This window comes from Pollachius pollachius (genome assembly GCF_949987615.1).
Source record: "Pollachius pollachius genome assembly, chromosome: 4".
NCBI lineage: Eukaryota > Metazoa > Chordata > Actinopteri > Gadiformes > Gadidae > Pollachius > Pollachius pollachius.
The window spans coordinates 30,115,545-30,258,669 of NC_136937.1; the positions used below are offsets into that span (position 1 = coordinate 30,115,545).

General features: G+C 48.4%; 5 protein-coding genes and 1 long non-coding RNA gene across 21 annotated transcripts; 3 read left to right on the forward strand and 3 right to left on the reverse strand.

Annotated features, from left to right (window-relative positions):
- Positions 1–6,619: 6,619 nt before the first annotated feature.
- Positions 6,620–14,027, forward strand: hpxb (hemopexin b; the record flags this gene model as incomplete). Its single annotated transcript, XM_079734283.1, has 10 exons — positions 6,620–6,687; positions 7,607–7,632; positions 7,998–8,075; positions 8,426–8,565; positions 9,164–9,317; positions 9,915–10,127; positions 10,672–10,767; positions 11,567–11,697; positions 12,713–12,860; positions 13,801–14,027. The coding sequence occupies 10 exons, from the start codon at positions 6,620–6,622 to the stop codon at positions 14,025–14,027; spliced, it is 1,281 nt and encodes a 426-aa protein (XP_079590409.1).
- A 1,312-nt stretch (positions 14,028–15,339) lies between these two features.
- Positions 15,340–45,136, forward strand: LOC307074543 (radixin). The gene is made up of 15 exons (XM_079734725.1): positions 15,340–15,527; positions 16,986–17,059; positions 26,749–26,832; positions 28,941–29,036; positions 30,268–30,390; positions 30,848–30,999; positions 31,414–31,497; positions 32,421–32,567; positions 35,643–35,739; positions 36,269–36,432; positions 36,913–37,043; positions 39,885–40,045; positions 41,265–41,357; positions 42,112–42,357; positions 43,037–45,136. Exons 2-15 carry the CDS (start codon positions 17,048–17,050, stop codon positions 43,199–43,201), a joined length of 1,755 nt encoding a protein of 584 aa, XP_079590851.1. The 5' UTR covers positions 15,340–15,527; positions 16,986–17,047; the 3' UTR covers positions 43,202–45,136.
- Positions 45,137–48,633: 3,497 nt separating this feature from the next.
- On the reverse strand, positions 48,634–65,030 carry LOC307074959 (putative ribonuclease ZC3H12C; the record flags this gene model as incomplete). The annotated part of the gene is given in 7 exon segments (XM_079735404.1): positions 48,634–49,686; positions 49,688–50,190; positions 51,655–51,761; positions 52,376–52,610; positions 53,194–53,333; positions 53,796–54,743; positions 64,962–65,030. Coding segments are annotated over 6 exon segments (2,904 nt in total). The 5' UTR covers positions 54,662–54,743; positions 64,962–65,030.
- Positions 65,031–66,329: 1,299 nt separating this feature from the next.
- On the reverse strand, positions 66,330–116,182 carry LOC307074957 (mitogen-activated protein kinase kinase kinase kinase 4-like). Of its 16 annotated transcripts, none has more exons than XM_079735398.1 (31): positions 115,905–116,182; positions 115,480–115,545; positions 101,854–101,910; positions 98,132–98,257; positions 97,388–97,498; positions 96,747–96,837; positions 95,977–96,107; positions 95,176–95,230; positions 94,992–95,070; positions 93,243–93,418; positions 92,267–92,339; positions 90,825–91,035; positions 89,873–90,034; positions 89,099–89,185; positions 84,730–84,882; positions 83,321–83,653; positions 82,010–82,110; positions 81,691–81,815; positions 80,867–80,961; positions 79,068–79,246; positions 78,053–78,182; positions 76,828–77,169; positions 75,363–75,492; positions 74,007–74,177; positions 73,302–73,445; positions 71,867–72,001; positions 71,321–71,421; positions 70,709–70,858; positions 70,098–70,257; positions 69,327–69,466; positions 66,330–69,019 (listed from the first exon to the last, which is right to left on the reverse strand). In XM_079735398.1, exons 1-31 carry the CDS (start codon positions 115,959–115,961, stop codon positions 68,936–68,938), a joined length of 4,155 nt encoding a protein of 1,384 aa, XP_079591524.1. In that variant the 5' UTR covers positions 115,962–116,182; the 3' UTR covers positions 66,330–68,935. The 16 variants fall into 16 exon arrangements, with proteins under 16 accessions (XP_079591524.1, XP_079591521.1, XP_079591526.1 ...); XM_079735395.1 differs by having other exon boundaries at positions 81,679–81,815; XM_079735400.1 differs by having other exon boundaries at positions 78,053–78,161; positions 81,691–81,818.
- Positions 116,183–120,596: 4,414 nt separating this feature from the next.
- On the forward strand, positions 120,597–130,795 carry LOC307074967. The gene is made up of 11 exons (XR_013811826.1): positions 120,597–121,079; positions 121,369–121,448; positions 122,085–122,186; positions 122,290–122,430; positions 122,597–122,751; positions 123,034–123,170; positions 123,895–123,988; positions 124,125–124,455; positions 124,545–124,719; positions 125,125–125,249; positions 125,536–130,795. It is a non-coding gene; the product is annotated as an uncharacterized lncRNA (long non-coding RNA).
- Positions 130,794–136,071, reverse strand: LOC307074963 (uncharacterized protein). The gene is made up of 5 exons (XM_079735409.1): positions 135,926–136,071; positions 134,934–135,151; positions 134,455–134,614; positions 133,378–133,517; positions 130,794–132,558 (listed from the first exon to the last, which is right to left on the reverse strand). The coding sequence occupies exons 1-5, from the start codon at positions 136,008–136,010 to the stop codon at positions 132,466–132,468; spliced, it is 696 nt and encodes a 231-aa protein (XP_079591535.1). The 5' UTR covers positions 136,011–136,071; the 3' UTR covers positions 130,794–132,465.
- Between the last annotated feature and the right edge of the window lie 7,054 nt (positions 136,072–143,125).

Sequence of the window (143,125 nt, forward strand, 5' to 3'; positions counted from 1 at the left end):
AACACAGCTGAAATCCAGGTAAGTCTTGAAGTATATGGCGTGTTGACTGATCAACACACTTTATGTTTTGCTGGTGCACTTATGTGTTGACTTTGGTAATGTGTTAAAGTATACCATTTTGGGTGGATTGTACTACAATAATTGCAACTAAAATTAAACCACGTTTCAATTTTGCAGGATAATGTAAATAAAACTTTGTACAATGTAACTTAATACAATGTGAGCATTATGTATTTAGTGTTGTGTTGACTAGTTTCTATTAAATATATATCATATTTTATTAAATATTGCAGATTGACCAAGTTAGTTTCACTATAGGTACTGTAGTAGTAGTAATAGTTAAAGTTATATATTGTATGTTTTTTTTCCATTTTATTGTAATTGTCTTGATTCTACTTATGCTCTACTTTAAACTCAACCATCGTCATTGCTTCACTCAGTCTGTGAATTATTCTACCGTTTTAGTGCACTTACCTCATCAGGGTTTGATGAGATAAGTGCGTCTCTTTTAGCGCTATAACCTTTTACTAAAAAAGAAAAACGTCAAAGTGTGTGTGTGGGGGGGGGGGGGGCTTTTACCTTGAAAAGCGATGCCACTGAGGCCTGCATACAGGTGAATGGAGGGCTCTGTCTGCGCCGGCGCTACGGATACACCGGAACGCTCCGGAACGTCCCGCATAATCCTCTCAATTATGAATGGCATCGCTTATTCTCCCGTCCCTGCATCCCCGTCGCTGACAGCCTGTAGCTTAGCAACCGGCGCCCCTCATTCAACATTAAAGGGAGGCAGGAGTAACGTGAGAGGCTGGCGTGGCCCCACTCTACACAAGTGACCGGATTTGTTTTTTGTACTGATAGACGCAAGACACATTCCCCCCCCCCCCCCCCCCCCCCCTCCAGATTCCAACAGATTGCTGGGACTTAAGACATGCCTCCATTTTTTGTCCCAGATATAACCTTTAGACAAGTTGTTGTGCCCTGAGCCTTGGGGTTTGTTTTGGTTGCTTTACAGAGTTTGTGGGGGTACTTTGGCGTCTGAAGATATGCGTTTGCATGTTCTGCCTAGGTTTAAGTCGGTTGAAAGCGCTGTTACATTGACATTTACACTCAGGGCATTTAGCAGATGCTTTTATCCAAAGTTCATTTGTCAGAAGGAAGAGAAACAACATCATATCGCTGTTGTCAAGGGCGTAGGAACCGGGGGGGACGGAGGGGACGTGTCCCCTCCAATATCGGAGACAGGCGCATTTGTCCCACCTAAAAATTATACTGGATCTGTCAGGTTTCCGATATGTGTCCCCCCCAATGTTAAACTCATTCCTACGCCCCTGGCTGTCGGTACAGTAAGGATGTTCATAGAACCAAGTGCCAAGCACTAACAATTATTAGGTTAATCCAGTCCCTGTATACAACAACGATAGCTAGGCAGCTGTTAAAGATGCCATCGGGTTCCCATCACATTAGTTAGACACATGATGGAAACACAACAGTAGTTCCCCTTTTAGCCATTCACTCCGACACTGGGAGCATTCACAGGTTTCCAAGGGGACATTATTGTGGGTGCGCAGCCGTGGTAAACTGACACCCTCACCTTTTCATCCTTGCACTAAAAAGCACTGTTGTGGTTCCTCTGCGAAAGGCAGATACAAGGGGCAACAAACCAGGACAACACTGTCAACCTCCACAGTGTTTCATAAGGTTGCCACAACACACATAATTATTGCACAGTCACGATAACCACTTGATAAAAAAAAAAGGAGATGAAGACAGAATTCCCTCTCTCTCTCTCTCTGCATGAGAGTGAGAGAGAAAGAGAGAGAGAGAGAGAGAGGGGGGGGGAGAGAGAGAGAGAGAGAGAGGTGCACATTCACGATAACAACACATCTGGAAAAATGTCCCTTCCTGCAGACGTGGTGCTGCGGTACTGGACTCAGGTTCAACGCCTGGGGCTGACAAGCAGCGTGGTATTTGCCCGAGGTGACAATAGGGGTTTGTAGCAGTGCAGTTGGGAGCGGCCATTTGAGATGGTTGATTTCCCGCGAGGAGCAGGGATGCTAGAAGGCACAAAGAGAGGGCCTCAGGTGGCAACCTTAAAGCGTGAGCGAGAGAACGACAACAATCAAACGCATCGGGCTCGAGTGCCCTTCCTTTCATTTTAGTTTACGTTTCATTATTCCAAGAGTTATTCAACCTGTTAAAAAGCATTGAAAATTGGATAGTAGCACTGCCTTGCTGTTACTATTTTAACATATTTTCGGACCTTGGGGGTTGCAATGAGATATGGGTGCCCGAAACAATGGTTGACCTTATATGGAGAGGGACATTCGACACCCATTGGGTGCTTTCGGTTCTGGTAAGCAAGACAATACAGTGTTGACTCGTAGCCCGGATGGACATGGATACAGTTGACCCGAGGTGAGGCAGTGGCCTACTTTCCGAAGAATAACAAGAATGCATGGGCAGGAAGGAAATGTAAGATGAGAGGAGTTTACATGACTCAGTTGACTCAGGGGGTTTGTCCACTGTTCCCTGAGGATTAAATGGCTCTTTATCAAAACAAATGGATGGTTTTGTGTGTTATTTGTGTATGTTTTGTGACTGGGTGATTTTTTTACTAGTAAAAAAAAAAGCAGTTTCTACATTTTGTGGAGAATACTGGGGAAGAAATATTATTTTTAGCCGTAGATTTTCACAAAAAAAGCAGCCTGAATTGAAGCCTGAATTAGGGTCTTATTTGATGGGATCATAAAGTTTCAATCAGGGCATTGTAAAAACACAAGTAAAGTAGGGTTTATTCTCTTTTATGACAGTATATTTGTCTGGTTTTCTTCACAGGGGCCTATCCAAGGTGACCTCCACTGTGGGACCTCTTTAGCCTTGGGGCCGCTCGTTACATTCTTGGCTCATTCGTTAAGTTTCCCCCATCATGCTGACGCGCTCGCTCTCTGAGCGCAGGCCCCTGCCCGGGCTCTCCGCCCTGCTGACTCACAGCACCCCCAAACCCCGGAACACCAACTCCCCGCCTCCTTCCCCGCCCTTCTACCCCTCGGAGTCCATATTCTCGCCTGTCTCCGTCGCCTCGCCGCCTCACTGGGTCACCCAAGCCCTCGAAAACCTGGAGCAGGGCGAGCGAGAGCTGCAGGCCCTGATCGAACGGCAGCAGGCCGAGGTGGAGGAGGTGAACCGGGAGCTGGACGGTGCCGTGTTCGAAGCCCAGCGGGAGGAGCGCCGTCTCCGGGAGAAGGTGGAGCAGGACCACAGGGAGGCCCAGCGGCGGCTCGACCAGGTCAAGAGGGAGAATGGGGCGTCGGTGAGGGTGGTGCAGTCGCTGCTGGACCAGCAGCTCCGTAAGATGGCCCAGCTGAAGGAGCAGGTGCACCGGTGGGGTGGAAGCGCCGGAGGGGCCAATAAGAACCAGCTCCAGAGAGGTGTGGCCGAGGTCACCCAGCCGTGGGAGATATCGCTGTCCATGAAGAGGGTGAAGTTCCTTCCCAGGACCCTGGTGAGCGACCTCAGCCTCGGAGAGGTGGAGATCCGGGAGCAGGGAATGACGTATCCCATCGGCGTCTGTGGAGTCCAAGGGCAGAAGTGCGCTCTGCACTCGGGTGAGAGGACGTTTCTGAACACCGTCCCCACAGAGGTTCGCAAAGATCTGCTGCCGAATGTGTCCGGGAACAGACGCACCTCGGTGGATGTCGATAAGGCGAGCGTGGGGAGTACGCGCGTCGTCAGGAAACTGCGACTGTCGAGCTCAGGGGAGCCCAAGGAAGGGCTCAAGGCACCTTCCTCGAAGTCTCCCAGTCCAAAGCATTGCGCTGCTTCTGAGTCATCCCAAGATGAAGAGCAGGAGTCCCTATGTTCCGACTCGCCGGGCCATGATCTGTTCCTGGCCTTCCCACCGGTCTCAAGCCAGGGGGAGTCGGAAGGCGACGAGTCTGACGTCACGCAAGACGGCACCGAGAAGGTTTGGAGAAGGAAGAGCACCTTTGTCCTTGTCCCTAGCGATGAACCTTCCTGCCCTCCTGAGGGCAGCTGTGAGGAATTCCGGGCATCTACGGAGATTAAGCCCAGGGGTTCTTTCTCCAGCCACAGTGCTATAGATCTATCTCCCAGACATTGTCCCCTCGCCGTGTCCACCAAAAAGAGCTCACTTGTTTCCTCAGTGGACAGCGGTAGCCCTCCGTCACCCGCGGACAGCGAGGACTCCTACTACAGCTACACCGTCGACATCCCTTCCAGAGGCTCCCTCAAGGAAGAACACTGCCGAGCTGCGTCCACAGCAGACCTCTCTGGCCAGCAGAGGCCCTTGATCGACAGTGGAAAGGGCGAGCGACTTGGAATCAGAAAAGCCAACCGGACGCGCCTCTCCCCAGAGTCCTCAACTCCTGAGCAGAAGCAGGGCTGTTGCCAGGAGTCTAGCGGAAGTTGCACAGACTACAACAAGAGAGATTTGAGACCCCTAAGTCCACTGAAGAGGGGCACATGCGCTAGTCCTGTGAGCAGATCTCTGTCTCTGTCTGCACTCGAAGGGGAGACCTTCCAACAAAACCGAGTGGAGCAACCATCCGACAAGTGCAGCAAAGAGGAAGCTGTGCCCCAGTTAAGGGAAGTGGAGGAAGGGGGTGGTTTACCCGCACTAAACTCCGCCTACCTCGTCAGACAGTTTGGAAAACAGGGATCAGGCCGAACCGACTTCAATCTACCGAGCGGTGTCCATGCCACCGTGAAGGGACAGTTGTTTGTGGTGGACTGCGGCAACGCCCGAATCCAGGTCACGGACCTCCAGAAGAACGTGGTGCAGCAGGTGTGTCCATCAGGAGCCGAGAGGTCCGCCCGCATCTGCAACTACTTTGACGTGGCGGTGAACGCCAAGGGCCTCATCGCCCTGACCTGCGCCGCCGAGCGAGCCCTGCTTGTCTTCAGCCGTCACGGACGACTCCTTCAGACCTTCGGGGGTTCCTCCATCGGCTCCACCAACGAGGAGCTGGAGGCCCCCCGGGGGGTGACAGTCACCCGGGAGGACGAGTTCCTGGTGGCCGACATGAAGCGAGGCTCCCTGACCGCCCTGAAGCTGGACCCCAAGACGGGCGTGCGACTGGAGCGCACGACGGTCACCAAGTTCCACCGGCCCCACCTGGTGGCGGCCTGCGTCACTACAGGGCTCGTGGCCGTGTCGGAGCGGGGCAACGAGACGGGCCGTGTCCCCTGCATCCGGGTTCTGGACCCCGGATGGACCACCATCCGGATCCTGGGGGTGTGCTCGGGCCTGGGTCCCGTCCTGACGAGCGCGTGGGGTCTGTGCATTGACGGGGACGGGGACGTCCTGGTGGCCGACTGGGGCAAGCAGCACCACCGTGTTCTCTTCTACCCCGCCGTAGGGGTAGGCTGGCCCCTGGTGGCGGAGGACCTGAACAGTCCCAGGGGCTTGGCCTTGGTGCCAGGGGGCCAGGTAGTCGTGGCGGACAGCATGAACCACTGTGTTAAGATCTACCGCTATAAGTAAAGAGATGGAGGGGCTAAGAAACGCTAGCAAATGTCATTAACGATGTTGTAGTATCAGCGAACCAGCCGATACGATTATCGATTTTGCCCCATTTTTAGCAATAATGGTGTAAAAGTCCAAAACATTAGTTGACAATCATCTACCATTTAGATAGAAGTACTTATTTGATGAATAGAGAATCCAAGTTAGAGGTTTGAATATTTTTGTGGTGTATTTTTTGGGGGGTTGGATGTTTTTTTCTTTTTACATATAATCAATCTGTGAATGTATCAGCTAGTATAAGCTATTAAGATATCAGTGGTGATGGATCGTGGTCTTCGCTCCTCCTAGTATCCATGCAGAATCCCGCTTTATCTTGTATGAAATCGTACACGATTGATTACATGTTCAATAATTTGAAGTGATTTTAGAGAGAATACAATGTTGATGGTATAAGAATTAAATCCAAAAAATATACAAAAATACAAGCTTATCTAAAAGGTATTTTAGTGGGCTACTAAGTGTGTCATTATGTTCACATTTGGGAAACAAATGTCAAACCTATAAATGTTCCAGACAGACATGACTAAGTTGTTCTTTGTGTGCTTTGTGAAATTTCTGAATAAAAACATATTTTATGCTTCAAGGGTGGACCAGAGACTCTTTTCATATATTCTTAAATAATCAATACCAAATTCTGGCTAGGGAAGGTAATATTCAACCAAGGTTGTTTGAGAGCAAAGATTTGAAAATTACACATTGAAAAAAACATATACTGTATGCATTTGGTAACCACAGAAATCCCTGTCCCTTCTCTGTCAAAGCAAACAGGTGACTCAAACACAAAAACACCCACGCAGAGAGAGTGAGAGAGAGAGAGAGTGAGTGAGTGAGTGAGTGAGTGAGTGAGTGAGTGAGAGAGAGAGAGAGAGAGAGAGAGACAGAGACAGAGACTGAGTGAGTGAGTGAGTGAGTGAGTGAGTGAGTGAGAGACAGAGAGAGAGAGAGAGAGAGAGAGCAAGCAATAGAGCGAGCAGCTCGGGTTCCTCTATAAAGCCCCACAGTTAACCCCAGGGTAGCTGTTTACCTCCTTCTCCACCACTTCAGCTCCTGGAAGACCACTGGTTTGGCAGCACCATGACCCAGCTCTTCCTACCTCTCTGCGTGGCTTGCCTTGCTCTGGTATTCACCAGCGCCGCACCACCGTAAGTACATTGGTAACACTTCACAATGAGGCTACCTGAGTAAGCCATATAATAACGCTAGTTAATGCAGTTATAAGCATTATTATTATTATGTAGCGTTAGCATAGGGGCTGGAGTAAGGATTTGGCTTTGTTTAATCATTATTTGATAGGGTTAGGGAAAAAGTTAACCCTAACTCTTAAATAATGTTTAAATTAATACCTGTTGACATTAATGACATTGCCTTAGTTAACATGGCCGAAGTGTCCTAAAATTTTTTTTTCCTTTGTCAGTTGGTTAAAGCTTAATACTGCATTAATAAATGTTAATTAATGAACCCTTACTGTAAAGTCTTACCAGTACATTAAAATTGATGTACATATTAATTATTTAGGTTATTTCCTTATATCAGTAATGTTCAAAATCTTCAAAATCTCACACTCACACTTTAATGTATGGTGATTTACCCTTTAGGTATGGAAAGGATATGTACAAATATTCATATTTTCTTGTTATGCAGAAATCAACTATAGTGAGAATGATCCTATCACAAAGTACCGTTAGGAGTAATATAGTGAAAATAATACAGTACATTATACAGTGTTAAGAAAGAATATATAATCATTACATATATTCGTCCAAATCATCAAAATAAATTGGGAGTTTTTTCTTCCTATTCTCTCAACTAAGCTGGACTCCATAAGGGCTTTGGTTTTCATTTGTCTAACTTGGCCATCGTCCGCGAGTTTCCAAACTCTGTTTGCTGTTTCCCAATGTTTCCAGGAAAGGCTGATAAACCAAATAACATGCACACAACCTCACCATAGTAATTTATAGATTATGGCATTGGGATATGATTCAATATCATGACAAAGCATTTTTTAGGATTTTCCAGATGACGAATAGTTTTGTTTGAATTATTTGTGTGTTTGTTTTCCAGACCACCTGCACAAACAGAAGAAGTTGGTGAGTTTTTAAAACATGTGCTCATTTACTTTTCCTCCTTTTCCTACATTTGAACCAATAATAATCGTTTACATTTAAACATGTATATTAGTCGACAAATGTCTTATCTATTTAAATGGCAGGAAAGAAATATCTTTCCTGTTTTTATATTGTAGCCCATAAATGCAGTTGCTTCGCCTATTTTGGAGAAAATTGTTCTGCGCTTTATTCACTATGATTCTTGCACTTTTTGGAATTATAACCATTGTTGAATGCACTTATACTCTAAAGTCGCTTAAAGTGCTTAATCATGAATGTATGGTTACTTCTTATCCCTGATTGGCCTGATTCACCTTGGCATGACAATTGACATGGCCGCCATCCAGCCATGCCTGACAGGTGCGATGGCATTGAGTTTGACGCCATCACACCGGACGAGCAAGGAAAACAGCTGTTCTTCAAAGGTGCAGAGTCTTTTCATTGATTGGTCCATTACACCCACTCTTAGCTAGCAGTAGATAACATGCAAGATGGTCACTTATTCGTGAACATTAAGTAGACTAGATAGACAGTTGGCGGGAGTAGGCCAAGGGATTCATGTATGAGTTAAGTACTTGTATTTTAATTTTACAGTAAAATTAAAAAATGTAAATTTTAAATAAGAAAAAAGAAGAGTAAAGGTTTCTCTGTTTACTTATTATTATTAACATTTAAATCAAAATTATTATTTTAAACTAAAACTGCTAAAAATAACCAACTTACTAAAAAGGTAGCAACAGCAACGAGTTTGCACCTCTTTCTATCTCCCTCCAAGATGGCTTCCTGTGGAAGGGCTTCCGTGGTCCTGCTCAGCGTGTCGCCGAGTCCTTCAGTGACGTGGGGCGCGTGGACGCCGCGTTCCGCATGCACCGGGATGGCAGCATTGAGGACCACGATCACGTGTACCTATTCCAGGTAGGTTGAACCGGAAGAAACAAAAGAGAGGTGTGCTTTTCATTCCCCCAAAGAGAGTTCAGTTACCGTCACTGAACGGCTGATTCAACTTGTAATTCATAACATTTAAACTAGCTCATAGCTTATAAGGACCTGGGCATATCTGTAATAAATACTGATAGATAGTTATTTAAATTATGTTATAAATATAATAAAATCCTGTCACTGATATATTCTACCGATAAAAATGCTGGTAGGCCCGGACCCCCCTCTTTTACGAGAACGGCAAGCAGGGGGCGTGTCTCAGCTGACTATCGACACCCATAACTCCTCCCACCGCACCACCTGCAGCATCACGTGGTTCCCCAGCCAATAAGAGTAGACGGACCGCTGCTTTAACTTTATTCCGCCAAGGCGTTGCTGGTGTGTGAATGACGCTGCTGCCTACCGACTGGGAGGGTCTCAATCTCACACCAATATCCCCACTTCAAATAAAAACCTATAAAGCATTTCGTTTTTCCTTTTTCTTTTCGGTTGACAGCGTCGTGCATAGCAAGGTCGCTCCGTCCGGCATGCTTAACACGTTCCTCTGTCGTTTCGACATTCTTCTTACCCGCAGGACGAAATGGTGTTTAGATATTTCCACCAAACTCTCCAAGAAGGCTTTCCTAAAAAGGTGCAGCAGGAGTTCCCCGGGGTGCCGAGTAACCTCGACGCCGCGATGGAGTGTCCGGAGGGGGAGTGTTCCGCCGACTCCGTGCTCTTCTTCAAAGGTAAAAGCTTGGGCCAAAGCTGCCCCCTTCTGGAGAGAGACGGTTCTACACCCCCTGCTCGTTCTTTTAAATCAAGACTAAAGAGACGTATATAAACATTTTGTTTGTTGGTATTTGTCTACACAAATGTTTACATTCTTCTATTCTTTGTATGTCCGTTTATGGGAAAGAAAATAACACCAATAAACACAAATTAAAAGAGTTGAAGAAGAGTTCACTGGGGAATCTGCACACCCCATCAGAAAGCTTTCATAGTACATCATGAACAAGTACATAGTACATGATGAACAAGTACATATTAACATGAATAGAGAGAAAAAAAACACGCCTTAACACACGTATGGCAACAGTACCTTAGGCCTATTTGAAATTGACCTAGCATGAATGTTAAATACTAGACGAAATATCAATATCTCATAAATGTGTGTGTGTTTGTCTGTCTGTCTGTCTGTGTGTGTGCACGAGCATGAGCGTGCGTGTCTCTCCCCCATGTCATCGATGCTACCCCCCCCCCCCTCATCCCCAATGCTAATCAATTAATTTGTTCACTCGTCCGTTCGTCCGTTCATTCACGTCCCTGATTGGTCGAACCCACAGGAAGTGAGGTGTACCACTACGACGTCGCCACTCGGACGGTGAAGAAGAAGGCGTGGCCCGAGGTGCCGCCGTGCACCTCCGCCCTCCGCTGGATGGAGCACTACTACTGCTTCCAGGGTCACAACTTCACGCGGTTCCACCCGGTGACGGGTGTGGTCGTAGGGTCGTACCCCAAAGACGCCCGCCAGTACTTCATGATCTGCCCCGACTTTGGTGAGGCGCGCAGCCGCAGAGATACACACACACACACACACACCAGACACAACTATATACACACACACACACACACACAATACACACACACGCACAGATACACAGATAGACACACACACACACGCGTACATACAGTTGCACACAAAACAAACACACGCATTACATTATGAACTGCCCCTACTTTGGTGGGACAAGCACACGCACCAACACACACACACACACGCACACACGCACACACACACACACACGCACACGCACAAACACAAATCCAGATATACACTCACATACACACAAATATACACGCACATTACTTCATGAAAGGCCCCTACTTTAGTAGGTCCCCCCCATAACGATGAACACACACAAATACATCCACACACACACACACACACACACACACACACACACACACACACACACACACACACACACACACACACACACACAATGCGGAATTCCGCACTCAGCTCATGAGGCCAATAGGATTTATGTGGGGGCGGGGCATCATGTGATTGGCCAAACAGTTTTCTTTGGTCTTGTGTAGGACATCATGGAGGTGAGCACAGGTTACCCCTGTGCTCGGAGGTCAAACTGGACGCCATCACGTCCGATGACGCGGGCAAAACCTACTTCTTCACAGGTAATACTGTCAACAATCAATAGTCAGGTTGTCTAAATCGTAACCATAGCAGGGCATTGGTATTTTTGTCATTTTTTTATCTAAAAAAAAATATATATTTTTTTTTAATGCAATGAAGTACTATTAAGACAATGAACCATACATACTAAGGGTGGGACAAAATATCGATACGGCGATATGTCATCGGCTCGTCTGCCTTCTTCGTGTGATATGTGAATCGATAGACTGGCGTAAAATATAATCTTTTTTTATTTTTTATTTCCATAGAAGAGAAACTGAAAAACTCTGTCTGGACCATGAGTAAAGACAGAAGTCCAGCACTTTACCTTTTCACGGTCATTTTGTATATATCGTGATGCATCATTATAGGATTGTCTAACAATATATTAATTATCGCAGAATCTCTGTATCGCGGTATTATCTCTATCGTGGGCCATCGTACCGTATCGTATCATGACGTATCCTGTGATTCCCACCCCAGAGTCGCTTGACAACATGTCCTGAGAAAGCTAGCCCTCAGACACTAAAGGCCTGATGATGGTTCCACGTCGACGCAACGACAACGCGGACGCTTCGACGCAGTCGTGAACCTGTTTTGGTTCTGCGTCTGGTTTTAGTGAGCGGACCAATCACAGGGTTCCGTTTTTTGGGAGGCGCACGTTATGCCCTTGCGTTGGACGCAAGGATGCTCCGCAAGGACGTAATGGGTCTGTAACCCCCCCTCGCGTTGTGTCGACGTGGAGCCGTTATCAGTCCTTAAGCCAGTGTCTGTGTGTGTTGACCTCTGTGTGTCTGCAAGGCTCCCACTACATGCGTCTGGACACCAGCCGCGACGGCATGCACGCCTTCCCCGTGACCCGCATGTGGACCGAGGTGGCAGGCGGCGTCGACGCCGTCTTCTCCTACCAAGACAAGATGTACTTCATCAAGGTGGGTGGTCCCCCCCCGCCCCCTCGCCGCTCAGATCTACGTCAGTAGGGTAGGGTCCGCCTCCGCCCCCCCCCCCCCCTCCCGGAAACCATTGGTGTAAGCTAAGTTAGAGAGGACATCGACGGAGGCGATGGCAGGGAAAGCGTTGCATTATTACTGATTATATTGGGGGTTGATTTGCTGAAATGTATTTTTCAGTGAGAATACGGGAGCTCTTATTGAAGGTTTGTGTGATCCTATGTCCTCTTCTCCTCTCCCACTCTCTACACGTCTTCCCTCCCCGGCTCTTCCTCTCTTCCTTTTGCCACCTCCTCCCGTTCCCTCTCCCTCCCGCCCTTCTACTCCTCTCCTCCTCTCCCTCCTCCTCCCTCCTCCCATCTCCTCTACTCCCTCCTGCCCCCCTCCCTCCCTCCTCCTCCTGCCCCCCTCCCTCCCTCCCCTCCTCCTCTCCTCCCTCCCTCCTCCTCCTCCCTCCCTCCTCCTCCTCCCTCCCCCTCCTCCTTCCCCTCCCCCCTCCCTCCCTCACCCTCCCTCCATCCATCCCTACTCCTCCCCCTCCCTCCCTCCTCCTCCCCCTCCCTCCCTCCCCCTCCCTCCGTCCCTCCTCCTCCTCCCTCCTCCTCCTCTCCTCCTCCCGCTCCCTCCCTCCCTCCCCCCTCCCCCTCCCTCCCTCCCTCCCTCCCCCTCCCTCCGTCCCTCCTCCTCCTCCCTCCTCCTCTCCTCCTCCCCCTCCCCCTCCCTCCCTCCCCCCTCCCTCCGTCCCTCCTCCTCCTCCCTCCTCCTCCTCTCCTCCTCCTCCTCCCTCCCCCCTCTCTCCATCCCTCCTCCTCCTCCCTCCCCCTCCTCCTCTCCTCCCTCCTTCCCCCTCCTCCTCTCCTCCCTCCCTCCTCCTCCTCCCTCCCCTCCCTCCCCCTCCCTCCCTCCCCCTCCCTCCGTCCCTCCTCCTCCTCCCTCCTCCTCCTCCCTCCTCCTCCTCCTCCCTCCTCCTCCTCCTCCTCCTCCTCCTCCTCCCCAGGGGGACCAGGTGTTCATCTACCGTTCGGGGGCCCACTACTCCCTCATCGAGGGGTACCCCAAGACCCTGCAGGAGGAACTGGGGGTCCAGGGGACCGTGGACGCTGCCTTCGCCTGCCCCGGGGACCACACCGCCCACATCATCCAGGGTCAGCACGCACACACACACACGCACAAACACACTCCACATGATCCAGGGTCAGCACGCACGCACACACACGCACAAACACACTCCACATGATCCAGGGTCAGCACGCACACACACACACGCACAAACACACTCCACATGATCCAGGGTCAGCACGCACGCACACACACGCACAAACACACTCCACATGATCCAGGGTCAGCACGCACGCACACACACGCACAAACACACTCCACATGATCCAGGGTCAGCACGCACGCACACACACGCACAAACACACTCCACATGATCCAGGGTCATCACGCACGCACACACACGCACAAACACACTCCACATGATCCAGGGTCAGCACGCACGCACACACACGCACAAACACACTCCACATGATCCAGGGTCAGCACGCACGCACACACACGCACAAACACACTCCACATGATCCAGGGTCAGCACGCACGCACACACACGCACAAACACACTCCACATGATCCAGGGTCAGCACGCACGCACACACACGCACAAACACACTCCACATGATCCAGGGTCAGCACGCACGCACACACACGCACAAACACACTCCACATGATCCAGGGTCAGCACGCACGCACACACACGCACAAACACACTCCACATGATCCAGGGTCAGCACGCACGCACACACACGCACACACACACTCCACATGATCCAGGGTCAGCACTCACATGCACACACACACACAGTCCCATTCAATGCATGCTATGCGCCATGCCATTCGGTGGAGGCTTCTATCCAAAGCCTTAGAGTAGAACTCGAACCCCCTTACCCCCCAACCCTTGCAGTGTTGACTCCACACCCCCAACAGTAGAGCCAGACAGCACTGACGCACTGCCTCAACCACGTACTCCATACTTATGCAACCCTCGCGTCACAAAGGATGACCTTCCCCGGCTGGGACTCTCCACAGGCGACCAGATGAAGGACGTTGACCTCTCTGCGACCCCCAGGACCGTTACCAAGGTGACGACCCTGCGCCAGGACAAGGTGGACTCCGCCCTCTGCGGGCCCGACGGCCTGAAGCTGTTTGTGGGCCACACGTACTACAAGTTCAACGCCACCAGTCACCTGGGTGAGGACCAGTTCTGGACCAGGCCGTACCACATCACTCCCTCCATGATGGCCTGCCGCATGTAGGAAACACTGAGGATGGCCTCCCAACCTGGAGGCCTCATGGAGCCAGATGCAGCTCCCTCCTCCTCCTTTTCACCCTCCCTCCAACGCCTCTCTTCTTCCCTCTAACTCCCTCTCTCCAACTCCTCTCCTCCCTCTCTCTCCTCCTCCTCGCCTCCAACTCCTCTCCTCCTCCTCACCTCCTCTCCTCCCTCTCTCTCCTCTTCCTCGCCTCCAACTCCTCTCCTCCTCCTCACCTCCTCTCCCCCCTCCCTCCCTCCACCGCCTCGCCTCCCTCCCTTCAACTCCTCCCTCCTCTCCCCCAATGCTTCTCCTCCCCTTCCTCCCCTCTCCTTCTCCTGATGCCTCCTACCTCCTATCTGTTTTTAAATAAAAAAAATGAATAATATCTGCCGAGGTGTTGGCACGTTTATTAAATATGCAAAGTGAACGATTTGCATCTAAGAAAACGAGTTCATAAATGTTATACTAAATTAATTGCCTTTTATATTCACAAGATGAAAGATTTAGTAGAAATTGGTTCCTGTAATAAATCCTAAATAATCCTAAACTACATAAAAAAGTTGAGACCACAAAGCAATACCATGATACAACCACTAGAGTGCGTAATATACACATGTTCTGTACAACTCATCGATTCAGACCTGTATACAACAATCATACTAAAGCGAATTAAAATCTGCAAACGACCCAATGAAACTGTTTGCATTTTCGTGCATGCATTTAAACCCCATCAGCTAACCGAAGACCACAGAGGGGGAAATAAAGAGCGATATTATGACGGAAACTGTATGGCCAAATCAAATAATATAATAATCTAATTTCTAGGTTGATCAAGAGAGAGAGATGTAGTTTTTTGCTTTTGCTACTGTTCATAATCTCTATTATAATTTCGGTCAATTGTATGTATACACAATTAATGTTACAATTATTTTTTCAATTAAAAACCCTAAATAATTGTTTTACTATTTCCTAATAGCACACACCCTTAGTTGAGAACTTGATCTTCACAAAACCTTTTTTTTGCATTTTTCTATTCTTCTTTTTTTTTTGTCTTATTTAATTCGATTTTAATTAACTTTTTCCGCTTTGCAATGCAAAAGTCATTTCCCACTGCCAACAACACCAATTAAATCGGACGAGCTCAAACGTGGCCTGATCTACGTGCGAGAGCCGGGGGTGGCCGCCAGCTCATCTCAGCGTACCCCTGCTCTCTGAAATGAACCACGCCTGACTTCCCACTACCACCACCACCACCAGCAGCAGCAGCTCAACGACAGCCATATTGTATGTCTTCGCAAATCGCCTTACGGTAGATCTGACTTCCATGGTTTCCCCCCCCCCCCCTTAACCCCGTGTCCGTGAAACCTTTTCCTGGGGAAACCCCGACGAGATAAGGACCCACCGAACCGGATCGTGTTCTCCTCGTCTACTGGAAAACGAACCGGAGGATCTTGCAGGTTTTTTTCTGGGTTAAGCCATCTAAAGGACACGCTTCCCCCGGTGAGTTTCTGCCTCTCCCCTGAAGATGATCTTGTCTTGCTTTAAGTTTGGTAGTGTAGCAGACATCCTCGTGTTCGGCTAAATGGTGGTCTATCCCCCGTGTACGAGTGAATGGGGCCGGTTTTAATTGTACTAAATATTATTATCGTCAATTTCTCCGGTCCCTCGTTGACTGTCATACCTTGATACATGTTCGCCCAACTTCACAAGGACCAGTCTGTTCCGTTATCCCTGGGGAATTAAAAATATAAGGTGGTTTAAGAGTCAATACTGCTTCTCGATACCCTAGTGTTAATGTAGATGGTGTATGTAGTCTTTATACACGAACCTTTTATTACTTTTAGAGTCATTTATAGACTTATGGGGGGGGGTCGTGGTCTTTCCCTTTTCAAATGTAGGCTATTTTTTGTACGTATTGTATACTTCTTGGACAATTCAGTCCAACTCTGAGCCACGTTCGTCACTTTGTCGGTGGACGTGACTGGGGAACGTCCGCAAATGTCGGGCTAAAATGTTGGGTGTATATTTTTTCGTCCGCGGTTTAAACGCGCTACAAGTGGGCACGGCGTGACGTCACGCCCAGCAGGCTCTCGCGGACCACTCGTTAAGAGGTTGTCATCCTTCTCTGTGTGTGTAACGGTGGGCTCACAGCGGGACGCGGTGCGGTCAAACGAATCACAATGGAGACGGAGCTGTCTTATAAAACCGTTTCCTTTCTACCGAAAGGAAACGGTTGACAAAAGATGTCGTCTCCCACCAGGCTCCTATCTTCCAAGTATCCCACTAGAAATCCTTGTTTATTGACATTTACGTGTCCGGTGAAGGTACGAATTGGACGAAAGACAACGAGGGTGTGTCAATGTTCTCCCGAATATAAAAATGTGTATCAATGTAATGCTAATCGAAACAAAATAGTCATGAATTGCAATGTAAAGATCAGTAGGACTACATGCGACTTATAAAGCTTTAAGTGTTGGCTAGCCCAGGAATTGTCTCTGTTTCCTCTTTCAAAGTAACGTACATGTGCGGAACACCATTGACTCTGGAACCATCTCGGGTTCAAGACTCTAAACCGGTCCCCTAACATCCGGACTACACGTGTTGTTTTAGGATCCGATTTTAGAATTGGATTAAAAGGAGAAATGTTGACCGCTATTCTAATCTTCTCTCAGTAGTCATTAAATGAATGGATGAATGAATATATATGATAGAGCGAATAACAGGGCTGTTAAGAGACAAGGTTTAAATATTTGAGTTGTAATAGTCCATAGAAATGAACATTTTACCATGGCCACAACGGGAGTAATATTGGAATGTATTTAAATTAAAAGGATACATTATGAAATTCTACAGATGGGGAAATTCTACTGCTGCCTTTGGGTTTTAGGTTGTGCAATAGTGATCTCTCTCTCTCTCGCTCTCGCTCACTCTCTCGCTCTCGCTCACTCTCTCGCTCAGGTCTTGTGAAACCAGTGTCCTAGCTGCCCCTCCCAGTCATCCCCCACACCAGAGGAGGCACCATGCCGAAACCGGTAAGCATCCGAGCGTTGCCGTGGAAACGTCAAACCGCCAAAGTGTGTGCCGTGATGGCACACGTCCCTCTGCCTGTAGATACCTGTCCAAATGTTGTGCTTTGAAGAACGGTGTTTGCTGGCTAAATCTTGACACTAAGCTTATGGCAGAAGTGTTTGTTAAATGTAGCTAGAGTTTTTTTGCGACGGTAGTCCTCCGTTTACGCCGGGTTTTGTTCCGTTAGCCCTCTGGATGTTTGCCAATGTCTTTGCTCTGGGGCAGAAGGACGACATTAGCATCTGTTTAATTTATAGTCAAGCTGACACCATATGAGGAATTCCAACTGCTATTTTTTTTTTGCCTGCTAGCCTAACGACAAAAAGGCTAGACGATGTAAACACATGAGCGTCGACAGGCATAGGGAAAGAATGTACGCACAGATAACTCGAGGGCCGTAGCCAGGCACTAAGTCATAACAACCTTTTGTGTGTTTCGGCGATACAAAAACACTCCTTGTTTTCCGGTTCCAACTCATTCGGTCGTATGATTAGGAATTTGATAAATGTTGGTGAAGTGGGTCACTTCCTACCACACCACCGAGCATCCAGTGGGAGGGGAACTGTGGACCCCTCCCCGCCTCCACAACCAATCAGAACAGAGAGAAACCAAGGCTTTGGCTCGAACAGGCAGCATGAGTCATGGGGTAGTTTCACAATGACCTCTTGTGTTTGGGGTTCCTTGGAAAGTTCTGAAAACTTCCAGAGTTCGTTTGGCTAGCTTTCCCTTGAGGCCAAAAGTGTGAGTGTCTGTGTCTGTTTCTGTGCGTCTCGGGGGAGGGGGGAGATACAGCTGTGATAGAGCCGGGCTCTGATGTCATCCTCTGCCAATCCCGTCGCTTGAACGGGCATGCATCCTAGCCAGTCACTTCCTGGGTCGGATGTTCCCTACCGCCGATTGAGTTGGTCTCGGGTCAGATCTTGTGGCGGGGCCTTGATGGCTGAGTCTCTGGAGGACTTAACAGGGTGCTAGAGTTTAGCACCCTGGGGCTAGGACGAGAGGGGTGTGGAGGAGGGACTGGATAGGGTGTACCTTCAGGTTGTTTTGCGGATCACTTGACCCGCGGCAAGGCAAGGCAACTTTATTTATGTAGCACTTTGCATACACGAGGCAGACTCAAAGTCCTTCACATAGAAACATCGTTATACAATACAATTGTATGATAAAATAGATAAGTAAAATAAAACAAAGGCAAAGTAAAAAAAATGCATTCTTGAAAGTGCAATGTGTTTCAGATTTCGCAGAAAGCTAAAGCAAAGTCTTCAGGCACTGTTCGGGCGATTTTCAGTGGCCGATGTTGGATGCCAACGGGTTGGCAATGTCTTGTAAGAAAATCATATTGCGGTTTATTATGATCGATGTTAGTGGTGATGATCGTTTTTGCATTGCAGTTTTAATTTTCCCTGAAAAAGGATAAAAATCATGTGATGTTTGGTTGGGGTCTGTACCACCAATTTTTTTTTCTTACATCTGGAGATTTGCAATTGAAGGCCTGGGCATCTCTGCAGCACTTAATTTATAATGATGTTCTAAATCGACTTTTACGCATTTTTACCCGTATCAGAAAAGCCATTCACTTGGCACTGTGACTGTTGAGTATATTTGGACGAATTCTTCAGCCCTAGCTTCAAGGTCTCACTACAAAGGACCAGAAAAAGCCTCCACAGTCTTTATTGATGAGAGTCAACTGGGCCGGGGTGCTATTGTGCATCTCGTGTCAGGTAAACAAGACTCATTCAGACGTGAGTCCTCATTGAGATCACAACCCATCGATTTTCACTAAATCGACTTGTGACTCTGCTACAATGCCTCGGTCGCTCTGCTGGGGGAAGTGGTGGGGGCTGGAGGGAGGTGGGGTGGGGGGGCAGGAAGGAAGGTTACTTCATGTGTGGGGGAGACGCCACAGGAAGGGGCAGTCGTAGCACGTGCTCACGATTTCCTGTTTGCTGCGACATTGGGCCCCGCCGTGACGGTTATGGGCCCCTGTGTACGAAAACCTCAAGAGAGAGGGAGAGACACTCTCTGACTGACTGACTGAGAGAGAAAGACCATGGGCCCTATGTTGTACCTAGGGATGGCGAAAATGTAAAATATTCTTGACCGACCACCGAGCCTCATTAACCGGTTAACCGATCAGATTAAAATGTGCAATTTGAAATAACAGCCATTTCGAGCCACGCCAGCCGCCTGCTATTTCGTAACTCTGTTTATCTCTTTCCCGTTCTGCCTCCGACTCACACACACACACACACTCCGAGTGAGAGGCAGTGGCTCCAACCGCGGCACGACCTGTGTTTGAATTGAAACACGAGGCGTGCTTACTGCAAGTTGACTGCGCGGGGCCAATCGGAAGAGAGCAGCGTTAGGAGCTCATTTGAAACATTGCCGCGGCTCATTTAAGAAAATGACAGCTCCGAAGAGACGCCGCTTGTTTAGTTTGGAGGAGACGGAAAAATTGAGTGTGAGGGATAATTTTTTTAACTTCACACAAAAAGATCTTGGAATGAGATGGCTAGCTGTAGTCTTAGAGCGTTTAGTCTACTGCCCATAATAATTTAGAGGTCATATTCTCCGCCGCTCGCATGCGGGAATAATTAAGACTTGAGGAGAAATTAAACAGTGGGCTAGAGACGCGGTGTCCGTCCAACTTCCAATAAGTCACCTCATCTGATCATCTTTTTGTGTGAGGTGAAACCAACACACACTCCACAGTCCACACTGAACCCAATTTTTTTTTTTAACCGACTAGCGACAACATTGATCGGTTAACGTTGATACGGACAACCATCGGTCAAACGGTCATCGGTTAACATCCCTAGTTGTCCCCTCTGGCAAGTTCCGAAAACCTCCAGAGAGAGGTAGTGACTGACTGACTGACTGACTGACTGACTGACTGACGCAGGGAGGTAGAGAGGGAATCTAGGAAGGTACCAGTGGAACGTCCACAGACATTTGGCGGGACGTGGCGTTGCAGCATCGCTGAAAAGGCCCTGGTGCCTAGAACAACACCGCTTGGCTGACGTTCCCGACCCCTCCACCTTGTTCTCGGTCCAGAACATGTTCCTTCATCTGTCAAAGACGACACAACAAACCAGCGCCATCTGGAAAACATGGCATATCTGGACCTGGGGTGCTGATGGGTCATTAAGACCACCCTTGAATGAAGCAGGGGTACGGAAGGGTCATTAAGACCAACTGACCAACTCGCAAACTAAGCACCGGAAGCGGTACCCTTACCAAAGTGTGTGTGTGTGTGTGTGTGTGTGTGTGTGTGTGTGTGTGTGTGTGTGTGTGTGTGTGTGTGTGTGTGTGTGTGTGTGTGTGTGTGTGTGTGTGTGTGTGTCCTGCTGCTCGAGTAAACGGTTGACAGCTGCTCTGAACCCAGCAGGGTCAGATTAGCAGCTCTACTGACGAGATGTGTGTGTGTGTGTGTGTGTGTCTCTCGCCCCTAATGGCCGCAGAGGCCCTCCTAAACGGCTTACAGTAAACAAACAGCTGCACATTTAACGCGCTCACCGTCTGCGAAGAAGCTCCTCTCCAGGAACGCAGCGGTGATGGCGGCGAAGGACAAGAGCGCGGTGAGCCTGACGTTCCCGCGCGCACACACACACGCCATCCCAAAATGCGGTTTCCAGACAACCCTCGCCCGTCCCGCACTCTTTAGACACTCCACAAGGGCTAAGCGTGAGGAGCTAGCTAAAGGCTGGAGGTGGCAATGGGTGTCGTCAGCGGAGGGGAATGTGAATCGGGCCGTGACGGATGAGATCATTAGTTCTTCGTTACATGATACCGCCTTTGAATTCGGTTAACGGTTAACCCACCTGACTGTGGACTTCATGGCGGTAATGATGCTGTCGTTCTTGGTGTGTGCAGGGCTAATACTGTAGCGTAGTGGTAATGACAGTAGGTTGCATCATTATTAGTACTGTTACTGCGCTATAGTGGTAATGACACTATGATGTGTGGTGATTAGTACTAGTACTGTGTTATAGTGGTAATGACACTATGATGCGTGGTGATTAGTACTAGTACTGTGTTATAGTGGTAATGACACTATGATGCGTGGTGATTAGTACTAGTACTGTGTTATAGTGGTAATGACACTGATGCGTGGTGATTAGTACTAGTACTGTGTTATAGTGGTAATGACACTATGATGCGTGGTGATTAGTACTAGTACTGTGTTATAGTGGTAATGACACTGATGCGTGGTGATTAGTACTAGTACTGTGTTATAGTGGTAATGACACTATGATGCGTGGTGATTAGTACTAGTACTGTGTTATAGTGGTAATGACACTGTCATGCGTGGTGATTAGTACTAGTACTGTGTTATAGTGGTAACGACACTTTGATGCGTGGTGATTAGTACTAGTACTGTGTTATAGTGCTAATGACACTATGATGCGTGGTGATTAGTACTAGTAATGTGTTAAAGTGGTAATGACACTGTCATGCGTGGTGATTAGTACTAGTACTGTGTTATAGTGGTAATGACACTATGATGCGTGGTGATTAGTACTAGTACTGTGTTATAGTGGTAATGACACTATGATGCGTGGTGATTAGTACTAGTACTGTGTTATAGTGGTAATGACACTATGATGCGTGGTGATTAGTACTAGTACTGTGGTAAAGTGGTAATGATGGTATGATGCATGATGCTCGGTAACAGTACCGCAGCGGTAATGACAGTATCAACATGGTTGGTGGTGGCATGATTAATGGCTTGGTGTGCAATTCTGTCTGAATACTGCAATGGGCGGTAATGAGCGAATGCATTACTAATCCTGTGGTAATGACTAATGATAACTAATGATAGTTTGATGCATGGTGTGTGCAGCACTAATACTGCAATGTAGCAGTAATGACTAATCTTTTGTATGCAGTGCTAATACTGCAATAGAGCGGTAATGACGGTAATGTGTTGTATGCAGTACTAATACTGTTATATAGCGGTAATGACAGTATAGTGTATTATATTGCAGTACTAATACTGCAATATAGCGCCTATGGCCATAAAATGCATGGTACGCAATACTAATACTCCAATATAGCGTTAATGACAGTATAATGTACTTTGGTATACACCTGAACCTCCTAAGATGACGCAATTTGATTGGTTCGCTATCTCGGGATATTGGGCAACATCCCATGAGTGAGACCTCAAACTTCGGGTTATAGTTATCGCAAAATCTCTTAACAACAAATAAACCGCTAAAAAAAGCCGATAAATCCCGGCAAAAGGTGTGTGGCGTGCTCCGTCCACTACACGCACCGACCTGGCATTGCAGTACCTCAAGGACCGGTGCATCCCCCCCCTCTCATTGTGGAAAACAAAACGCAACTCCTCCTGGGAACACACCCGTCCGCGTCTAGACAATAAAGTGACATTTACAATTTATACGTGTGTTTGCAGACGCACTGTTCACAATTATCCCAACGAGATTCTGTTATTAAAAAAATTAAAAAAGGATTATGTTGTCGTGGTCAAATAACTCTGATCTCCAGGTTTGCTGTCGTTTTGCTTCCACCACGCTCATTACTGATTCGCCAACGTGTGACCGGGGGGTCTACAGTGTCTATACAGTCTAGGCATCTCCGAATGCTTTCCAACCGTCCCCCACGGGAGCACGCGTGGGCCAAAGAGTGTTCACGTGTAGTGTATACACTAAAACAATTATTCACCTCAGGCTCCGTGAATAGTGGGGAATAGCCCCCTTGACCTTTGGTTGTGGGGGGCTATTCCCCACTATGCAGTTTGCAGTTCTTGTATGTGTTATAGCGGTAATGACAGTGTTATACTCGGTGCCATAACATTACAGTAGAATAGTAATGACAAGATCATACTGTAAACAGCCTTGCAACTACCAGCCCTGTCCTGGGAAGTGTGAATGTGTCTCGGCGTGTTGGCTGCAGGCCGCTGGGCTGAGCAGTGATTATTCTGTCAGCGTCTCGCGGGGTAGTGTTGCAGAAGAAGAGACCCTCCTTCCCCTCTCCACAGCCTTCTGGAGTGTGTGATTAGCTGTGTCAGTGGTTTGGCACTCGCCCCCTCCCTCCCTCCCTCCCTCCCTCCCTCCCTCTCGCTCTGGGTTTCTCTATTTCTGTCGGTCCCTCACTCCTTCTTTAGGTCGCTCTCCCCATGTGTGCGTGTCTCTTTCGCTTTTGGTCTCTTATCTGTTGCTGTATCTCTCTCTTGGTCTCTGCCTGTCTCTGTATTTCTCTCTCTCTCTCTCTGAGACCCCACCTGTCTCTCGGTCTCTCTTTCTCTTGGTGTCTGTCTGTCTGTCTGTCTGTCTGTCTGTCTGTCTGTCTGTACCTCTCTGACCTCTTTCTCATCTCCCTCTCCGCCCTCCTTCTCTATCTACCCTCTCTACCTCCCTTCTATGTCTTCCTTGCTGTGTCTCTTTCGCTTTCCCTTGCCTACTTTCCCTCTATTTGTCTCCTGGCCTTTTTACTTAGAGCTTTGCACAGTGGTTGTCAGTGGCTTGGCTCTCTCTGTGTCTGTCTCTGTGGTAGAGAGGGATTATCCATCGGTCTGGCCCCTCCACACACAGACAGACAGACAGACAGTCAGAGAGACAGACAGACACCATGCCAACCTTTTCTGTTGCTCCATGTTGGCCACTTTTATCTGAGTTGTAACCAAACGGTTGACTAGTGTTAAGTTAGGAAGCGAGGGGAATATGTTGGGTGAAGTGAATGCCAGTCCAACCCATTTGAAATCCCTTTTGAGGCATGCTGCCTCGCAAATTGGTTCAACAAGAAGATAAAGTGGATTTATATATATGAATTCTCCCAAATCAGACCCTGGGTCAGCCTTTGGTTTCGTTCTCCCACTGGATCAGAGAACCTCAGTGTTTGGGAGCCGTCCCAGAAAAGCAGCCGTTCTCACAGTTGGTGAAATCGTCTTCCCGGCCAACTCTTGGAAACGACCTTATTATCACACACGGGACATATTTTTGAAATACTTTACCCTGTCTCACTCGCTCACTCTCATTGGTCCAACCCTCTCCTGCTTCTAAATAAACACATTCTATTTTACCCATTGTCCCAAAGCGTGGCCTTGTCCTCCCACCGTCAGACCGTCAACAGAAAGTATCACTAACTCTTAACCCCTTCGTCAGCCCCGGAGGAACCTGGCGACTCAGCGCGGAGTAGCCTAGCGCTGCACCTAGCATGCTACCAGCTGGCCCTCTCCTCGTTAGCGGTAGCGTTAGCGCTAGCTCAGGTTCTGGTTGCGTCACCCGACACCGCCGCCCTTCCCGTTCGCCCCGCCGTTGACCCTAGCCGGGACATCCTGCCCGACCCGGCGTCTGCCGGTGTTTGTGCCATCCACCGTCTGTGTTTTTTTTCCTTTTTTTTTATTTTCACAGCGTTTTCTCTTCCTGACAGAGGGGGTGACCTCACCCGAAGGATGTGAATGTTCACTTCAATCTATCTCCCCCACCCCCCTCCTATCCCCCCTCTCTCTCTCTCCGTATATACACACCGCAACATGGACGCCGTTAAAGAGCAGGGCTGGTCTAGGGCTGTGTAATTAATTTAGTTTTGATCGTGATTTGGTGTCAAACGATCTCCAAACTAATATGATCGAGGTTTTATTTAACCTTTCTATTCGTTAAAGGTTTTATAGAAATTGCGAAACGGCTGGATACAAATTTGTACGTTCTTTTAGAAGTTCTGAGTTACAAAGGTTTTTTTTGGAGAGAAATGCTGAAAAAATGCATCGTGTTCAAAGTAATCGTTTGATTAATCGTTATTTCAATGCTTACCAAAATAATAGTGATTATGATTTTTTTTTTCCCCCCTAATCGAGCAGCCCTAGGCTGGGTTATCTTTGTATTTTATCATGTAAACTTTAAGAAACAGACAGGGAAGAAGGACTGAGAGAGAGAGGGAGGGACAGAGGAAGAGGGAGAAAGAGGGACATCAGTTTGTTGTTGACGGTAGCTACTTGCGAGGGTTTACCAAACGTTTCCCCAGACATGGATTAAGTCGACGGTCATGCCCTCTGACCCCCGCCCAGGGCCCAGAATAAACCACTTTGCCTCGGCGTGTTGGCAAGGCAGTTCCTGGAGATTTAGCCCTTGCGGAGGCTTGATGTGTTGGGGCTGCCGTCCAGATTAACTAGTAGTACATTTAGTTGTTGCCTCATGATAAACGGTAGAAAAGACAAATATAAGAATTAACCTACATTACATTTAGGGCATTTATCAGACGCTTTTATTCAAAGAACATTTTTCGGAATGATACAATATGTTGTTGACATTTAGCTGCCATTTTTTACCTTTGTAACTATAACACTTTTTAACATCTTGCGCCTCTTTTACCTCAACAGCCCCCACTGTTATCATTTACTTCAGTTATCAGTTACTTTAACTATAAGCCGTGGCTCATTTTGAAGTGACAAAAATCCCCTGTGGTTGATTTGAGCTGTTGATATTGTACAGTAACTCTTCATCCAAATTTCGGATGGGTTGACCGCAAAACGATGACTGATGTCAACAAAGTCCCGTGGATCAGGTTTATTAGTCACGCAGAGCATCGGAACTCATTGTATGTTAAGTACATTTTAATGAACTCTCACCCCCTCGGTGGGTGATACCGTTATACCGTGAGGTCGGTGGAACGTGGCAGGGGAGAGTCCGTAGCTATTGGCGATACAGACGGGAGTCTCATCGTTTATTCACCAGAGGGAGAGTTGGGCGTGGGCTCCATTTTGATTAATTTGGTCTTCAGAATCCACTTCCCCTTTCCTTTCTCCCTCGCTGTCTCTCCTTATATGTCTCTCTCTCCTCTCCTCTTAATGCCCGGTAATCCGGTAACTTTATCCCGTTGGTAGTAAACAGTTAGGTCCTCTTTCACCAACTCTCTCTTCTGTTGTCTGTCTCTTCTGCTCTTTGTGTTGTCTTTCGGACTCTGTCTCTCTCTCTCTTCTGTCTCTCTCGCTCTCTTTTTGTCTCTCTTTCTGTCTCTCGCTCTCTCTCTGTCTGTCTCTCCCTCTCTTTCTGTCTGTCTCTCCCTCTCTTTCTCTCTGTCTGTTTCTCTTTCTGTCTTTCTGTCTCTTGCTCTTTCTGTCTTTCGTTTTCTCGTTTTCTCTCTTTCCCTCTCTGCCAGTAACCGCAACGTTCAACAGCTTCCTTGTGGTTAGAACTGTTTTTTAGTTTTGCAGAAAGGTGTCAATGATCTCATTTGAATTCCAATAATTCAGTGGTGCAGTAAAGAAGTGTGACGCATCAAATGCATTGCTGTCATACAAAAAAATAACAGTAAAGACTAGAAAATGGGGGTGACTTGATTTCATAAACGACGTCTCTGTCAATTTAAAACAACACTAGATATTTTTATTGCCTTGCTACGGGTTTGTAGCCCGAAAAAAAACCATAACGATGCGGAGGAAGTACCTTTGAGCAGCGCGACTGCCCCATGTGGTTGTCGGTGCTGCTGTCTTCGAGGTCCTCCTTCCCAGAGAAGTCCACGTACAATCGTGTTAATCATGTCAGTCAGGGTATCTGTCTGTATTCACCGCTTGGATTCATGCGTTTTATAAAGGTGTCCAAGTGAGAAAAGCTTCATGTATGCGTACGCAGTCCTATTCACCTTGTGTGTGTGTGTGTGTGTGTGTGTGTGTCCTCCCACCCCACCCCAGATCAATGTGCGCGTTACCACCATGGACGCGGAGCTGGAGTTCGCCATCCAGCCAAGCACCACGGGGAAACAGCTCTTTGACCAGGTAACCAAGGAAACACCCCCATTACCCCCCCATTAACACCGTTAATCTCACTTTGATCGCTGTATGTTGCTTTGAAGAGGAGCAGTTGCTAAATGCCTAACGAGGGCTCACTTTTATGTAACGTAGGGCTGATTGATTATAGGAAAAATCATAATCACGTTTATTTTGGTCAATATTGAAATCACGATTATTCAAATGATTATTTTTGAGTTTGAAAACATGTTGTATTTATTCAGTACGTTTCTCCCAAAAAAAAACGCTGTAACTGAGAAAAATACACAAAATGGTCAAAAAGAAAATGTTTCAATCCAACATAATATACAGATATGTATCCAGCTGTTCTGCCCTTTCTATAAAATATTAAATAAAAAAAATAAAAAAACTTGATGTTTATTTTGTGATCGTTTAACGCTAAAATCGAAATCGCGATCAAAATTCAATTAATCGCCCAGCCCTAATGTAACGTGTCTGATATTATAGAAAAATGAAACAAATCAAAATCGATATTGAAAACAAAGCATTATTTTGTATTTTATCTGTACTCCCTGCGGTGCTCTGGGGGCCCCTCTATACTCACGGTGGTGCTCTGTGTGTTTGAGGGGCCCTCTATACTCCCTGTGGTGCTCTGGGGGGCCCTCTATACTCACTGTGGTGCTCTGGGGGCCCTCTATACTCCCTGTGGTGCTCTGGGGGCCCTCTATACTCACTGTGGTGCTCTGTGTGTTTGAGGGGCCCTCTATACTCACTGTGGTGCTCTGGGGGGCCCTCTATACTCCCTGTGGTGCTCTGGGGGCCCTCTATACTCCCTGTGGTGCTCTGAGGGGCCCTCTATACTCCCTGTGGTGCTCTGGGGGGCCCTCTATACTCACTGTGGTGCTCTGGGGGGCCCTCTATACTCCCTGTGGTGCTCTGGGGGGCCCTCTATACTCCCTGTGGTGCTCTGGGGGGCCCTCTATACTCACTGTGGTGCTCTGGGGGGCCCTCTATACTCACTGTGGTGCTCTGGGGGGCCCTCTATACTCACTGTGGTGCTCTGTGTGTTTGAGGGGCCCTCTGTACTCCCTGTGGTGCTCTGGGGGGCCCTCTATACTCCCTGTGGTGCTCTGGGGGGCCCTCTATACTCCCTGTGGTGCTCTGGGGGGCCCTCTATACTCACTGTGGTGCTCTGGGGGGCCCTCTATACTCACTGTGGTGCTCTGTGTGTTTGAGGGGCCCTCTATACTCACTGTGGTGCTCTGAGGGGCCCTCTATACTCACTGTGGTGCTCTGTGTGTTTGAGGGGCCCTCTATACTCACTGTGGTGCTCTGGGGGGCCCTCTGTACTCCCTGTGGTGCTCTGGGGGGCCCTCTATACTCCCTGTGGTGCTCTGGGGGGCCCTCTATACTCCCTGTGGTGCTCTGGGGGGCCCTCTATACTCCCTGTGGTGCTCTGGGGGGCCCTCTATACTCACTGTGGTGCTCTGGGGGGCCCTCTATACTCACTGTGGTGCTCTGGGGGCCCCTCTATACTCACTGTGGTGCTCTGGGGGGCCCTCTATACTCACTGTGGTGCTCTGGGGGCCCCTCTATACTCCCTGTGGTGCTCTGTGGGGCCCTCTGTACTCCCTGTGGTGCTCTGGGGGGCCCTCTATACTCCCTGTGGTGCTCTGGGGGGCCCTCTATACTCCCTGTGGTGCTCTGGGGGGCCCTCTATACTCACTGTGGTGCTCTGGGGGGCCCTCTATACTCCCTGTGGTGCTCTGGGGGGCCCTCTATACTCACTGTGGTGCTCTGGGGGGCCCTCTATACTCCCTGTGGTGCTCTGGGGGGCCCTCTATACTCCCTGTGGTGCTCTGGGGGCCCCTCTATACTCCCTGTGGTGCTCTGTGTGTTTGAGGGGCCCTCTATACTCACTGTGGTGCTCTGTGTGTTTGAGGGGCCCTCTATACTCACTGTGGTGCTCTGGGGGGCCCTCTATACTCACTGTGGTACTCTGGGGGGCCCTCTATACTCACGGTGGTGCTCTGTGTGTTTGAGGGGCCCTCTGCTCACTGTGGCCCTCTGTGTGGTCGTGGGGCCCTGAGGGGCCACTCTTTGCTCACTGTGTCTGTGGTTGCGGGCCCCCCCAGGTGGTGAAGACAGTGGGCCTGAGGGAGGTGTGGTTCTTCGGCCTCCAGTACACCGACAGCAAGGGCTACAGCACCTGGCTGAAGCTCAACAAGAAGGTAAGGTCACCCCCCGTCTGTTTGTCTGTCTGTCTGTCTGTCTGTCTGTCTGTCTGTCTGTCTGTCTCGCTCTCTCTCTAGTTCTCTGTTTTCTCGTTCTTTCTGTTCTCTCTCGTTCCTTCTGTTCTCTCTCTCTCGTTGTCTGTCTGTCTGTCTGTCTGTGTCGGTCCCTCTCTCTGGTCTTTCTGTTTCTCTCTCTGTGGTCTCTCTCTGTTATCTGTTGTAGTCACTCTATCGTTACTGTGGCTTCCCCATGCTCCCACTCTTTTATTTCCTGTTTCCTGTTTGCTGTTCGTCTCTCTCTCTCTCTCTCTCTCTCTCTCTCTCTCTCTCTCTCTCTCTCTCTCTCTCTCTCTCTCTCTCTCTCTCTCTCTCTCTCTCTCTCTCTCTCTCTCTCTCTCTCTCTCTCTCTCTCTCTCACATTCTCTCACGCTTTCTGGACTTCTGCTGTTGCCAGGAGCCAGTCTGGCTCCCAAGGTGTGAGTGTGTGTGTGTGTTGTGTTCTCCAGAGAGTGTGTGTGTGTGTTTGTGTGTGTAAATGAAATCCCCTTTTGCTGAATTGTGTGTTCCACACGCATGTTTGAGTTCAGGAAAGTGTGTTGGTGTGTGTGTGTGCGCCCTGTCAGGTTGATTCTCTGGCAGGATTTCTTTGAACAAGGGCTTTAGTGTATACTTTCCCTTGTGTGTGTGTGTGTGTGTCTGTGTGAGTGTGTGCATTTTCACTTTGTGCGGTGTTTGCGTGCATGTATGTGTGAGCGAGTGTGCACACACTCAGACCAGCTGATCCTAGCAGGGGGCGGGGCCTCGCAAACAAAAGGATCCATTGAGACTGATAATGAGCCCAGGAGATGATCTCTCTCTGTCTATCTTCCTCTGTCTCTCCCTGTGTGTGTCTCTGGCCCTCTCTGTCTCTGTCTCTCTCTCTGTCTGTCTCTCTGTCTTTCTCTCTCTCTCTGTCTATCTTCTTCTGTCTCTGCATTCCTCTGTCTGTCTGTCTGTCTGTCCCTCTCTCAGTCTATCTATGTCCCTCTGTCTTTGTTTGCCTCTCCCCCTGTGTGTCTCCCTCTCTGTCTTTCCTGTCTGTCTTGTCTGTCTGTCCGTCTCCCTTGGTCCGTCTGTCTGTCTTTTACTCTGGCTGTCTTTGTCTGAATGAGGTCCGGTGTTGGTTGGTGAAACATGTTGATGCTTCGGGCATCAACGATGACATCATTGTTGTCCGGTGGTTGCCTAGGTTACCGCGCAGGACGTGAAGAAGGAGAACCCGCTGCAGTTCAAGTTTCGGGCCAAGTTCTTCCCCGAGGACGTCTCGGAGGAACTCATCCAGGAGATCACCCAGAGACTGTTCTTCCTGCAGGTCACTGTCCCTCACACGCCCTCCACACACACCTGAACACCTCCTCACACACCTCCTCACACACCTCCTCACACACCTCCTCACACGCCTCCTCACACGCCTCCTCACTCACCTCCTCACACACCTCCAATAACGCCTCCTCACTCACCTCCTCACACACCTCCAATACCTCCTCCTCACACACCTCCAATAACGCCTCCAATAACGCCTCCTCAGTCACCTCCTCACACACCTCCTCAAACACCTCCTCCACACACACCTCCTCACACACCTCCTCCACACACACCTCCTCACACACCTCCTCACACACCCATCCATCTCCTTGCTCGCCTGCAAAGGTGCGACAGAAAAGAAACGCGGATAACAAATGCGTTAACATTGGCCACATTATCAATACTTCCTCCCCCCCCCCCCCCCCTTCCTCCTCCTGCTCCTCCTCCTCCTCCCCCTCCTGCAGGTGAAGGAGGCCATCCTGAACGATGAGAACTACTGCCCGCCCGAGACGGCAGTGCTGCTGGCGTCCTACTCGGTCCAGGCCAAGTACGGCGACTACAGCAAGGAGGGCCACAAGCCGGGCTACCTCACCCAAGACCGCCTGCTGCCCCAGAGGCACGTACTCACACTCTGACACCTACACACGCCCTCACACCCACACACACGCCATCACACGCACTCACACGCACTCACACCCACACACACGCCATCACACGCACTCACACCTACACACACGCACTCACACGCCATCACACGCCCTCAGATCATGTCACTTCAAAACACACACACACACACACACACACACACACACACACACACACACACACACACACACACACACACACACACTCTCTCTATCTCTCTAATCTCTATATTTACATCCATCTTTTGCACAGTGAAACGTTGCTTTCCTCTGTAAATAATGCTGGATTGTTTCTCGTGTGTGTGTGTGTGTGTGTGTGTGTGTGTGTGTGTGTGTGTGTGTGTGTGTGTGTGTGTGTGTGTGTGTGTGTGTGTGTGTGTGTGTAGGGTTCTAGAGCAGCACAAGCTGACCAAGGAGCAGTGGGAGGACCGGATACAGACCTGGCACGACGAACACAAAGGAATGCTCAGGTGTGTGTGCGTCGGTGCATGTCGTACCTATACGTGTGTGTGTGTGAGAGAAGGCGGTTGTTTTTGTATTCTGTGTGTGTGTGTGTGATGATTGTCCTTCCTAATGCATAACATAGTAACTGTAGGAACTGTGTGTGTGATCCTTTAGGAATGGTAATTGTGTGTTTGTGAGTGTGCGTGTGACCCTGTGGGAAGTTTCTGTTTGTATGTGTGTGAGCCTGTAGGAGTCGTAATTGTGTGTTTGTTTATGTGAGTGGTAATTGCAAATTTGTGTGCTTGTTTGTGTGTGCGTGAGCCTGTAAGAGGGGTAATTGTGTGTTTGTGTGTTTCTTTGTGTGTGCGTGAGTCTGTAGGAATGGTGTGTGACTGTGTGCAGGTCCCTGCCTGTTGTGACGCGTGCCGTCAGGCCTGGCTGGAGTGTTTGAGGAAATTAAAGCCTCTTGTGTTTCCTGATCTGATATCCATAGTTTTTTTACGATTTACTTCCATTTACCCTCAAGATGTTATTTTTGGAAATGTTTTAAATGGAAGGGAGCAGATGTTAGAGGGTTCGACACCGCCTAGAGCCGTCCAATCGCATGCCCTCTAGAATAAAACCAAACGGCGCTCTGCCCGGTGCCCTCACCGGCCAGAGCGCGTCCCAGATAGGCTCAGTCCTGATCGCAGCGACCCGGCCCGGGTTTGAATCCTGGCGCCGTCCCTTTGCTGCATGTCCTCCCCCCTATCTCCCATGCCTCCCTCTCTATCTCAATTCATAAGAAAGCACAGAAAATGCAGCAAAAAATAAATCTAGAACGAAAACAAACCGATCCATGACCTACCAAACTCTGCCATGTTAAAGTCTTCCTCCAGGGAGTATCTCGAACCCCCGAGGGATTGTGATCGCGCCGCTGACTCTCTTCCCCCCTCCTCCCCCCGATCAGGGAGGCCTCCATGATGGAGTACCTGAAGATCACCCAAGACCTGGAGATGTACGGCGTCAACTACTTTGAGATCAAGAACAAGAAGGGCACGGAGCTGTGGCTGGGCGTGGACGCGCTGGGCCTCAACATCTACGAGCACGACGACAAGTAAGGGACGCCGACGAGCCGAGAGCGGTGCTCGGGAGCGGTTCTCGGGAGCGGTTCTCGGGAGCGGTTCTCGGGAGCGCCTTTTTTAGGAGCGCCTTCTTGTTGTTTTAGGAGCGCCTTTTCGGGAACGCTCTCAAGAACGCTTAGCATCAGGACTTCTGATGGGAAGAGTCAGAGGTATGAGAACGCGCCGATAAGCGCTAGCATGGTTGCTAGCTCTGAGCGCTAGCGTGCTACGTCCGACTTCCATCTCCTCCTCTCTATCGGAAGTCTGGGTTTGAAGAACGCCACAGTCGCCATAGCGCCCTTCAAAGCGCGGTATTGTTTGATAGAGTTGCGACGAATGCGGCGCGCAAAAGCCTTCATTTCACGTTATTCCGAAGCAATGTCCTAAAGGAGGTTGAAGTAAAATGTCAAAGTAAAAACGTATTTTTTTATTTTATTATGTCAACTATGGTACCCGTTACACTCCTGACCATCCATTGCAGGTGGGATCCCCCACTCTGCGTTCCTTCTTCAGGCCTTCTTCCTTGATCATTAATGGAGTTTTATTGGGGTATCAATATATGGTCTGTAAAGCCCTTTGAGACTTTAACTGTAGTATGGAGGTATTGACTTAAACTTGACTTCAGGATCATTCAAAAACAGGCTTTCATGTTCCTGTCATGGTACCTTCTGGGTTTTGGTTATTGTCCGCTAGCACTTAGCTCAGGACTGCTACTTGACAAACCCGAAACTTGGCCTGTACCAACAGCGCCTCAACAGCGCTAGCGAGGTCGCTACATCCGAGCCCCAGAGCTTTAGCATGCTACGTCTGACTCCCATCTCCTCCTCTCTGTCGTAAGTCCTGACGGGGACCGCCTTGTTGCCATGACGCCAGCACAACGTCCGGGTTCCTGTAGGGACTATGTCTGTTCCTATGGAAACACCAAACGAGAGAGCAGTCGGTGCTCGTTTAACTGGGTCTCTCTCTCTAGAGTTTTGAGTAAAAACAACCTTTCCAGATTGTTTGGATTGTATGGCTATTGACATTCCCGCTCTATTTCCCGTAGTTCCTCCTCGATGTATTATCAGAGTGTATGTATGTGAAGCTAAATCTTGCCAAAACCATTTTTTGTTTAGCATGAATGACAGGCTTACTTTAAATGAGTCACAGCCATGATATTTAGATTGACCTGAGAGAGTCATGACTAATACTCTTGAGATTCGATCATCAAATGTTTCCATCATGTGAGATCTGCACTATAATTTCTCAAGCCACGTTACCATGGTGGCAGAAGGCTCCAGTGTTCCATTTCGGTTTGGCGGTCATACTATGAATTTGTCTCTTGACCGCTCTAAACTGAAACGGTTCCTCTAGGACTTTCTCGTAAGAGATTAGGGGAAGTTGCATTGAACTCTTTACCACTCGACACAGGATACAACTTGTGTGTGTGCGCGTGTGTGTGTGGTGTGAGATATATATTTAGAAGTAGGTAGGGGAGGGTATGTAGGGAGTCACCGGTGACTGCAGAGGAAGATGGCGTCAGTCCATTGTGGAGGGAGAGGTGGGGTCCGTTCCCGACTTCATGTGTAGTCCAACATCCCTCCCTTTCGTCCCGGAGTGGAATGAAGGCCGGGCCGTCCATCACGCCGCCCCTGACAGCGTTTCCTCTCCCTGCCCTCTGATTGGTCCCCACGCTGACTACCTCTCCCTCGAACCCCTCAGTCCTCTAAGGGTCATGGCCGCCAGTTTCATCTTCCTTATCCTCCTCCTCCTCCTCCACTCCTCTTCCTTATCTTTAGGTTAAGGTTATTTTGACTGTTGGCGTTCCAGACTCATGCCGAGGTTGCGGTGTCCGTGTGCTGCTTTTGTCAGTTGGCTGGTTCGCTCGCCCCCCCCCTGTTCCTGTTCTCCCTCGCCCTAAGAGAGAGAGAGAGAGAGAGAGAGGGAGGGGGAGAGAGAGAGGGAGAGAGAGAGGGAGGGGGGAGAGAGAGAGAGAGGGAGAGAGAGAGGGAGGGAGAGAGAGAGAGAGGGAGAGAGAGAGAGAGAGAGAGAGAGAGAGAGAGAGAGAGAGAGAGAGAGAGAGAGAGAGAGAGAGAGAGAGAGAGAGAGAGAGAGAGAGAGAATTTGGAAATGTAACGACGACAGAAAGCCAAACCCTACAGAGACAGCAGCCCCGGGCGTTTAGATGTTGTGGGGAAGCAGGGGGCCCGCGCTAAAGGCTCATCTCTCGCGGGTTCTGCCACTTGAACCCAGCAGCGCTCCAGGCAGGGCCCCCTGGGGACTGAAATGTTGCTGACCCAAATGTCATCTCTAAAAAAGAAACCCCCCTCCACTAAGGTCACGTCGGCTGCATGCGCCTCACATGCGCCACCTACTGGCGGCCGTCGATTTGGCAGATGACAGGCGCTGGCTGTGTTGTAATCTGCAACAAGTCAAGTTTATTACTATAGCCTTTAATCACTCACACAGCCACCCCCCCCCGCCCTAAGCCCTCCAGAGTAGAGGGAAAACTCCCCCATGCCCAGAGGGGAGACACCGTGGAGCACAGAGGAGGGATCTCTTCTTCCAGAGAAGGAATGCAGGAATAATCAGGACTGCAGGGCCCTCAAGTCTTCATTTGTCTTCAAGTCAATTATTAAAAAAAAAGGGCCTTAAAAAGTAATGCAATAAGTCTTCACTGTTTACTCCCCATGATGTTATTGAGTGAAGCTTCCATTCGATTTTATTTAATGCTAATAAACTTGGTGTCTGTTCCCTATGTTGATCCGTGGCTGATATCTGGAGCTCTGTCCCCATTATGGTTATAATACAGAGCGTTCTGCAGATTGCATACTGTGTCACGCAGCATGTCACTCATCAACAAACACACTGAGTGTAGGGTAGGACGGTTTAAGTTCAGATAATGGCAGCACAAAACAAAGAACCTAAAAGGGTTATGTAAGATTAATAATCAAGGCATTCTGACAAAAAGTCAAAAGGCTTAAAAAGACTTAAAAAATAGTAAAAAAAAGTGTCAAAAGCCGTAAATGACGATAAGAGTTTGATCACTTTGGTTCAAATGTTAAATTATTTTTCTTTCCTTTGTCCAGGTTGACGCCAAAGATCGGCTTCCCCTGGAGCGAGATCAGAAACATCTCCTTCAACGACAAGAAGTTCGTCATCAAGCCCATCGACAAGAAGGCCCCGGTAAGACCCTCAGACCGCCTCAACACCACGTCGTCTGAGTTCAGACGTTAAGACCCCCAGACCGCCTCAACACCACGTCGTCTGTGTTCAGTCGTTAAGACCCCCAGATCGGCTAACCTCCACGTCGTCTGAGTTCAGTCGTAAAAAACGTTCACTGCTTAAAACGCTCTGCCTCTTAACTTATTTTTCTATTGACTTTATAAAATGAGAAATCCAATATTTCACCAGTTTGCTTTTTTGAAAATTTTAAGGACGTTTTACACTGGTTTTAAAATCCTTCACTTATCAAACGACATAATCCTGACCCTTTCCTACGAAACTTAACGAAATATCTAAAAATACGTCACTTCCAGACTGCGCTTTAACATCTCTTGATTTAGAAGTTCTTCGAGCCCTTCAAAAAATAACAATCCTCACTGATACCTGACTTACTCGCACTATTTCTAAAGTTTCTGCTTCTAAAAATCGATTTCTTTTTTATTCTACATTTCCCGGTCCGCTCGGGGTTCGATCCCTTGGCCTCTCGCAGGACTTTGTGTTCTACGCGCCACGGCTGCGCATCAACAAGCGCATCCTGGCGCTGTGCATGGGCAACCACGAGCTGTACATGCGGCGCCGGAAGCCCGACACCATCGAGGTCCAGCAGATGAAGGCCCAGGCCCGCGACGAGAAGCAGCAGAAGCAGATGGACAGGTACCTGAGTGCACACACGCACACACACAGACGCGCACGAATGGACACGCACACGGACACGTGCACACACACGGACCCACGTGTAGGAATGCAAGATCTGATTTGATAAAATCTTGAGTTTGAGGGCGTTTGTACACCTGTAGGTGTTTTTTGTTTGGTTCAGATATCAGGGACTCATTGGCTACAATGTTGTTGTACTTGCACCCTCGTTTGGTGTGCTCTCGTACGGAAATTACCTAGAAACTGACCAATTCCACGCGGGACGAATCACTCGAACACGGAGCAGCCTCACAGGCTCTCCGTTGCAGTCGGTCCACCAGCATGAATCTAGATTATCATAATTAATTCCTACCAAATTTTCCTAGGACTAGTTTTACTATTGAAGCTAACAATACTGGTACTATGACTACCACGACTACTGCTACTAGGAGTAATCCGGTCCTCAACTGGTCTGACGGCGGCCATGTTTGTTGTGTGCAGGGCCCAGCTGGAGAACGAGAAGAAGAAGCGGGAGCAAGCGGAGAAGGAGAAGGAGAGGATAGAGCGGGAGAAGGACGAGCTGCTGGAGAGGTTGAGGACCATCGAGGAGCAGACCCTAAGGGCCCAGAGAGGTGACCTCCTCCCCCTCCTCCCCCTCCTCCTCCTCCTCCTCCTCTCGCACCCTGTTCTTTCACTTTACCCCTTCCCTTTCTCTCACTCTTCTGTTCTTTCACTTTACCCCTTCCCTTTCTCTCTCTCTTCTGTTCTTTCACTTTACCCCTTCCCTTTCTCTCACTCTTCTGTTCTTTCACTTTACCCCTTCCCTTTCTCTCACTCTCCTGTTCTTTCACTTTACCCCTTCCCTTTCTCTCACTCTTCTGTTCTTTCACTTTACCCCTTCCCTTTCTCTCACTCTCCTGTTCTTTCACTTTACCCCTTCCCTTTCTCTCACTCTTCTGTTCTTTCACTTTACCCCTTCCCTTTCTCTCACTCTTCTGTTCTTTCACTTTACCCCTTCCCTTTCTCTCACTCTTCTGTTCTTTCACTTTACCCCTTCCCTTTCTCTCACTCTCCTGTTCTTTCACTTTACCCCTTCCCTTTCTCTCACTCTTCTGTTCTTTCACTTTACCCCTTCCCTTTCTCTCACTCTTCTGTTCTTTCACTTTACCCCTTCCCTTTCTCTCACTCTTCTGTTCTTTCACTTTACCCCTTCCCTTTCTCTCACTCTTCTGTTCTTTCACTTTACCCCTTCCCTTTCTCTCACTCTTCTGTTCTTTCACTTTACCCCTTCCCTTTCTCTCACTCTTCTGTTCTTTCACTTTACCCCTTCCCTTTCTCTCACTCTTCTGTTCTTTCACTTTACCCCTTCCCTTTCTCTCACTCTTCTGTTCTTTCACTTTACCCCTTCCCTTTCTCTCACTCTTCTGTTCTTTCACTTTACCCCTTCCCTTTCTCTCACTCTTCTTTTCTTTCACTTTACCCCTTCCCTTTCTCTAACTCTTCTGTTCTTTCACTTTACCCCTTCCCTTTCTCTCACTCTCCTGTTCTTTCACTTTACCCCTTCCCTTTCTCTCACTCTTCTGTTCTTTCACTTTACCCCTTCCCTTTCGCTCACTCTTCTGCTCTTTCACTTTACCCCTTCCCTTTCTCTCTCTCTCCTGTTCTTTCACTTCACCCCTTCCCCTTTTCTCACCCTTCTGTTCTTTCACTTTTCCCTTCCCTTTCTCTCACTCTCTTCTGACTTATTTTCATTTCTGTTCTTTCTCTCACTCTCTTTGGTTCTTTCTCTTTCCTTTGTTTTCTCTCTCTCTTCTGTCTTATTCTCTCTGCCTCTGTCGTCTTATTCTCACTCCTTTTCCTTCCTATTTTCTCTTATTCTCTCACTCTTTTCCTTCAAATTGGTTTACTCTTTTCTGTCTTCTCTCACTCTTTTCCTTTCCTATTAGTTTACTAAGAGTTTACTCCAACTGTGTGTGTGTGTGCATGTGCGCACCTGTGTGTCTGTTTGTCTGTGTGTGTGACCTCGTGTTTGACTGTGTGTGTTAACATCAATGTCTGTGTGTGTGTCTGCTGTCTGTGTGTGTGACCTCGTGTTTGTCTGTGTGTGTTAACATCAATGTGTGTGTGTGTGTCTCTCTGTGTCTCTGTGTGTGTGTGTGTGTCTCTGTGTGTGTGTGTGTGTGTGTCTCTGTGTCTCTGTGTGTGTGTCTCTGTGTCTCTCTGTGTGTCTGTGTCTCTCTGTGTGTGTGTCTGTGTGTCTCTGTGTGTGTCTCTGTGTGTGTGTGTGTGTCTCTGTGTGTGTGTGTCTCTGTCTGTGTGTGTCTGTGTGTGTGTGTGTCTCTGTGTCTCTCTGTGTGTGTGTGTGTGTGTCTCTCTGTCTGTGTCTCTGTGTGTCTCTGTAAGTGTCTCTCTCTGTCTGTGTGTGTCTCTGTGTATCTCTCTCTGTGTGTGTCTGTGTGTCTCTCTCTGTGTGTGTCTTTGTGTCTCTCTCTGTGTGTGTCTCTGTGTGTTTCTGTGTGTGTGTGTCTCTGTGTCTCTCTCTCTCTGTCTGTGTATCTCTCTCTGTGTGTCTGTGTGTCTCTCTCTGTGTGTCTCTGTGTGTCTCTCTGTGTGTCTCTGTGTGTCTGTGTGTCTCTCTCTGTGTGTCTCTGTGTGTCTCTCTGTGTGTCTGTGTGTCTGTGTGTCTCTCTCTCTGTGTCTCTGTGTGTGTCTCTCTCTGTGTCTCTGTGTGTGTCTCTGTGTGTCTCTCTCTCTGTGTCTCTGTGTGTGTCTCTGTGTGTCTCTCTCTCTGTGTGTCTGCGTGTCTCTCTCTGTGTGTGTCTCTGTGTATCTCTCTCTCTGTGTCTCTGTGTGTCTCTCTCTCTGTGTCTCTGTGTCTCTCTCTGTGTGTCTCTCTGTGTGTCTCTCTCTGTGTCTCTGTGTGTGTCTCTGTGTTTCTCTCTCTCTGTGTGTCTGCGTGTCTCTCTCTGTGTGTGTCTCTGTGTATCTCTCTGTGTGTGTCTCTGTGTGTCTCTCTCTCTCTGTCTCTCTCTCTGTGTCTCTGTGTGTCTCTCTCTCTGTGTCTCTGTGTGTGTCTCTGTGTGTGTCTCTCTCTCTGTGTCTCTGTGTGTCTCTCTCTGTGTGTCTCTCTCTCTGTGTCTCTGTGTGTGTCTCTGTGTGTCTCTCTCTCTGTGTCTCTGTGTGTCTCTCTCTCTGTGTCTCTGTGTGTGTCTGTGTGTCTCTCTCTCTGTGTCTCTGTGTGTGTCTCTGTGTGTGTCTCTCTCTCTGTGTCTCTGTGTGTCTCTCACTCTGTGTCTCTCTGTGTGTCTCTCTCTCTGTGTCTCTGTGTGTGTCTGTGTGTCTCTTTCTCTGTGTCTCTGTGTGTGTCTCTCTCTGTGTGTCTCTGTGTGTCTCTCTCTCTGTGTCTCTCTGTGTGTCTCTCTCTCTGTGTCTCTGTGTGTATTAACTGCGCCCCCCCCCCCCCCCCCCCCCAGAGCTGGAGGAACAGACACGGCGCGCCCTGGCGCTGGAGGCGGAGAGGAAGCGGGCGAGGGAGGAGGCGGAGCGGCTGGAGAGCGAGCGGCAGGCGGCCGAAGAGGCCAAGGCCGAGCTGGCCCGGCAGGCCGCCGACCAGATGAAGAACCAGGAGCAGCTGGTACGGGGGGGCCGGGAGTGTGTGTGTGTGTGTGTGTGTCTGTGTGGGTGTTTTGGTCACCATGTTTGTGTGTGTATGTGTGTGTTTTACCGTGTGTGTCCTTGTGTGGGTTTGTGTGTGTGTGTGTGTGTGTGTGTGTCCTTGTGTGGGTTTGTGTGTGTGTGTGTGTGTGTTTTACCGTGTGTGTGTGTGTCCTTGTGTGTGTGTGTGTGTGTGTGTGTGTGTGTGTGTGTGTGTGTGTGTGTTTTACCGTGTGTGTCCTTGTATGGATTTGTCCTTGGGTGTGTTTGCCCTGTGTTTGTGTCGATGTGTTTGTGTGTCTCCACAAGTTTATGTGTGTTGGGGCGGATTAAGACCAAATCCGTTGGGTTGCGTTGCGCTCCGGTCAACGTAGGCGGTCAGTCTTCTGGTCTGATAAGCTAATCGCTTTGAGCTTTTTGACGTAGGCTGCTGTTATTTTTTCCAGCATCGGAAGCTTAAACGGCCCCCGTTCATGTGACTTTGCGATTTCACCGCAATGCCTATTTGGTCTGAATCCGGCCGGGAAAGAGGTTCATGTGGGATTCTTTGCTTCCGCCAAATTTGTATCATCAGGTTGACTTCAAACATCTATTTCTTTCGTCCACAATAGTCAAACATCCAGAAAGGTCACTGCTAGTCTGGTGGAAATGTATTACCAGCACCAGCCTACAGAGGGCGCTAGAGTGTATCCACCCATAGTGGATTCACTTTGCTCCGATCTGTCCAGCCACTTTCATGTAAACAACAATGGCGGACAGACACAGACCTGTGGAACACCAACCCCATCGCTGAACCCTCACGTTCAAACAAACTCTCTTGCCATTTTTACAAAATGGTGGCACCAGCCCGTTCCCTTCTCTAGTGTTTGTCTTTAACTGCTGAAACTAAAGACTTGAACGCAGAGGTGAACCCGTTTCGGTTCTGCGGCGGGTTTCAGTGAGAGGACCAATCACAGCCCTTGCTGCTGCGTCGCCTCGACGCAAGGTTACAATTTTTGGGAGGCGCGCGTCAGAGCCTTGCGGCCTGGCGGGAGGACGTAATGGGTCCGTAAACCCCCTTGCGTTGCGTCGACGTGGAACCATAACTAAGCCTTTAGTCAGTCCACGTGTGTGTATTGATTTGTGTATTCTTTTGGCTTGGACTCATTGTGTGTGTGTGTGTGTGTGTGTGTGTGTGTGTGTGTGTGTGTGTGTGTCAGGCGGCGGAGCTGGGGGAATTCACGGCTAAAATCGCCCTCCTGGAGGAGGCCAAGAAGAGGAAGGAGGAGGAGGCCAACGAATGGCAGCACAAGGTAACGCCCGCCGTCGCCGCGGAAACCACACCGCCGCCAATAGAGCCTCACTGCAACGTGAATTTGCGAAAAACTCACGTTGATCTTTTTCTTGTGTGCCGAACAAGATCTATTTGAACTCTGACCCCAGTATGGGGTCAAGACAAAATGACCTATTTTATAATTGACCCATTAAATGTTCCTCTCTGCGATGAAGTAGCAGTCTATGGGGAACAATCCATCGCAAGACTAAAAGTTTTCAGCACAGTATAGTGGCTGTTCTTAGTTATCCACGTTATCTTTTACCCCGATCATTTAATCTTAGGGCGTATAGAAGATACTTTTATCCAGAGCGACTTACAATAAGTGCACTCGTCAGAAGAAAGAGAAACAACATATCACTGCTGGGACAGTAAATATGTTCATAGAACATATTTCTAGCATCGCTAGGTTAACCCGTTCCCCGTACACAACGAAGATAGCCAGGCTAAGAACTTATCAAGCGCTATTGCAGCCTTTTCACACTTAAAGCTAGTATAGTATGATATAATATAAAGTGTATCGTTTTATCTCTAACCAAGCTGAGAAAAGGTAGAAATTTGAATGATTAGTAGTATAAAAAAGTATCTAAAGAAAGAAAGTTGGAGTATAAAAGTATTAAAGAGCATAAAGGTTAAATTTGGAGTATAAGAAAAAAAAATTGGAAACGCCCACCCGTCAATCAACGGCCCCTCCTGCGTTCTGATTGGTCGCCCCCCCCCCCCCCCCTCCCCAGGCCATGTCAGCCCAGGAGGACCTGGAACGCACCAAGGAGGAGCTGAAGACGGCGGTCACACCCCTGGCCCCGCTGCCGGCGGGCGGCGGCGGGCCCGACGAGGGGGAGCACTCAGAGCAGGACGACGAGCAGGCGGAGGCCAGCGCCGAGCTGTCCAACGAGGGCGTGAGCCAGCTGGAGCTCAGGAGCGAGGAGCAGAGGGTCACCGAGGCCCAGAAGAACGAGCGCGTCAAGCAGCAGCTGCAGGTGGGTCACTCACTGACCTCACTCACTCATGTAGTCACTCACTCATGTACTCACTAACTCATTAACGTACTAGCTCATGCACTCGCTCACTCACTGATGTACTCGCTCACTCATATACTCGTTCATGTAGTCACTCACTCATGTGCTCACTAACTCATTAACTTACTAGCTCATGTACTCACTCACTCACTCACGTACTCACTCACGTACTCGCTCACTCATATACTCACTCATGTACTCACTAACTCATTAGCTCATTTACTCGCTCAATCACTCATGTACTCACTCACGTACTCGCTCATGTACTCGCTCACTCATATACTCACTCATGTAGTCACTCACTCATGTACTCACTCACGTACTTGCTCACTCATGTACTCACTCACGTACTCGCTCACTCACGTACTCGCTCACTCATGTACTCACTCACGTACTCGCTCACTCATGTACTCGCTCATGTACTCACTCACTCATATACTCACTCATGTACTCACTCACTCATGTACTCACTCGTACTCACTCACCAAACCCCGGCTTTGTGGGGACCGTATGATGTCCATATAAACATGCTCACCTTGTTCCGACCTCATGCCCATAGACACATATATTCCGAGCCCCCTCTAACCCAGTCTCCCCCCCCCCCCCCCCCCCCCCCCCCCCCCCCCCCCCCCCGGTGCAGACGCTGACCTCCGAGCTGGCGGACGCGCGCGACGACACCAAGAAGACGGTGAACGACGTGCTGCACGCCGAGAACGTCAAGGCCGGACGTGACAAGTACAAGACGCTGCGGCAGATCCGCTCGGGGAACACCAAGCAGCGCATCGACGAGTTTGAGTCCATGTGAGGGGGAGGGGGTGGCACCCCTTCCCCGTCCGGCCCTCCCCCGTTCCCCACACACACACACACACACACACACACCCCCCCCCCCCCCCCCTGCATTTACCTGCAGCCAATCGCTTTCCACGGACCCCGCAGACTCACAACATAACGAATGGACAAAAACAAAAAAACCAACAAGGAACTATTTTCCACCGGGACGGAATTCATAAGGGTGCGGTTCGGAAGGCCGTGAGCTCGTCTTTGCCAAAGTTTTGCCCTCCTCTTCGTCCACCTCTTCGCACGGCGCTAATGTTTTCAAAGCTAACTTTACTTAACGCCTCCCAAGACTCAAGAAGTCTCCCACAAGAAGGTCGCAAGGATTGCCAGAAGAACCGGCAACCAAATTATTTTAGTTTTTTTTTGTCCCGAAGCAATCAAGGCCGTGAAATAATAATTTTTTGTTGTCTTGCCGTTGCTTGCTTCGTATGCTCGTCTGGAATGATAGTATTATTATGCAAAAAGATGTTCAGTTTAAAAGTGCTCCCGTTCTCTTTTTAGAAAGTTGTCATCCTCCCCTATTTTGCTTTCGCTTCGTTCAATGGAGGTCAACTTTTTTTTCTTTTTTTTTTCCGTTCCTAGGGAGGTAGGTGCAGGGAATCCAGGCCAATTTTGAAAAATCTTGAGTTGAGGGTAATGCTCTGGATTTTGGCCATTTTGTTTCTTTGGTTATTAGTGTGTGAAATATCTACGAGTCCGTCCAGGAAGAAAAATAGTTTAAAGTCGGTTCCGTTAAATTCTGGATCGGACTGATCACAACTGTATTTGTTTCAGAACCTTGAACCAGGTCTGCTTCCAGGAACTGTTGGGACTTGGGCGAAAGGAGTACAAGTATATCAAACCCAAAGGCATTATGGGGTTTGGAGTCTAATTAAAGTAGCAAAGGCGTCAAAGGGAAACCAGGGTCTCATTTCACCGAGCTGGACGTTCGTGTTACTGATCCACAAAGGAGGTGTTGTTTTACAGGCTAACTGTCACGTGTGAGTGTGTGTGTATGTATGTGCGTGTACGTTTTCCAACTCATAGGTTGATGGGTTCCTGCCACAGAGAAGCCCAGAGAGCTAGTTTTAGTGGATGCCTGTGAGTCTGTGATCAAAACGTCAGTCCTCAACTTCAGAACCGAATCTCTACCTCAACCCTGTTGCCATGGTGACCGACCAGTGGCGGTGATGATGCACTCCACGGTTAAGACAAGGTCATGGTGGGTTTGATTCGATTTGGACGCTGATGGCGGTTTCTGTTTATGATTTTTCGGGCGAAAGACGTTGCATTCAAAACTTGACGCGTGTTGGTCAATTTAACAACTATTGGTCAGATCCCCCAGGGACGATGAGTTTCAAAGGTTGCTACAGGGAGGGCGCAAACACACGCATGCATACGGCATGTTTGACAGTCACACAAGGGCTACCGAGATGCGAATCAGCTGCATTCGCTCTGACCACCGTCAGCCAATCAGAGTTGTTCAGGCCCGAAGCATCTGTTTGTTTTAAAACCTTCCACTTTGGACGATTCTAGAATTGTCTCAAGCTCTCAAGTCCTCTTTGAGGTCTACCTAGGAGCGGAACTTTGGACGTGCAGACAATTTTATTTTCTTTCATTTTTTTTTCTTTTCAATGGATTTGCAGGATTTAAGGTTTTTGCAAGGGAGTCTAAAGTTTAAAAGATTACTAGCTGTGGAGTTGACATTTTTCTTTCTGGTAATTTCCTCTGGTGGAATTACAACAAAACCGTTTTAGTATTTTTCCACATCTAACCTCACTTTTCTCAACGCTTTAACTGCAAGTATCTGCCTTGTCTGGGCCAGCAGAGGATTGTTCAAAGAGGCGTTTTCGAAAAATGAGTGCATTTTAAGTTTTGTTTTTTTAAATTTGCAATAAAATAAAAACGTTATTTTGTTATGCTACACTTGAATGGTCTGTATTTTTTTGATTGCCGCCATTTAAGATTTAAAACCAACAAAGGGTCCTGAAAAATCACTTCATTATTGGTCTTGGCAACTATTGCTTTATGAATCAATACATGTATAAATGTAACGTTTATATGTTTGACCATACATTTTTATTTGTTTTCCGAAAGTGCTTAGGGTTGTGTTGTGAGGTTTCAACCATACAGTGGAAGTTACACTAGACCACACAATGCAATACATTTCCCTTTATTGAACAATCACAGAAGAGAATAGTTACAATGACGAAGAGTGATGGTTAGTTACGCCTTTTCTAAAGGACCTCTATAAATAGCGTTTCAACAAACAAATCAATTTTTTTTACTTTTCTTGACTTTTTTTCTACAAGTATTCCTAGACCGTAAAGCGTTGTGTCATCGAAGTAAATATAGGTTGGATTATCGTGTCGGTGAATTAATTATCTCCGTGTTAAACATTCCAAGACCACATGCTCTGCTCCGGGGTGTTATGCTTCTTAAGGAAACTAATAAATTAACTATGGAAAAGCAGATTGTTAAATTGGCATCTGGGGAAAGTGACTGCCACTTTGTAGACATTGAACTGACAATGAGTTTCGGCCCAATCCAACTTGGTCGATGCCAAATCAAGATCTTTAAAGTTGCTTAATGTTGCAATTTAAAACCAGGCAACTTCAATATTTCAGTTTCCCACAACATAAGTTAAGTTATATACTACAAGATAAAAACAAAATACAACGGTCGGAAATGAAAGGAAGTGACAACATGCAAAGTACACACTTACTATGCATGTTTTCATGAGTACGCATCTGTTCTAACTCGGGCACACCTGCAGTAACAAGGTGCACACCTGTCCCAACGAGGGTCCACCTAGTGAAACAAGGTGCACATCTGTAAACAAGGTGCACAACTTGCCTAACGAGGGCACACACCTGTCCTTAATGAGGGCACACACCTGTCCTTAACGGGGGCACCCACCTGTCCTTAACGAGGGCACGCCTGTCCTCAAGGAAAGCACACCTGCCCTTAACGAGGGCACACACCTGTCCTTAACGAGGGCACACACCTGTCCTTAACGAAGGCCCACACCTGTCCTTAATGAGGGCACGCCTGTCCTCAAGGAGAGCACACCTGCCCTAACAGGAGCACACCTTCCCTTAACGAGGGCACACACCTGTCCTTAACGAGGGCACACACCTGTCCTTAACGAGGGCACACACGTGTCGTGACAAGGAGTGCGAGGAGGACAGGTGACAAGCGCACACGTGTCTCTTTGTCAAGTTACCTAATGGAAGAAAAAAAAAAAAACTAACATGCAGAGAAAAATTAACCAAAACAGGTGAAAACATGCATAAGAGTTGGCTGAACATAGTTCAGAGTATCGGATGTGTCATAAGCACAATGCCGTCAAACAGGCATTACTTTGGGCCCCCGCTCTGCTCCCACGCTGACACACAGTGTCAGGGGTCCCAGAGAGAAGGCGCTTCTTCAGTACACTAAAAAGATCCCCCGCTTTTCCTCGCTTCACTTATCTTACACACTTCGTATAATCTGGCCTGGGTAGGGGGGGAGGGGGGGGGGGGGGCGGGGGGGGCGCGATTGAGGTCCTGAGCCGTGAGGTAGCAGGTTGAAATCCCTGTGATTTTGCTTTGGGGCGGGGGCGAAACCCGGACTGTTAAACCCTCGGGGCAGAGGTCGGGTTCGATGGCCTTTTGCGGCTAAAACCAAGCATTTAGTGAATCTACCGATTGCGTTTACTAACTGATTTCAACATTGTCATCCATCATGATATTCATTCTTTAAAAGTGGGAGTGACTTGTATCATTGAGTTATAAAGTTTTATAGCCGTCCATTAATTCATGGCCAATGTGTTTCTAAATGTGACTCCGCGTGGTGTAACTTGCTCTCCTATTTCAAAATATTTCCAAGTTAACCTCATATAAATACTGGGAATGGCTACCATATTTTAGAGGAACTTTTAATTCGAAATGATTCGAATACCATGCAAAGTAAGTACAAATACTGATGTTTTGCGGGGAGGGGGGGGGAGAGATCAGAGGTGATTGTGGTCAAACACGCTTAGGATATTTCTTTTCTTTCTCAAACCCAAAGCCAGATAACGAGGCCGCAACACCCAGACATAGCAGGTAGTCAACCACCTCGCATCATTTAACATCACGTATCATCAGCAGCAGTCATCAGAGCAGCTTCCACAAGCTTAAAGAGCGGACCTCCTCGACCGGAGAGCAGCAAGGCGCCGACAGCGACCCACAGACGACGCGTCCGCACACACCGTCTGTCCGCAAACGGCGCTACGATACAACTTAACGTATCGAAACAAAAGTGGTATTTGGTTCCCCCCCTCTCCTTCCTTCATTTCGCCGCGGGGTTTAAAGCGTGGATTCTTCCAGGGAGCCGCGACCAGGGACCTCGAAGACACTGACGAGAAGACGCCTGGCCGCGCCGTTCAATATATTAACGTCTATTTACAGTAGGTACATGGGCCCCCACGGAGCCTGAAACACACATCACGGTCGTCTGCAAGAGCAACGAGCTCAGACCCGATACTCAAAGGGTCCCGCAGACGGAGAAAGATGCGGGTAGAAGAGGGGGGTATATGGGGAGAGATGTCCCTTACTAAAACTAAGGTACACAGGACATGGTGCCACCCATCTCTGACTCTCCACGACGGAGACCGGAGAACGAACGTCTCCTGAGTCCTGAAATGCGAACCAGACACCTGCTAATCACGGACAAGGGGGGGGGGAGGGGCTAGACAGTCACGCACAAGACGGGAATCTCGTTCTAGTTTTTTTAACGAACGGCACGACGCATGTTTTTACGATTAGAAACTCCCTGATGGGAAAAGCGCCGTCATCCAGAGTCCTGGGCCCACCCAGAGAACGGAGGAGTTGTTTTAACCGGTTTAACCTCCAGGGTGGGCGGTGCTTGCGTGTGTAATCGGCAACACGGCGTTACCAATCAGTGTAGTTCTCGACTTATGCGGAAGAGAAAAAACGAATTGATTTAAAGTAATGAAGATTTTGTTGCAGAATCAAGCAAAAGGTCAAAACAACAAAAAATGAACCTTTAACCGAAACCAGTTTAAAACAATGAATCAACACAATACTAGCTCTCTGAGCTAATATCGGAAGTGTATCGTGCATCGCCGATTTTTTTCAGACGGTTCGATTGAAAAAGAACAAATCAACCCAAAAAAATCAACAACACACTCGTGGCAAAAAAATCCCACACTTTTTTTTTTTCTTTCCCACGCGCAGATACTTGCACGACAAGTATCATTATCCTCCCGAAAAAAGAAAACAAAACCGAATACAAAAATAACTCTTCGGCGCTAGAGCTCCGTACCGAAACCCCCAGTTGTCGGAACGACCCTCCCTTTTCCCCCCCCGCCCCCCCCCGGGGCGATGACCCAAAAGAGGGAGACCCGTCGCCGCGGCGACGAGACGTACACGTCCTTCAGTAGCCCGTCTGGGCCTTCTCGGCCAAGATGGCGGCCGCCAGCTGCTGGGGGTCGCTGACGTGGGCGTGGCGGCCCATGGCGCGCCGCACCAGCTCCGGCGGGAAAATGTTGCACAGGTTGAAGTAGGCCTTCTCCCGGGCGTCGTCGTGGCGACCGCCGCGCGCCGGCGAGTCCGGGCCGCCGTGGCCGGGGGCGTAGGCGGAGGGCGCGGGCGAGGAGGGCGGGGGCGGGGGATAGAGGGGCGGGGCCAAGCCGGAGAGGCGGGGGGAGTGGGAGGGCGAGGGCAGGGCGTTCAGGTAGTGGGTGGGCGAGGAGGAGTGCAGGCCCGGGTGGGAGTGGTGGTGGTGCTGGTGGTGGTGGTGGTGCTGGGCGTAGCCGTCCTGACCCCAGGGCGGGGGGGCGCCGTGCCACGACGGCTGCCGCGTGTCCGGGAGGCTCTGATAGGCCGACGGCTCGTAGCGGAGGGCGGGGGCGTGCCTGTAGTACGACTCCCAGCCCGACGGGGGCTTCTGCCGGGGCGGGGGGTGGTGGGGGTGGGCGGCGGCCGAGAGGTGCTCGTAGAGCCGCGAGTCCGAGGCGCTCTCGGCGCGCGTGGGCGCTAGGCAACGGCCCAGCGGCGAGCCCGGGGCGTGGGGGCTACTCTGGGGGAGGGTGTGGTAGTCGCCGGGGCAGCTGGAGCGGGCCGTCAGCGGCTGGTGCTGCAGGTGGGGCGGCAGGGGGTACAGCGGCCGCTTGGGGGGCGGGGCCAGGCCGTCTGGCGGCGTTGGGGGCGGGGCCTGCTGCTCGTGGCCGCAGCTCGGCCCGCGGCCCAGGTGGTAGCCGTGGGCGCCGTGGTGGGCGTACTCGTGCCCCCCGTGGTGCGGGGCGTACAGCCGGTGCCCGCCGCCGTAGAGCAGCGCCGCCTCCTCCGGGGGCGGGGCCTCGGGGGCGAAGGGGGCGGGGCAGGCGCGCTCGCCGTACGCCGAGTCGCAGCTGCTGCCGCAGCTCACGCCGCTCTCGCTGCCGCACTCGGAGCCCGCCGAGCCCAGCCGCAGCTCCTGGTCGCCGGGGGTAACGGCAGTCGGGGCTGCGGCGGGACGCCAGCGCCAGGCCGGCGTAGGAGCGCGTCACCGAGTAGTAGCTGAGGTCCGGCGACTCGCAGTGGGGGTACAGCTCGGGGCAGGGGCCCAGGCCGTGAGGGGTGGGGGCCCGGGACGCCGGCTCCTGCGGCGGGCCCCCGGGGGCCGGCGACACGGCGAGGGCCCGGCCGACCCCGCCCTTCCCGGCCTCCACGCGGCCCTTGGCGAGCAGCAGCCTTTCCTCGGCGTCGCTGTAGGAGAAGGCGCGCACGCTGGGGTCCGACTGCCTCTTGGGGGCCCCCTTCTTGGCCTCCAGGACCCCCGCCGGCACGCTGTGGCTCTTGACCAGGCCGGGGTCCCCGGGCTGGCCCCCCCGGGAGGGCGGGGCGCAGGTCTTGGCGCTGGCCCGGAGTTCGTCGGCCACGGCGCGCTGGGGCTGGGCGCTGCGCTCCGGGTGGTAGTACTTACACTTGTGGCCGTACGTGCACTTCTTACCTGTAGGGGGGGGGGGGGGGGAGACGGGTGAGGTGGGGGGAGACAAGGGGGGAGACAGGGGGTTAGACACCGCAGCTGGAAGACACCTGAGGCCGTCGAAGAAATGTAAAACAACTGACGTTTCGATTTTTGGGAAAGCCAACTCTCAGCAGCTATTTATTTTATATAATTATATTAGATTTATATTTTATTATACTCTAGTATTATTTATATTGTTATCTCGAATAAAGCAACCAATAGAAAACACTTCAAAATGGACTGGATGGACTTTTTTTGTATTCCTTTCTAATAATTATTTGTATCAATACACATACAAATAGCTGTATACATACAAAGCCACTATGGGAATTGGATTAAAAGCGTGAGTGTGTGTGGAGGATGGCTGGTTGAAGCAGCCTCACCTGGCCCAGTCTGATTGGACTCTGGGGCTGGGTGAGGCCCCACATTGAGCCATCGGTGTGCGCTGTGTAAAGTCACCGAGGTGGAGCGCGACAATGTCCAATTGACACACACCGCCCACGTGACTTTAACTGGGCTCCCCCAGACAAGAGCTGTGTTCGAAATCGTTTCCTATTCACTCACTCACTATATAGTGTTCATGATATAGTGCACTATATAGGGAACGAACAAACGAGAATTCGGACACTACGCTGAGCATTTCTAAACGTCACTTGCGTCGGTAAATGCGCCGGGTATTTGTGTGACGCAGACAGATGCGCCCACATCATGTAAACAAACCGGGCACCCACAAGGAAAGCTGGAGCTTGTATTGATGTCGAATGTTACATTTCCTTGATCTAGGTTATTTTTTTATTAATTTTGAATGTTACATTTTCTATGTTACATCCCAAATAAATTGTTGACATTTCTAAACGAAAGCCGGAGACTCCCATCATTAAATGTATTCATTCCCGCGGTTATTCAGCTTCTTCTTCTCCTCCGGAAAAACACGACCGCATTGCATTGTGGTATACGGGAGTAACATGTAGGGAACATCGTATGTACACTCAAATTTTGGGCATTTTAAGTGCACTATATAGTGCATGAAACTAACCACTGAGAGTTCGAACACCACTACAAAATGGCGAGCACCCTATATAGTGCATTATATATCCGTGATATATAATGCACGATTCTGTGCCCACTGATTAATCACTAGACCACAGGTGTGCAGCCTCACCCAGCTCCAGAGTCTAATAGGTCTGACTTGGCCAGGTGAGGCTGCTTCAACCAGCAGTCATCTACACACACTCCCACTTGGACGTCCAAACTGTCACTCATATTTCTACGAATGGCAAATGTGTTGGATTGATACAAAAAATTAACAACAAAAAAAGAAAAGAAAGTCTCAATAAATACTGGACATTGAAATACATAAATGAACATGAAAAAAAACTAACATGCAGAAAAATGTACAAAAACAGGTGAAAACTTGACATAACATATAAAATAAGTAAAACTAACCGTAGGGGCAGGGCTGTTTCTTCTGCTCGGGCATGATGGGTCTCATCCTCAGGAAGTTGTCCAGGCTTGGCCCGTGGCGACCCAAAGGGTCGTCTGGAGGCATGAACCTATCAGACGCAGGGGGAGGAGTCATGGGATTAGAGGGTTGGACCAATGAGGAGCAGGGCACAGATCGACTTTAAAGCAGACGAACTACCAATGGGTGACAGTTTGGTCGGAAAATACATTCCCAATTTTGTCATGTTAAGTAAAAAAAACAACACTGATATTTGTTCCGATAAATAAATAACAATGGACTGAAGACGTACGTAGGAGCAAGGGTGCTCCGAGACTTTATTAAAGGTGACATATTATACCACCAGGTGGGAGTGTGATTAGCCATTACAAGCATCACAAGTGGGCGTGTCCACCTAAATGTACCCAGGATAGATCAGTCTACCAGCATACCCATTAGCTTGTAGCAAACGTCACTCATCTATCCAGCACACATCTAGGTGGACACGCCCACTTGTGATGTCAGAAGGGGCAGATTTTCAAAACGGCTTGTAACGGTCTAATCACACTCACACCTGGTGGAAATATATGACAGCTTTAAAAAAAAAATGCAGAAATACATATTTTTGCGTGTGCTACTACGGACCAAGGAGAGAAAGCCGACCGAAAACGCGTCGGTTACTAACAAACTCCCGTTGCCGCGACAACACAACGCTTGCGTCCTTACTTGTCGTTGACGAAGGAGTACATCAGCAGCCGCTCGTCTATGAACTTCTTCCACTCGGGCTTCTCGTTGGCCAGGTCGCGGTAGTTGTCGTTGGAGACGATGACGCCGTCCGACTCGTACGCCAGCTTGACGATGAAGCGGTCGTCGTAGCAGACCACGCGTCGGCCTTGCACGCGGCGCGACGGCGTGAACACCAGGATCTTCTCCTTCTCCAGCCGCCGCAGGATGTCCTGGTCTGGGGTGGTGAGAGGGGGGGGGGGGGGGGAGGATGAGCTGGGAGTGCTATTGCGCAACAAATTCCGCTGAATGTGCTGATTGTAACTCGCTTTGGACGCTCAATGCACTAAATGTGAATGTAAATGTGAATGGGACGTGGGTGTAATACCACGTGTGACCACAGGAGCGCTAATACAAAATACAAAAAGTTGTATGTTGTGGTCGTCAAGCGCTACAACTGAGATAAAAACACTAGTTCAGTATACATAACATGACAAATTATCACACTGTAAACCTTATGTGTTCATATATCATTAAACACAGATTATTTTGTTCAACGACTTTCTCTCAATTCTGTTGTAAGCAGCTGTATGTAGGCTGAACACCAAGATCATATCCTGGGGTCTAAGTAACAAAAGCATGGAACAGTGACATACAACAACACTTTTGGGGTTGGTTAGCTAGCTCTCACTCTCTCTCTCTCTCTCTCTCTCTCTCTCTCTCTCTCTCTCTCTCTCTCTCTCTCTCTCTCTCTCTCTCTCTCTCTCTCTCTCTCTCTCTCTCTCTCTCTCTCTCTCTCTCTCTCTCTCTCTCTCTCCCACCTGTGATGGGGGCGTCGGGGCGAGACTGCTCCTTCCTCCATGCCGGTACGAACACTGTGACGTCGTGGTGGCCGCGCTCCAGGAACCAATCCACCGCCAGCTGGATGCCGTGGCAGGAGAACACTTCCTTGTTGCCGTGGCTACAGGGGGTCACCGTGGAGAGAGGCAGTTGGGTGTCAGGTGACGCACTAGTGGATCCGTCTCAGTTAGGGCCCAGACGCTAATGCTAACTCGCTAATGTCACTTTTCACTGAAGCTAAATGCTAAACGGTTGGTCATTGAAGCTCTTAAAAGCTCAACTAATTGGATAAAATTAATCCAGTAAAACGTTGTTGTTGTTTGTTATTACTACAATGCTTTCCTCTTACGCGTCGTGACATTTAACTGAAAATCTCCCCAAAATGTATTAGAAAAACAAAAAAAAAATCAAAAAGGTTATGACTCAATGATTTATTCGCAATTATTACTATACAAGTATACAGAACCATAAAAAAAAAGGGTTGAAAAAACAAACTACGCTTCGGTTGAAAGCTTGAACACAGTTTGCTGGTCGGATTCGGCGGGAAAACCGTAAACCACGGAACCGGTTCCGGCCGCCTCACCTCATGGCCACGTTGCTCCCGTCCACCACCACGGGCCGCAGGTTGTCGTGGTCCCCCAGGCTCTCCGACAGCCCGGGGGACTCGGCCCTCTGGCCCTCCAGCGAGTCAGAGCAAGCGTAGGACGAGGACGAAGAGGAGAGCGAGGAGCAGGCGGAGGCGGCGGACGCCGGCCCGGGGCCCGGCTCCCCCTCCGACCGGCTCCCCAGTTTGACCAGCTCGCCCAGTATGTCGTTGATGAGGGTGTCGGGGCCCAGCTTGGACAGCACTAGCCGCACCGTCTCCTCGGGGTAGCCCAGCTTCAGGGAGAAGTCAAGCTTGGCCTGGTACTCCTTCGCCCGCCCCGTCCCACCGGCGGGGGCCTCGCCCGGCTCCGGCTCCGCCCGCGGGGTCTCGGTGCAGGGTGGGGGCTGCGGCAGGGGGATGGCGGCGGCGGCGGCGGCGGCGTCCGCGACGGGGTCAGGGGTATCGTGCTCGGAAGGTTCCGGGGGCGGTTCTGGGGGCCCCTCGGTTCCCAGGTCCACGCACTGCGCCCGGCAGAGGGGCTGGTGGGCGGTCTTGGCGTGGGGCGACGCCCCCTCCGCGCCCTCGCCGGGTCCCTCCGCAGCGCAGACGGCCCCGGGGTCGGCCGTTTCCGCGGCGATAGCGGCGGCGCCGGCGACGCCCGGCTCCGTGTCCGAGCCCTCCGGCTCCGAGGGGGGTCCGGGGGGGGCGGCCCAGCTCTGCCCCGGCTCCTCCATGGCGGGGAGTCCTGTCTCGGCGCAGCCAGTCTGGCGGTCGGCCCCTACTATGTGGAGGTACTCCAAATCCAGCCCCAGGTCGTGGATGAGGCCTGCTTGGTTGCCTGCAGCATGGTCCTTCAGGCCCATGGGTCTGTCGCACACATCAAGCGCTCGGGCCCCCCCCCCCCCCCAGACTGTGGGCCAGTCACAGGGCTCGACTCATCCGGCCCTGGGGGACAGAGAGAGACAGGCGTTATTAATAAGGACGACGCATGCTCGGGCGACTGCAGCGCATAAGCAAACAATAACACAACATCCACGCGATCCTCGCAACATGGGTTCAGAGCCCGGTCATGTCAGTCAAATCAAACCCACGGAGTTGTTGCGGACCACTGATTTGGTAGTTGACTAGCGGGGCTACGTATGCAACCGCGAAGTTAAAGGCTACAGCTGACCTAGCTTACGTTTTGAGCCTAATAAACAGTGAAAACTTGTTCTACTTTAGAAAAGATTGCCACACTTCAATGGTGTACAAAACAAGAGTATATAATTCTAAGGGTTGGACACCAGTTACTGAAAAAAGGGGGTGACTCTATTTTTCCCAAAAGGTGTTTGCTCAGGTATGCTGCCGTCACTGCACTACCAGGGCTGACAAACGTATTCACAGGACCGTGTTGTGGAGGCTATCGCTGGTCCTATACTGGCATCTGGGGTCCTCTAAAACCCCACATGCTCAGTAGAGAGACCGCTGTTTCCTACACCTTTGTTAGGAAACGCCTAACCTGATATTATGCACACTGGGTCGAGGCACTTAAGTACATCGATATTTGTGTACAAATCTTTTCGATTTCTTTTATAGAGGAAGTTGGCCCACATTTTAGCAGAGGAACCTCTGCCTGAGAGTCTTGGAAAAATGTTGATCAAAGCAGACTTGACCGTCGTAAAAGTTGCCCATATGGGTTCCATGTGAGACGTCTCTAACCACACTAAGCACTACAATGTGCCACGATGCAGACGTTTCCTCAGACGTTTCCATCACAGGCAGATTTTATGTGGTATAAATCCGTGGATCGAAGCAAATAGACAGCATTGTCGGAAATTTCGCAAAAAACTTTCTCAGACCTTAAGACGGGGTCGCGGGCCAAAGGAGGTTGGAAGCCGACGAGATAAGTTAAAAAGACTTGATGCGTTAAGAAACAGCGAAAGATGTCCAGAGTGGTGTCATATGACACTCTACTCCTACTCTTGTGTGTCCCTTCAGAAGGCCAAGGCCTGGACCAGCTGCCCAGATAACTGAATCTTAGTAGAGAGAAGCGGGGAGGGGGGATGGGGGGAGGATAAGAGACAAAGGCAACCCCTCTTCTGTCTGCGTCTCCCTCCCCCCCACTCCCTCTTAATAATGGATGTCCAGAGACCAACGCCCCCCCCACCTCTCCTTTCAAAGCAGGACTCAGCACTAAACATCACAGCAGCCTCACCAGCGGGGGTAATAGGGCACACACACACACGTTGGGCCCATTGTACCAAACTACCCCCCTTCCCCCCCCCCCCCCCACACACACACTCCAATATTCTACCTGCCATTTTGGGCTCCATATGGTTTATTCCCACTGGGGTCCGGGACGAGTCGGTTATGGGGGGAGGGGGGGAAGTGGTGCATCAGCGGGAGGGGGGAGGGGGAGGGTATAGCCGGGGATAATCCGTCTGGGCTGGGGGTTGTTAACTTGATTCCACTATTCACTTTGGGTGAGGACATCCTGGGAGTGGCCGAGGTGAGGAAAAGCTAAAAGGGGATCCTCCCGGCGTGAGCTACTTTTCCCGGGGTGCGGAAGAACGACGGTCATAAGATGGGTTGACAGGAACTATGGCTGGAGTTTAAATCAAGAGGTTGAAATAAATGTATTTCAGGGCAGGAATGATTGGATGTTAGGATTCGTTTTTTTTAACCAGCTGGCTTCTCCCCTTGCGGGCCTTTTCATGATAAGGCATATTTTTTATTATACGACTCAAATGAAACATTTACATTTACCTAAAGGGCATTCAGCAGACGCTTTTATCCAAAGCGACTTACAATAAGTACATTTGCAGAAGAAGGTGAAACAATGTATTGCAGCCAGTACAGTAAGCATGTTCATATAACCAAGTGCAAGGCACTAACAATCACTAGGTTAACCCATTCTCCGTAAACAACAAAGAGAGTTAGGATAAGATGCTACACAACTAAGTAGCATCAAAGATTATTGTTGATTTCTTTGCATTCCTTTTATTGCATGCCTCTAGTTCCACACAATCAATAAGCGCTTAACTTTTAACTCGGAACAAAGCTACATTTTCTTCTTTTTAAATAGGCCGTGGAAAAAATAAATAGAAATATCTAAGCTAAATCATCTAATTGTCCCTTGTTTGAATCAGTCCGTCCATCCGTGTATTGCCAGTACATTTTTTGGCCGTTGGAGACCTGTGACGGACGACTGGCGGCAGTTGGCCAAGCGTCAGGGCGATCGCTCAGACGCACGCATATCTCCATCGGGATCAGTTCAATGAGCACGGCGGCTCGGCTCAGCGCGCGCGCCGCTACACGGTAGGGACGAGCCGGAACCGTTGGCGATGGGGGCGTGAGTGGGGGCGCCGCGGGGCCGGGTTCAGCGGGTTTGCATTTTATGAAACGGGGGCTGCCTAGCAACGCAGCCCGGTTAGCGTTGCTAAGCTACAGCTGTTGTGAAGAGCCGCTACCCCACCCCATTCAAATGCCAAGACAGGAGGGGGCGGGGGGGGGGGGGGGGGGGGGGTGTTCTCCGGCGCATGCACAACACACACACACACACACAATAATAACACTACACACACACGCGCTGATACATCTGCCCACACGCATGCAACGTGCGTAACATTAGCACAAACTCGTTAGCGTACAAGGACAGGAAAAAATTGGTTTCTTTCTCCCTCTCACAGACGCACACACACAGACACACAATGAGTCATGGACCCTTTGTGTTCGGCCCTCAATTTGTGCAACACAACCGTCATCGTCGACGCACAACGCCACCATAACCATCTTCAAGGCCAGCTTCTATCTATTGATATATTAACGTTTCATTGAAAGCGACAGCCAATACGGAGACAAGGTTGTTAATGACCAGGTACGGGTTAGACAGTGAATACCGAGACAGGTCAATAAGGAGCAGGTAGGGGTTAGACAGTGACTACAGAGAAAGATCATTAAGGAGCAGGTAGGGGTTAGACAGTGAATACAGAGACAGGTCATTAAGGAGCAGGGAGGGGTTAGACAGTGAATACAGAGACAGGTCATTAAGGAGCAGATAGGGGTTAGACAGCGAATACAGAGACAGGTCATTAAGGAACAGGTAGGGGTTGGACAGTACAGGGACATGTCATTAAGGAGCAGGTAGGGTTTACAAATTGCAGAGACAGGTGTTTAAGGATCAGGTAGGGGTTAGACAGTACAGAGACAGGTCCTTTAGGAGCAGGTTGGGGTTAAACAGACAGAGACGGCTCATTAAAGGTGCTGTAGGTAAGGTTTGAGAGTTGTAAAGAAGGGAGAGATGAAAAGAGAAGATAACACGATTTTGAAACTAAAGTTGAGCAGTCCATTACTGCACTTTAAAAACGTAACAACTAGCTCACTTTATATAAGTGAGCTAAGTGATGATTTAGCCATCTTTTACACGATTTATTCCGACATCTTAATGTTTAATCCTTCATAGCAAGAGGTGATAGGAAGTCTACAAAGCCCACTTCTGCTGTTATTATGGTCCAATGTTAAATATGTGAGCATCAATCAGCAACCACTGGGAAAGGGCCCTTACCAAAGGGCCCTTGACAGGGTATATATTCCTAACACTTTCACCACCACCACAACCAAAAGGAAATGTGTGTATGCATGAGTCTCCTGAAGAATCTATCATTACATAACAATATATAATAAATGAATCGTGATTTAGTTTCTACAAAAATGCAAACAATGCACGAAAATGCCAATAGTTTACGAAAATGCTCATATATCCCGAAAAATCTGTAACCGAACTTCAGCCCATAATTTGTACAGACTACAACATAGTTGAGATTGATGCAACATCGTTAATAGCTCCTCAATACCATGTCGCTAAGAGACAATAAGGCAATAGACAATAATGCCATCTCTCAGCCAATCAGAACGGCAATGTCTCATTTGGTTTGCGTGTGCGTTTGTGTGTGTGTGTGTGTAGGGGGCTGAGGGGGGAGGGGCTCCCCATGTAACAGATGTCTGCTGAGCCGCGCATGCAACTGGTGCAACCTTTGACCCCCCCCGCCAGCGCATCCCGCCACTACTGTCACCAATGGCGAGCGTGAAATGGTTGGCAGGCACGAACACAACACACACAATGTGGGGACACAAAACACACACACAATCTCTTACTAGTTCTAGTTTTGTAGTTTATCAAGTTACACACATAGTGCAATCTGCCTGTTTAGCATCACGTTAGCATACAGTGCCTGCAGTAAACTGTTTCAAATCATGAGCCGGGATTAGATTGGCGATTGGCCGCACACATCTGTGAAATATTTTCATAATTACTGACCGAAACGTGCCAAAAGCTCAAATTGACATTACGCACAACAGCGGCAGTTGAGGAGAAGGACATGCTAGAAGCTCAAAACGTTGTTTTCCTTCTTTGTTTGGCAGTGAGTGTGGCTCTCTCAGGGCCATATGGGGCCACAGATGTGGAGATAAGACTGAACCGAAGCACAAGAGTCCTCAACAGAATCCTCACAAGAGTCCTCACAAGAGAGTCGTCACAACAGAGTCGTCACAACAGAGTCCTCAAATTAATCCTCAAATTAATCCTCAAATGAGTCCTTAAATAAATCCTCAAATGAGTCCTCAAATGAGTCCTTAAATGAGTCCTCAAATGAGTCCTCAAATGAGTCCTCAGAACAGAGTCCTCACAAGAGTCCTCAGAACAGAGTCCTCACAACAGAGTTCACACAACAGAGTCTTCACATTAGAGTCCTCACAACAGAGTCCTCAAATGAGTCCTCAAATTAGTCCTTAAATTAATCCTCAAATGAGTCCTTAAATGAGTCCTCAGAACAAAGTCCTCACAAGAGTCATCAACAGTCCTCACAACATTGACCCAAAAACAGAGTCCTCACAACAGAGTCCTCACAATAGAGTCCTCAAATTACTCCTCACAATAGAGTCCTCACAACAGAGTCCTTCAAAAAGAGTCCTCACAACAGAGTCCTAACAAGGAAGTCCGAACAACAGTGTCCTCACGAGAGTCCTTATAACAAGAGTCCTCAAAACAGAGTCCTTAAAAAAGAGTCCTCACAACAGAGTCCTCACAAGAGAGTCCTCACAACAGAGTCCTCACAACAAAGTCCTCACAAGTCATCACAACAGAGTCCTCACAACAGAGTCCTCACAACAGAGTCCTCACAATTGATTCCTCGAAGGAGTCCTCACATTAGAGTCCTCACAACAGAGTCCTCACAACAGAGTCCTCAAAAGAGTCCTCACAATAGAGTCCTAATAATAGAGTCCTCACAACAAAGTCCTCAACAAAGTGCTCACAATAGAGTCCTCACAACAGAGTCCTCCACACAGTCCGCACAACAGAGTCCTCAAATGACTCCTCACATCAGAGTCCTCCCTCAAGGCCTAGTTATGGCTCCACGTTGACGCAACGCAAGGGGGTTCACGGACCCATTACGTCCTCGCGGACCCTCCTTGCGTCTCTGACGTGCGCCTCCCAAAAATGTTAACCTTGCGTCGAGGCGACGCAGCAGCAAGGGCTGTGATTGGTCCGCTGACTCAAACCCGACGCAGAGCCAAAAAAGGTTCACGACTGCGTCGAAGTGCCTGTGGGTCCTTGCCTTGCGTCGACGTGGAACCATAACTGAGCCTTAAGAACCGTTGCGGGTACCGCATTCTAGTTCCCCAGCCACAACGTTAGATGTCCAAGGCACCTAGGTGGTGAGATGAGGCTTTATTGACACCAGGACGGGGTGACAGAGCAGGGGGGGTGCCTGGAGGTGGGGCAGATAAATGGGCCTGAACACAGCATATAAATACACATGGTGTGAGGAGTTTCCAGTCGTTAAGATGACACCACACTGTCATGCTCCGGGTAGGACGTCAGTGTGACTTCAACACCTCCACACTTGACACCCACTCTCGCTCTCTCCAAACTCACCAGCTCTCTCCACACTCACCCACTCTCTCTCCGCCCCCCTCTCTCTCTCGCCCCGTTGAAAAGATAACCTCTGCAAGGTTAGTGTGTCTGTGTGTGTGTGTGCGTGCGCGTCGACAGGTTGTACCGCCTCAGAACCGGGAACGGGTTCCACAGACACACGGCACCAAATAACACAAAACATTTACTGTAACTATACTTATCTGAGAAGTATGGTCGATTCATTTCAGGAATGAGGTTATACTAGCATCTCAGCCCACAGATGTAAATGTGGCGTTTGACATACGGGTTAGCCCACACTTTACAGAAAACATGAATCACTACACGTACTGCCAATTTCACCGGCAGTGATGCCCTTCCCAAAGCATTCAGGAAACAAATTGAATAAAAAGCTTATTTAGGATCAGAAGGAACCTTTCTTTAACTGTACCCGGCACCATGGAAATAAATTACCGATTTAATCAAACGAGGACAATCTCTCAACGCTGTTCCCATTTTAAGCTCAATGCCAACAAGGAAAGGGAATCCCAAAACACTTACCCTTCCCAGAAGTGCACTGCCAGCGAGACCCGGCTAGGAACACGGCACACACTCCCTCCTCATCCCAGCATGTTTTACACGCGTTCGACTCCGGGATTCAGTGTTTGGTAAGAGCAAAAGAGGACCACACTCCACTCAGTGGCCCTGACCTCTGAACTCTTCTGTGTGGAGCAGACGGGGCAAACTCTCCTTGAGGAAGATCTGAACACCAAACAAGTGCAGGGCCGGCAGCTTCTCCAGGATGCTGCTCCTCGGAAGTGTGTGTGTGTGTGTGCGTCGAGGAGAAAGTGTGTGTGTTTTTTCCTCTCCCTCTACCTCTTGTCCCCGCCTCTGCCAGGGGGGGCGGGGCTTACAGAGAGTGGCAGAACAGATGGGCCGTCAATGACAGCCATTTCCACGGCGAGAGGGGCCACGGCTCGGCCAATGGCGGCGCAGCGAGCCCACAATGGGACCCACAACACACACAGAGGGGGTGGGTCGGTCGCTGGGCGGGCAGTTGCCGCTGCAAGCGCCCCAGTCTCCCCAAGGCACACGTATTCAACCCCCCACACACACACAAACCGCAGCCCCCCCCCAAACCCCCATCCCTATCCTGTCCCTGTGTGGCCAATACATCAACATGCAAGAGTGTGTGTGTGTGTGTGTGTGTGTGTGTGTGTTAGGGAGGGACGTGAGGAGAGTGGGGGGGGGGTTAGAGGATGAACAATAGACCCACACAATAGGAGGCGGGGGCCGGGCAGCTGCAGGCTGGGGGCCCGGGTTCTCTAAGGGCCCCGGGGGCCAGGAATGGATAACACCTGGCTATGCAGCGCTGCTGCACTCAGTCTACTGCCTTTGTCCGGGGGCCCGAGGCTCCTGGCAGGGCTGGACGGGAGGAGGGTGGCAGGGGGGGTGGCTGGGGTTCGTAAGGAGGAAGAAGAAGGGCCACAACCCGCGCGGAGGCCCTTGCAGGGGCCTTCAAAAGAGGAGGAAAGAGGAGAGGGTGATTAGGGGGCTGACTGAAAGGGAGAAGGAATGTGTGTGTGTGTGTGTGTGTGTGTGTGTGTGTGTGTGTGACAGAGAGGGAGAGAGTTTTACGTCCTTATAAGTATAGGGAGGGCTGCGCTCTTATTGTTGTGGCACACTTTGGGGCCAGATGACTTGGATGTTCTAAAGGGCGGGCTTCGCTTGACCACGCGCCGGCTGCTATGACATGCTTTTCCTCAACGGGAGAGGGGCGAGAGACAATTAAAGGCCTGCGGTGAACGGTGAGAGGGACCGGCAGTTTGATCGTGCCGGCTCGTGGCTGCAACGCGAGCCGAATCAATCGATCACATCAATCAATCAATCCATCAATCAATCAGTCCATGTTTTTGCTTCCATGTCACTCGTTCCCTTAACAAGTTTCTTTAGATAAAGCGTGGACTATACATGAATTAACGTAATTGTAAAATAGGGGGAAAATGCTAAGCTAGCATTTAGCTAATTCAAATTTTCCCTAATTCTCCACTCCTACCAGCAGAATCGACTCCACTATGGATCCAGCCTCCATATCCAAACATGTTTAGTATGGGCGCATGGCTGGATAGAGACGGTTGCAAAAACTGTTTTGGCTGAACCCAAAATAAAAGTCAGTTAACAGCCATGTTGATATCTGGTGTGTGTTGAAAGAGAAATTAAAAAAGCCAAGACAAAAAGGAAAATATATATTAAAATAATTGAAGTCAACCCATTTAAACCAACTTTAATTATTCATATCTTAGAGTTTATTTATATTTTATAACTAAGATAGTTATATGGTTGTAAAGCCATTTAGCTTAATTGTGTAGTAACAACAATGTCTAGACTTTTAGGACTGTTGCGTCTATTGGAAACACTAGAGGCAACAAAAACGCAGCCCTTGATAGAGAATTCTTCAGTGGCCAGCCTCTTGCAAAACGCCATGTTTTCACCCCTGTGTTCACCATGGGTGGAAAAACTACACCCTGAGGCGTAGGTGATCCACACTTATGAAAATTTCTGGTAACTGATGAAGAGGATTAAGATAATATTCTGGCTACTACACTCAAGGAAATTATAAGACAGGTGTTTCGGACGCGGGCGGAGAGCAAGCGAGCGAGAGACATCTGACCCCTCAGTGCCAGAGACGTAACCCGAGATAAGATCCAGTATGCTTGGGCAAACAAAGAGCAGATAGACTGCGAGGGGCCATCTGCCACTGTAAACAGGTGGGCACTTAAGACAACTGCTTAACCGGGACCTCCAGACCCCACCAACAGCTACTGTAGAGCGAAACACACACCCAGCACGAGCTAGTGAGTGAACCGAACGGGGCACAGCTTGGATGTGCGTTGCCGTTTTCATGGGATACTTAACATGAAGCAGTTGTGGACAAATTAAAACATTTGACTAAACGTCACAGAATGACACACTGCCACTTGAAACGAGACGGTTGTCGTATCCTAATTATAGATTAGGATGCGTAGCTTGCCTTGTAGCCTTGTAGACTCAGACGCAACACGACGGTAATAATTAATGAACAATAATAATATTAGAAAATATATTTATTTTCTTTATTTATTATTATAAAAAATAATACTGATAGAAAAAGTTTCCATTCTGTTGTACAATTGCTTGTTGCATTTCTGAAATTTCTCACGAATCAACCAATAATCAAAACAAATACGTCCATCTTCCGTATATGAACGTGGGGCCCCAATAGGAATATGTTTAGTTCGTATTGGGCACCTATCGTGATTGCGTTTGTTATTTTCAATGTATGGCTCCTGATGATACTGTCGTATGTGTGTCTGTCATTTACTTTTATGCGCTTGATGGCTCTCATAGGCGTTCAAAAGAAAATGGTATGTACCACGCCGATAACACATTCTGAAACACAAAGCGAGGAGAAAGGAAAATAATAAAGTTTCCCCATTTAAGTTCCAAACTGTCTTTTACTTGATCTGCTAAAGAGATAGAGAGAAAACTATGCTAGAACTAGCGGGAACGCCTTTAAGAGCAGCAGCATCTAATTGCATTTCCAGTTTAATTGACATAACCATCTATTTTCATAACGTTGCCTCATGACTACTTTGTATTTTTCACTTAAACCATAAAACAAGCAATAAAGTGAAAAATAGCCCTCCATGCACAAAAAAAATTTTTGAAAAAAAAAGTGTTTTAAACAATAACAAAAAAAATAATTATTCAGACCAAAAACAAACAACGCCGATGGGCTTTGAGATACAGCTGCCTGTTGCATCCTTGTGACCTTGCCCTGCGTAGAACTGACAGGGTTTTGCATTGAAAACCCTGTTACACGGAGCGATAACCCTGCCTGTTGCTGAGGCCTGGTCGTTGTAAACAACTCAGACGTGCTGCATGTTGCACAGCAGATTTACATTTTTGTTTTGAGATTTGATAATCAACTTTTTCCATCCCACGATTCCAATATTGCTCTCCTTCCTTTGCCACCACCAATTATTTGCATTTAAACCGCTATGACTTTGCAAACGTGGCTTCCCAATGTCAGCAAAGCTCCTTTGAATTGAATTGGCACTGGATTTTGCTGAAATGCAGGGGCGTGCACGTTAGGGGCGCGCACTCGCGCTCCCCCACCTGATCACCGGCGCCAATCACCGCAGTCACGACCTCCGTCTAACCCCGCTAAAGACCGCACGACGGCGTTCCCGGGGCCCGCATACCGTTCGCCGCGACGGCCGCTCGTTACTCACGGTGTAGGGGCCATCCGTGGAGGTCTAGAACAAAGTGTCTCGGCGGAAAGGCTCCGTGACACACCGTCGACGCGAAAACATCCGGCGAGATGGCAGCGTGACCTAAACTGAGACTTGCGTCAAGGCACCGAAATGTAGGGATGTGGTTCCCGTCGAGCCCTTTCAAAGTAATAGCATTATAGCGGGCGGGCACGGTGGTAGGGCTAACGATGGGTACAAATAACGCTCTTTTGCTAATTGTTTTATATTTTACACTAGAGAAACGTCGTGTTATATTTATCAGGGAATATGAGATTTTAAAAACTTTGAGGTTCACCACCAGTTGAATTGAAATGTCGGTATACTGGATTAGAACTCGAGTACCTTTTCAAATACAGGCTTTTTACAATATATTGTTCGCTGTTGGGCTGTTTTGGGTTAGTTAAACGATGAAAATGACCGAATAGCCGTTCTTTGCTTTGGATTCATGACGACTAAATCCGATGCCGTAACCGTTAGTCAGAGACATTTGTTGTGAAAGAGCAGTACGCTGTGTGATGAATGGCACAAAAAACATAAGCACTGCGCAGATGCGACATCTTGTGGCCACTACATTGTACTACCAATGAGGTCATGTTTGTACTTAACAAGAATATATATGAAATAGCTAGCCTATAGAGGCCTAACCGTCGGCTGCTAAAGCAAAGGGTCTATTGCACATATTTAATAATGCAATATAAGGGGTAACATCAGGTGTAGCATATTGAATTATTATGATAGGTAGGCATTGCCCATAGTCATCATAGTGTATACCCTGTGAAGTAGGTATTAAACCTTCATGTGTACAATCTGATCAGACCCCAGGGGGACTGTTGCTGAGATTAAAATTCAACGGTTATCATACGCTTAAATACTTCAATCAACATAAATTTCATACAAATAACTTTATTTTATCGTTAGGAATGTCTTTCCCATGGTACGAGTTACAGTGCATTAAGACATGAGACACAACACATACAAGACAAAGTGCATGTTAAAAGCAGTGTGGAGTGTCACTAATCTGGTCTCAAAGGTCGGTCAAAGTCCACTAGTGGTTAAAAAAAACGTAATGACTAATGTAACTAGGAGTAGTGAAGAGGCAGGGAAAAAGCGTGATATGACGTGCTTGGTTTTAGTTATCCTGCACAGATAAATAAGTAAATAACAAGGCTACTTATTTGATGCCTGAAATGAATTTGAGTCAATGTATTTGACTCAACAACAGAACAGGTGACCCACATTTCCCTTTAAGAGAGAAAAGACATGTGTAGGAGTATTACCAACACCGGCTTAACACCTGGTGGCACGATATTTTTTGTAAGTCACCATTGAACACAAAAGACGATGCCCGGTAGATTACTTAAGATTTTATTCAATGGAAAAAAAAAAAGACCTTCAGGAAAATACAGGTACTCCCATAGCACACAAGAGATAGAGGACATAAATTAGAGAGAGGTAAGAAAGACATTTGAGGGAGACAAATGATGTCAGCGGGCAACTGGCTGGTGCACAGCTTTTCAAACCATCGCGGGAATGCCATCGCCTGACCCCGGGACGAGAACGTGGATTGTGTGGTTTGAAACCTTAGCAAGAGGTCTACGATTATTCCTGTACACGAACCTCAAAACCATAATACAAAAGAGAATAATACAAAGTACAAAAAGTGAAGGGGGAAGGAAGGGGGTGTTAACTGCCCTATAAGGTAATCCATAAATACACCGATGCACATTGGTTTTAACAAAACAATTGTTCCTGTAAACATTTCCAACGTAAGGTGTCTGCATCGTAAAAACCACTGCAGTCGCATATCCGAAGGGGGGTTATAGAATAATTAGTAAAAAAAAATTGCATAAACAAAAATTAGCTAAATCCCCAAGTTAAATATTTGTTGCCGTGTTGCTCCCCCTCCCAAGTGGTTTGTTTCCGAGACTATATATTTTTTTATCTTGGTATCCTTTCTGCAGATGGCCAGAAGATGGCAGCAGATCCTACACTTTCCAGCGAAGGGAAGGCACCGCCTCGACTGGAAACGGAACGGAAACCAAAATCACCAAAACATAGAAAATTAAAAAAAACATGAGGCCCCCATAACAAGAGGTGAGTCTGTGGGTGAGACGTCTATAAAAAGGTATCAGGTTCGGGCTTTTTTAAATTTTACTTCTACAGGCCCCACACACACACACACACACACACACACACACACACACACACACACACACACACACGACCCTTCATCTAAAGACAGTAAACTGTTGCCGTCTGGTTGGGGGGGGTGGGGGTGGGGTACATTGACCGCAAAGATAAAATACAATTCTGGGATGTAGGACACCATTCGTGGTGAGTTCCTGGACCTCAAACCAAATGTTAAAAACATACGTCTGCACATAGTGAACCCAGGACGTTTCAACAGCTTCGGGGGGGGGGGGGGGGGGGGGTAAAACACCACTACACTGCAACGAGGTCCGATATTAAATCATATTGCTGGTTCAAGCTAAAGTGTTAATACAGTCTTGCAGCGCTCCTACTACAACGTTTACATCCCCCCACCCCCCCCCCCCCTGTGAGTGAGTTTGAGGGATTCCCTTCAAATGATGGACTAATCCGCCGGCAAAAAAACAAAGTTCGGAACGAAACTCACAAAATGATGCTTTCGCTTAAGCTACGCGATCTCAAAAAGACGTTGAGCGTCGGCAGAGTATTTTATACATACGACGGGGCCGCTGGCCCGTCCATCCGCAATCATGGGGTTTATCGAGAGGTCCGCGTTACAGCACATTCAACTGGTATGATTGTTTCTACCTATAGACCAGTATTGAAAAAAATAACAGCCATCCCGATGATTTGGTGATCCCAATTCACAGTTTATGCTAGCCCTGATAATGACTGATGTTTCCCGTTCGTTCCGGGGTTTCGTAGGGTGGGTGGGTCGGGTGGTCGTCAACGCGTAAAGGACCACTGACGTACCGACAGGTTCAGCTCAAATTGCTTTTGCTCACACGAGTACGACAGTGTACCATCGAACAGGGGTTACTACTGTCGGGGCGACGCCTGCGCAAGGTGTATGCCTATGTACAAGTCACTTCCCCCATACCCTGTAATTTTAGGGGACACTTATAAAGTTCTTGAAAAGACACACAAACAATGGCACAGAATGTCGCCCCCTGGTGGATCTCCCCTTAACGGAGAACAGGGTAAAAAATATAAGTACGCAGATACAAGGCCCTGGGGATTTATGTCAAGCTAGGATCACACAGGAATACAATTTGGTTGGCGAGTGGTATCAAACGGCCGACACTAGACCTGTCCGGGATCAGGGCGGCCTTTAAAACAAAACGGTATTAGTACGGAACTGACTTCTTAGCGTCCACACACTCGCACACTTTCCATTCACACACATCTGCCTTTTTCTCACTTTTACAGACTCTAGCTCTGGCCCCGCCCTCCTCCAAACGCACACACACACACACAAAAGACTAAGCATTACTATGACACGTATATGTTTACCATCCATGCTACACCACCTCAAAGATGGCCGCCGAAAGAGACAAGGGGAAGCGGAAGGGCTGGAGGGGGGAGGAGGGGCCTGTTCCATGCTGTAGTGTACGATGACACCCCAGTTCCCCCTTCCCGCAAACACACATAGACTCTTCCGTCTGCCAGTTGGAAATCCTTTCCTCTCCAACCACCGCCTCCTCCCCCCCCTCCTCCTCTAACGAAACAGAAATGTCCAATACAGTTCAGTCTATACATCAGCACAGGGTCGTTTGTCGTCTCCGGGAAGTATCGTCAAAATCTGTCGGCCGCTTTTCGTATTTTTGCGTGCGTGCGTACGTTCGTGCATGTGTTTTTAAGTGTGTGGTTTTGTCGTGCCCACCCCTGCCTGGTCGGCAGGTTTGGTTTCCTTTTTTTTCCGTTTTTTTTCTTCGGGGGGGGGGGGGGGGATGCGGTCGTTATGACTACCAGCTCATCAGAGAGGTGCGTCCCAGGGTCATGAAGTACACCTGGCTGGCGCCGCCGGAGCGCACAGAGGCGAAGAACACCTGGGGGACGGGGAGGGAAGAAGGACAGGGATGTAAATCGTCGTTGGCTTTCTCCAGGGAACTCATTTCCACTGGTCTGGGAACACTTTCAAATGTCCTAAACAACCAAAGGCTCATGAACGCATCACTTTCAACACATAAATCCAATGATTCTAATTTTTTTTTAGGAAAATCATCAAAAGTAAATCTCATCTCCACTCACGCTTACATGTCCAGTTTCCTAATCCCCATGGTGACACACTACCAACACGGCTGGTGGATCTAAACGTCAGTACATCTACTGCTGGGGATGAGGTGTTTGTCTCACCTTGTCGTTCCTCTCACAGAGGAACTTCAGCCTCTGGGCCCTCTTGTGCATAAACACCCCGTCCAGGTGGCCCGTCTCCACCGAGCGGATCTCGATGGCCTTCTCCCCCCAGCCCATAATCTGGTTGGACCTAATGTAGGCTGAGAGCGAGAGGGAGGGGGGCGCGTGTCAGACAAGCATTCAGGCCCTGTGTGCGTTGTTAGGCATGGGGCTTTCATTGTTGACATTGACCAAGCGTTATACAATTAAATCTAACCAGGGAAACGTCCAAAAAAACTATAATATTAACTCTGTATAGGTTAGTTATGTATTATCTCTTCTGCATAAACCTCAACCAGCTCAACTCCAAAATTTACCGCAGCCTACCGTGGGCAAGAAAACCCAATTTAATTCATACATTTTATTTGTATACCCCCTAACCACCGGTACAGTCTCAAAGGGCTTGACAGGCCAAATATTGATAACCCCCCCTGACCCAAGCCCCCCAAGAGGGCAAGAAAAAACTCTTAATTTGCAAGGAAGAAATCTCGAGGAGGAACGCAGAGGGGGGGATTCCTCCTTCCAGGGATGACCAAGATTAAAATGGCGGCCACGAACAACGCAAGAAGGCTAATCTCCCTCGCTTGACTGATTTGTCAGTTGGCGGCTTTTGACTACGCCGCTGCTACTAACGCTAGCCAAAAGAAAAGGGGACCCCCAGTTTGTGTGCCACGGCGGGAAACTGAGTCCGGAAGCTCCTGGGAGTCTAGGGGTTGTGGGGCCCCAACGTACCCACGGAGGTGGGCATCTCGCCCCACTGCAGCACCACGTCCTTGGTGATGCGGCCGTAGGTGTTGACGTAGACGCCCTCGTCTTCATAGCACACCAGCAGCTCGATGCCGTCCGTGTTGGGCAGGATGATGATGGCGTGGGACTGGATGCTGGTCTGGATCTGGTGGGAGGGATGGTGGGAGGGGGGTGCAGTGAGTCAATCAAGGGGCTCGGATCGTGTCGTCTTTGCGCAAGATGTCTAAATTTCATGGATCTAAAGTTTTTTTATTGTCTGCGAACTGACTAATGCTGACTGAATTGCTAATAGTATATGTGTGTACTTGTGCAGAGTAGGATGTTAGAAGTGGATTGGTTATGGACGAGAGGATTGTAAGGGGCCTTACAAACACATGCTGGGCTTTTTAGTGCTTGTTTTTATGAATAGAATCATCTTTCCATTAGAGTACAAATTCAAAATCCTCCACAAAAATGAACGTGACCGTTGCAAAAGCGTAATTTCGTTGCAAAACCATCACGTGAAAGTGTTCAAACCAGATTGACCAATGACTTCAATGGTCCATATGTTTTCCGGATAGGATCCCTCTTACGTGCCAACTGTGTGCACTACTCACGTGCGTGGGAAGGTAGATGTCGTAGACGGCGCCGGAGTCGACGTCCACGGCGTGAAAGCCCGAGTACGAGCCGTAGATGACCTTTAACCTCTGGCCCTCCTCTACCGTCAGGTCCACCAACAGAGGCTTATGCACCAGGTCACCGAAAGACTGGGGAGTAAATAATAAAAATAAACAAACCCGACCCATCTGAATCCGAAGCACCGACTAAACACTCAAAATAAAACCAAAGTAACGATAGTTTGCTCTTGTTGTTGCACTGATGGGTTCCAATTGGTTCATTGTAAGTATAAGGGGCTTAGCCCAGAAGGTAGAGCAGGTTGACCTGTAACCGGAGGGTTGCTAGTTCGATCCGTGGCTCCTCCCCGAGTGTCGATGTGTCCCTGAGCAAGAACCTTAACTCTGATTGCTCCTGACGAGCTGGCTGTCGCCTTGCATGATGGTTGAGTCTGCCGTCGGTGTGTCTATGCGGGTGTTAACCGTCGCTTTGGATAGAAGCATCTCTCAAATGCCCTAAATGGAATGTTTCGTGACATCCCACCAGCCAGTGTCCCACTAACCCTTCGTTTTGAGGTTGGGTGCGTTTGATTCCTCTAACGGGCACGCTCTTACCTTGAAGGCCATGAATTTGTGGTAGGGTTTGGGCGCCCAGGCATAAACCTCCACAGCGTTCTTCAAAGCCAGCACCAAGAACTTAATCCTCTCATATTTGACTAGAGAGAGAAGGAGAGAAGGAGAGATCTAGGTCAGGAAGGGTAGTGGTGATAAGACTGTTCGACTCCCAGGGCATAAGGTACTGGGGTTCAATCCCCAATGTTGGCAGTGTGCCCCCGTCCTTGAGCAAGATGTCTAAACTTCATGGATCTAAAATTTTTTTATCGTCTGCAAACTGAATAATGCTGACTGAACTGCTAATAGTAAATGGGTTCATGGTTTATTAAGGGACAAGGTGTTGATTGACATCTGTGTTTGTAGGGCATCTCCACTGACAGAGCAAGGCATTTGGGGGGTTTGAAGTTCATTACCAGTACAATCCTGCACTCACAGTATAGCAAGGCGCTTTGGGTGGAAGTGTACCCCTGAACAGTGTCCATTAAAGCAGTGAGGAGTTTGACACTGACCGGCCCTTCAAAAATGAAGGTTCTGGGTTGGACTTACCGACTTTGTAGTGGACGCATCCCTCCAGGTCGCCCACGGTAACCCAGCCCTGCTTCTTCTCCACCTCGGGGTCGTTGTGCAAAATCTTGTTCCTCAGCCACGACAGGTAGTACACACGCAGCTTGTTCTTCTTGCCTGCACAGCGTGAGAGAGAGAATAATCAACGGGCCGCTCATGCAATGTGTTTCATTGCATCGCATGCGTTTTTTTTTCCGTTTAAGGGGCGTTTTGGTATGTTCACACCCTCTAGTTAGCTGAAGCCTAGCATGGTCTAGCTTGTAGAGGGGCCGCACGGGTTGGCTGGCACCCGCAAGGTAGCTATTTCGGACCCCGGCTCCTCCTAGCTGAGTGTCGAGGTGTCCCTGAGCGAGACGCCTCACCCTGACTGCTCCCGACGCGCTGGCTGTCGCCTTGTGTTGTTGACAACGCCGTCGGTGTGTGAATGAATCGGGGATTTTTATGCGGTATTGTAAAGCGCTTTGAGTGACCACTGGTTAGAAAAGCGCTGTTTAAATGCAGAACGTTTACCATTTAAAGATGGAGGATATGTTGGACTCGTAGTAACTTTGGTGCTTTCACCACTTGGCCTTTTCTGTTTGACCTTCGGGCTTCAGTTTCCCCTCTTGCTGTAGACTAGCATGAGCTAGCTAGCTAGCAAAGATGGAGGAAGGAATCATACCAACATCAGCTCTTTCCATCTCAGTGCTTGGCACCTAGCATTTGACGATCCATGCGCTGGCAAATAAATATTTTAGTGTTCACTTTGCTGTCAGGGTGTATTATGGGCGCAGCCATGACTTGTTCTGCTTATAGTGACGGTTTTACATTTTTAAAAAGACTGACATTATTTATACAAAGGAAAGGGAATCTTTATAGGGAAAGCAAAGTGGGCTGGGAATACATCAGTATGTTACTGTTCTATATATTTATGTGTATAGAGGAGGATGACCTATTTATTTCTATAGTAGCTCTCCAGTACATTTCTATAATATATATAGAAGTATTTCTTTGCCCAAGGTGGTGACCAGTACATTTCTATAGTAGATGAGTATTTCTATACCAGAGCTGGTGAGCAGTACGCTTCTATACCCGAGATGGTGACCAGTACATTTCTATACCCGAGATGGTGACCAGTACATTTCTATACCCGAGATGGTGACCAGTACATTTCTATACCCGAGATGGTGACCAGTACATTTCTATGATCGATATTTCTATACCCGAGATGGTGACCAGTACATTTCTATGATCGATATTTCTATACCTTAGATTGTGACCAGTGCATTTCTACAGTAGATATGGTGACCAGTACATTTCTATAATAGAGTTCTATACCCTAGATAGTGACCAGTGCATTTCTATAGTAGACATGCGTATTTCTCTACCCGGGATGGCGACCAGTGCATTTCTACAGTAGACGTGCGTATTTCCCTACCCGAGATGGTGACCAGCACGTTGAGGCCTTCCAGGACGTCCATCTGCTGGATGCGTCGGCGGTTGATCAGAGGGTAGACCTTTCCCTGGCCGCTGCGGTCCAGCAGCATCAGCCCACTCTCGGTACCGACCAACAGGTTCACACCTGCACACGCGACACAAACACGCACACGTGTTAAAAACGGTGCACACGTGCGAATACTGCATGGCATCACTGAAATGGGCCCGATGACTTTCACTATCGGTCATGGTGATCTACACACACTCAAACGTTTTTATGTATGTAACAAAAGTACTGTGGTGTACGGTATGGTATTGTTTGATCATATATTGAGAGACTTTATGAACTCTCTGTATACTACGTTAACTACAGTCTGTGCAAACCATCGATGGTGCTGAACACTACAAAAACTGTCGTTGTTGCCTGCAGCTTGTAGTAATATACACTACAATAACTGTGGTATTCGTATAAAGTCTGCAGTAATGTAAACTACATTAACTGTAGTCTTCGTATGCAGCCTCTATACATGTATATTATAGTCACTGTATGTATTTGTATACAGTCTGTAGTAATGTATATTATAGTAACAGTATCAGAAACAAACAGCAGTGCCTGATATTCCACAGCAATGAATCCAACGGGCAACTACGCATTGCTACGTGCACGCCCTTCCCGCCACGTGCACGCTCACGACCCCACACTCACCCCAGAGAGCGGCGCACAGGATCTCCGAGTTGAACCTCTTCTTGTACTTGCGGATCTCGGGCGTGTCGCTCTGCGGCCGCGTGTTGACCGGGTTCACGTTCACCACGGAGCCCTTCCGGGAGGGGTCGGCGCGGAGCGCCTCGGGCAGCCGCACGTCCTGGCCGAAGCTCGCTGGACGGGCGGAGGGGAGGCAGGAAGCGAAAGGTTTGCGGTACGGGTCCGAGTACGAACTCCCTTTGTTTCGTTGGGTTAGCGTAGCGAACAAGATAACTCAACGGCTGATTATGGTTCCTCGTCGACGCAACGCGGGGGGGGGTTAACGGGCCTATTACGTCCTAGCCGACCCTCCTTATGTCCACAAGGGGGCTGAGCCTGACGTGGCAAGCAAGGGCTGTGATTGGTCCGCTCACTGAAACCCGACGCAGAACCAAAACTGGTTCGCGACTGCGTGGTCATTGCGTTGCGTCGACGTGGAACCATAATCAGCCCTTAAGTGGAAATCTGATGTTTGGGGCCGGGCGAAAATCTGCAACATCGGAATCTCGTGTGCTGTTTCGAACACTTACGTCAGTGCTAATGGTGTTTGAAAGTCGTAAACGGAAATCGTGAAAATTTGTGTCATCACAAATCTAGAACCAAGTCAAACTCCTAGATTCTAAGGTAGAAAGTACATGACACATGCTATCAGTATGTCAATGTAGTGATTTTGACTACTAAATGTCCTAATAAATACCCTCACTTATATTTAACAAAATATTTAACAATATCAAGTATTAGGTAACAGTGTATTGTTATTTACTGTTCCCACTGGATAAAAGCTTCCCCCAAATGATTGAAGAGTTATTATAAATCAACACAAAGACCTTAGAGAAGTGGAGACACCAACGCTAGGGTTGTCCATCTTGATTAGTTTGGCAGATTTACGGTCAAGCATGCAGTGCTTCAAAGTGAGCACTGCAAGGTTGCACAAGAGGATTCTAGTGTTGAACAATGATTTGATATAACAGTTTCCATGGCCCCAAGTGTGGAAGTGTAAATACAGATGTGACACATGTAAGCCGTTTTGAAATGCATTTTATCATCTCAGTCGAGTCAGTGAAGACTTTATTTCTGAGGTGTGGAAGGATATTTTTCAAGGCTTGCCAAACCCTCCTTTGACAGGAAAAAACACTTAAATCGCATGAGAGGAGGACGTTAGGAAACTGCTGTGGCTTTTACTGCACATAGTTAAAGTTACACTAAAATAGAGATACTTCATACAGTCGCTTGTATGTCTACCAAGTGGTTTAACAAGCCAGATAAACCACTAAGGATGCAATTACATCAAATGTAAAAGGAAAGAAAGAGGAAACGTACCTAACAACTCACCCATGTTGTTGAGGGAGCTGCCACCGGAGGGAGAGATCTGGAGGAGGCGGGGGTCGATGAAGGGCGTGAAGGAAGACGACGACTTGTGTTTGGTCATGGTGTTGCTGGCCGACTGGGTCTGGCGATGAAAAGACAAAACACAATTCATTTAATTACAAACACGAGTCAACAAATCCAGATCAGTAAGACTCGTATCGCGCAAAACAAACGTTGAGTTATCAGTTTTTATTCAAGGACGCACTCAATCTGGAATTAAATCACTCGGCGTAAGCAAACCAATCCAAGAAACCCAAACGAATCAAGATCAAGTGGAAAAAACACTGGCAAGCGGTTAAGGAAGACTTTTAAAGGCAGAAAGCGTTACGAAAAGCCCTGGTGTTAAAAACAAAACATGGGAAATAAGAAATAGTAATGTTAAAGCAAAGCTGTGTGCATCAAAGGCAAGGGGGAAGAGAGCTGATGGACATTCGGTCATTCGCTCCTTCAAGAAAAACCGTCCTCCTACAGATAAGATTGGCGTGTATAGACACAAAGCAATGCAGCTCTTTACTCCCCTAACCCCAGCACACAAGGACGGACAAACCAGCAACGCACAGCTTAACAAAGTAAAGGTCCTGCTCATTACTTTGGCCTACCCTCTGCTCATTAGCCCAATCCCCATTCACCAAACGAGTGAATGATCCTCATTCAACCCTAATGGGTAAATTACCTCAGGGCAGGAATCGAGAACAAAAGCAAAAGCAGGACATTTATTTTGTTAACCTTTTTTTTTTTTTTTTCCCCTTCTACCAGTGCCACCTAATGAAGGAGCACATCCTGTGCTGGCTGCACCCACATCAACAACTGATCCTCCGTGCCATGACCATGTTCCACCACCAGGGGGCAGCGCTGGGAGAAGCAGGAGCTTTGGGAAGTGACAGACCGTGCACCAGGTATGAGCCAGGCGAGAAGTGAGCCGGAGAGAGAAGGAGGGCGAGGTGTGGGGGGGGGGGGGGGGGGGGGGAGGTTGTCGGAGCGCACCGATGAACAAGAACCGATCGCAGAGAATAGTACACACTGATTCAGCCGGCCTAGCTAGTTAGCCGAAAGCGCAAGTGTCCCAACACGGCACAGTTTAACAAGTTGCGGGTGGAATTTAACAATAGGATTTGCATGTAATCCTCGTAAGCGCACGGTGAGTCAGGCTGCACCGACACAATGCGTGACGAGAAATGAGGTTTGAGGAGGTCACTCAAAATCTCACCGCCCCGACCAAAGATCGAAGCAAAACACCCTGCGAGGGGTTTCGCCCCCCCGGGGCGTGGCCGACAGTGTATACACATCTCTGCGCTCCGTTCCGGTGTGTGAGTAGGATGGGGGGGTGGGGTGGGGTGGGGTGGGTGGATGCTGGGAAGGAGGGGTGGAGGTGGATGTCGGGGAGGTGGGGGAAGGGTGGAGGGGGATGGGGTCCTACCTCCTCGGCAGTGAGCTGATCCAGGAGGTTCTGCGGCCGCAAGGCCTGGGAGCCGTTGTGGCTGGATGACGGGGGGAAGGAGGAGGTGGAGGAGGTGGTGGTGGTGGAGGAGGAGGAGGAGGAGGAGGGCAGGGGGGTGGAGGAGGCGGAGGATGAGGCGGAGGAAGGGGAGGGGTGGCTCTGCTGGATAAGGTCGGGCAGGTGGTGGTGGTGCTGCTGCTGCTGCTGCTGGTGTAGGAGGAGGAGGTGGTGCGGGAGGAGGTGCAAGCCGTTTTTCTCCGGCGGGGCAGTGCCGGCGGCGGCGACCAGAGCCGCCGCCGCACTCTTTAGCTCACTGGAGCTCTGGAAGCACAGAACAGGCACACCATGGGGGGGGCAGTGGAGCAGGGCGTGGCACCCCAGCGGCTCCTAAGCTACCGCTAGGTGACGTCACTACCGCTAGGTGACGTCATAACCCACCCCCACACACAATGTCTCCTTGTTTCATATCGGACCCCCCACCCCCCCCCCGCCTTCTCTGGTATTCCTGGCACGATACATAATTCATAGGGTTTACACACACCCTGAAAAAGGCACTTTGCTGACATAAAAGGGAGGGTAAACAGGCTTCTCCATCACTCTTGGGGTGGACAATGGGCTCTTAGCTACACCAGACAGTACACTTGAGCGAACATGGCCGAGCGGGATTAGCGTGAAGGATGTGAAAGGATAGGCACGGACAGTTAACCAAAACAAGAAAATACACAAACAGAAAAGGCTGTCTCTCTTCACTCATCGCTGTGTGTCCCAAACTGTGCTCGTTCATATCCGCAGTGCCGGTAATATGCATGTACTATTAAAAAGAGGAGATTGTAAACTTGGTTTTAAAAAGGTTGCTACAGAAACAAAGTGGATTATAATAAAGACGACCTCAACAGTGCATTTACACGGGCGCTGGAAAGCCGTTCTAAGCTAGTCACTGCAGTAACCAGGTTTCCCCAACTCTCATGTCGACACTGAAAACCCAGTAGCGTGAACCAGTGTCCCCTTAGAGCAAACCAAAGCGAAAACTCAAATCTTCTCAACTGGAAAAAACGACCATTACCTGCTCACTTCACCTACAACAAACCTCGTCTTGCAGGTCGACATACTGATCCATCCCCAGCCCCCCTCCCACCACACCCTATCCCCAGTGGAGATCCAGGTCGAGTAAAGGGGGGAGACACCATCACGCCCAGAGCCCTACCTGTCTGATGACCAGGGTGCCGTCTTTGGAGGGCGTGGTGGCCTGGTCGCTCTCAGAGTCCTCGGCCAGCATGGTCTTCAGGGACTCCGTCTCTCCGTTGCTCAGCCTCCTGTAGAAGCCATGGGAATATCTGACGTCCGTAGCGAGACCCGTGTTAATAGACATGCAGCCGCAGACATGCAAAGCAATCCCCGGCCCCCAAAATGGCGCAGGAACGAGCAGAGTAAGCAGTGTGATCATAGCCAGACTTTTTTAAAAACTGCACTTTGCAACATTTAGGCAAGCCTTGCTGTTTTAAAGCCAAGCACACAACAGCCATGAAACCAATGAGTATGTTGACAGAATATGGAAATACTTAAATAATGGAAAGACACAAATTTGAGCCAATCTGAAACAGCATTTACAATAACCCGTGTTTGGCAATTATTTGAACGAACGGAGAAGCAGACTCCAATAACGACTAGCGTTAGCCTTCGGCGTTAGCAGAACGAGCATTTGAGCAAGTGATGAAGCAAATCAAAGCATTGGAATTGTGACGTGCATGAAAAGGGCCCCAATTTTCCACACCAGGTGTGAGGGGCGATCAGTCATCCAGACATCCGGGCGGCCACACTCCCACCTGTGAGCCCCCCCCCCAATGGGTAGATCCCAAAACATCACGCCTAAAGGCTCAGTTACGGTTCCACGTCGACGCCACGCACCGACCATGCAGACGCTTCGACGCCGTCGCGAACCTGTTTCGGTCCCGCGTCGGGTTTTAGGGAGCCGACCAATCACAGCCCTTGCTGCTGCGTCGCCTCGACGCAAGGTGCCAATTTTTGGGAAGGCGCACGTCAGAGCCTTGCAGGGGACGCAAGGAGGGTCCGCAAGGACGTAAGGGGTCCGTAAACCTCCTTGCGGTGCGTCGACGCGGAGCCGTAACCAAGCCTTACACCCGGTAGTGGTAAACAACACCCTGGGACCCTTAGCAACGAGCTAAGCAGCGAGGCAATGAGGCAACGGGGGGGGGACCTACCCAGCCCTGGAGTCCTCGGCCCCGGAGGTAGACTCCTCGCCCGCCTCCTGGTCCACCTCCTCGTCCTCCTCCTCGTCGGTGGTGCCCGAGTCATCGCTGGAGGAGGAGTAGTCGGTGACCTTGTGCGGGGGCCGCACGTCGTCCACGGCACGCAGCTCCTTGGCCAGGGCCGTGAGGTCCTGGGAGACGCCGGGCCCAAAGGGTCAAAGGTCAGTCAGGCAGACAAGAGTTTGTGGTCGCTGTCACTCGAAATCTTGTTCATAGGAAATTTCGTTCACATTTCCAGTAGGGCGGGGCGATTCATCAAATTTTGATCGCGATTTCGATTTTAGCGTCAAACGATCACAAAATGAACATAATCGATTTAATGTTTTATAGAAAGGGCAGAACAGCTGGATACATATCGGTATATTATTTTAGATTGGAACATTTTCTTTTTGACCATTTTGTGTATTTTTTTAAGGCGAAATTTCAAAGTTCTCATTTACAAAGTTTTTTTTGGGGGAGACATGCTGAATAAATACATCATGTTTTTAAACTCAAAAATAATAGTTTGAATAATCATGATCTCAATATTGACCAAAATAATAGTGATTATGATTTTTCCCATAATAGAGCAGCCCTAATTTCCAGTGTGCCATGGACATGGATACATTTTCAATCATTTGTGTTTTTTATGCGTAGCATCATTTTTCTTTTTGCTTAAGTGATGGCTGGTCGTCTTATAGTCGAGCACTTGAAAGACTCTAGTAAACCCGGACAGAGAACCCTCTAGAATAGTTCTGGAGTACCCTGGGTCTATGCCAATAATAAGTCTCTAGGTAGCCCATTAGTAATGACTTTTTTTGGAAAAGATTTGCTTTATGAGGTTATAAAAAGGACAGTTTATACAAATTTCGCTGCAAGGACAGTGATGCAGCATCCTTCAGCGGCCAAATCACAGTTGACAAAAAGGTGACATCAGCCTACCCTCTAAACCAGACGAGTGTCCTCAAAAAGCGTTTACAAAGACAGAGTGGAGCTTGTTAGAACTCATGCCCGTCCTTGAGTAGAGGAGAAGCGGTGTATCGTGCTGTGAAGTCGGGTGGTGTCTGACCAATGAGACGCGAGTGATTCGGGGCAGAAAGTGAGCAGGTAGTTGGCAAAGGGAAAGATCCAGTGGTCACTTCCTACAAAGGCCGAAAGCTACAACCATTCGCAAGCATAATCTAATAAACCGCTGGTGATAGATTGCACTACCGTATCCAATCATATCTAAGGTTTTTGTGTTTGTTTTATGGAAAGGGCCGTGCCGGGGACAAAATGGCGCATGTCATACATCATCATGCCATCCATTGTTTGGTTGTTTTTAAATCAGGCTTACCACGCACCCTAAGAAATTCCCAGACAACCACATCATGGATCAGAGTTCATAGTCGGGGAAATAATGGAATGAAAAAACACGAGAAAATCGAGTTCGGATGTCTGGTTGAACTGTATTTTGTCCCCGTCGGTGTGACAGGAAATACACTTGTTATCACACCACTGAAATGAATCAGCACTGCTTTAGTGAGTCACTCGGTTTCAATATACTGAGTGACTTACTCGTTTTTTGTTTGTTTTTTTAAGGGGAGCTTCCATAGACTCACTGCATATCTGCAACACTTCAGAAATACAAACCCTGATCACTTGATTCTAGCGAAAGCTAGTGCTATATCTTCACACCTTTCCTCATTTATCTCACGTCCAAAAAAATCGAAAGTCTCCAAATTAAAAGCCCCCTTGCCTCCGAGTTAAGAAGGCTGAAGTGTACGACTTACGGCTGGCCGGCTTGGCCTGGCTAGGTTCTTGTCTTCTGTCTTTTTGGCAGCGTTGTCCGGTCGTTGGAGGGGCGACCCTTCGGATTTGGATGAGGCTTTGGGTGGAGGGGAAGGAAGGGGGGGGGGGGGGGGGGGGGGGGGGGGGTAAAGTTAGCAATCAACGGCAAAGAGGGAGATAGACAAGGGGCTGTGTCAAAGATCTGACAGGTTTGACAGGTTCTGAACATGAAACGGTTTCCGTCAACTGCCACTGCGGTTGGAAACACAGGAACCAAGTGTGGGATAAAACGGCTATTCTGAACCCTTGGGAAGTCCTCATTTAGTCTTTTGCCCTTTGGAGTCTTCATTGATCGGTTAGTTCTAAAATAACCGTTTAACGGAAATGTACTGACATTCTATTCCTACAAACAGAACCAGTTTACTTAAAAGGATGGCGTTTAGGATTAGTATGGGGAGGTTCATTTTAAGCAAAGAAAAAACTGTTCTTCTCCCTAACTTTTCCAAACCCATCTAAAAACAAAATTGTATCCGTTAGTCTTTCAATGATTTTTGTAAAGTACAGTACACCAAGGCTGTACATAACAATTACAGCCATTCAACAATGATTTATTGCACAGGATTGGTCAGTTCAGAGGGAGCTTCACGAGTCCTATGGGCCGCATTCACCTAGCGGCCATCTTGGTTCCAGTTGCTAGCTTACTAGACCCAGCATTCAGAACCAAGGTGGCCTCTAGTTCGTCGCCCATGAGGCTAGCATCCCCACCCAGCGGCGGGGGTGTTAGTAGAGGTGTGAGGGAGGGGAGCCACAGTACCGGGGGACTCACAGCGAGGCCTGAAGCGGTCCCCGGAGCCAGCCTGGGAGCTGGAGTTGGAGGAGCCCGAGGAACTGCCGCTGCCCGGCCGGGGCTGCAGCTTCTCCACGCGGTCCCACAGCGGACGGGGCTCTGCGCTGCTAACGGCACCCAAGGGGAAGGGGGCGATTAGCCTAGCATTAGCAACGGTCAATGTCGTCATGACAACGGTGGCGGCATTAGCATTGGCGACCAAAACAAAGGACTGCCGAACTTTGTTGTTAGCGTTGGCGACGGCGTCAAGACTTCCCGTGTACGGGGGTCCACTGGATGAATTGGATTCCATGGTTACCTGCCGACGTTCCTCTGGGCGACCTGGTTGCTAGGCTGCGTCGGCAAGGGCGACTCGCGACGGGACAGCACAGGAGACCTGGATGTTGTCCTCACCGGGACCTGATATACACACACACACACACACACACACACACACGAATGAGCATACCAAAAAGTAGCTCGCGGCAAGACAGCATAGCAGCGATTTTTGCCAGCCGTTTTTTGTGATCGTGGACGGCAAAGAAAAAGTAACAACGAGGTGAACAGCAGAGTTCACCGAAGCAGCCGCGACGTAGCCACACATAATCAGCGCACACAATCACAGCTCCGTTCTGCGATTCAGGAAAATGCGGAACAAAATGAGCCGTTAGCGGACAGAGACAGGGGGAAAAAATGAATAAAACTACAATGCATAGCGACACAGCTCAAAGGCACGCAGCCAGGCCATGGGTTGCCAGCTCGTGGTTGACAGAAGAAGCAAACACAGACGGATGGCAGAAGCCGGGACGGGGTGACGGGTGAGGGTCAGGGGGTCAGGGGGTGCTGGGACAGAGCTGGGCAATATATCAATGCCATCAATATCGCCATTAACCTCTGTAGTGAGATTGAGATATACAGTACTTCAATATGATCTTTTTTCGCTTGCAATGGAAAATTTACACTTTGTTGAGTTGTGATTTTATTGGTCTTTTGAGCTAGCTTGGCTACGCCCGCCAAAGTACTTCCGCTCAATTTGAATTCCCCTTCAGTACTACGTCTGGGTCGTCTGCGGTATGTTAGTGGGTTTTCTCTGTCTAAATTTTCTGCGTCCAATCATCGAACAGAGGGAGTGGCTGAGAACAATGATGTTAAAGTCCGCTCTCGTTGACGGACATCTTCACGCACGGCGTTTGGTTTGTTTACAGCCTGCGCACAACGTGATTCCCGGCCAAACGTTAGCGATTGGTTATGGCAGATCCAGAGTGGCACTGGGCGGATCCAATAGTTTTAAACTTCAACAGACACCCGCCTTCAAGTGAGTTCACGTTTAGTCAATTGAGTGGGTCCAGACTCTCTGTACAAATGAAACGAAGTACGAGGGTCTGGTAGGACCAGGCTACTCTTAAGCAGCAAGGACCAAAGAATGATCACAAAGCGATTTTACTTTGAATCTACTCTAACGCTAAGCGCTGCCCTCACTAAGAACAAAACTGAAGTTGTTGCGTGAGCCAATCAAAAAACGGCGTAGGCGTTGACGGCGAAGGTGTCGTCGAGGCGACGACGCCCTCCATATTGCCCAGCTCCATGGAGGGGACAGGGTGGGGTCGGGTCCGAGCGGCGGTGTCCTTACCCTGGGAGGCACCTCGTCGCTGGGGGCCTGGGGGTGGTGGTGTGTGGGAGGTTGGGGCTGGGGGTCGGGTCGTGCGGGCGATGGATGATGGTGGTGGTGGTGGTGGTGGTGGTGTTGGTGGTGTTGGGGGGGGTCCTGGGAGGAGCGCAGGTGCAGCTGGGCGTAGCCCGGGGCAACGCCGCCGCCGCCGCCGGGCTCGCTGAACGACTGCGAGCGTGCGACCGCGGGCGGGGGGGCCCCGGTGGGAGCGACGGGTGGGGTTGGTGGAGGAGAGGGGGTGGAGGCGGTGGCGCTCGTGCTGCTCTTGAGAGCGGCCAGGTGGGACCACTGGACCTTGGATGAGGGGGAGGGAGGAGGAGGAGGAGCAGGAGGAGGAGGAGGAGGAGAAGGGGAGGGGGTGGGGGTGGGCAAGAAGACGATACAGTGAGGTATGAGGGTAGATGGGCGTCAAGAGTACACACGTGCACACAAACAGACACACACACACACACACACACACACACACACACCTCACTCGCAGTCCGTGAACCCCTTTCCGAGACAAACAACCTGATATGTAAGTGCACTGGGCCTAAAGAGGCTTTGATCAGTTGTGAGGCCGATGTATCGAGGCTTGCGGGCGGAGAGATTACCGAAGGACCCTTTTCTCACGTCATTATTTTGGTTCAAATGACCTCTGACTTTGGCAACGTTTCAGATCAAGTAGCTTTAAAAAAAACTGCACAGGAATTTCGAAGACATGATCCCGAAACACGGTATCGAAATGCCGTGACGATATATTTAAAAAAGGTGGGTCTTTTAGCTATTTAGATCTTGGTTGAGTTAAAGTGTGTGATGAGACATGGGACGGGGGCGAGGGAGCACGAATCCTCTGGGGGGAAATGTCTCTCTCCCCCCGACTGAGTCTCCCGCGTCTGCTGCAGGGACAAACCCTGCTGGTCGATGGACCGATGGATGTAAGATCGCTAGGAGACAGACCTGGGAGGATGAGAGGGAGGAGGGAGGGAGGGAGGAGAGGAGGGAGGAAGGAAGGAAGGGAGAATTGTAGGATGAAGGGCAAGGACATGATGAAGGAAGGAGCGGAGACAGGGAGACGGGCGAGGTGGGGAGGAAAGAGGAGGAGGAAGGAATGGGTTGAGGATAGCAGGAGGGGAGGAGAGGAGATGGAGGTAGGATGGAAGGAGGGGAGGAGAGGAGATGGAGGTAGGATGGGAGGAGGAGAGGAGGGAGGGAGGAAGGAGTGGAAGGGAAGGAGAGAAGGAAGGGCGGAGATGGAGGGAGGAGAGGAGGTAGGATGGAAGGAGGGGAGGAGGAGGGGAGGAGAGAAGGAAGAGAGGTGATGGAGGTAGGATGGAAGGATGGAAGGAGGGGAGGAGGGAGGAAGGAGGGGAGGGAGGGAGGAGGGTTACCTGTGGCTCCATGGGCCGGTGCATGGCGGAGGCCTCGGCCGGCCCCGCCCCGTTGGAGAAGGGTTCAGAGGACCGGGGGGGCAGGGGGGGCTGCTTGGAGGGCGGGGCTGTCTGCGGGGAGCCCTGGATGTTCTTGCGGTAGCGCTCGTCCGCCTGGGAGGGCGGCCACGCACGGACGGGGGGGGGGGGGGGACAGGAAGGGGAGGAGTTAGAACCAGGGACACACAGGGACACGGTACGAACAAACACGGGACGAGGTCAGCGGCTGAGATGAACAATCGAGGGGAACTCTTTTGGTGTCGGAACAGAGCGGCGTAGAAAGGACCAATGGATGGGAAGTGGAACCCTCATTTTGACGAATTAAGCAAACAGTCTCCACTCTGTTAAGTGGACACGGCATTTCCATATCAATGCCGTCATTGTTAATTCCACGTCAATCGCCTCGAATCAATGGTTGTTCCTTTAAATTCCCCTCTGTGTATTTCTCCTGTCATTTGCCAATTTTTGGGAAGCCTTTCAGGGATTCTCCAAAACCGACCAGACGAAGGGTCCATTTGCATGGCGAATGACAGCTACACCACCGTGTACGGCCCGGCCACACACTGGTCCGAGACACCCCTCGACGCAAAGCCAGGGGCGGACGAACGTGCGCACAGCCTATCCTGGAGAGTACGGTCTCCAGGAACCTCACCTGGAAATCGTGTATTGATTCGGGGGGGAGGGGAAGAAGAAACGACGACAAAAACAAATCGGTTAAGAAGTCAGGGCCGACGGTTTGCAAGGGCCTTTCGGGGCATTAGGGGCCCCGCTTGTTAGTACGGGGCCTCGGGTCGTACGCATGCACGTTACACACCTTCATGCCGAGAGGGGGGACCGTGGCACGGAGCCCGGTGCAACGAGTAAGGTCATTCAGGAATAAGAGGAGGGAAAAGGTCCCAACAGATTGCGTTCCTTGAGAGTCTCAGACAAAAGCCAAGAAAAGTCACGGGCCACGGGAGAAGTCTTCGAATTCGGACTTTGAGTCGGTTTGACGCCGTACATCGCTGAATGGGGATTTTGTCTCGGGGCTGCTGGGTATTCTTAGCCGCCTTGCGGGGTGTGATGCTTTAGGGTGTAAACGTCAGACGAAAAAAAAAGGACTGCAGCGATGCTTTGTATAGTACACTTTACTTGTATAGTACACCTGAAAATGTTCCTATAAAAAGAAATTATAGGAAATCGCTGAATGATGGTTGTCAAATTGCAGGGGGCCAGTGAATAGTTCGGACAATCGCATTCAATCAGACTGCAAAATCTTTTGGGCTTACTGTGGGGTTGGGGCCACAAAACAAGACCTCAACACGTCTGTTGTGGACTCATCGTGACAAAAACACGAACCAAAAACCAATGCCTTATACGTGTGCAATTTTTCACAGCTAGCATAGAAGCGGTTATACTTTGCGACCAAGGCGACTGCATCCTTGAAACAGTGTTTCAGGTTTGTCGACGATCAGGAAAAACTGAAAAGGGGGCCTACGCCTAATGAAAGGGTTTAGTAGTCAGTACACAGAAGTTATGCAAAGCAGCAGTGGGCGCAAACAGCTCTGGTGTGCCGGGGAACACAGGGGGACTTCAGAGCCCTGTAGTTTTCCATTCAGGGCGCGTCGTACCCCACTATGAGGGCCCAAGCTGTGGGAGGAGCTGCCTCCTTAAAAAACACTGGGCCTTTTGGGAACGAAAGAGGACACAGCCTCCTCCGAAATGAGACAAACAACACATTTCTGTCAGCTTTCGCCTTGAAAAATGTATATGGCTGGTCTTGTTTCCATTGGCCTCTAGGTATTGGGTCTGTACACAACTTTTCGCGTCGTATTTTTTTCTAGGAAAGAAAAAAGCCAGCGTTTGGCCCCCCGGTGCCACCCGCTGTAGACCGGGAGAAGACGAGTGGGAAGGAGCCAGAGAAAGCAGCCGACAGCGGAGACGGGGCCGGGGGCCCCGACGACGAGGTTCACCTCGAGGGTAGGCTGAGGAGGATAACCCACGGGCTCGGGCTCCGCCTCTTCTGTCTGGGCGGGTGCGCCGGCGCCGTCGGGGGAGCCGGCCTGGGGGTCTGTTTGGCGTGCGGCGTCGGGCGGGGCGCGGTCGGGGTCGGCCCTCTCGGAGGACGGGGGGCGGGGCTGGGACAGGGTCTCGGGGGTCTCCCCCGCGGTGGCCAGGGGGACGCCCGCGGGCGGTCTGTCTAAAGCGAGGGGGCCGTCGAGGATCTGCGCCTGGGGGGTCGGGGTCAGGGCGGCGGGGGTCGGGGTCAGGGCCGCCGCGCTGCAGGGGGCCGGGCTGCCGTCGCCGGCCCCTCCCTGATGCGGCGGCGGCGGCGGCCTGTGTTTGAGCGAGAGCAGGAAGGCCTGCTCCTGCTGCAGCCGCTGGTGGAGCCGCTCCGCCTTTCGCTGCTCCTCCAGCTCGCGCCACTTGAACTCCTGGGGGGTGTGTGTGTGTGTGTGTGTGTGTGTGAGTATATTTCAGTGTGTGTATATTTGTGTATATTTCAGTGTGTGTGTGTGTGTATATTTGTGTATATTTCAGTGTGTGTGTGTGTGTGCGTGTGCGTGTGCGTGTGCGTGTGTGTGTGTGTGTGCGCGTGCGCGTGCGCGTGCGTGTAAGAGAGAGTGAGTGAGTGAGTATATTTGTGTGCGTGTGTGTGTATGTGAGTGAGTGAGTGTGTGTGAGTGTGTGTGTGTGTTGGTGAGGGGATCAGGTCAGAGAGAGCGTGGACAGCGGTGGTCAGAGCCTCTCGTTGGAGGACAGTAAAGGCTTATCCCCTCTCAGCTGAAAGGAGGCATCTGTGTGAAACGCTACGCAGCCTAAGAGTGGCCCGGAGAACTGACTGCAATTAAGTCAAATCGTTATCTTATTATACGATCATTTTTGTTCCTTTTAGGTCTCATTTTTCCCTTTCTTGGGCCATGAAACTCCCTGAATAAGGTTAAAGAACACATAGTATTTAAAGTGAATCAAACAAAACAAAAACATTAAGTCGGCACGCAACGATTATCGAAATGCTTTTAATTGAAATCGTTAAATCAAAGTGCTCAAATATTCTCGATTCCTATCGTCCGAGTAGAACCAGTAAAATCCAGAATGAAATACATAAAAGCAGTGAGTCATTTAATGGAGACTTGCATAGTTGTCATAAAAGTGCAATAAAATCTGATGTCTGTTATTCACAGCAGATGAAACATAACTGCTGGTGAAATCTGAATATTTCATAATTCTGCATCGGTCTGGGTCAAATAACTCCAAAGCCACAAGGAAAGGGGACGGGTTGGTTCGGGGTTATAAATGATTTGTTTTACTACGGGTTAAACAGAGAGGGAAGAACTACCCTTGAAAGAATCCCGTTTGTTTTGAGTCATAAGGTTTTGTGAAACCAAACCCAACCCAGAGAACCAATCGCATACAATAAATAAATGCTTTAAACGGCCAAGGACGTGCATTTGCATTTCAAGATGATAACTGAAATAAACGTGTGTGTGTGTGTGTGCGTGTGCGTGTGTGTGTGTGTGTGTGTGTGTTAGGGATGCGCATGATTAATCGACTAATAGATCTTTAAGAATTTTATCAATGACAAATTTTTTCATTGATAAAACTAATGCTAAAAAATATCTTCACACGGTTTGTCTTTTTACAATTACCATTCGTAGTGTTGTTCAGCAGAGAAATAGTCCACCAAAGACATTGACGTTGCTTAGCAACCAGACACGCTGGGGTTGATAAGTGACCGAACTACTTGCGGAGTGATAAGAAAGACGTGAATCAGGCAAAAAATCCAATTTCCTTGACAGGGGTCAAGTTCGGTATGCATAAAAGTACAGACGGACCAATTAGGAACTACTGCAACTGCTGATGCCATCTCTCCAAGTTGAAAAGTAGCCGCACCTACACATGCCGATTATAGCGGACTACAACACCTCTTCCGCATTGGAATTCTATTCCGATCAGAGAATTGTATTCCGATTTACATGGACACTTCTGATCCGATTAGATTCATAATCGGAATAGATCTATTCCTATCACGCAATCCGAATGTCCCGTATGCATGGCGTTTACAAAAGTGTGTACGTCCGTATGTCTCTCGCGCATTCTCGTGTATTCCGATTGAGGCAAACATATGATCATCTTCTATTCCGATTGAGCTGTTCTTCCACTTCTAATCGGCCCAGAAATTTTCATTGTATTTTGAATAGAGCATATAAATAGTTAATTTCAATATAAAAAATATTAATGATTAATCGAAAATTTATCGTTAATTCTCACGACGATCGACTAAGACGATTTAATCGAATGCCCATCCCTAGTGTGTGTGCGTGCATGTGCGTGTGTGTGCGTGCCTCACCAGCAGCATGGCCTGCTCGTGGAGGAGCTGTTGCTGCAGCATCTCCAGGTGCCTCTGCTCCTCCTCCAACTGCCGGCGGATGTACTCCTGTCAATCAACACAAAGCACCCCGCGCCATTGGTGGAGAGGCCAGGAAGCGGGAAAACAAAAGGTGGGTCCAGAAGTTGGATTCTCCATCTTCTTTTCTTTGGTTTGTTATTACAATACATTGTCATGGAATTTATTTGGTGGTGAATATGGACTCATTTACCTTACATAATTGTTCTATTTTTCACTGTAATATTGAGCCCCTCTAAGTTAGCAGGCGGGAAACTTGACGTAACGTTTCGACAGTCGGTGCGGTCCAATCCAACTGACGACGACAAACTTTGTGACGCAAACTAGCGTAGCTCGGAAGGGCTTTCGGGAATCTCAATAGGTACACACACACACACACACACACACACACACACACACACACACACACACACTCGAGCTAGCTGGTGAAGCTAGCTGGTGAAGCTAGCTCGAGTATTAACAGAGTATTGTATCCAAGAATCCCGAAACGCTGATTGGACTCTTGGGACGGCTGAGGCTTCCCACACACACACACACACAGCGTGTGTGTGTGTGGCTATGGGAACGCCACTACGCCGTGCTTCCCAGGTCGAACCTTCCCAGATCCCTAACGCAAGGCATCACCAGACCCTTTAAACGGGAAGGCCTCGGAAAACCGCTACGGCCTTTAAGCGACTCGCTCCAGGTGGGGGGGGGGGGGGGGGTTCTGGGACCGACCTGCTCCCGGTCGTTCCTCCTCTTCTCGTCCTCGGCCCGCCGGCGCTCCTCCTCCTCCTTGCGGCGGCGGTCCGTCTCCTCCACGCGGCGCTTCTCCTCCTGCTCGCGGCGGCGCTGCTCGCGCTCCTGCTGCCGCCGCACCTCGCGCTCGCGGCGCTGCTGCTGCTCCGGGGCAAGGGAGGGGCGAGAGGGAGAGGGAGGGAGGGAGGGATGGGAGGGGGGAGAGAGAGAGAGAGAGGGAGAGGGAGGGAGGGAGGGAGGGAGGAGAGAGAGAATGGGAGAGAGGGGCAGGGGAGAGAGAGAGAGAGAGAGGGAGGGAGGAAGGGATGGGAGGGGGGAGAGAGAGCGAGAGGGAGAGGGAGGGAGGGAGGGAGGAGAGAGAGAGAATGGGAGAGAGGGGCGGGGGAGAGAGAGAGAATGGGAGAGAGGGGCAGGGGAGAGAGAGAGAGAGAGAGAGAGAGAGAGAGAGAGAGAGAGAGAGAGAGAGAGAGAGAGAGAGAGAGAGAGAGAGAGAGAGAGAGGGACGGAGGGAGGGGCAAGAGACATAGAGAGAGAGGGAGGGAGAGGCGAGAGAGAGAGAGAGAGCAGGTGGGGAGGGAGAGATATAAAATGAAGAGAGAGAGTAAAAAAGGTAAAAGGAAATGAGGGAAAACAACAGAATGAGGGGAAAAGGGAGAGAAAGAGTAGGGAGGGGGAGAGAGAGGGAGAGAAAAGGAGAAGGCAGAAGGGAGGAAGAAAGGGAGAGCGGTCCGATGGGGGGGGAGGGAGGGAGGGGGAGAGAGAGAGAGAGAGAGAGAGAGAGAGAGAAAAATACAAAATTCAGTTCAACGTTCGGCGCGAACAACAAAAACGAGAACCAAGGCATAAATAAAACCGACAGCCGACGGCGCCACCGCTGCCTCATCGCCATGGCGACGGCCGTCCCGTCCCCTCCTCTTCCCCCCCCCCTCACCTCCTCCAGCCGCCTCCTCTGCTCCTTCTGCTGCTCGATGCGCTTCTGCCGCTCGGCCAGCAGCTGCCTCTTGTACTCCTCCTGCTCCCGCATCTGCTGCTCCTGCAGGAGCTGCTGGCGCCGGAGCGCCTCCGAGCGCTCCTTGTTCTCCTGCTGCAGCCGGATGAAGTCCCGGCGCAGCGTGGACTCGCCCGGAACGTTGACGATGGAGCTGGAGGAGGAGGAGATGGAGGAGGAGGAGGGGGGAGGAGGAGGAGATGCAGGAGGAGGAGGAGGAGGAGGAGGAGGAGGAGGAGGAGGAGGAGGTAGTGGGGGAAGGGAGGAGGGAGGAGGAGGAGGTGGTAGTGGGGGAAGGGAGGAGGAGGAGGAGGTGGTGTAGGGAGGTGGTGTAGATGGGGGGGGATAGTAGAGGTGGTGGTGGTGGTGGTGAAGGCGGAGTTGAGGAAGTGTGGGAGAAGGAGGTAGTAGAGGGGGGAGGAGGTGGGTGGGGGGGAGGTTTGGAGGAGGAGGGGAGATGTAGAGGTGGGGGTAGAGGTTGGGGGAGGAGGGAATCCAGGGGGGAGGTGGAGATGGAGGAGGGTAGTAGAGGTGGTGGAGGAGGGGGAAGGAGAATGTCATTTAGTGTTTCACCATCTTGGGGGTCACCTGATGTTAATTTGGGGTTCGGTAGATTGCTGGCTTATGAAGTCATAGATACTATTTTTGATAAACACCATCATCTCAGGCGGTGGAAAGATCTCGTTAAGATATCCTGGGGGTTGGGGTACCTTCTCAGGGACCTGGTTGGACTGAGCTCATTGTTTGAGCACTACTTCCAAAAGTTCTGTTTACTACACCGCCACAGAGTAAGAAAAGGGACGTTAGCAGCCATTGCCTACAAGGCTCACTGAAAAACATTTGAACGTCGTCATTTGCTTCAAGTTTGAGCAATTAATATTCGGAGCAGACTTCAAAACCATCTCCGCTACAGATAAAAGATAAGGGATTTCCCACTATTTATCAAATTCGTCAGTTGGCAGATGCTCTTATCCAAAGCGCCATGAATAACAGGCATTTCTCAGTTGATTTTCAGTGTGACACACAGCATCCTGTTGTTGTTAACTTTATCCGCCTAGCAGCGATCTCCAAACACCAAGTCTTTAAGGGTATTACTAACACAGTGCGGTACTCATAAGTGACAGACAGGACTTCCTCTGACGCTAGCGTCGGTGGAATGTAATGAGGAAGCACAATCAGGACTTTACAGAGCCTCTTTAAAGCACAAAACTGTTTGTTTTCCCCAACAACGGATTGTAAAGGCCCAGCTGGGGCGCCAACCCATGAGCAATCCAAACCCCTGGAATCCAACCGCCTATATAGATCTTGTGAGCCCTCAACGACACTTTAGCTCGTAGAGGGGGAGAGCCGGATGTGTCTGAACTCTGGGAGGTCAAAGGTCACACCTGGGTTCCCCATCCTGCTCCGCTGGCTCCTCCTCTTCCTCCTCGCTGCCGCTGTACTCGTACTCCGTCTCGTCTGCGAGGAGGAAGACAACGACAAAGTGAGCGCGTCGAAACGGATAGGGGTTCTGTCGGAGCGGCCATCCCTGGAGCCTTAAGGACTAGAAGAAGGGGAGAGAGAGGACCGGAGACGACAGGAGGAGAGACCGAACGGGATGGACAGTACCGAACAAAGAAGGACGGGATGACAGAATAGAGACAGGAGGAGGAGAGACCGAACGAGATGGAGAACGAGTCAAAGAGGACGGAATGACAGAATAGAGACAGGAGGAGAGACCGAACGAGGTGAACAAGAACAAATCAAAAAGGAGGACGGAATAACAGAATAGAGACAGGAGGAGGAGAGACCGAACAAGGTGAACAAGAACAAATCAAAAAGGAGGACGGAATAACAGAATAGAGACAGGAGGAGGAGGAAACGAGGGCAGGGAGAGAGGCGAGGCAGTGAATCAGACAAAAATAAGGACACAAATCTAGACAGGGCGGAGGACTTAAGAGATGGAAGGAGAGAAATGGATAGGAAGAGAAAGTCCACACAAACAAGATTAAATCATCTTTCTAGAAAGTCTAGAAAGATGGACGAAAAAGGAAATCAAAACAGAGAAAAAACAACAAGGGCTGTATCTACCGAGTGATTTCTCGATTCAGCGCCTATTTGTTCTTCGGTATCTCAGCAGGTGGGGAAACACTCGTCAACGCGTTTAACCAAAGCTCAAAATAACAACCTCACTCGTCTCGCTTTGTCCACAACCCAAAGACATCCCTGAACAGTCTAGCGGACCAAAGCCGTAAAACCTTCCCCGGTCAAGGAGATCAAGGTATCAGTGTACCGTACCCCGCTCTGGCCGATCGATCGGACGGTCGCAGCACCTAGAGAGAGATAAACTAAGGGAGGGAGAGAGACGGCGGGGCCACCCACCCCTCTCGCCACGCTTCTTCTTGGTGCGGTCGATGTGGTCCTTGAGCTGGATGCGGACCTGCCTCTCGTTGGGCTGGTCCCGGATGTAGGGGTGCTTCAGCAGCTGCTCCGTGGGGGGCCGCTGGGTGTAGTTCTTCACCAGGCACGCCTCGATGAAGCTGATGAACTTCTTGGACCTGGTGGGGGTGGTGGGAGGTGGAGGAGGTGAGGCGGTTAGTGGAGGTGGAGGGGGGAACGAGGGGATGGAGTAGTAGTAGAGATGGTGGTGGTGGTGTAGGTGGAGGAGGAAGGGTGTAGTAGAGATGGTGGCGGAGGTTGGAGGTGGAGGTAGGAAGTGGTGGTGTAGGTGGAGGAGGAAGGGTGTAGTAGCGATGGTGGAAGTGACGAGGGGTTTGGTTCGGTTGCGGTTGCAAAATCCCCACGTTTCAAATACTTTGTGTTCAACTTGATGAGAGGAAGCCACGCGATTTGATTCAAGAAGAAGTGAATAATTAAAAACAGAACCACAAACAGAATAGAACATGGACAACCATGGAAACCAAGAACCCTTGCCTTGTTAGCGCAGTGGTCCTCTCCTAGATCAGCCTACCGCTGGTATGACTAGACCTCGCTCCTTCCCGGGAACACCGTCACCAATGAGGTTTCTCAAAGTAACAGACATTTTAGAACAGATATTCCCCCAACTTCAAAGACCCACAGCATTAGTCAAATCAGCACATCAGGGGGGCTGATAGGAGGGAGGACTGTGCGTGTGTACGTGTGCTTATGTATTTGTGTGTGTGAGTGCGCGTGTGTGCGTGTGCGTGTCCCGGGAGGCCGTGCCAGACCCCTGTGCATCGCGGCGGGGTGCAGGTGCAACGCAGATGCTCCAAGCCTCGACAACGGAAGGGGAGAGACGGCGACGACGGGGAAGAATTCAAGACCGTGGCCGCATTCCAAAACCTTATCTCTATTCCCCCCTCTTCCGTATCGCTTGTTCGCTTTTACTTTGAAGAGACGCGAATTAGCCGCTACGGGGTTGAGCAGCGGGTAAAGAAGCGACTTCAGCCTCGGTAACAACGACAACGGCTGTCAGCCAATCACAACCTGTAGACTAACGAGCCGACCTCCAAAAAACGCTCCGAATCCCCTGTTCCCAAGCTTAGTACGTATGGGAGCAGTCGGAACGACGTCTGCCTTTAGAAAGCCAAAAGGCCCGCAGAACCGCTCATCAAAGGACTATTGGATCGCGGCCCTTTGTTTCCACGCCAACGTCCTCACTGTTCCCTGACGCCACAACACCACATGGACCGCATACGCTCCGGAAACGTTGGGGGAATTCAAGGGACGGCCGGGACCGCCGTGCCAAGATGGAGGAGAATAAAGGTTTGGACCAGGCAGGCCCGGAGAAGAGAGGAATAACAACTCACTTAAACAACTTCGGGTCAATCAGTTTGTGTCAACTTTGGAACGAGTACATTTCGTTGAGAATGTGTGAATACCCGACCATATTCCACTCCTTTCAGACCGGTAGACTATTCAAAACATGGACACATAACCGGTTTGACAGCTGTCAAAGCCAACAATGTATTCTGGGAGTAAATATCGCTCACACCTGACCCCAAATCTTGTGTGAAAATGAACGCAGATTGAAGCGACGAATAGATCTCAAACATGTGTCATCACATGTTGACACACACACACACACACAAACACACACACACACACACACACACACACACACACACAAAAGAAAACAGGGTCACGTACCATTTTTTAGATTTGAGTCGAGGAGGAGGGTTCCTTGGGATGAGGAAGAGCGCACGCATCGGGTGCATGTCGCAGAGCGCTGTGGGGGACACACACACACACACCCACCCACACACACGTCAGTAACGGTTGGCAGGGGGCTCCACGCTGATCTGATGAGTCGTGGTTAGGCAGTGAGACTCACGTGGAGCTCCCTCCGCCATCTCCAAGGCCGTGATGCCGGTCGACCAGAGGTCGCTCTGCAAGAGCAAGGCGTTGGATTTAAAAGCAATGTCCACGAAACGTGAGAGAACGCAGGCTGACAGACACAGACACACAAAGGGTCGCACACACACCACACGCAAAACACACTTGCATGTAGGGCTGAACGATTAATCGAATTCAAATCGAAATCGCGATGTCATAGAACGCGGTATGCTAATCGCAAAGGCGATTGCAAAGAAAAAAAAAAGTGATTTGTTACCGTTACTGACTGGAAATCAGTACGATTCATTCATTTATTTTTTTATTTTACAATTCAATAGTTAAATAAAGAAGTTTATAATCTAAATTAATCTCAACACATCGGCCTGGCCTAAAGGAAAGAGCAGTTTTTATGTTGACTGCTTCCAATGTTGTGTTGGTCAGACTAAAGAATGTTTTTTGTGAATAATACACAACATGAGGAGCTTAATAAATTATAAAAATCGCACATTAAAATCGCAATCGCAATATTGGTCAAAATAATCGCAATTCGATTATTTCCCCAAATCGTTCAGCCCTACTCGAATGTGTGCCAAACTTAAAGGATTAGTTATGGATCCACGCAATGCAAGGGGGGTTTACGGACCCTCCACGTCCTTGCGGACCCTCCTTGCGTCCCCCGCGCCTGACGTGCACCTCCCAAAAGTCAAGTAACCTTGCAAGGGCTGTGATTGGTCCGCTCACTGAAACCCGACGCCGAACCAAAACAGGTTGTGTCAGGGGTGGTCCAGGCGCTACTCACCCTGTAGTCGTAGGTGGCGTCGGGGTTCTCGTCGCAGGCGATGACCTCGGGCGCCATCCAGTACGGCGTGCCGATGAAGGTGTTCCGGCGGCCAACCGTGCGGTCCAGCTGGGCGCTCACTCCGAAGTCCACTGGGGGGAGAGGGGGGGGTTAGAGGGGCACGGTTTACAGGGGACCGCCACGGCGACCATTTTGTGTTCGGATGGCGATCGGAAACGTAAAGCGGCTTTGAAATGCGGAACTAGGGAACGACGGGGGTTATTCGGGATGTCGACGTCACGCGGGACGCGATATATGGATGTTAATATAATCGTACAGCCTCGTTTAACTACACTCACAGGGTGACTTTTCAGATTCTTTGGATGAAACAAAAAGCGTTCGCCGAATTGACGCAACGGTTCGGCAGTAGCTCAGGAGGTAGGCGGAGGTAAGGCGGGTTTGGCTGGTAACCGCAAGGTTGCTAGTTCGATCCCCGGCTCCTCCTATCTGGAGTCGAGGTGTCCCTGAGCAAGGCGCCTTATCCTAACAGCTCCTGACGAGCTGGCTGTCGCCCTGCGTGGCTGACACCTCCGTCGGGGTGTGAACGTGTGCATGAATGGGTGAATGTTAGGCAATAAAGCGCTTTGGATCAAAGCGCTTTATAAATGCACTCCTTTTACCGTATGAAACGTTATAATTACGGAGCATGAGTTTCCAAGGCACCTAATAATAAAACAGCCAACCCGTTTGATAATTGTTTTTACAGACAAAGAGTTTGGTGTGTGTCGTACCAAGCTTGACTTCGGCGTTCTCCGTCAGCAGAACGTTCTGGCCCTTGATGTCTCGATGGATGACGTGGTGGGCGTGAAGGTGGGCGAGGCCCTACAGCAAAGGGTAAGAGAGAGAGAGCGATTGAGAGAGAGAGAGAGAGAGAGAGAGAGAGAGAGAGAGAGAGAGAGAGAGAGAGAGAGAGAGAGAGAGAGAGAGAGAGAGAGAGAGAGAGAAGTTGATTTGTTTCATGGGGTTGTTGTCATAGTTTTACGTTGGTTGACAGTTATGTTTGAATGGGAGTTGTCAATAGAAAAACAGACAGACACAGACAGAGAGAGAGAGAGAGAAACAGAAAGAGAGAGAGAGAGTGGATTTGTTTCATGTTGGTTGTTTTGTCATTTTACGTTGGTGCACACAGATATGTTTGAATAGGAGTTGGCAACATAACTACAGACAGACAAAGACAGAGAGAAAAGATAAGCCGATCAATCAGACACTGGCAGGGTAGAAGCAAGCGAATAAAAAGAGTACAAAAAGAAAGTGACAAGAGAATAGAAGAATAGGTGAGATGAGGCTAGGGGACGAGACAAGGAGACGAGACACAGAACTAGAGGAGGAGATGCGGGGAGCGACGTGGACAGGAGGAGGAGTCGTGGCTCACTCTGAGGATCTCCCGGGAGATGTAGGCGATCCAGTCCTCCTTCAGCTGGTTCCCCTTGGTGTTCTTCACCAGGTCGGTGATGGAGCCCGCCCCGCAGAACTCCATCACCAGCTGCAACACACACACACACACACACACACACACACACACACACACACACACGATAGTTAGCAAGCATTTAAAGGCCGAGTGAAGCTATGAATGTCAAACAACTTGCCACTAACTAATCAATAGCCTACCGCTTACTCACTGTAGCTTAGCACTACGATAGTTAGCAAACATTTACAGACTAAGTGAACCTACAGCTATCAAAACAGCTGGCAGCTAACTTACCGCTAACGTACTGCTTAGCTACAGCTAACATACAGAAGCTTAGCACTACGGTAGTTAGCAAACATTTACGGACCAAGTGAACCTACAGCTATCAAACCAATCAAAGCTAACTAACAGCTAACCAACCGATAACCTAGCGCTAACTCACAGCTAACAAAGCGCTAACTCTGCGGTACCTCACCTGCCGCGCTCCAACAACAGAACGAACCAAGCTAACTAGAGGAACATCATACAAATGTAAATAACTCAATACATTAACGCCAAAGCGAAATAGGCTGGTGACAACAGACGTGATTTTTAAAATACAGAACGTCTACAAATAATTAATACAATTAAAAAATATTGAAATAAATATGTGGTGCGTTTCCTCCACAGAGGCGCTGAAGCCCCGGCCTGGTAGTGGAGACGTACCCAGAGCTGGTCATCGTGTCCTGGGGGGCTCTTCTTGATGAAGGCCCCATAGTAGGTGGCGATGTTCCTGTGGTGAGAGTACTTCTTCAGCATGTTGATCTCCAACTTGATCTCTTCCTCCTCGTCCTAGAGAATGACACACACAGATACACGCACGTAATTAGCCATGAGTCATTGAGGAATTAGGAAGGAATGGTAACTTCTTCAAAGCAAATCGAGATATTTCACAGCTTATTTGGGACAAGTATGAGTTCCTTTGAATGGAATTGGTAACGTGTGTGTAAATCTATATTTGAATACTAGAATGTATTGGACATTGAATTCAGTTCATTTGTTCGTGACATTTCGCTGTGTGCGTGTGTCGACAATGAATGAACCACTGTGGGCTGTAAGAACGAGCCCTCCAGTGTAGACACTAATGAGTGGATTAATGGAACGCAGCACGCTTCTATGACACACACACACACACACACACACACACACACACACACACACACACACACACACACACACACACACACACACACGTTATGTCCATCCCACTAGGTGTGCAACAACACAGCAGCAGGATACAGGCCTTTAACACACTGGAGATGATTAATATATTGTTCATAGATTTGTGCAATATTTGCTCAGGGGATTGTATAACCATGACCGAGCCATATCAATATGCGGATGATCATCCGTTTTCATTTTGATCCGACGGCCGTGAAGATGAGGTAAAAGATTAGATAAAATGGTGTCTTAATCACGGACCGGGAATATTTGGGAAGTGAGTTGGACTTTGGGCTGAACAAAAGCAGTTGCCCCATTAACTAGCCAATCAGATCACTTTCAACTGGTATCCTAACAAGGCGGTAACAGCGTCTTATTGAAGCGTTATGTAGGTTAAGGGTGAGCTCTGCCGAGCCTGGAGGAAGGAGCCAATCACAGCGTGACGTCCATGGCGAAATGTCACGGGCGGCTTGCTGACAAAGATTAATGGCTGCATGCAAATTGAGCCCGCGAACGCGGCTAGCGCAGAGAGCTATCTGGCTAGCTTTACGCTTATTTTGCTTCCCGTGTAGACAAAGGTAAAAGGCTGACTCTCTGTGTGTGTGTGTGTGTGTGTGTGTGTGTGTGTGTGTGTGTGTGTGTGTGTGTGTGTGTGTGTGTGTGTGTGTGTGTGTGTGTGTGTGTGTGTGTGTGTGTGTGTGTGTGTGTGTGTGTGTGTGATACATTGGAGCAATTTGAGGATACGACTTTCGTCGTACGTCTCTATAGCAACCTATCCATCACCAACAAAATAAGGATTGAAAATTGGGAAATTCGATTGCATGATTGCAGCAGTTGGGGTCGGTGGATTCAATAAATGAGCAAGGAGCCGCGGACGGAATGTGGGCCAACATTATTATTAATGAGAGAGAGGCCGGGACAGACTCAGAAGGAGACAGAGACAGAGGGGGAGAGACGCTAAGAACAAGAGAGCGAGCCCGAGAGATTGAGAAAAGAGAACGAGTAAGAAAGCGCCCATGGATGGAATACTTAAAATAATCAGCAATTCCAATACAGCTTAAACAAATGTGCAATAAATACCCTAGATACTTATCCTATATATACCGACGCTAAGCATGTACAGCAGATGTGGCAGGAGAAAGGGTTTGTGTATTGTACTGTCGGCCGGCGTTAGGGAGAAAGACTCCATGGCTCTTTGCGCGGTGGAAACGCGTCTGGCATTAGTCAACGACGGCTAATCACAAAGTACATGATACCCCCTGGTACGAAACCCCGAGTGGGGTGGACTGTAGCATCATGGGGAGGGAAGGAGGGATGGAAAGGGAGACAGAACAGAGGAAGGGGCGAGATAGAGAGGAAAAGAGAATGACACAGAAGAAGGGAGAGACACAAGAAGGGAGAGAGACACACAGAATAACAAGTGAGCGAGAGACAGAGAAGTAGTGAGAGAGAGACACACAGAATAACAAGTGAGCGAGAGACACAGAAGAAGTGAGAGAGAGAGAGAGAGAGAGAGAGAGAGAGAGAGAGAGAGAGAGAGAGAGAGAGAGAGAGAGAGAGAGAGAGAGAGAGAGAGAGAGAGAGAGAGAGAGAGAGAGAGAGACACAGAAGAAAGGAGACAGAGCTAAAAAGAGGAAGAGAGAGAGCTAAAAAGAGGGTGACGGCGACAGAACGAGAGACAGACAGACAGACATAGCTAGGTTTTTGCTTTTCCGGGGCCTTGGGACATTTGAGGACGAACAGAAGGGCGCCCGTTGTGTCGAAAAAAAGAGTGTTTGTTGATCTTTAGCTAATGAGTTCATGTTGGGAAGGCACACACCTAGTATCGTCACGGCGACGGACCGGAATACTTCTGTTGAGCAACAGTCTTGACATCAGCCGGTGACGATAAGAGAGCGAAAACCTGATACTCTTACTCATCATGACAGACAGACACACAGGAGTCTGTACTTTGTTCAGACCTGTATGTCATTTTACTATTTATTGTTTGACATACTATTTTTGTAAAACCCGTTTTTCTTTTCGTGCCCTGGCAACGTAAACGTAGTTGTATGTTCACCATGCGATGAATGCCCTTTGAATCTTGAGATGGTTGAGAGAGCGAGAGAGCGAGAGAGCGAGAACGACAGACCGAGAGGCGAGAGAGGGGAACGGCAGGGGGCATGTCTGGACATGTTGCCATATTGTGCGTGCGTGATGTCACAGGTGTTCTACGTGGAGTGTGTTAGTTAGACTACGTGCAGTCAGGTGTGGGGATCGCACCACTTCAAGGGGCCGCAACAAGGAGGCGTGGCTTCAAGACGTCTAGTGTTTAAACAGTAGCCGTTGAATCTAGACTCTGGTGTTCACTGAAGGCAAAACTTACAGCCTCTTCTCTTGGGGGGGTGTGTGTGTGCGTGTGTGTGTCCGCCTGTGTCCTCCCAGCAAACGATTAAATGGCGCACTTAAGTAAACATCAAATATAAAATAATAAAATAGTATGAAAGAAAGATAAAGAGAGTGAGAGACAGCTAACGAGAGACAGGAAGAGATTCTAATGTTTCCCTGCTGATTATAAAGTAGACGTTCAGATCTCTGACTGCCTCGTTACAGATACAGGAATTCTCTCTCTCTCTCTCTCTCTCTCTCTCTCTCTCTCTCTCTCAGCAACCACAGTAGCTGTCTGTGGGGATGTGTTCAGACGTCATGAAAAAATCCCCACAGACAATGAGAGCAGTCAGACAGAGGATTCAGGCATGTGACGAAAGCGCCAACCGTTTTTTCGTTTGTTTTTTTTTTAAACCCAAAATCAGTATATGGATGTTAAACCGTGGCGTTAGCCACTCACCTACTGATACATCGTTGGTGTTTTTAATCTTTAAATGACGTGACATGTGTGCGTGACAGTCTTCGGTTGCAATGAGCGATTACAATCCTAACCATGGATACTTTTACTTAAACTAGAGGTTTAACCTCTGACAATTTAGAGCCGTTTCACAACATAAGGAAAATACTAGAGATTTGCAAAAAAGTATTAAAACCTTGATTTCAAGCCATTTGTCAAGATATAGAAAAAAATGATAATCATACTTTTCTTCTTTAAAATGATGATAATTTATTAAATTATTAAACATAAAAAATGAACAAAAAAAAAAGAAAAATCGGATGGACCTCCGTTAACCATCACCTAGCACAAGGCCTTGTTAGCCTTGTTAGCGTGTCTGTGTGTCGCGGCAGTTAGTCCTTACCTCAGTGACATCCATGACCTTGATGGCCGCCAGCTGTCCGGTTTTGACATGCCGTCCCTGTGGGGAGAAGAAGAGAGGTACGGGTCAGGTGACATGCATCTCTGGCAGGACATCACAGCAGCCAGCAGCCGGCGCTGACCACTTCATCGTTAGCATCGCGGCGACATGTTAGCATCACGGGATCACAGCTAGGAACCACATTGTAGGGTATGGCATGGTATTCAATCACAGAAAGGGCCCGGAAATAGACAAGTTGACAGGAAGATGTGCAGTGTGATTCAAATGTGTGAATTCTTATCCATAGCTGTGATCAGTCCAGACCACCCTCTTACGCACTTGTATTTCTAGCTGTATGTCCTGGCACTTAATGTACGCACTAATTGTATGTTATATGTCCTGGCACTTAAAAATAGTACATGGCATTGTGTAGCATCTTATCCTAGCTATCTTTGTTGTGCACGGGGAATTGGTTAACCTAGCAATTGTAAGTGCTTGGCACTTGGTTCTATGAACATCATTACTGTACCGACAGTGATATATTGTTGTTTCTCATTCTTCTGACAAATTTACTTATTGTAAGTCGCTTTGGATAAGCTTTGGCTTAGAGCTATTCTTCTGCTAAATGGCCTAAATGTAAAGTGTCAATGTAAATGATCTCTCTCACACACACACACACACGCGCGCACGCACTCACACGAAGACTTCACCGTTCCTTCGGTTAATCTAAACAGACTCCGCGGTGCGTCAGCCCACCGGGTTCACAGAAAAGAGACGTAGTGGCTCAACACGCCGATTTAAAATGCCATATCCCAGCGCACCACCTGGTGTCTGTGAGCCATTCTGCTGTCTCTATACCACCGCCGCCGCCGCCTACACAAACAGGGGCTACAAATAGCCTCACACACCCCTTTCTCCATCACACAGAGCTGGGGTTGTGGTGGGGTCGGGTTGGGGGGTTGGATGTACAGTTGTGACATTTGTGTGGACCCAGAGTCTAAATGTGTACGGACATTCCCTTCACCCCCCCCCCCCACCATCTCTACCGTTTCCACGGCAACCGGGGGCAGATTGGGGTTATGGCAACACAGGGCTGGTGCTGGCAGTAACAGGAACAGCTGAGGGCCGTTACAGACAAACACACACACAAGCGAGTGGATGGCTGGTCTGACGCACGTGCACTGATGCGCACGACGCAAAGCCACACTGTCTCAAACACTCCCTTTGCACACAAGTGCATGTCCATTCTGGTCTATACGCACACACACACACACACACACACACACACACACACACACACACACACACACACACACACACACACACACACACACACACACACACACACACACACACACACACACACACACACACACACACACACATCCAAGCAAGAGCATTCCAGAGTCAATTGAAAGTGTATGGATTATGACAATAAGCACTATGCTGGCTTAGAGCTATTCTTCGGCCTAGCGCGGGCGGGGGAGGCTGGGGCACTTAACAATGCCTTTTAATCCCCCTCCCTGACTCCCCCTCCACTTTGATCCGATTGAGTCGCTGTTGTAAAAACACACTGGCCTTTTCTTTCTCCCCGGCTGCACCTCCCCCCCTGGCGGCCCTGGCTGTCACATCCAGTGCACCGCGCAGGTGAGTAGCATAAGAGAGGCCGTACCTAAGAGACAGGCTGCTCAGAGAGAGACCGTCTCTTTAAAAACCTACCCTTGAGAGAGACCGCTACTTTAAAAGCCTTCTTCCCGCTCAGAGAGAGACTGTCTCTTAAAAACATTCTTCCAAGAGAGACAGGGTGTTCAGAGAGAGACCGTCTCTTTAAAAACCTACCCTTGAGAGAGACCGCTACTTTAAAAGCCTTCTTCCCGCTCAGAGAGAGACTGTCTCTTAAAAACTTTCTTCCAAGAGAGACAGGGTGTTCAGAGAGAGACCGTCTCTTTAAAAACCTACCCTTGAGAGAGACCGCTACTTTAAAAGCCTTCTTCCCGCTCAGAGAGAGACTGTCTCTTAAAAACTTTCTTCCAAGAGAGACAGGGTGTTCAGAAAGAGACCGTCTCTTTCTTCTTCCCGTGAGAGACAGGGTGCTCAGAGAGAGACCGTCTCTTTGAAAACCTACCCTTGAGAGAGACCGCTACTTTAAAAGCCTTCTTCCTGCTCAGAGAGACTGTCTCTTTAAAAACCTTCTTCCAAGAGACAGGGTCTCCGAGATAAGAGAGACCGTCCCTTTAAAAGCCTCAGTACCTTTAGAGATGGGGAGCTCAGAGAGACCGTTTCATTAAAAACCTCCCGTACCCTGAGAGACAGGCTGCTCAGCGAGACTGTGTCTTTAAAAAACATTTATAAAATGTCCTGAATAAGAGTTCAAAGTCAGGTCTTAAATGTGCTTTCTTTGTCTGACAAGCAGCCAAAGAGAGGTAAACTATTCCTTTCATAAACAATCCATGAACCAAATATTAGACTTGAATTGCCCTTCAACATTAATGGGAAATGCTTTTTATTGGTACTTGATACATGGTACGTTTCGGTCGATCAATCTCGTACAAAACAAGCCTGCGTCCACTAGTCTATTCACCGTGTTACAAATGTTTTCCAACCGAAACTTGAAACAATTATGCAGAGCGAAACAATGAACCTGAACCATGCAGCTTTGAAGCCCGAGTATTTGAGTGTTGTTTGTTTGAAACGGGAATCCTAACAAGCCATTATCCGTTCTGTTTTCTTGGCTTTACTGTTTGGTTTGCTCCGTCCTGGATCCACTTAAAGATGGCTGACGTTATTTGTCTCATTAGCATCATTCCATCTCACTTCAGCCCGCCAACCCCCGCACCACCAAGTCCACCTCCTTCCCTTCCAGAACCTCACTGTTGGACACAGAACTGTCTGGGGGATGGGGGTGTTCCTTCCAGTCATGGCTACACCCCTTCTGCCATACCATAAAGCACTTTACTCACCACCGCTACCATCAACATCCACCCCCCCGCCGCGACCCCACCCAGGGCTGTGGAGGAGCATTCAGACCCTGTGGGGGTTATCTGGGCCACTGATCCGCCAGAGAGACCTCCCCTGGCCTCCTCATCTCCCCTCTCCTCCATGGCGGTTTGTCTTAAGCAGGGCCAGATGTCTGCTCGGGCTCCTCGCCAGCGAGGAGTTAAATCATCGCCTGGCTTACGCTCTCTCGGACCAGGCGGGATAAAAAAAAAAAAAAAGTTTATACAAAAACGTTGATGCGCGTTCTTCATGTTGCTGAATAAGCAGATTTGGTTTGGAAAACCTATCCATATGTCCATCCATACTGGAAACCTAAGGGGCGGCATGTTCATAAATCGTGCGGCGATATTCCTCAGCAAGGCATTAAAGTCATTCAACAGATGAACACGTAACTCATCGGGGTCGCTGGGCACGGCATGTCCGCAAAGAACAGGGTTAGACCGAGGGCCGGCTAATTACTATAGCATGATAGCATGCTAGATCATAGCCACGGTCGACCAGAGGGGCCTGATTTTCGAGTCCATTACGGAGATGGAAAGCCGAGCCATACTCCTCGTTTTGAACCATTACATCAGTTTTGTCAAAAAAGCTTTAAAAGCCCACTACGCCAGACTTCCCTCGACTTTGGGTGTTCTGTAAAGACAGGAGGCCCGGAACATACTCCATAGCTGCAGGCTTGGAGAGCCCTCGACAAACAAAAGGGTTCTGGTTAAATAAATACAGCATCCCAAACACATAAAAACACCGTCCAAATCCCCGCCCCCCGCTTTTCTGCTGCCAGGTCTGAGCCGGTTCTACCCGTCGAGAGGTGCTGTCTGTTATTTGTGTTTTCGGTCGGACATGGTTTGCATGAAACACGTGTCCTCGGTTTACCCACAGGGGCTGTGGGGTTTGGTTTTCCCTGTTCGGCTCCAAACCGCAATGTTCTTTTCCCTGAGCACACGGGTTCAGCTTAGGAGCCAGGGTAGTCCTGATAGTACACGATTCTACCTCTGTCCATACACTCATGGCTACTTAAGGACACTGGGTGAGTTCGGGCAACTGCTTTTTCTGAACGGCTTCCTCACCTCGGTGGTTCCCATGTCGGCCATCTTAGATGCTCTCCGACGCAAGGTGTTTTAGCCAGAGGGTCCTATTGTCTGAAGTTGTCAGTGTTACCAAACACAGCGATTGAAGTTAAATAACACACATGCATGTCATTAGGAGGTGCCCGTGATAGTGACTCTCACTATCCCACCGCCTATAATGCACCGTCTCTAGTGTACTCTCACTAGCCTGGCGAGCGTACTCCCACTAGCGCACTCCAGGTAGCGTAATGGCACTTGTGCACTGTGGCTATTGTACTCTCGCTAGCGCACTGTCGCCAGTAGGGCTGGGTATCGTGGCCAATTTCCTAAATCGATTCGATTTCGATTCATAAGGTTCTGAATCGATTAATCACGATTCGATTCAATCTGCTGTTAAATAATGAAAATGGCTCAACTGCGTTACAAATGTACTTCATTTTTTCCTCTTCATCTTAAACAACAGGTTTTAAGTGCAAACTTGTAAATTGGACAGTTTGAACTTGAGCTGTAAACAAAACTGTCTCAAGTCTCAAAAGTGCAATTTTGAAATTAGAAGGGAATTGCAAGTGAAAGTCTAATTGTACTACAACATTCCAAAACTGCAAATTGCATCAAGGCGTTGTTTATTGAAGCGCAAAAATAACAATAATGGTAACAAAACTGTCTGTCTCGAGCACACAGCAGCTCGTGTCCTGCCGGTAGCGCAATGCCGCTTGTGCACCATCGCCAGTGTACTTGTGCAAGCGTAGTGCAGCTGTACACCAGCACACTGACCCACTTCTCACAGACACACAGAGGCTCTGGCAGCAGACCAGAGCCAGCCCTGAGCCTTCCTCTGAACCACCACCACCCCCACCTCTCTCTCTCTGCAGAGTGACGGTGTAAGGCTCCAAGAAAAACAAGGGTTGAAGGCAGAGAAACGGGGAGTAGCGGAGATAACATGATGCCAACGACGGGGTTGTTTGAGGGTGAGATATGAAAACACAGGATGAGAGGACGTGGAGGAGGGAGATACAGAGAGGAAAGATGGCGAGTCTGAGGGTGAAAAAAGAAACGGCCAGCGATAAGGGGGACGAGATAAAATAAAACATGTGTTATGATGGAACAATGGAGAGGGAGCGAGAGGAACGAGGTGATGGAGAGTGGACGGAGAGAATGGGAGGGGGAGCCAGGGAGGGTATGGTAGGAGACGACGTCGGTGGTGCTAGGGGTGGAAGATCGAGGGGTTGATTTGGTCCAGAGAACACGCCTTCTAAATGGCCCGGTGTAGGAGGGCTGAGAGGGGGTTAGGTGGTCAACCAGAGAGAGTGGAGACTGGGGGGGGGGGGGTTATTGATCCCAGAGCAGTGGGATCCTGGGCTGAGGCGGAGGAGGCTGCATACACATGACTGAACAGTGATGGGACTGCCTCCCTGACAGAGAACATAACCTCAGTGGAGTCGGCCGGGGGCGGGGAACATCGGAGTACCAGCAGAGATAAGGCGCCGTCCTTCAGGTCGTCAGTCCACCGGCTCGTTGCGCAATCTCAGCCGTTCTTTTGTGTTTGCGAACATGTTGGCACGCAGGTTCTTTTAGAATTCTTTTGTTCATCTCACAGACTCACCTCGTTCATTTATTCGGGTCACCAATGTCCTCCTTCTTTCCGGTGCTCACTCTTTTTAGATTCACTCGCAGGTATGTTTATTAATTTGTTAATCATCTACTCAATCGCCGTTAACGGGTGTGACACAATAGGGGTTCTTGAATCAGACTGGCCGCTTTCAGACGCAGGTCAATAAGTGCCCTCGGTGATCAGAGTCGAGATCAGAGGCTACATAACTCGTTATCGGGAGAACACTGCCAGTATTACAAAACACAACCCTGGGCCTGTAGGCCTGTACCCCGGGGTTAGGTTGAATAGGTCCCACAAAACCAAAATAGACTGAATTCAACAGGTCTGGGGCCCTTACAGCGAGCCATCCATTATGACAGAGCCCTGTGGGTACACAGTTTATTAGCGCGTAAAAAGGACAGCAGTGACCGAGAAACTGGAGACAGAGACCGATAGAGAGGGAGAGAGAGAAAGAGAAAAGGGTCGCCGTAGAGGGAAAAGGCAGTGTTGTCATTGCGACACCGTAGAGACAAGCAATATTGTCATGGAGACGCCATGGAGGGAAAGGCAGTGTTGCCATGGAGACAGCGTAGAGAGACAGGCAGTGTTGTCATGGAGACAGCGTAGAGAGACAGGCGGTGTTGTCATGGACACACTGTAGAAAGACAGGCAGTGTTGTCAAGGAGACAATCAGTGTTGTCAGAAAGATGCCATAGAGATACAAGCAGTGTGGTCATGGAGACGCCGTAGAGGGACGGGCAGTGTTGTCATGGAGACACCGTGGAGAGACAGGCAGTGTTGTCATGGAGACGCTGTAGAGAGACGGGCATTGTTGTCATGGAGATACCAGAGAGACAGGCAGTGTTGTCCTGGAGACCCCAGAGAGATAGACAAGCAGTGTTGGCAGAGAGATCACATAGAGAGATGGGCAATGTTGTCATCGAGACGCCATAAAGAGACAAGCAGTGTTGTCAAAGAGATGCCGTAGAAAGAGATGGGCAGTGTTGTCATGGCGACGCCGTAGAGAGAGACGGGTGGTGTTGTCATGGAGACGCCATAGAGAGAGACAGGGGTTGGAGGGAGTTTTGTCTGTCTGGGAGTTTTGTCTTTCTGGGCTTTTGTGTATGTTTCCTACATCACTGTGATATAAAAGGAGGCTGAATGAGGCGCACACACACACACACACACACACACACACACACACACACACAGACAGCTAGACAGCCAGACAGCCACATACTTTTTGTTCAGGCATAGCGGTGGCTAGCCGGGGGCCATAGTGGGTCTTGTGACACTAATTATCGAAGGGAGTCGGCGTGGGACAGATGACATGAAAAGAGCTAGACGTTGTCCACAGTGCCATACTACGCCAGACCAGACACACATTCAAAACAAATCGTATTGATACCCTGACTAGATTTGACTAGCCGATATCTGTGCCATCATCCCCGTCGACCGCTGTACAACAAAGACACATTGCTTTGTGCGCAATGTACCCGTCTTTAGTTGGGTCTCTAAAAAGCAAATATTTTCCCCAAAGTTGAAATGGAGTCCTCCTCCTTCTCTTGCTAATCCTCAGTGGTCTGCTCTTCATCAAACACAAACCCTCTGCTCTGACCCCGACCGCCAAATCTCTTAAGATCTACACCCCTAAATCTCCCCTTGGGAGCTCCTTCGACTCGTCTACTTTAATGCTACAATGCCACTACTCCAACTGCCATTATTGTTGCCGCCGACACCGGCACCATTATTGCTAGCCATGTACATGACTGGGACTTTGTTAGCCAAATAAAAAGACCCGGTTATTTAATTATTTGATTACGTCCGTTTGTTTATTGGCGACATAAATTTCATTAACCACCAACAGTTGCTTTTTCCCTCATTGTCTGTTGTTCTTTCCCCGGTTCAACTGCCCAGGCGCCACAAAGAGGCGAGACGCCCTGGAATGGGGAGGTCGTGGTGGGGGTCGAGCTAGGGAGGTGGGGGTCCCCCCCTTTCCCATGATTCCTTAAAACCCTCTTCCTTCGCCCTGTTGGTATCTGGGAGTTTTCCACACACGTATTGGGACAGAGCAGGGGTAGATTTGAGGTTATTGTTTTTAGCGTTAAGAGCGTTGAATCATCGCCAAGTCATCAAATATGACGATTCCCATTTTTAGTAGTCTGAATTATTACAATTTGGAGATGTTTGGCGAGTAGTGGTGCAACGGATCATCCCTCACGGTTCGGGACACAAGTGATCCACGGTTCGGCTGACTATCCAAAAAATATATATATAGTTGTGCGTTCACGTGATTGGCGCATGTTTAAAGGACAATTCTGGCGTTGCGCATCTGCTGTGCTTCGTTTGGACACAGGTTTTTATTTTATTTACTATCCATGTTAAAAGAAGAAGGTATAATGCCTCAGATTGCACTTTATTTTGTTTTAAAATATTTTATTTATACATTGGATTGACATCTTGAGTGAAGTTTTTATTTTATGTGGACACAAGCTATTTCTATTTTATTTACTATACATGTTTAAAAGAAAAAAGAAAATATTTTTAAAAATTTATTTTTCCTTGGAAATGATTAAAATATTTTAGGATTTAATTTATACCTTGGAAGGACATCTTGAGTTAAGTTTTCATTTTATGTGGACACAAGCTATTTTTTTATATATATACTATGCTTAAAGGAAGCAGGATTATTACCTATTTTTTCATTTTATTTTTACACATTTGAAGATTTTATTTAAAGTCCTATTTGTCTTGTTATCTTTTTTGTTGTTGTTGATCTAAAAATGATCTGACCCGTGACTCAAAAACCGTGACCTGATCCGAACTGTGAGTTTTTTGATCCGTTTCAACCCTGGTGGGGAGGGGGAAAGCAGGAGAGGGGAGAGCGAACATAAACAAGTGATTTAGCATGAGGGTAAACTAAGATTAAGTTTTCCCAGTTCTCATTCTGAACTCATTTCATTTAAGTCTTTTTCAACCACCATTTTCAGTGTGCATCCTTAGTTTCAATCCCTCCCCAACCCCAAACAAATGGCTGGAACGAACAGACGTGCGCAGACGCTCTCTCACACACACACACACACACACACACACACACACACACACACACCGAGTGAGAAAGTCTGTGTCAGCATCTACATTATGGCTAACAACACTGACACTGTCCCTTACCATGGTCGCTGTGCATGCATGCCCACCCCAGCTAGCAGCTTCGGGCTTGTTTTACACCCCAGCCCAGACTACATATGGCCCTTCTGTTCAAGTGATAAGATACTGCCCCACACATATATATGTTGAGACACAGCTGATGCTTGTGATCATTTACGAACACACTCGTCGACTTCCCGCTAGTATTAACTGCAATAGGCAAGATTAACATTTGGCCGCAAATTGTTTGCAATTCAAGAGCAGGAATTCAGAGAATATACTGCGATTCTGTAAATCTATTTGTTGTTGTTACAACCGGGTAATAACGGTTAAGAGTGTTTATCACAGATTTTGGCAATGTCCACTTCCTTGCTGACAACATTATAATTGTGCCTTGTAACAGCGAGGGGTTCACCATAACAACCAATGACAGAATAGTTTACAATCTTCTTATTTGAATCATAACCAAACAGCATTCCTGCTTCCTCAAATGGGATGCGTTTGGAAGTTTAACAGCATGGACCTCTGCTAAATGACTAAATGTAAAATTAACAAACCACATAGAAATCAGAGGTGTAGAAATGCGTGTCGCTCCAGCGGAAAGCGTTTAGAATATGAAGCGTTTAGAATACGAATTAGAATATGCCCCAGAACAACATTACCAATAGTTCAGTTGGTTGTTGTAATCCTGGGAAGCAAAACCTTAAGGCTTACAGATGATTGATGGCTTTTAGCTTGCCGCCACAAAACCCGAAACGATCAAAGATTGATACAGCAGTTGGGCACAGGCAAAGAGAAAACCAGAGGCGCTTTCGTGTTTTTAAGGTTTTCACAATTGTAATATTTATGGAAATCCAAGACAACACAACAGACACCCGTTACCAAGGTGACATCCCTCCAGATGTGCTTCACACTTCACTGCCTCAACACCTGCGATTAGACCTCCTCTTCTGCCAGTTATGGGCCAACCATTGACCTTTTAACCCTAACACAGTTCTGTGTAGAGTAGGGGTGTAACGATGCATGCACATCACGGTTTGGTGCATAGATTTACACGGTATAAAATTAAATAAAACTGGCATGCAAATTAATTAATGTAATGCCGAACTAATGTTAGATACGAGATCTTCAGGGACAACTAAGACGCCTGAAAGGGTGCCGGCAAGTTCGAGCCACACACGCTGTCCCTTAATTGGTCGACAGCATCGCACTTCCGTGAAACAGGGGGATAATAAACAAACACATTATCCGGGAGGTATTTCTGGACGACGGCGATAGCTTCGTTTATTGAAGAAAATGATGCACAAAAGCTTGCCGTCCTTCTTAGACGTCCTACATTGGTGATCTTTGTTCATTGTGCGCGTTCTTCTTTCTCCTTGGATTTATTAGCAGGCTACACTGTCGAGCTGCTACAAGGTCACAATGCTAACGTAGCTGCCACGGCTATCGCCATCCGGTTTAAACCACCCAATACCATAAGGGTACTGCCGGCGGTGGAAACGCGAGCCGTAACTGAGCTGCGCCGAACCTTCACTACTCCACCAAGCCGCACCGAACCGACCCGCTCCCTCCGGTGGAAATGCGCCAATTCTGTGTACTTTGCACTTTCATAAATAAGACATGCTGAATTTTCCGTTTTATAACTGATCGTCTTATTTTGTTTACAAGTTACGGATGGAGTCTGGAGGTGATGTGGGGTACTTAATGTTAACTGTTTACATCTTAGATTACACAGTTCAGGCTGTTGCAGCTAGCTCAGGGGAGAGACTGTATGACACTAGGTGGTACAACCTGAGACAATATAAAAGAATTGCCTTCTGCATTTTTGTTTTTCCTTTTCCCTTCATTGTACCGAACTCGTACTGAACCGTGATTTCTGAACCGAGGTATGAACCGAACCGTGACTTCAGTGTACGTTACACTCCTAGTGTAGAGTTGTTTGTATGGGTGTACAGCCCAGTATACCTATAACCAGGTGATTTCCCAGGGGAGGGAGGTTGGTGAAAGAGTAGGAACGGTGGGTTTCTTTTATTGTTATCTTCATTATGAACAACAGTCAGCAAATGCTGAGCTCTGAGATTGGCTGTTCTCTTTTCCATAGGTATACCCAGCAGTACTCCTGGGTAGAGCTTGGGTCTTAAGGCCAGCCAGTTGGGTAGACCATGGAAAACTGGTATTAAAAACAGTTCTCAAATGGTCGGTAACCTCATAAGTCATATAAGAGATGCTTTGATCCAAAGAGAGTGACCGTGAATTCAGTGCCACGTCACCAGGAGGAAGGTAGGGTGAGGTATCTTGCTCAAGGATGGCTACAGGTAGACTGAAGTGATTTGGGTTCGAACACAGAACCTTCGGCTTGAGTACTCTGACAGCCTAACCGCTTGGTTCACCCGTTCATCTGCTATGGTTGGTGCATTCATGAAACTACTGAACTGTTTTGATTTTCAAAACGACAGAATGGGAAACATTCGGTAGGGGGACTCCGATGTTAACAAAAAAAACATTTTCGGTCATCCACAACAGTGTTTCCTTATTTCAGGTACAGCAACGTAATGGCTGCACACATTCCCAATCCCCGTCTGCGATCGTACAACGGACCCTCAGATCAGGTGACCACCTCGAGCAATGACGCACTTGGTCATATTCAAATTTAAAAGTCAAACCCAATCCATGAACGCAAGAGGGGAGGGTCAGCTTGGAGGCATTGTCTTAACTAAAAGGGAGGCCTGCCGACTGTGACCACGGGCCATACAAAAGCAGAGAAAGAAGCAACTCAACTCGGTTGTCGGTTGGAGCTTCGGGGGAGGGGGGAGTAGCGTGGCCCTGATTATTCAGTCAGTCGGCGTTTGAAACCCACCGAGACAAACGCCTCCTTTCTGCCCCGGCCCAACTGACTTCCACACTCAATGGCTAGCTAGCGAGCTAACTTCCGTAAATGGGGCTGAGCCTGGAACCGTGGACTCTATGAGGAGGACAAACTGTGCTTTGTGGGTGCAGCGCGCCGGTTCTATCGGGGCATGGACAGCTGCTGTCCCTCTCCCCACCTCTCCCCACCAGACCGTTCAAAACACCCCGCTACTACACAGAGCCGGGACATTCATCTAAAGAGAGCCACGGTTTGCTCAGCTCAACGGATGAAACCGCGGAGTCACCAAACTGGATGTTGGACCACGGGCGGCTAGTAAAGTTAGCGACGACGCGATGCACGTCCGTGGTGTTGGTTGTTGTTGTTGTCATGGTCACAATGGGGGGCGGTTTGGGCCACACCTAATGGAAGGGTATCTCGCAGCATCTCTCATACGGTCTCAATTTGGCGCTAGCTACCCCTCCCGTCAACCTCTGAACGTAGTGTGACGACAGCGCTGTCCCCGGATAGAGCGTTGGTTAGGGTTGATTGTCTCACAGCCCGAATGGTACTGGGGTGCCATTCATAATGTCGGCAGCCTACCTGTAGGCATCCTTAAGCAAAAACCTCTTGCTGAAAATATAGATCTGCATTAACACTGTTCATAAGGAGCTCGGCGAGATACAAGCATCTGATAAACTAGTAAATTGCAGGAAATATAAATAGGGTCGATGGTGGCTGCTCGGAACAGAGACCAATGCCTGCCCTCAATCTCGCCCCCCCCCCCCTCTCCCCCCCCGAAAAGGGCACTCTTCCCTTCCATGTTACAGCAGTCAAACACATCTTCAGTCAAATCAGTGTTGTCACTGCAGTCTCGGCCATTATGTGAGGGCCCGAGACAATATGGAGATGCATTTCACCCCTCTCCGTTCGGCCACGGCAAGATGGCCCTGCATATCCAGTGCTGGGGGGGGGGGGTGGAGGGCGCTGGCCTGGGTGGTGTCAGGGGGCTGGGGGGGGGGGGATTCGAATGCAGGTCACCGGAGCACCGGAGGCAGAATTAGTCAGCTTAGCTAGGCGCTAAACTGTGGGGTTTACAGCTAGCCTTCTGTACACAAGCCTAGCCCTGGCCCTCTCGGGCCCACAGCTGTATAGAACCTGCTCTAATGGCAATAGCTATAAGGCAACTGAGCGCGGTCAGGAAGAGGTTAAGGGAACCAAGGGATTTGCTAGCTTACAGCTAACACAAGGCAACAGCAGAAGCAGGCGCGGGGGGGGCGCTGTCCCATCCAGGCGAACGGCAGGGGGAGAGGGCGCTTGCAAGGCTCTGTGGCTCCTTGGCAATGTCTTTCAACAGCCGTAATTTTAATTTTCAGCGGGGGAAACGTGACACCGAGAAGCAGATGGCTCTCCGAGAGGAATTCCCATCCACGGAGCTGGGAGCTAAACTCCCCCTGCGTTCCGGGAGTTTGTTGATTTCCATAACATTTGGTTGCATTTAAATTGATAAAACTACTGTGTTGCGTGAGCCCCAGGTGTCTGTCGGATGTGTGGAGCAGCAGAGGGTTGCCAGATCCTGTGCTTGTCGGCTACCTTTTCAGGCAGTGAGGGGATATGATGTAAGGGAGGTGAGGCCAGCGACTGATATCAGGTTGAATCATTCCTTGAAAAAAACACCCTGATGACTGACACTTCGTCACCCAGGGGGTGATGAGCCGTTACGCTGTGTGACCAAAGACATCAATTCGCTGGGCGACCACGTCAGTCTACTGCCAATCCCAGTCTACTGCCAATCCCAGTCTACTGTCAATCTAGGTCTACTGTCTCCGTTCAAATTTTGCTACGCCTTAAACCAACATGTGCGTTTTGTGCATTCATAGCCTAGTAAATATGCATGCCAGACACGGGTAAAGGGAAGAAAGACAACACATAGATTGTTGAGAGGAGAACGGGAAAGGCCATACACTGCGAATCCAACCAACCTTGTATACTTGTCCATAGGTGCCATTCCCAACCACCTCCACCAATTCAAAAATCCCAGCTGGATCCTGAAAAAACAAAGGGGAAAAAGAACACAGATCTTACGTTTACATTGAACTCAAGAGACGTTATCGTTATTGTGATATTATCGGGACCGGGGGGCCACTGGATCACAGCTGTTGCGCTGAGATTCACCCTACATGCCAAAAGCTCTCGGAGACAAAGGAAAGCCAGACTCTGGCAACACCTCGCTGTGGCTGAACGCTCGTCCTCCACACACATCCACCACAACAGCGACAACATCGGCTAAATAACCCCGATCGTGATCATCGGGTGGGGAAATATGCTCTTTACAGAGACGACGAATAGATATGCAAAGGTGTTATCGGAGATGTACACTGCCATGGTCCCCGGCAGCAGCACTCACCCGCAATGAAGCCAGGTCTATGTCTACCAGACTTTTAGCCGGAGAGTCGTTCGCCATCTTTCCGATAAATGCCGATCCCTCCTTCGCGATCCGAGCAAGACTTCGCTGCTACCGTACCGCAGGGCCGGGCATTAAGGGTGGACACACAACCTCGGAGCCGTGGCGGCTATTCCTTTCCTTTTTGTTTGCGAAAAAACGGTGCTAGGGTCTAGGGTCTACTCCATGTTGAGGTGGCAGGACGGCCTTGGCGCACAACTCCCTCTCTCGCTCTCGCTCGCTCTCTCTCTTTCTCTCGCGCTGCCGATCGTGGGTGCGTGCGCATCTCGCTCCCCAGACCAGCGCTGCACACACTCTCTCTCTCTCACACACACACACACGCACGCACGCACGCACACACACACACACACACACACACACACACACACACTGCTGGGCGGGTAACTCACACAGAGAAAGGGTTGGGCCTCGATGCATAACACGCCTGGGCACAGATGGATGTTTTTTTGTTTTTTTTTTGCTCACCACGCCATAGCAGACCCACTCATAATGCATGCTATGAATTAGTCACCTAGGCCTAGTGTGTGTTGGATTAGCCCTGAATGGTCGCAGGTTTTGGATGGGATGGATGGAGTCTGGCCCAGGCAGCATCCCTCTCTGTGGACACGCACACACGGCCGGAAGGATTCGTCAATGCACGGTATATCATGGGTGTGGCACGTGGAATGTTTAAGGCGAGGAAACGACCGCAGTTAGTTAACGGTCTGTCAATAGTGTGTCAACATGGCACATGGTGCGTACGCAAGCCTACTGTCGACTTTATCAGCCACTTTCATTAAGAAAGACCCCGATTCTAATTTATTATTATCATTCAATTATTATTGTCCCTGTAACCTGTAGGCCTACATTTGTCGAAGAAATATGAGCCCTCATAGAATTGGCAAAGGCAAATAAAATAAAATGAATGTCAGTCGTTTTTGGTTTCTCTTTGGTTTCGCTTTGAAAGTGTATTTGTAACACAGTTTCTGAAAGCCAATTTTTTATTTAATTAGTTTAAACTTTCATTCAAGGTTGTTAATGAACACAGTAACGGACTGTGTTCATTAACAACTGTGAATGTGGACGGACAGGTGCACACGTCAAAGGCTAAATGTGCTATTATACAAACGCTTAATCTCCAAACTGTGAAACATTGTAGCTAAATACACAAATACATACGCAAAGTTAGACATTGCAAAGATGTATCTTAATCACTCACACACAAAGACATTGTTGATTGATTTTATTTTTAAAGATACAAAAAACAAATAGACAATAAAACCAAACACGCACACACACACACACACACACGCACCCGCACACAATTAACTCGACGCTTTAGACGCCCTAAACAAGTAATCAGTTGACTTGACTACGACCACTACCTAGTAACACCCTTTTATTCAGTGTTTTACTGCCCCCACGTGGATATTTTATGTAACTGCAACGGTCAAACTTCAGCAGTACTTCCAAATGACGTCATTGTCTACGAAAGCAGCAGGTGGCAAAGTGTCGAGGGTTTTATTTTAAGTAAAGGTATTAAGATGAAGCTGTAGCAGGCCAACACGCTGATAGCTACCAATAGCAACCATCTCATACATTCACTTCCCCCACTTTCTAATACATTGTGTTTTGAAATGTTTACTCTTCGGTTAACTTGTAGTGCAGAGGGTGTGTGTTTATCTGTTTACTTTATTGAGGAAAGTAGAACTAAAAAGGGGAGATGTCAGAGTATTAGAGTGTTTACGGTACTCTGCTTTACGGCTGTCGTAACGTAGCTGTTGATGTTTACTCTAGTGGGTGTTACGGCAGTGGGGGGGGGGGGCTTTTCACGTGAGTCTTCACATGTATGCTGTGGACATGGACCCGAGAGCTCCTGGATAAAGTCGGAAGTAACAACTTACCTGTGTCTGGACATTCCGTGTTTTATTACAAGATGGATATAAGAAGGGAGACCCGCAGTGAATTCAACCCGGTCCACTTGACATCGGGTAGGTGCGTGAAAGTGGTACCGTAAAACTTCAATAGCCCGGGCTTTTATTTGTTTCAATACAGATAGGTTGATATATACAGTCTTTGTGATCATCAAATTCACGGCAGTGTGGGTGAAAGTAGCGGCAGTGCGGTGCTATTACGATCCTCTCCACCAGGAGGCAGTGAGCGGTAATAAATCACAACATCTCACTGGTGAACGTTCACAACCCATCAGAAAAGTTGAGACGATAATCTCATCTTTGAAACATGTTTATTTTTTCCAACCCAACAAAACAGCATTTATAAAACATGACATTGGTTTGAAGCATGCCCGCTCCCGCATGTGTTACCTCTGCTACCACACGTTTATTCCAAAACATAATCGGTCGTTTTGCAAAGGAAGCCACACCTGCCTTCTCTGCCTAACAGTCTCTCTGGTTCCACCCCTGCTTGGGCAAGCACATTCATTTAATGCAGAAAGAACTGCCTCATTGCCATTGTGCACCGACATATACCACCATGTGTAGTGCCGAGAGATGGGAGTCGGAGGCGGAGTATCCAGCACTGAGTTTTAATTAACAACTCGAAAACCAGTACATTCCAAAAACCAACAGGACTGAACTGAGACGGTCGTTCCGTCTGCTAAAAGAGTCTGTGCTAAACACGCCCCCCACCCATAGTTCCGTGGGTGAATTATGTTAACCACCACACAAGCCCCCCAAGAATTCACCCATAGTCAAAGTCCTTGTGACGGGAAGGGGCGACGACCCGACCCCGTCGCAAGCGGATGACAGGGGCCGAGGCGGAGGAAGCAGCAGGCACGTCGGTGCTGTCCACCAACTTGGAGGTCCCGGGGGTCAACGAGGTCGAGGACGTCTCAACGGCCAGCGTGGGGCGCGGCGCAGGCAGACGTCCCCGGCGTGGGGGTTGCGCCACCTCCACCTGTCTGGAAACTTCCACGTTAGCTGGCTTAATCCTATCCCAGGAAACGGTCTCAGGCCTACCCCCGACGTCTACCACCAGGCACTTGTCGCCGCGGCGTAAAACCCTGAACGGGCCATCGTAAGGAGGGCATAGAGGACCACGGTGGGCGTCGTGGCGAATAACGACATAGTCCACCGCGCGCAGATCGGGGGTCATGCGGAAAGTGGGTGTGCCGTGTTGCGACGTGGGAACGGGCGCGAAAACCTTGGCGGTTTCCAGGAGGGAGGAACGTTGTTTGGCCGCTGACCATGGAACCAAGGCTTCAGGAATAAAATCCCCTGGCACTCGTAGGGCCTTCCCGTAGACCAGCTCCGCCGATGAGGACTGCAGGTCCTCCTTAGGGGCGCACCTGAGGCCGAGCATTACCCATGGCAGCCTATCCACCCAGTCGCCGTCCTTCAAGCTGGCCCGTAGGGCTGCCTTCATGGAACGGTGGAAACGTTTGCACAATCCGTTTGCCTGGGGGTGATAGGCGGTAGTGCGGTGCAGCTTGACCCCCAACCCCTCAGCCATCGCTTTCCAAAGTTCCGAGGGGAACTGCGAGCCACGATCTGAGGAGAGGTCTGAAGGAGTCCCAAAGCGCGCTACCCACGTGCCGATGAACGCGCGCACCACGTCAGAAGCCAACGTCGAGGAGAGGGGAACAGCTTCAGGCCAGCGGGTCGTCCTGTCGACCATGGTGAAGAGGTAGGTAAACCCGTGAGAGGAGGGAAGCGGTCCAACCAGGTCGACATTGACGTGGTCGAACCTCCTCTCGTCCCCTGCCACACAAACCTCTGGGAAACCAATTTCACCGACGGCTTCCTGCCGGGCGGCCTTCGTGGCCTCGAATACCTTCTCCCTCTCCGCCGTCCAGTCGACAGCCTGGCCAGGGGACTTGTCCTTGAGAGCCCCGTACAGCGGGCGCATGACATGAGCCGCCTGGCGGATGAACCGGTGGTAAAACGTCACCATCCCCAGGAATTCTCGGAGCGCCCGAGCTGTGTGCGGGCGGGGGAAATCAGAAATCGCCTCCACTTTCGACGGAAGAGGGGCGGACCCATCTTTGTTGATGAGATGCCCCAGGAAGTGGATGGAGGACAACCCGAACAGGCACGAACACGGCTCGGTAATCCTCGTGCCCGCGAGCGCCGTCCGGACCTGCGGTGGCATCTGTTGGAGGAACAGCTCCATGAAGAGGAAGTTAGGCTCTTCCGCACCCAGCAGGTTGAGCATCATCTCCATATGCTCAGAGGGTTTGCTTTCCCCGAGGCCCCGAATAGCCAACAACCGTTGGGCCCGCTCTGACTGCGACAGCTCAAAAGTCTTCCAGAGGAAGGCTTTGAGGCCTCTGTACTTGCCCTGGTTCGGGAGATTCGCTATGAAATTCGCCGCCCGGGTTGCAGTAGGTCTTCCCAGCGCTGATACGACGTGGTAATAGCGCGCGGTGTCGTCCGTGACGTCACGGATGAATTATGTTAACCACCACACATGCGTCATTATATTGGTGTCCCACCGTCATTTGTGAATCCTTTCTTTCTTTCTCGTTATTAATATTCAACATCATACTAGAGACGTAGCTACTTTGCGCATGACCCCCCCCCCCGCCCCCCCACACACACACGCGCGCACACACGTCTGCTCGGTGTTATGGTGTGACCCATTTGAGCGCCATCCTTGTGGTTGTGGTTGGTGTCTGCGTGGAAGTTAGTCATCGCAGCAGTCCCCTATTGCTGCCAGTCAGATGTGATTGAATTTTTTATTTTTCCTATTTATTTTTATATTAATCTCCTGTTTCTCATATACATTTTCTCCTCTCTCTCTTCCCTCCCCTTCCTCCCCCTCTCACAACTCTCTCCCCCTCCACTCCAAACTCAAATTAACCATAGATATATAAATTATTATTGTTTCCATTCCATTATTGCCATACTTCCCTTATGGCTCCAACCCACACAGCAAAACTGCGGGTGTTAATTTTTCAGTGTTGGTGTTAATCAACAGGGTGCAGTGTTATTTTAACACTGAATTGATCATAATGTACACCAGGAGAGTTTTTTGATGAAAGTGTTGGTGTAGATTTTCGTCGTTAGGGGATTCTCACACCGTGAGTGTTGATTTGACCACACCCCCACATTTCCGTCAAAGACGCGCCATCCCAGAGCTGATCCAGAACTTTTGGTAGCCATCTTTCTAACCGCTGTGGTAAGTTAAACTTGGTTAGGGTTAATGTTGTGCGGTTGATAAACGCTTAAATAATTTGACAAAACGTAGTTTGTTTGCTTTTGTATGGATATATGCTGTCTGTTACTTTCTAATCCCATTAAAAATAGATTTTTGTCGAACTGGCGATTGCTAGCATAAACTTGGTAAAGATCGCCGGCCTAGATAATTTTCCCTCCGGCTGTCGAGAGTATAATATCAGTAATATCTGCGACAATTTTTTTTATTAAATGTGCTTGTCTTTCTTTTTACTCGCAAACATCGAAAATAGAAGTTTCACTTTGCTGACGAATAAACTGAGGAGAGCCGGAGAGGGTGGGCACTGGGCACAGTCGAGGAAGGAGAGGACAGGTGAGTTTTCGCTATCACTCATAAGGAGAAGTTAATAATACCTAGTATCTTGTTGAAATTAAGGGAGTAGTATATGTAGATAGATTTATGCTTAGTCATAGCCGCAACAAACTCCGGTAGTTGTTATCTCAATGCCGGAGTTACACAGTGCAGTTGGCCCGCTGCGGCCACGATACTGCCAGCCTTCACCAATGCGCACTGCACGCGGTGCGGTATGAGATAACCCGACGGCGTGTATCCGTGAACTACGCTCGTAGAAACTAAGTAACTGCAATAAAACGGCACAGATATTTTTGTATATGCTCTGTAGCTCGCTAGCTCAGCAGCAGCTTACAGCATGTTGGCTAACTCTTACAAACAAGCTTAACAAAAAGCTGTCTGTATGTCCTTTCTGTTTAGCTTAGTTTGGCTGTATAGCGCTGTTGACTATCAGCCCCCTCCATTTAGCAGCGCACAGACAGGCTCACAGGAGGACAGATAAGAGGAGAGGAGGAATAATCATGTTCTTCATTCTTAACTTCAGTCCTCCCTTTTCAAACCAACTATTTTGTCTTGTTTAATCATGTGCATGCTGTTTTATGCTTTTTAGAATGTGTTTTATTTATTTATATATAAATGCCATTCTTTCCTTTGAAGGTGGAGACATGCTGGTTCCTGTCGAATATAAGGGGGTGAGCAAATGGGTCAGGGTACCAAAGCTGGAGGAGGTCTTCAGTTTCTCTGATTTTTTACAAGGAGGTAACTAAAGTGTCAAGCTTTATCCATGTCTTCTGGTTTTACAATGTTGTATGTGTAACTTACTTGGAAGTTATGCTATAATCCAAATTGTCTTTTGTTTTAGTGCTGGCAGAATTCAATTTGCCAGTTTTTACTGCTTTGATGCTCAAGGATTCTGCAGGAGTTGAAGTGGATTCTGACATCTTTGATGAGCTTTTGAAGTCATCTCAGGTGTCCTTCAAGGCCTTCACTGAAGATTGCAATGGTAAGAAAATGCAACCTTATATTTCTCATAACTATTTTAAATGTAATAATTTATATCCAAAATAGTTATATTGTCAAACTTTAAAATATAATGTGTGTGTGTGTGTGTGTGTGTGTGTGTGTGTGTGTGTGTGTGTGTGTGTGTGTGTGTGTGTGTGTGTGTGTAGACAACAGTGTTGGAGAGTCTTCAGAGGGCTCATCCTTATCTGATTGGTCACCATCACGTGCATCCCATGGGGCATCTTCAAGCTCAGACTCAACAATTATAGCTCGAAGAAAACGGCTGATTGAAGGACCCCCTGACAGCAGCAGTGCTCGTGATGTAAGTGACTGTTTAAACTAAGGTCTGAAGCTGCAGATAATAAATGAAAAAAAACATCTCTGCAAAAGGGGCAACACGCCAGAGAAGAAATGTATTGGTCTAACCCCATGCCAGGGGACTACAGATGAAAAATAGCCTTTTGGCTAATTCTGGCATTTTTAACCCATGTATGATGTGTTTTATTAATTTGCACTGCCCCCTTCTTAAATAAACTGAATTGAATTCCAAAATGTTCTTGTCGTCTACCTGAAATGTTTGAATGCTAGGCAATTGTTGTTTCAGATTGTCAATGTAGCCCTGCATTCAAAGCCGGACGGTGACCAAATAATCACAGAATACGAGAAAACAAAGAGTCTGTCGGATGGTACAAGAAGAAGGATGATCAACATACTTGTGGCTGACATGGTAGAGAGCCATGGGTAAGTATTGCACACTTATAAACACATATTGATTTGACTAATGTTCATAATATAATGTTTTACAATTTCTGTGTTCAATTCAAATATATATTTTTCTATCATGATTACAGTAATAATAATGAATCCAATTAATATTGAAAACAGCACAACAAAAGCAAAATGTACAGAGCACATTCTCAGTCTTTGTGCTGCATAATCCAAGTCTTATGGTACGGCCACACCAAACGCGTTACTTGCGTTGGATAACGCGTGTAACGCGCCTAACTTAACGCTGGATCATTGTGTGTAACAAAAATGGTCAAACGTAGGCCCGCTAAAAGTTAAATTTTTTGAACTCGCGTGTCGGTGCGTTGGGCGCGTTGCGTCAACGTGTGCATTACACACTGTAATGCACCTAATGCGCCGCTTCAACGCGTGTAACGCGTCTACGTGCCTAAACCAATGGTTCCCTATGCAAAAATGCTGATTTTCGACGCCCCTAACGCGAGTAACGTGTTTGGTGTGGCCTGTACCATTAGATATGCAGCCATAGTTTCACTGTCCCTTACATGTTTTACACTGTTTTCCCTTTATGTTTTTTTTATATTTCAAAATAAACCATTACGGGAATAGTCACCTTTTTTATTTAAACAAAATTCTAGCACAGCCTGCAATTAAACCTTTCTTCAGCCACTTGATTTATGGGTGAAGTCACCCATCACTTTAGTAATTCATCTTTTTGCAGGAGGATCCCTCCAGTAAATATCCGCAGTACGTACGCACTTGGCATTACAACCTTGGTCCCAAATTTGAAGGACCCGGATTCAAAGAATGGTTATGTAAGTATTGATATAAATATACATCCATGCTGCAGTGCTTCAATGCATTGAATTAAAAGCATGACACAGCCCTGTTCAGGATCATTCCTTGTTCTAAACCGGCTAATGGATTATTTTTTTGCAATGTGATCTAAAGGAGCATTTCTATGATCACCAGAGTGGTTCTGGTTACCTGGCATGGAGGCTGAAAACTGTGCAGCGCAACTCTGCTCAAGAGATCAAGAAATCAAGGTCCAGCTTTCAGGATGGCCCTAAGACTCATCGCAGCATGCATTCACCTGTGAGACAGTTGTCAGGTGATGAATGCAATGAAGCTATATCAGTGATGAGGCACTCAAGTGACACAACCCTCGTCCAAGAAAAAAATGAAGGCAACATTTCGGAAAAGACAAAAGGTTGTTCAAGACCCAGCCACAGCTTCCACTGTCCTAGACCTTTTTCCGAGATTCCTCGACACACCAGGCTTGGTAAGAAATAATGACTGGTTGACAGCTTTGTTCTGTCTTTATTTGTTTGCCCTCTAATGTATTTTTTCATGTCATATTTTGTATTTAAGATCGACCACGACTTCAATATGCTCTTTGGTAATGAAGTGACTGGTAAATTCCTCGCTAAATGGCCAACATTCTTCAAACCTAAGATCATTGCGGAGTGCAAAAATCTTCCTCGAAGTGTGCACGTGGATGACCTCCTTTTGTCTGCCCAACAGAAGTCTGATGATGATGATGGTGGTAAGTGTAAATGAGAGACTTAAGACTACGCATGCCTCTAGGGCATTTACTGTATTCCATGCATCAAAAATAATTTAGAGCCAGATTTTTTTTTTTAAATCTGCTGGCTTTCACTCCAGGGAAAGTGTTTAAGGCAACACTAAGAGGTTTTTGAACATGGCTTTGTGTCATATAAACAAATATATGTGATCCAGTTTTTGTTTTCTTTTGTCTTTATTGTGCAATACTATTTTTACATTCAAATGACATCACTGCAGCACAAATATACTTCCTTTCATTTAACATTAACAATCAACAAAGCTATCTAGAGCCAATTCATAGTCTCTGTAATTGAACATTGAGAAGACATTGGTAAAGTCATTCAGGTAACTGAAATGGTGTTTTCTTTTTCATTTTTTTCTGTAGTATGGGACTGTGAGGTTGCCGCCATTTGCCTGTTGCTTCACCTGTTGCCTCCAACATCCAAGGGCAAGAAGTCTGCAAAGATCAGCGCAACGGATGCTACTGTCCGCCTGGTGAAGTTCCTTAAGGTCTGTTCTTACAATTGTGTTTAAAGTATTTTAGTAGTATTGGGTTCTCAAGAGCTGATAGTCATTTTGTGACATGGGGTGCAGCAGATTTCTTCTTTCGGAAAAAATAAGGTTTCTAACAAGTGCAGCTTTGTCCTAATTTTAAATGAATTGCTCGTGAGATGAAAAAGAATTTTGCTCCTCTAGTCATTGAAGATTGTATCCTTATTCTAGGAAACAGTCCTGGCATTCCACACCAAATCCCGACATTTTATTCCATGGAATTCATTCTCTCCCTCTCTCTTAGGTGGGGAGAAGCATGGAGACCTTCCTGAAGGAAACTGGCCCTGCTCAGCCCTTTCTCCTGTGTGTTGGAGAACGAAAAAACAGCATCCAGAATTTCTACATCATCCTGGACCAAAAGGCCATTCCCTCCAAGACGCAGACTGGAGTTGCTGCCTTTGACGAGCTCTTCAAGGCACATTTTGCTTTTGCTGTGTCCTATGATGAGGCGCTGTGCAACTTCTACACCTTCATCCAGACAACCGTGTATGGCATTGACGTTGGCAGTGTGAAGGAGACCCCTCGGGTGAAGGAAATTCGAGTAAGACTTCTTCACAGTTCATTTTGAAGAGGAACTCATTTCTGAATTGAAATGTTTACATGTTACATTTGCAAGGTACAGCACAGAAATTGTTCATTGTTATGTCAACATTTGAAGTTCCAGCATGGATTGTACCCAGGAAGGTCTTTGCGTTTGCGTTGTGGAGAGGCTGGTTGTTCATTTGTTTTTTGCACATTCTTCGGTTACCAGCGGCACTTATCTCGAGCACATAAGGATGGTGGTGATTCAGATTCCGTCAGTGATGTTGAGTTTGTTCCTGCAACTAATGTTGGAGCTCCTGTTTCACAACAAGTTAATGTAGATCCTCCTGCGACTGTCACTACACACATTCCAATGGATAAAACGAAAATACTAGACATGTGCAGCTCTGTTATTGCTCAACTGCAATCCTCAGGAGTTTCTGAAAGTATGGTGCAGGGTTTAGTTGGTTCAATGGAGGAACTGGTCGATGACATCCATGCCCATGCAAAAGAAACTGTTGTTGAATGTTTGTCATCTGAAGCATCCGGAGACACATTGAAAAAAGTTCAGGGTTGTTTTGGTCAGCTTGAAAATCCATTTTCATCTCTTAACACAGAATCTAAACGAAAGAAGCACTTAGAAGAAAAATGGAAAATAGTGGAACCAGTGGAGTATATTCTTGGTGTGCGTTTTGATACACGCAGAGATAGAACAACAGGAACATATAGGCAAGTTCCTGTAAACGACAAGTTCATGTATGTACCCATCATGGGGTCTCTTTCATCTATGTTTAGGAACAGGGAACTTTCTAACAGTTTCCAAAAAACTAAACCACACCAGGAGGGTTTTTACAGAGATGTAAATGATGGCTCATACTTCAGGAACCATATTTTATTCTCAACAAGAAAATGCTTTGCAGATACAGCTCTACTACGATGATTTTGAAACTGCTAATCCATTAGGCTCAAAAAAGGGAATTCACAAACTTGGCTGCATTTATTTTATTTTGAGAAATCTTTCCCCGAAGCTTAATTCTGTGTTGATGGACATACATCTTGTTGCCCTCTTTCACTCAGAGGATTTAAAGAAATATGGGTTTGATCCCATTCTAAAGCCACTTCTCAATGATTTAGAGATTTTAGAGGCTGATCGAATGCAGGTGCCCTTTCAATCCACACCTTGGAAAGGTTCAGTTTTTCAGGTTACAGGTGACAACTTGGCTTTACATGGCCTTTTTGGTTTTGTCGAATCGTTTAGTGCAAAGTACTGTTGTCGCTTTTGTTTAACTGAAAAGGGAGAGATGCAATCAGTTTTCAGTGAAGATCATCCAGGTTTAACTACGTTCTAAAGCCCTTCATTCAGAACACTGTGCTGCCGTTCAACAAAATCCAGCTTTGGCCTCAACATTTGGTGTGAAAAAAGCATGTCCTCTCAATTCCCTCCAGCTGTTCCATACGTCAGACAACTACGCAGTAGATATAATGCACGATCTACTGGAAGGAGTGGTGCAGTACGAGTTAAAGCTGGTGTTTCAGTACTTGATAAAGAACTCAATAAGCTCATTAAGCTCATTGTCAGAAAGAGTCATGAGCTTTAACTATGGATTTACACAGAGAAAAAACAGGCCAAGTGGGGTAAAACTGGACGATGATAGCAACAATCTTGGCCTTAGTGCTGTTCAGTCATGGTGCCTCTTGCGCAATACCCCATTGATGTTTGGAGATTTAGTTAAGAGGAATGATAGCTGCTGGAACTTGCTGCTCTTCTTAATACAAATCGTCAACATTGTATTTTCACCAATTGTTACCCATGGTATGACTTGCTATTTGAAACATCTGATTTTCGATCATCACAAGCTTTTTAAATCTGTCTTTCCAGAGCGAAATCTGCTTCCAAAGCACCACCACATGATACATTACCCAAGGTGTATTAGAAAGATTGGGCCACTATTACACATGTGGTGCATGAGGTTCGAAGGCAAGCACAACTTTTTCAAAAGGTCTGTGAAGAACTTTAAAAACATCACAAAAACACTGGCAAAGAGACATCAGAATCAGTTGGCTTTTCATTTTCAAGGTTTTTATTTTAAAAGATTCCAATTTGGCCCCATTACAGAAGTCTTGGTCAGCAGTTTGGAGGGCAGTGAGGCGCTGAATGAAACTTTCAATTTGTCTTGTGTTTCCACAACTACCTGGGTCAAAAGCTATGGCACAGAGTATCAGCCTGGGATGTATGTATGTTCTGGTGTTGAAAATGAGATGCCGTTGTTCAACAGGATTGTCAGTGTTATTGTAAGAGATGACAGCGCTTATCTTCTAACTTGTACTGTCTCAACAATGTATTTTGATGAGCACTTAAATGCATTTAGAATTGAGGAGAAAAACAATGTCTTTACACTGATGTGTGTAGATGATCTGCTGTACTACAGGCCGTATGACAGGCAATTATCAAATTACACTGACGACCAAATGTTTATTGTCCCATACTCTGTTTTCGTGTGACTCCATGCTGTACTTTTTTAAGAATGTTTTGCATTTGTGCTGTACCTGCCTTTAATACACTATTTTGTGAAATTATTTTTTTCTTCTTGTATTGTCTTTTGTATTGTGGTTTTGGCTGGGGGGGGGGGGCGTCCACAACATTCTACACCCTCAGTGTTATTTTTTTACACCTGTAAGTGTTGATAAATTGGAGTCCAGTGTAGTTTCTAGTGTAATATTAACACTGCTCAGCGTTGATTCTATAACACTGAGCCTAGTGTAGAGTATTATTAACACTACTCAGTGTTGGCCAGTGTTTATTTTCAACTCGATTTAACTCTGTGTGAGTGTAAAATCATTAACACTTTCAAAAGTGTCACTTTAACACCGAAAAGACTGGATGCATATGCACACTTTCTAAGTGTTAAAATTGACAGTCACAGAGTTGATTTAACACTAGCGATTTTGCTGTGAGGAAGTTGTACAGGACGTTATCGTCTTCTCCCCCACACACCCCTTTCCTCCACCCAGGCTTCAGTCGAGTTTAACCGCAATGCTACAATTTAAGTTTTTTCTGCAGGCGTGTGTGTGTGTGTGTGTGTGTCTGTGTCTGTGGCTGTGTGTCTGTGTGTGTGTAAAGGAAGAGGTTGCATGGAATAATTTGACATTCTCTCCAAAAAAACAACATCTTATATTCGACGTAGAGAATGACTTCCTTCATTCACAGAACAAATGGATCTGCCTCAGAAACCTGCGGTTTCAGATTATAAAGGTGAATATATATACAGTGGGGCAAAAAAGTATTTAGTCAGCCACCAATTGTGCAAGTTCTCCCACTTAAGACGAGAGAGGCCTGTAATTTTCATCATAGGTAAACCTCAGCTATGAGAGACAAAATGAAAAAAAAAAAATCCAGAAAATCACTGTCTGATTTTTTAAGAATTTATTTGCAAATTATGGTGGAAAATAAGTATTTGGTCACCTACAAACCAGCAAGATTTCTGGCTGTCACAGACCTGTAACTTCTTTAAGAGGCTCCTCTGTCCTCCACTTGTTACCTGTATTAATGGCACCTGTTTGAACTCCTTATCAGTATAAAAGACACCTGTCCACAACCTCAAACAGTCACACTCCAAACTCCACTATGACCAAGACCAAAGAGCTGTCAAAGGACACCAGAAACACAATTGTAGACCTGCACCAGGCTGGGAAGTCTGAATCTGCAATAGGTAAGCAGCTTGGTGTGAAGAAATCAACTGTGGGAGCAATTATTAGGAAATGGAATACATACAAGACCACTGATAATCTCCCTCGATCTGGGGCTCCACGCAAGATCTCACCCTGTGGGGTCAAAATGATCACAAGAACGGTGAACAAAAATCCCAGAACCACACGGGGGGACCTAGTGAATGACCTCCAGAGAGCTGGGACCAAAGTAACAAAGGCTACCGTCACTAACACACTACGCCGCCAGGGACTCAAATCCTGCAGTGCCAGACGTGTCCCCCTGCTAAAGCCAGTGCATGTCCGGGCCCGTTTAAAGTTTGCTAGAGAGCATTTGGATGATCCAGAACAGGATTGGGAGAATGTCATATGGTCAGATGAAACCAAAATAGAACTTTTTGGTAAAAACTCAACTCGTCGTGTTTGGAGGAGAAAGAATGCTGAGTTGCATCCAAAGAACACCATACCTACAGTGAAGCATGGGGGTGGAAACATCATGCTTTGGGGTTGTTTTTCTGCCAAGGGACCAGGACGTCTGATCCGTATGACGGAAAGAATGAATGGGGCCATGTATCGTGAGATTTTGAGTGAAAACCTCCTTCCATCAGCAAGGGCACTGAAGATGAAACGTGGCTGGGTCTTTCAGCATGACAATGACCCCAAACACCCCGCCCGAGCAACGAAGGATTGGCTTCGTAAGAAGCATTTCAAGGTCCTGGAGTGGCCTAGCCAGTCTCCAGATCTCAACCCCATAGAAAATCTTTGGAGGGAGTTGAAAGTCTGTGTGGCCCAAAAACATCACTGCTCTAGAGGAGATCTGCATGGAGGAATGGGCCAAAATACCAGCAGCAGTGTGTGAAAACCTTGTAAAGACTTACAGAAAACGTTTGACCTCTGTCATTGCCAACAAAGGGCATGTAATAAAGTAATGAGATGACCTTTTGTTATTGACCAAATACTTATTTTCCACCATAATTTGCAAATAAATTCTTTAAAAATCAGACAATGTGATTTTCTAGATTTTTTTTTTTCATTTTGTCTCTCATAGCTGAGGTATACCTATGGTGAAAAATACAGGCCTCTCTCATCTTTTTAAGTGAGAGAACTTGCACAATTGGAGGCTGACTAAATACTTTTTTGCCCCACTGTATATATATATCAGTGGCGGCTGGTGGTTTTTAAAGTGAGGGAGGAAGGACTGCGCGCTTGGTTGCCATTGGCCTGCTTGCACTGTTGGTGTATGGTGGCATAAGAATGTGGACCTACAACTGTTTAACAGTTTTGAAATAATAAATACAGGCATTATAGGTTATAGGCCTATGCGGCGCTCGTAAAGTCCGAACAATGCGCCTACAGTCGCTCTTAAAGGTTTGGATACGATTCAACAAGACTAAATCTGTACCCTATTCCAATTACAATAAGTAGCCAACTTATCGGACAACAATAATCAAACAAAGGCAGTAGGCTAAACGTGGGCATTAAACTGTATAACTGTTTTGAAAAAAAGGGGGGGAAAAGGCCGACATATAATGCCTATAGGCTGCAGCCGGCGCGCGGAAAAGGCTCGCAACAAAAAGATGAGCCACCCATTTACCAACAATTGCATGAACTAGTCTATCTAAAAGCAATACCTTATTGAACATATACAAGGCTGAACTTGTTGCTAAAATATCACAGTTTTGGCAAAATGTAACGACTCCAAGAGGCACCAAGCCGAAAGAATAGCGGAGCGAGAGACAACACATTTAGAAAAAAAAGAGCGACTCACATACGGTGGTGACTGTCCCTACTGTCTCATAGCATACAGTAACTCCAGCCTACATATTTTTGTTTAGGAATATAAGCATGTTAACATGCTCGGGGGTCTGACGCGAACGCAGCCTTGTAACTGTCAGTCCAGCAGCAGAAAACACCCGCACTGACGGGACCGAAGTTGCGGGGATGCAGAGGTATTGTCGCGCTAACTTTGACAGCCTGGGGAACCGTCTTCAATTCACTTTCCACCAGTCGGCAGGGTGGTATTTCTCCCACATAGTGATATTCAGTTAAATGCTTCAAGACTCACAGTATGCAACACAACGTCCTTTTGATCGATAACAATATAAATTGATCGACGCATTTCTTAACGATCAATTATCGAGCATCGATTAATTATGCCCATCCCTAATACCTATGGTGAAAAATACAGGCCTCTCTCATCTTTTTAAGTGAGAGAACTTGCACAATTGGAGGCTGACTAAATACTTTTTTGCCCCACTGTATATATATATCAGTGGCGGCTGGTGGTTTTTAAAGTGAGGGAGGAAGGACTGCGCGCTTGGTTGCCATTGGCCTGCTTGCACTGTTGGTGTATGGTGGCATAAGAATGTGAGACTCAAATTGTTTCAGGGTGTTTTGGTGAACTACTAGCAATCGACTGTATTGCTGGCCCTGTTTGCTAATGAATAATGGCAAATCTCCAACGTGGGCTGTTCATGGTTTCACTGATGTGAACAATCTTGATCGGGTGGAATTACTGTGATGCCACTGGTGGCTTTGTATCAATTTTACTCACATAACTATCCCTCCCTACTATTTTGTAGTTCATCAAAACACCCTGAAACAACTTGAGTCTCACATTCTTATGCCACCATACACCAACAGTGCAAGCAGGCCAATGGAAACCAAGCACGCAGTCCTTCCTCCCTTCATTTAAAAACCAGCAGCTGCCACTGATATATATATATATATATATATATTTGACACACATATTCAATATATATCAAAATGATGATTCTACTATATTCATCAGCGGAAAGCACAACTTTTGGGGCAGACAGAATCTTTGTCCAAATGAGTCCTCAAAATCTGTATTCCACCAAGTCTATTGTATGATTGGTCAGACAAGCAAGGTAAGACTCTGATTGGCTAGGCATGAACCAATCAGGAGGGCTGCTGCAACAGCCGCTCAAGACCTTCCCTTGTGGTCCTCTTCTCTGGACGCCATGCTTTTGGTGTTCATGTATTCATTCTGGTTCAATTCGTCTTTATTTATCCGGACCTGAAATACAGAACATCACCTGACTTGTAACTTCATTGCCACCCTTCATCATCGTCAGGCTCTTCACCATGTTCTCAAGCAGTTGGTATCATTTATATGAAAGGTAACAGTGACAGATTACAGACAGCAACTGGTCATCCATTCCGATAACATAATACAATTTTTCAACTTCGTACCCACAGATTATATCCAATCGGATCAATACTTAAAATAAAAAAAGTATTTTTTACATGAAAACCTTTTTTTATATATATGACACAAAATTGGAACCTTACTCTGCCCTGCCATAGCAAGGTCCTGATACCGTACGCAAAAGTCAAACTAGGCCGATGAGGTCCAGTGCCTTGTTAAAGAGTTGGTGGACTAGGCGTAAGACAGATGCTTCTTTGTCGTTTTTATTTGGTGATCTATTATTTGGTGATCCATCAATATTGACCGACAAGCAGAGTCCAAAGCATACCTCTCTTAAATTGTTATTGTGTTTTTGACCCTTACTTACGTAAACAAACCAACAAGCCTGGGTATTTGTTCAAATGTTGTGGGTTACGTGCGATATCCTGTTTCCTGTCCTACTTTCTTTTCGAGCCGCTTTGCATCGACTTTCGACCAAATGTGTGTGCGTGTGTGCTTGTCGGTTCATTTGCTGGAAAAATACAAAGGCAGACCAACAACCAAATACCAAAAATCCACATGTCCGTGTGTGTTAGAGAGAGTGAGTGAGTGAGTGAGTAAGTGAGTGTGTGAGTGCGTGCATGCATGCGTGTCTGTGGGTTTGAGTGCCTGCGAGTCACATGATGTAGATGCCAGACTGCGACTCACAATTTTGACCGAGGCCAAGATGGTGACGAACAGGGCGTACACCCCCAGTACCGCTGTTGCCCCGATCCAGATCAATAGACCCTCAGTGGGCCAGGAGCCCGGGGGGCCACAGAGGCCCACAGGGGCCTCGCACTGGTGTCCTGAGCATAAAGAGAAACACAATCCACACACTTGTGTGTTGTATGCATGTATGTATGAAAACATACATACATGCATACAAACCAACAAGCAAAGGAGACTGTCTCCCTCGGAGACTGCTGCAAAAAGGTTCTGAGTTCAAATCCCTAACGCCTGCAGGTAGACTGCAGGCGTTAGGGATTTGAACCCAGAACCTTTTGTTTTTGTCTCTCAGCTGATGGGTTCTGGGTTCGCGCCCAAATGCCTACAGTCTACCTACAGGCAAACTTCATCAAGTTCCCTCTAACATGCTCCTAAACATCCTCAACATTGTACATTTTTTAAATTTTTGATATAAAAATTGAGACTGCGCCCTGCTAAGTTTCTGGCCATCGAGGCCACGCTTGCCTGAATACCTCATGGAATCAATCTTGCCTGTGAATCACATGTGTTTCTAGACATGTTTCTGGAGATGATTCACTTTTCAAAATCTCGCTCTCTCCTACTCTTTCCTATTTCCTCTCGCTTTAGAACACTTCAGAACACTACGACCGTACGACTCGACAACAAAAATGGCTGCGCCCGTGAAGAGATTTATTTTCTTTGTATTTGTACCACGTTGGTCATTTTGATATCGTTTCTAAATGCTCTTACACACTTGATAGCATTGCTACTTTATTCTGATCAACAATTAATGCAATGCACGGTCTTTCTGTGCGTGCAATACAATGTAAAGTTGTGTTGTTTGTTTTCGAGCTGGTTTGCTAAAGAGGCTAATGTAGCTAACAATAACAATGACTAGCCAATGACAAACGGGAACGCTATAAGTGCTGCACACAGGAAATGACGTCTCATTCTCGCTAGAGCAGGTCGTACGTACCGGCGTGCCATACAAATGGATTACACCATCAGCACCTTCCACTGATTCAACCCCCCCCCCCCGTGTGAGTGTAGGCCTACCTTCCAGGCGGAGGTCCACTGTAGACGTGTTGCAGAGGGTCAACACGGGGGCGGGGTAGGTGACCTTGGCGTTGCACCGATACAGGCCGCTGTCCTCCGCGGTGACGCCGACGAGCGCGAACCGCGCCCACCCGTCCGACGCCGTCTTGTTTAAGTGCATCTTGAACATCAGGAAAATTAGGACCACTAGGTACACCAAGTCTTTTGTGCCTAGAGCAATTAGACTTTACAACGATAGACTTAAAAAACTCATAGGCATTTTAAACAATGAGCACACTGTACATATCACTGAACTATTTTATTTACTCATACATGCTTGTCATGTTTTCTATGTTCTTACTGCTCTGTCTGTTTTGTCCTTGTTTTCCTTTTAATGTTTTGTATTTATGATTTAATGCTATACAGTACGCTGTGCAACAATGGCGCGTGTAATGGTGACCACATGAATTTCCTACTTGGATAATAAAGTTCACCCTGACCTTGACATTGATCTCCGTCCATCTCTTTGGCATCGTCACGTTTTTCTCCAGCCCGGCTTCAAGCTCCGAGCGATTAAATTTCGCTCCGTCGAAGTCGTAGGACGCCGCCTCTCCTGACCGGTCGAGCTGGAAGCTCACTTCGGCGCTGTCGGGCACCGATGGATTCGGGCACGGCACGAAGACGAGGCTGCCGGCCGGAACGCATCGGACCACGACACCTGCGTCGCGATATAGGGGTCAAAGGTTATGCTTTTACTTGTCAAGTGTCTTATTGACGGTGTGATTATTAAACAAGTAGGTAGCGTGCGATAAGCGAGTTGACCACAGAAGTTGGATTTGGTGGCAGTGCTTGACAATCGCCCACAAGCAAACAGAAGTGAATTGAAATAAAATAAGTGAAAATCTTGGGGTGGCCCATTGGAAAGGACATACATTGGAATTGAAATATAGATGATATGCTGCAGTGTTGTTAGTACGTAGATGTAGTTCATCCTTTCAAAAGCACTGAAAATCAGCATCAAGGTCTTGTGTGTTGAGAACGGCTGTGAGAATGTAATCTAGGCCTTCGATGTGTTCCAGTCACTTACAGCCGGTCCTAGCAGCCTGCTGTTAACTATTGAAGCAATGGTGACAGGATAAAAATAGACTTAACGTGATTATTATGATTTTTAATTATTAGTTATTTTATTAAACCTTTGTTTTACCAGCCAAGTCCCATTCAGACGACAAGATCTTTTTTTTTTTTTGCGGGAGCCCTTGCCCAAACAGCAGCAATACAGTTTCACAGCAACATACATTTCTAAAAGTTCAACATTAAAAGTATAAAACATTAAGTCGTAGGTGCTCAGAATAATTTGCCAAACAGACGGCTGGGGACAGGTCTAGCGAGTACAAAAATCCACATTTGATTTTCCGCCACAGACAAACAAACAAACAAACAAACAGAACTCTTCAAAATGACACAATAAATACAAACAGAAAAGGCTACTCACAGGAGCAACAGTTATCGAAGTCCCACGCACGAACGCAGCAGCAGCTTATCAACAGGACCACCGCAACCGCTGGGAACTGAACCATGCCGCTGACTGACCTCCAGTGAGGAACGCGGCGGGTCCTAGTCTGCCGCTGTCAGCCTGTCGGCCTGTTATGTCAGCCTATTATAACGTTGCAAATTGCAACGTTATAACAACCCCTCCGCTGCAGGGCATCCTGCAGCTGCCACCTCCTCCTTCGCACATGTTTCAAAGTCTTTTGTGCAGCGACAGACATGTGGGTGAAAGTGGGTGTTTTGTGTCGGTTGGACCTATTACACATAGACTGATGGGGCATCGGCTACCAGGTTCAGTTCTTATAATTATTTTATTGATAATTATAATATAATAATAACATTAATATTAACTATTATTATTAATGATAATAATAATAATAATAACAATTTTTATTATTATTATTATTATTATTATTATTATTATTATTATTATTATTATTATTATTATTATTGTGGCGACTCCTCCGGCAAGTAATAAAAACCCCAAACCCGTTAACCCCACTTGTTCGGTTAAGTGGGGTTAACGAGTTTGGGTTTTTTATTGGTTGTGAGTTAATTGTGTGTTGTTTCATTGTTGTGTGATGTGTAGTGTGATCGGGACCATTAGTGAGAGTGTTGTGTGTGTTGGTCAGGTGTGTCGTGTTTCTGTTATGTTCGGGGGTGTTCAATAAAGGCAACGGAGTCGTGCGGTGTGTGGGGCACGAGAGTTGCGTATCCGCTTAACCTGGGCTCCCGTCTCGTCTCGTCTCGTCCTTCCCGTGCTGCTCGCGACATTTTTGTTGTATTGTTATTATGGCAGTAGGCTACATTAGTAGCCTAGAAGCCTAAAGACCGGTGCTTTGCTATTATTGCCAATTTATTAATTAAGAGTAGAACTATTCCTGAAAAAGCGCCTTTAAAATTGTTCTTATCGCTGTTTTTTAAATGTGTATGTGGCCTATTTCTCACTCTATTTCCCCCAGGCTGTGATTGCTCAATATGGCCACTAGATGGCGACATGGGTCTAAAGCCCTGCATGTAGCGTCCAGCTTCCACTTGCTAATTAACTAATTACCAAGAGTAATTTGTGAAAGGAGATGTTTTTCGTTTGGAAACAGGTAAACACGTGGAGATCGGTGCCGGATTTGTTCAAAGTTTAAATATTGTTTTGCGACAATTGGCTACGCAATAGAGTAATAAATAGTAGGCTTATTTAATGGAGCAAAAGGGTATCTCTGTCCGGTGGTCGTGCTGGGTTTTATATTATTCTGGGAAATGCAAATTCGATTTAAACGAGCTGTCTTGAAAATGGAAAATAAACATTGCCAAAGCATTTTGGCAAGTTTCAACTTTAAACAAGGGTAAACATAAGGACGCATGCCAAGTTGAAAGTAGTACTACAAGAAGAACTATAAATAACCAAATGAAAAAGTAGGAGCCTATGATTTTTATTATTTTTTTTATAAATAATGAATGCATAAAATACCTGGGAAGCACGACAGAAGTACAATCCATAACGCTATCTGAAGCCAACAGTCTCCTATAGTGAACGCTGCTGGCGCTTTGACCGGTCGAGGCGGCTGCGCAGGAGGCTGGACAGGAAGCGACTGGTGCGCAGGGTGTGCGCGTGCCTCGTGCGCATGCTCCCTGCGCCCTCCTCTTTCGCCGTGCTGGGGTAAGGGAAGAATGGGAAGCGGAGAACGGGACTACCAATGTGCTAGCTGTAGGTTATGGTGACACGCGAATCGAGAAAACATGAAACCGGTGGACACTTTCTAGCCTTCATCTCCCCCTTTCCCCCCTCCCTTGGCTCGGCTCAACGCCCCCAAACCTCACCTGTATGCTCACCGGGCTTTTAATTTTGATTTTTCCTCGCCCTTTTTCCGCCGAAGCCTGTTCAGTTTCGCTCAGTTTCTCCTCTGTTGCTCTGGGAATCACAGGAGACACAGCCTCGGCCATCCCCTCCCCTGTTAACTGTGAGTACATCCTACACTCCGATTGCCGTTTTCTCTACCCTATCCCATCCATACCCCATAGTGTGCGTTGAAATGTGTAACAAAGAAAGCGTGTGTTGTGTAGTTATTGCATGGCACAGGGCTAGGGGCCGCCCATCCTGAACGGGGCCCCCATCGCACAGAGAAAAAGAGGCGAGATTTTAAAGCGCCTTGGGTTGACAATCCACTCCAATGAAGACGTAGGGAAAACTCCCATCTGTTTAGAGCCAAAACGCGACGTTCATTCACAGTGTGCCTTACAGACTGTTTTAATGGCCCGGGAGCAGGAGAGCGGCTTGTGTAGATAAGGGAGTGTGTGTGTGTGTGTGTGTGTGTGTGTGTGTGTGTGTCTCCTCTCTGCAGCCATTGAACGGTCCTATGCAGATCACAGTTTGGACAGGCGTGGAAAGGCAGGGGAGATAGACTGGAGGTTGGGTCTTTATTTTCTTTCCTAAATAGATCCTTTTAATGTTCCTTTCTATCCCCACAGCCTCCGTTATACCCTGCTGGGTGAACGGACTAGGGGATCCTGGTCCCCTCCCTGTTCGCCAAGCCGGGGTGAGGCCAGCGAATGTTTCAGGATGATGGTTCATGTTCATTCACTCCCTTTTGGGTGCTCCCGATGCAAAATTGGAAAAAGAATGCAGCAGTTTAGCTCGACGCTCACTTTGATATTAATACCCGGGACGACTGGGAGTTGTTATTGCCGGTTTGGGTGGTTGAAGACTACTGCTACTACTCAACCGTGTCCCTATAATAGCCCCCAGCCCTCCGTGTTTCGGTCCCATTGTTGTGTGACGTATGCGCAGATTGGGGGGGGGGGGTAAATGTTGCTCATTTGGGCTGGCCTAGACGAGCAGCCTCCCCTCTTCAGCTGAGACGATTGATGGGGGCTGCTACAAAGACGCGCCGTAATGGTCGCTTTAGAGCTGGATTAACATCACTGCGAGAAAGAAAAAAAAAAATGGGAGCTGAAATGCTCTGCATGAACCGTTTACATAGTGTCACAGCTTAATGTCATAAAAATAAACCTGTGGAACAAAAGTAAATACACTGCCAGTGAATAAGATGTATAAAAAAAAAAGAGCTGCAGGCTATAGAGGGGTTAGCCTAGTGTTGCAAACAGCATGAAAAATAAATAAACTAAAGACCTCTGGCGTGCACCATTTGGGTCAGAGGTCGATGCGTACAGAAGGGAAGGTAAACCGTGCCACTGTTTGGCTATCATATGGAGCCATATTCCTGCTGTGTAAACATCCACCGTGTGTGTGTGTGTATGCCTGCGTGTGCACGCTCAAGAAGAAGAAAGAACTTCAAAAGGCAGAGAAAGTAGAGGGAGATTAACGGCAAACATTAACGTCAGTTAACTTGACGACTCGTGCCTTTGCGACAAAGCCCACTCGGCACTGCACCCGGGCTGTATAAATGTGGCTCGGCAGCTCTTTTAAATGGGCCTGACCGTACACAAAGGCCCAGTAGAAGGCACGCCAACTGGTGGGTTTGGACTCACGAGGACAGTGCCCCCGTCATTCTCTCTTCCTAACAGAAGCAGCAGCAGTCCTCTGAAAGGCTACTCGTGAAACACACCTGCCCCAGGGGCTGTTCTTTTTATGTTGCGGGGATAAAGTAGCAGTCGCCAGGAGTCCAATTTCCTTCGACTTTGTGCTCCGGTGGAAGAAATGTGTGACAGCATGCGTTTTGGAGGTGGAGGAGGAAGAGGTGGAGGAGGAGGTGAAGGGGTGGATGTTTAGGTGTTAATCCGACGCATCAAGTAAACAAAATGTTATCCAGCTGCAGCGGTCTGTAGTCCTCGGTTTGATGAGGAAAGCCGATGGGGGGCTGGCTTGGAATTCGACTGGTCCACCACGCACTGTCTAAGCAGACTGTGTCGCCATTTTTGTCCTTAAAAGAAAGAGATAGACCTGCGCTCTGCCAAGGTGCCATTGAGCAATATCCGTGAGACCTTCAACCCGAAATACTGTGTGACTGCTGGATACGCTGTGGCTCATCTCGGTGATAGTGCTGGGCAAAGATATTGACGTTTATTACACAGTTACTATGAAACATGTCACACGATAATGGTGACACACACACACACACACAGATCTCTGTGTGCGTGTCTCTATAAAACGCTGACGCCAGGCGGCTGCTCCGTCTCAGGTGGTGCACGGTCATGCTACGTCAGCGGCTCCTACGTCAGCGGCTAAGAGGTCGAAGGCTCTAATAACAAGAAAATGAAAGCCTTCACCCTCAACAGGGGAAGGCCGAATTCTACAGTCATGATGGCCGTGGCCTTGTCAGTGGAGAGAGGGCTCTGGTGGGGGGCGGCGCTATGTTCCGAACCGGCACACGTGGAAAAGACATTAGCAAGCAACATGACATGAAGTATCTGACCAGATGCAGGCTCTTTTTTTCCTTTCTTGTTTTTCTGCACCGACATGTCTCTCTCTCTCTCGCTCTCGCTCTCTCTCTCTCTCTCTCTCTCTCTCTGTGTTGCTGATCTCGCTCCTAGTGGACCGGACTGTCTCTCTCTCTCTCTCTCTCTTCCTCTGCTGTCTTTGTTCTTCTCTCTGCTGTTTACCCGTCGTCTCACTTTTTTTTTTAGTTTTTTTTTTTTTACAAGAGAGCCACAGCCGTCAAAGACATTCTGCGTCTCGGGAGTGCTCCCAAAGTACTCGGTCCGTACAGTGTGTGTGTGTGTGTCTCTCCATGTATGTATGTTCTGTATGTCGGTACTGTGTGTGTGTGTGTCTCGCTCTCTCCGAGCGCGTGTATGTCCGTCCAACTCCCATCCAGTCGTCTGTCTTGTCTGTCTGTCTGTTCATCCAGCGATTAATTTGGGGGGGGGGGAGGCATACAAAGGAGCCAGAGCCAGAGCAGAGACCCCGGAGCAGCAGAAGGAGCCCCCAGTGTTGCATTACAGCCGGTGGGGGGCGGGGGGGACATGAGCCCAGCAGGGGAAGGGCGGGGTCCAGGTGTTGTGCCAAGGTGCAGCGCGGTGTGTTTAATAAACACACACACACACACACACACACACACACACACACACACACACACACACACACACACACACACACACACACACACACACACACACACACACAGGGGAGGGGCATTACCCCCCCTAGCCAGGCCCGCCCGCCTGCCTCTATAGGGCCTTGTTCCGCTAACATTTTGCTGACCTTTTTTGGTTGCAGCTGCCCCTGCCATTTCCATTTTACAGACAAAGACAAATGGCGGCCGTTGGGGAGGGGGGGGGGGAGCTTCTCTGGAGCCGTCTCCTCCCCCCCCCCCCTCCTGCTGACCTCTGCCCCAGAGCCGGAGTCAAATCAGCTCCCCGCTGGGCCTCACGGCGCTGGTTTGATATCTAAATGTGAAGCCGTGTGCAGGTGTATGGTGGTGTGTAGAGGGGGTCAGACAGCTGGCTGGCTGCACACGCACACACACTGAGACGCACACACACACACTGAGACACACACGCACACACTGAGACACGCACACACACACACTGAGACACACACACACACACTGAGACACACACACACGCACACACACACACTGGCACACACACACACACTGAGACACACGCGCACACACTGAGACACGCACACACACACACTGAGACACACACACACTGAGACACAGACACACACACACACTGACACACACCCACACACTGAGACACACATACACACACTGAGACACACACACACACACACTGACACACACCCACACACTGAGACACACACACACACTGAGACACACACACACACTGAGACACACACACACACTGAGAGACACACACACTGAGACACACACACACTGAAACACACACAAACATTGAGACACACACACACACAGAGACACACAAACCCACACCCATATACAGAGAGACACACATATACAGATAGAGACACCCACGCACACGCGTGGGTGTCTCACGCGTGTGTTTCACGAACATACTGAGAAACACACATATTGAGACACATACACACACATTGAGACACACATGGACAGACACACATTCATGGACAGAAACACACACACCTTGGTGTTGATTCAAAGGTGTCACGTTATCAGGCTGTCTGCGGTCGTGTTGACGGTGGGGGTAGCAAAGGGGAGTCTGTGGTAGGGAGTTGCGTCGCGGTTTATTTGATCAGGCAGAATGAAGCCAGCCGCTACTTCTCACCGCGTCTGGGTCATTCCCTCGTCTTTGTTTGGTCGCGTGAGCGAAGAGTTTCGCGACGGCACGCAAGGCACGGGATTGGTCCGAGTGGAGGGCTTTGGGATAATTCCTCGTCTGATCCAGCAGGCGTCGGGATCGGTATGGAAATTGTTATACCATCTCAACATCAGATTAGTCGGGTTTCGCACAAACACAAACTCGTGCCCAAAGCCTTGGCCCGATGTCACAGGTGCACTCGTGTGCGCTGTACAGAAAGCCCCAGGCACTCTACGTCCCATCTACCCATCCATCTATCTACCTATCCCTCCAGACACTCTTTGCGGTGTGACTGCCCTAGTCCCCCCCCTCTTCACACGTTTCAAAAAGCGGTCATTCCGAGGCCTTATCACGCTAATCCCCACCTAGGTAACGAGCGTTACTTTCTGACGGTGTGAAGTTTCGTCATCAGCCCTTTCATTCATTTATTAGCATGTTCTTTTCAGACCCCATCCCCCCCTGCTGGTGCTCAGCCCATCTGTTGATTACGCGTGCACCTTCTCGACAGTTGCCGTCTATTAATTCCCCCTTTTGTGGTCCTCCTCTCACTGTACTGTTTGACTAAGCAGCTTAGGCAGCCATTAATCAATGGGACTCTCGCAATGGCAGGTGGCTGATTTCCCACTGTGTGTGTTTTTTTTAATTCAAAGCCCCCTCTTTTGACACACACACACACACACACACTCTGTTACTGTAGTACAGATGGTCAGTCATATTAGCTTGCATGGTTTAGCCCGTTGGAGTCGACTTAACATCTCCGCGTGACAGGAAACGAGACCCTGTGTGCGTGTGTGCGTGCGCAGGTGAATGAGATACTTGGAGGTCATAGAAAGACATTTTATTCAAGATAATTGTTTCTCAAATTTCCCTGCCACCCTGTTGCCATGGCGTGTGTTGTCCCTATCAGGGAATTAAACGATAGACTCATATGTTACGAATAATCTCATCA

What these genes read in the sequence shown, in the direction of transcription:
- LOC307074543 (XM_079734725.1), top strand. An exon ending in GAACACAAAGGAATGCTCAG is followed by an intron (nt 31,498 to 32,420) that starts GTGTGTGTGCGT and finishes CCCCCCGATCAG; the next exon opens with GGAGGCCTCCATGATGGAGT. An exon ending in CCATCGACAAGAAGGCCCCG is followed by an intron (nt 35,740 to 36,268) that starts GTAAGACCCTCA and finishes GGCCTCTCGCAG; the next exon opens with GACTTTGTGTTCTACGCGCC.
- LOC307074957 (XM_079735387.1), bottom strand. Translation starts at nt 115,961, where the DNA reads ATGGCGAACGACTCTCCGGCTAAAAGTCTGGTAGACATAGACCTGGCT. An exon ending in ACGAGCAGGCCATGCTGCTG is followed by an intron (nt 84,883 to 89,098) that starts GTGAGGCACGCA and finishes CCGCCCTCCCAG; the next exon opens with GCGGACGAGCGCTACCGCAA. An exon ending in GCCGAGGACTCCAGGGCTGG is followed by an intron (nt 78,183 to 79,067) that starts GTAGGTCCCCCC and finishes TACGGACGTCAG; the next exon opens with ATATTCCCATGGCTTCTACA.
- LOC307074963 (XM_079735409.1), bottom strand. Translation starts at nt 136,010, where the DNA reads ATGGTTCAGTTCCCAGCGGTTGCGGTGGTCCTGTTGATAAGCTGCTGC. An exon ending in GGACGGAGATCAATGTCAAG is followed by an intron (nt 134,615 to 134,933) that starts GTCAGGGTGAAC and finishes CTGATGTTCAAG; the next exon opens with ATGCACTTAAACAAGACGGC. An exon ending in AGTGGACCTCCGCCTGGAAG is followed by an intron (nt 133,518 to 134,454) that starts GTAGGCCTACAC and finishes CTTTATGCTCAG; the next exon opens with GACACCAGTGCGAGGCCCCT.